Source organism: Rhineura floridana, chromosome 11 (assembly GCF_030035675.1).
Source record: "Rhineura floridana isolate rRhiFlo1 chromosome 11, rRhiFlo1.hap2, whole genome shotgun sequence".
Taxonomy (NCBI): Eukaryota; Metazoa; Chordata; class Lepidosauria; order Squamata; family Rhineuridae; genus Rhineura; species Rhineura floridana.
Window position 1 is genome coordinate 8,966,581 of NC_084490.1, and position 142,783 is coordinate 9,109,363.

General features: G+C 45.7%; 3 protein-coding genes, 1 long non-coding RNA gene, 1 other non-coding gene and 1 pseudogene across 6 annotated transcripts; 3 read left to right on the forward strand and 3 right to left on the reverse strand.

The window, feature by feature from the left end:
- The first annotated feature begins 737 nt into the window (after positions 1-737).
- Positions 738-37,756, forward strand: LOC133366519 (uncharacterized). Its single transcript, XR_009758423.1, has 3 exons — positions 738-1,196; positions 19,486-19,822; positions 37,663-37,756. It is a non-coding gene; the product is annotated as an uncharacterized LOC133366519 (long non-coding RNA).
- Positions 25,350-25,469, reverse strand: LOC133368095 (5S ribosomal RNA; annotated as a pseudogene).
- Positions 37,757-45,035: 7,279 nt separating the features above from the next.
- Positions 45,036-66,953, forward strand: ARHGEF15 (Rho guanine nucleotide exchange factor 15). Its single transcript, XM_061589710.1, has 15 exons — positions 45,036-45,497; positions 47,279-48,154; positions 50,159-50,219; positions 51,266-51,321; positions 51,868-52,100; positions 53,655-53,815; positions 54,900-55,052; positions 55,782-55,911; positions 57,369-57,443; positions 58,277-58,369; positions 60,337-60,491; positions 61,203-61,367; positions 62,145-62,230; positions 64,127-64,231; positions 65,139-66,953. Exons 1-15 carry the CDS (start codon positions 45,080-45,082, stop codon positions 65,324-65,326), a joined length of 2,955 nt encoding a protein of 984 aa, XP_061445694.1. The 5' UTR covers positions 45,036-45,079; the 3' UTR covers positions 65,327-66,953.
- On the reverse strand, positions 56,257-56,375 carry LOC133368109 (5S ribosomal RNA). Its single transcript, XR_009758586.1, has one exon. It is a non-coding gene; the product is annotated as a 5S ribosomal RNA (ribosomal RNA).
- A 2,140-nt stretch (positions 66,954-69,093) lies between the features above and the next one.
- On the reverse strand, positions 69,094-103,876 carry PLOD3 (procollagen-lysine,2-oxoglutarate 5-dioxygenase 3). The gene is made up of 19 exons (XM_061592220.1): positions 103,454-103,876; positions 87,995-88,086; positions 87,225-87,361; positions 86,155-86,318; positions 84,482-84,594; positions 83,860-83,923; positions 83,305-83,402; positions 82,710-82,811; positions 82,156-82,287; positions 81,397-81,518; positions 78,945-79,049; positions 78,710-78,835; positions 76,895-77,036; positions 76,268-76,381; positions 75,950-76,015; positions 75,751-75,855; positions 75,201-75,347; positions 73,862-73,987; positions 69,094-70,928 (listed from the first exon to the last, which is right to left on the reverse strand). Exons 1-19 carry the CDS (start codon positions 103,566-103,568, stop codon positions 70,773-70,775), a joined length of 2,226 nt encoding a protein of 741 aa, XP_061448204.1. The 5' UTR covers positions 103,569-103,876; the 3' UTR covers positions 69,094-70,772.
- A 4,749-nt stretch (positions 103,877-108,625) lies between these two features.
- Positions 108,626-121,594, forward strand: ZNHIT1 (zinc finger HIT-type containing 1). 2 transcript variants are annotated; one of them, XM_061592221.1, is made up of 5 exons: positions 108,626-108,712; positions 113,781-113,951; positions 116,771-116,850; positions 118,397-118,566; positions 121,359-121,594. In XM_061592221.1, exons 1-5 carry the CDS (start codon positions 108,658-108,660, stop codon positions 121,378-121,380), a joined length of 498 nt encoding a protein of 165 aa, XP_061448205.1. In that variant the 5' UTR covers positions 108,626-108,657; the 3' UTR covers positions 121,381-121,594. The 2 variants fall into 2 exon arrangements, with proteins under 2 accessions (XP_061448205.1, XP_061448206.1); XM_061592222.1 differs by lacking the exon at positions 108,626-108,712 and adding an exon at positions 109,112-109,403.
- The last annotated feature ends 21,189 nt before the right edge of the window (positions 121,595-142,783 follow it).

Sequence of the window (142,783 nt, forward strand, 5' to 3'; positions counted from 1 at the left end):
ATATAATTGTTGGTCCATCCACTTTTGACTCTGGCCTCCCCCAGCACTGTTATGTGGCCCTCGGAGTGTTGCCCAGACAGGAATGTGGCCTCAGGTCTGAGAAAGATTCCCCACCTTTTCTAGAGAAAAAGCTCCAGGTAACATGGCAGGGTTTACTTCTCAGTAAAAATTGGAACAGCCGGTATAGCACAGTGGGGAGGAGAGCATGGCTGGGAGGCCAGAGTCTGTGAGTTCAAATAGTCCCAAGGAGCCCAGTTGCCCCCTAGCTGGCAATTGCGGACAAGGAAGGGGCTGGCTTTGCAAGCTGAGCAGGCCCTAGCCATCTGGGGACTAGCCTCAGAGGGAGGCAACAGTAAGCCTCCTCTGAATACCGCTTACCATGAAAACCCTATTCCTAGGGTAGCCATAAGTCGGGAATCGACTTGAAGGCAGTCCATTTCCATTTTCAAAAATATATAGTATTGTGTTGTGGGTTGCACAATGCCAGTGTCATCCTGTGCATGATAAATTGAAATACTACTATTATCGCTACCACTACTGTCACTAAAAATAAATGTTTACAAGGAAATAAGATCCACTCTGTTTAATAGGCATGCTGGAAATCTCTCTCAACGGGGAAGAAGGCGACCTCCTTGTTTGGGGGACTTTCCCCGATCCCTCTAGCGCCACCTATGCGAAGGGAGCTTGCTCCCTAGTATGTTGATGTTAGGGGTACTGCTCAGGGGTAACAACTCTGGCTTAAGCGGAATCGAGGCACCGTGGTCCAGGGGCCTCCAGAGTGTTCCAGGGTGGGGTTGGAAGCGACTCGCTTCCTCCTAGGATCCTGCTCTTAATCCTCCTCTTTCCATGTACCAGGCCAGACCAGGGCGGGGGCGCATATGGAGGCGGATCCCTGAGCCAATTGCTCCCTGGAGGAGGAGAGGAGGAGGAGGCGGTGGCGGCAGAAGGCGAGCCCAGTAGCCGGCTGGCGGCATGCGCTGGGCGGAACAAAGGACAGCTGAGCCCAGTTCCAGCAGGAGATCGGGGGAAGGCAAGCAAAGCTCCGAGGGCCCCTTCCCTGGTTCTTCACGCGCCTTCTTTCTGCCCCCTAATGTGAAGATCGGCGTTCCCGTTTGGCGGAGCGTTTCTTTCTCTCGCCTCGTGCGCCCTGCTGGATCGTGCCAGCCAGGCTCCTGCGCCCTTGCAGGCTGAGGAAGGTGAGGTGGGGAGAGACTCCGGATTAAAGGCTGCTAGGGGCTGGGGAGATATCCCATAAACCCGGCTGGGGCTGGGCGCATGGGTGGGTAGATAGGTAATCTTGCTTTCTGCTGGGGGAGAAATGCGCGCGCCGCCCACCCATCCACTGCGTCCTTCCCTCTCGCTCGGTCTGCCGACCCAGTTTTCAGTCTCAGAACTTGCGTTCCCCCTCCTCTCCTCCAGTGGCAGGACTCAACTGTACAACATGCTAACAATTTTTTTTTAAAAAAAAGCCAGCGTGTGTGCGTGTCGCAGAACATGTGCAGAGTGCTTTTGTCGCGCCAGTGAGAATCGGTGACTCTCTACGGGATTTTTCGGGGGGGGGGCTCCCAGGGCCGGGGACTTCTAAGCAGGCCTGAGCCTGCGCACCTTTCATTTGAAGAGCTGGATTTATGAAGGCATTCTTATGCTGACCCGGATCTTTGGTCACCTACCGGTCCCCTCTGCCTGGCTGTAAGTCTCCAATGCATATTGGTGTGTGTGTCTGTCTACCTGTCTCACCTTTGCTGTCTGATATTTTTTTTAACTAGAGATACCAGAGATTTGAGCCTGGGGCCACATATAAATCATGTGCTCTACCCATCAGCTGTGTGCATGTACTTGGGAGGAGTAAGGCTACATTCATTCTTAAGCATGTTTACCTGGGAGAAAATTCCTTGGAACATCATGGCATTTATTTCTGAATAAACAGAGCTGTAGGATTGTGTGCAGTGGTACTAAACATGTGTAGTACCATGCTGATAGAATAGTATCTACCTTTGTCTCACAATCAGTTGGACCCTCTGGGTTTTTTGGGGGGGATCAGCTTCTTATTTCCCACTTGTTCTGGGGTTAGAAAAACCCTGGACCACACGTCAGTGCTCAAGTAGTTTTGGATGTCAGAATGCAGCCCAGGGACATGGAGAGTGATCCTTACCAGGAAGTCAGTCCCATTGGACTCTGTGGAATTTACTTTTGAGTAGACACACATAGGCTTGTACTGTTAATGAAAAAGCCCATAAAGGTAAAGGTGTCCCCGCACTTGTAGTGCGAGTCGTTTCTGACTCTTAGGGTGACGTCTTGCAACGTTTACTAGGCAGACCGTATATATGGGGTGGGATTGCCAGTTCCGTCCCCGGCCTTTCTTTACCCCCCCAGCATATGCCGGGTACTCATTTTACCGACCACGGATGGTTGGAAGGCTGAGTGGACCTCGACCCCTTTTACCGGAGATTCGACTTCCTCCTTTCGTTGGAATCGAACAGTTAATCAAGTATTATGTTCTTTAATCACTTGTCTTTCCTAACATATTATTACATGGGGAACCTGCAACAAAATGTTGCAGTGTATACTTGCCTTTTAACAAGTGCCTTGCTATGCCCTCTACCATGATACTACATTCCACAGTCACAATTTTCCTTTTCCAGGTGTCATTCAGTATTTTCTGGCTATTGAGCCTGCTGACACCTCATTGGGCTGTTTTTATTTTGTTTCTGTTCTGCTTTTTTGGAGGAGGGGATGGCCCCTTTGGTTTTGATTTTTTTTAAAGATGTTCTCCCCAACCCTAAGCGTGCTGATAGTTCCCTCATGTTCTTCAGTGGCTCTGTTTTAGCTACAATCCTGTCGGCACTCACCACTTGAGTTCAGTACCTACCCGTACACTTCGTTGGACATCTAAGGCCCTCCTCCGAGTACCGTCTCACCGAGAGGCTCGGAGGGTAATGACAAGATCTAGGGCCTTTTCGGTGGTGGCCCCCGAATTGTGGAACAGTCTCCCCGAGGAGGTACGCCTGGCGCCTACGCTGCTATCCTTTCGGCGCCAGGCTAAAACCTTCCTATTCTCCCAGGCATTTTAATATATTTCTATGTATTTTACTGTTTTAATGTTTTAGCTATGCTAATATCATTTAGTGTTATTATGAATTTGTATTTTTATCTGTGATTTTGTTCATTTATTGTATTATTGTATGTTGTACACCGGCCAGGGAGCCATTGGCTATGGGCGGTTTATAAATGAAATAAAATAAATAAATAAATAAATAGTATTAGAGGGAGCTATATATTATTGCCATTTTTAAAATGTTTTCTTGCCCATCTCCTGCCATTCAATACAGTGAAGTCACTACCAAGAACGCCTCTTAATATCATCTTGCTTTTTGGATTTGCTGCCTGAAGGCTGTCCTTCCGAGATGCTGTTCATAGGCTGACCACTTTACCAAAGTCAGTCTGCTTCTTTTCTTGCACATCCCCAGCAGGATGTCCCAACTGACAATGTCCAGTTGACCTGGTTGTGATACATGTGCAAGCTGTTGCAACCCTCTCTTTGCGCAAAATACTTGTGCCTTGGGCTGTGTTTCTGCTGTGGCGTCACTGTAGACCCCTAGATGGAGTGGCCGATTCTGAGTTTATGGCAAGAGGGTGAGGTTTCTACAGTTTGGGACAGAGATCAGCTTGGTTTCTAATCTGATGAAGGTGCAGGAAACCCTGAGGCAAAAAATGAGTCAGTTTCTCCGGTCAGAGACAAGAGAAAAAGCCCCAGCTCTGCTCAGAAGGAAAGGGTGGCGGCTGCATTTGTGGATTCCCAAGCAAAATCAGGATCCTTATTGAACACAGGCTGAGTACACACCATACATTGAAAGCACATTGGAAGTACATGACTTCCCCCAGAGAATCCTGAGAACCTTAGTTCACCCCTTGCAGGTCTACAATTCCCGGCACCCTTAACAAACTCCAGTTCCCAGGATTCTTTTGGGGTTGGGAACATACTTTCAGCATCCTTTAAATGTATGATGTGTAATGTGTATGCAGCCACAGGATGTTTCCAGACTCCTTTGTTGAGCATTTATCCTGATTTGTTTGCAGGGAGGTTAGACAGTGTTGTGTCAACATTATCCCACACTTTCAGGTGCATTTTCCTTATCACAAAAAGTCTGAACTTTTGGGAAAGTGGGTGTGTTGCGCAGGACCCCCCCCCTCCATACCTGTAATTGTGCAACCTGAGTTTGCCGGTATGTGACTGAACTGCACTCGAAAATAGCGATAGTCTGGCCAATGGAGACCTTAGGGAGCTGCCTTACACAGATTCAGACCAGTGTTGTATCTAGCTTAGTATGCTCTATCCTGACTCACAAGCAGCTCTTCAGGGTTTTCATGCAGGGTTCTCCCCCAGCTTCACTTGGAGATGCTGGGGATTGAACCTGGGACCTTCTGTGTGCAAGCAGGTGCCCTACCACTAAGCTGTGGCCCTTCCCATGGCTGGCAGGCTGCTGTGTTCAGTTTGCTGGGTAAGAAATTGAAAAGGCCTGTCCTGTGTACAAGACCAAGTAACTTTATCCTGGCAGTGGAGGCTGGTTCATTAAGGTGAATGGGGCACTGCCCCACTAACTTTAGTCTGCCTTCAGCCAGCCCCCGCCTGCCTGTCGCTGATCCAAGAGATGGAACTGCCTGCCAGTTTCCACCTCCTCAAGTCTCAGTGTTGCCTTTGGGGATCTCAACAGGGACAAAACTAGAACTAGTTGACTGGCTGCACCTACTGTTGGGCTTCTTGCCTTCCGCCCCACAAGTCCCAATGGACACCAGCCGCCACTCTGTACTGGGGAGATGAAATCTGGAAGAGGTACCAGGAGTTGACCTTCCACACAGGGACAGCTGAGAGAGGAAAGCTGTGGCACATGTGACAGGTGGTTTTGGTGCTGGGAGCAATTGCACAAATGCTCTTGCACAGGCCTGGCATGTGGTGGGATGCTTGCAGCTCCCTGAGCCTTGTGTTTCAAAGGGATCGCAACCGGTGACAAGCTGCAGTCTCGTCCTGGCAGACTCCTGACGTTGTGCTCTCAGAGGGAAGTCATTCTTAGCGGTCAGAGCAGCGTTGTGCCAAACCTCTGATACCTTGTTGTTGTTATGTGCTTCCAAGTCAACTACGACTTATGGCGACCCTATGAATCTGCGACCTCCAATAGCATCTGTCATGAACCACCCTGTTCAGATCTTGTAAGTTCAGGTCCGTGGCTTCCTTTATGGAATCAATCCATCTCTTGTTTGTCCTTCCTCCTTTTCTGCTCCCTTCTGTTTTTCCCAGCATTATTGTCTTTTCTAGTGAATCATGTCTTCTCATTATGTGTCCAAGGTATGATAACCTCAGTTTCATCGTTTTAGCTTCTAGTGATAGTTCTGGTTAAATTTGTTCTAACACCCAATTATTTGTCTTTTTCGTGGTCCGTGGTATCTGCAAAGCTCTCCTCTAACACCACATTTCAAATGGATTGATTTTTCTCTTAGAGCACTTTTTCTTCTGAAGTGAAATGGGAGGTATGTTCAGGGTGATTTGGTTTAAATTGCCAAAGGGCAAAAAGCCAGTTTGAATGAAGGAACTGGCTGCCACAAGATATGGTAATAGCATAATAACAGTTGACTTTAAAAGGGGATTTGAAAAATTCGTGAAGGTTAGGCTTACCAATTATTTTTAGCCGTGATGCCTGTATGGAACCACTGGGTTCAGTGATACTATGCCAGTAGTGGTGGAGAAACTCAGAGCCAAATGTGGCCCTCCAGGCCTCCCTACCTGGCCCTTGGAACTCTCTCTAGGGCTCGCCTTTCACTGGCTTTGCACCCTGAGTTGTTTCTGCCTGACTGGAATATGCTCCTTGCTTGCCTGGATAGAGGACACAGAGGAGTGTGTGAGCATTGTGTGGAATGTGCAAAGGTAAACTTTACATGCTTTGCCCCGCCCACTTTTGCCCCTGGCCCCGCCCACCACTGAGAGGTGGCCCTCAGAAGGTTGTCCAGAAGGGAATATATCCCTTGAACTGGAAAAGTTTCCCCCTACAGTATGTCATTGAATGCTAGTTGCTGAGGAGTAGCCGCAGAAGAGGGTTACTGCACTCATGCCCTGCTTGTGGGCATTCAGAGGACATCTGGTTGGCTGCTGTGCGACGCTAGATGCTAGGCTAGGTGGACCTTTGGTCTGATCCAGCAGGGCTCTTCTTAATGTAATGATTTAAATCAAATTTCTATTTTTGTTCTTTTACTTCACATATTCTCCTGAGCTTGCATGCGTCCCAGCTGATGTCTAACAACATCAGCACGTCAGTTTGCAGCGAAATGGAGCATTTATCGAACTTGGGACCATAATTCGAAACCTTTGGTCATGCATCGCACATACTGTCATGGCCCCGTCAGAGGACTCATCAGATGAGGATGACTCGGGAGTAACAGCAGCAGACCCAGAAGGAGAAACGGAGGAAACTCCTGAGAACCCAGCTCCTTCTCCCCCTCAGCTGCAGAGCACCCCAGACGCAGCTGAAGCCCTTCAGCCAGACGCAGACAGTGAACAGGATACTCTCCCCTCACCTGCAGAACGTAGACAACAGAAGGTCAGGCAGAAGAGGGGCAGGCCTGTCCACTTAAGGCCAAAACGCTGAGGGCTCACACCTGCTGACAAACCTGCTCCTTAAAAGTCAAACCTTGGCTTCAGCTTGTTGCTGACTACAACGTCAGGCGTGACCACTGTGTGTCTTCCTATCCCCTGAACCTTGACTTGGACTGATCTCTTGGCAAACTAGACCCGGACCTTCACTGACATCTCTTCTGGATTTCTGGCTTGGCACGTAAGCTTTGAACGGCCTCTGCCCTTATCTTGCTTCCTCCTTGCTAGCCTGGCAGATTTATAGCCAAGCTGCCGGCTGAGGACTTACGGCCTGGCAATTACCAAGGAATCTCCAGCCCTGCCTGCACCCCCACCGACACTGCTGTCTCAGTGAAGAGCTGACACATACAGCGAAGAATTATATCTGCTTAGAGATAAGATACAGATTTCTGATTGGCGTTCGCTGTACCTGTGCAGAGATAGGCAAAGTAAGATAGGCGCGTCCCTTGGAAGTCAAGGCTGCAGTCGTAGAGAAACGTAATAGAGATGAAGTTCAGTTGGACTCAGAGGGCTGGCGTCACCCAGAACTTTCCAGAAGCACAGTTTCGCTATGACACGGATGGCTTGCTTGGGGCCTCCAGGTGTTGGCTCCATGCTGGCTATTGGCCATGGTATTGGCCATGCTAGCTAGGGCTGATGGGAGTTGGAATCCAGCAATGTCTGGAGGGCCGCAGGTTCACCACCCCTGCTCTGTGGGAAGGGCCATAGCTCAGTGGTAGAGCATTTGCTCTGCATGCAGAAGCTCCCAGGTTCAATCACCACTGTCTGCAGCAGGGCTGGGATTCTGGAAGAGAATCGAAACTGTAGAGAATCGCTGCCTGTCAGTGTAGACAGTACTGAGCTAGATGGGCCAATGGTCTGATACAGCATAAGGCAGCTTCTACCCTGGAATCTATATACCTAAATATATGAGTTGGAAAGTAAAAGGCCACACTGTTCTGGTTGGCAGTGTGAATTAGGGTGGGTACCCTCAGGCCTGGGGACTAAATGTGGCCCTTGGGACTCTTCCAAGGCCATGTTCCTATCCCCAGGCCACGCCCTTCACCAGCTCTGCTCCATGCCCTCCTTGAGTACTCTTGTCTGTTTGAAATGATGCAGCTTTAAATGTACAGTGGAGACGGGGCCTCCAGAGTGAATGAAAAGGTTGTCACACAGAGGAGGGCCAGGATCTCTTCTCGATCGTCCCAGAGTGCAGGACACGGAATAATGGGCTCAAGTTGCAGGAAGCCAGATTTCGACTGGACATCAGGAAAAGTTTCTTAACTGTTACAGCCATATGACAATGGAACCAATGACCTAGAGAGGCAGTGGGCTCTCCGACACTGGAGGCATTCAAGAGGCAGCTGGACAGCCATCTGTCGGGAATGCTTTGATTTGGATTCCTGCATTGATGGCCTTCTAGGCCCCTTCCAACTCTACTGTTCTATGAAAAAGTCCTTCAAGAAGTTTCATATGGCAATGGACTGAGAAGAGGGCTGTGCTTCTATAGATGTAAATTAACTTAGCGATGCTGGGATGATTGTGCTATCTCCAATTTCGGGTGCTGTGAGCAGGCGCTGTGCTTATTTTGCATGCAGTTTAAGCGTTATTTGAAGTGTCAAGACTGTGCTACTTGTGTTTCCTGGCTGGTTTACACCCCATTGTTGATATCCCACCCCCTCAGTAAATGCGTTTGTGTGTGTGTTTATTTGACAACTGAAGGTAACACCTTGCATGCATCTGACCAAGTGGGCTCCAGTCCATGTAGACAAACCTGTTAGGCTTGTCACAACTCTCTTTATATGCTTGCCAGTTCAGGATTACATGTCATGCATCTGATGAAGTGGTCCATGAAAGCTTATGCCATGATAAATTTAGGCCTCATCTGCACTATACATTTAAAGCAGTATCATACCACTTTAAATGGTCCTGGCCTCCCATAAAGAATTAATGGGACCTGTAGTTTGTTCAAGGTGTAGCAAGGTGTTAGGAGAGACCCCTATTTGCCTCTCAGAGAGCTACAGTTCCTAGAGGGGTTTAACAATCAATCCCTCTTCTCAGGGAACTCTAAGAATTGTGAGGGGAAGAGGCATCTCCTAACAACTCTCAGCACCCTTAACAAACTACAGTTCCTAGGATTCTTTGGGGGAAGCCATGACTGCTTAAAGTGGTATTATAGCGCTTTATAAGTGCAGATGGGGCCTAAGTCTATAAGGTGCCACAAGACTTTTTGTGTTGTTCTTACTGCAACAGACTTAGCAGGCTTACTCTTCTGGAAACTTCTGGCCCTTGGTTTAACTTCATGTGGCCCTAATTTAGGCTGCATAGATGAAGAGACACAGAGAGAGAGAGAGAGAGAGAGAGAGAGAGAGAGAGAGAGAGAGGCACGCTAACCCTGCAATGTTGCAAACTGTATCCACTTTTGACTCTGTGGTCACATCTACGCTACACATTTAAAGCACATGGCTTCCCCAAAGAATCTTGGAAACTATAGTTTATTCCTTGCAGAGCTACCATTCCTAACACCCTTAAGAAACTACAATTCACAGCATTCTTTGAGGGGAAGCCCTGTGCTTTAAATGTATGGTGTAGTTGTGACCTGTCTCGCTACCACGGGCTCCGGGCACCATCAGCTGCAGGCCCCAATGGGCTTTTCCCAAGAGTCAATGGGCCTTCATTGGAACAGTTTCACCACCGTTGTTTTAATGTGTGTAATAGTACAGATTGCACTTTCCTCCTCCTATTTGGAAGTCTTCTGCATGAGTTTCTGTTCTGATCATGCTTCGTGATGGGAAGCAAGTGAACTCAGAACTGTGAGTCTTGCAGGGTGACAATGGCCAACCTCTGGTGAAGGTAGGTTAATTCTGATGAATGCCTGCTTCAGGAGTAATTGAATAGTCCAATTATACCCAGTGCAGAGGTGGGGAAGAATTACCTGCTTAAAACAGAGGCTGATTGAAAGGAGGCCAGAAAGGCAGATTCCTTTGTGAGGTGGGTCCTTAATTATTTCACTATTTTATTTCTCATGAAGCACTAGCAGCTTTGGAGAATGGTTTGAGTTAGAATTGGCCTGACGTAGTAGATACTTTCTTGGAGTTTGGCCATGGGAGAATTCCCCTTGAACTATGTGGACTTAGCTAACTGCTCTCTCTGAGCCTTTGTTTCCCCTCTGTAAGGTGTGAATAACTCTAAAGGAGAGACAAACCATAAAGTGCCTTTTCACAATAAAAATTCCTACAGAAAAGATTCATAATAATATTGCAAGCCAGTAATGTAGGAGACTTTCCAGTGATGGAGGAGACTTTTTAGCTCTGTGCTTTGGTTATACTCCTCTGTGAAATGGTTGTTTGTCTGCTTTTTGTAGGATAAATATCTGATAAATTGTGTCAGAGGAAGCGCAGATAAGATCTTAGTGGAGGGTAATTGTGTTTATTATGCAGGGCAATTAATTAATGGGCATGGGTAGATATCGTGAAAAGTTATATCCTGCACCAGCAAATATCTTCATTTTGTTTACTTAGTAGTGGGAGGCACTTTGTGCATGCTCAAAGCAGCCCTCTCTCCTCCTTTCTGTATCTCTGGTCCTGGGAACAAGTTTCAGGGCTGCAGGCCTGGTTTGGTCTTGCTCTGCTTACGCTCAAAGTGTGTTTATGGGTAAAACTTAAAAGTTGGTTTAAATAAGCAGAGAAGGGAAGAGGTCAGGGGCCACAGGTTTTGGTGCCCCTGGTACATTTAAAGCTTGTGTCTTCTTGTAAAGCATCCTGGGAACTGTAGTTTACCTCTTGCAGAGCTACCATTCACAGCACCCTTAACAAACTACAGTTCCCAGGACTCTTTGGGGGCGGTCATCTGCTTTAAATGTATGGAGTGTACACAGCTGGGTGTTAATTACAGGGAGGAAAAACAGGTGTTGTCTCTGAGTGCATAGATGTTCCTTCCTTGAGACTACATGCTTAACTGGGCCCTTATTCTGCCTGGAAGGAAGCGCATTGCGATGGAAGGCAACAGTGGGCATGAGGCAGCAGGTGGGCCGCTCCTCTTTCCTGGATGGTGACTCAGCAGCCTTTTCTCTGGGAAATGTTTGTGCCAGTTTTTAGGAAGTTTCTAGACAGCTGGATCTCAAAGTAACAACCACCACCAAGGGGGTACTTGGAACACATAAATGGGGAGAGATACTGTTGTGCTCAGGTTCTGGTTGCAGGCTTGCTTATCTATTTATCAATCAATCAATCAGTCAATCAGTTAATTAGATTTATATCCTACCCTTCCTCCCAGTAGTTGCTCAAGGCGGCAAACAAAAACACTAAAAACATTCTAAAACATCGTAAAAATAGACTTTAAAATGTATTACAACAAAACATCCTTAAAACATATTAACACATCCTTAAAGACATCTTTTTTTAAAAAAAAGCTGTAAAAACATCTTTAAAAAAAAGCTTTAAGAACATATTAAAAAGCAATTCCAACACAGATGCAGACTAGGATAAGGTCTCTGCTTAAAAGGCTTATTGAAAGAGGCATCCTGGAGGCATCTGGTTGGTCACTGTGAGAACAGGATGCTGAACTAGATGGGCCATATCAGGGCCGGCTCCAGGCATGCTGGGGCCTTTGGGCATCAGCTTGCCCTGGGCCCCGGTGTGTGTGCGCGTTCGCGTGTGCATGCCCCCCCCCCGTCTTTTACTGTTGTCATTAACCAAATGGCGGCTGCAGTTTCCCTAAGGGGATGAAGCCTCCACCGACATCTTTGTTGATGGCAAGCATGCACGCGTGCGCATCTCTGCCATCAACTAAGATGGCGGCAGGGGCTTCAGTACTTTAGGGAAACTGCAGCTACCATCTTCATTAAGGGCAATACTAAAAGGCAGGAGACTGGTAAGTGGGGGGGGCGTGAATCGCTGCGAATCACGGAAGGGGAGCAGAGGGGCTGCTGAGGGGCCCCCTGTAGCTCCAGGGGCCCTTGGGCCAGTGCCCACCTGGCTGCCCTTTAGAACCGGCCCTGGCGCCATTGGCCTGATCCCGCAGGGCTCTTCTTATGTTCTTACAAGTCTGAGATGGGGGAAGAGGTGCTCTTTACAATGTGTGTGTGTGCTTACTGCGGTGCTTCCATTTGTGGATCCTCTGCTATTGAAAGCATCCAGAATTCTGTGTCGAGGATCAAATGGAGAACAATCACACTTGATTTGTAGCAGTTTCCAGAGGGCTAGCCCACCTAATCTGTTGCTGAAAAAGCAAAGAAAGAGCCTTGTGGCACCTGAATGACTTAACCGATTTTATTGTGGCATGAGGCAGGGATTGGAAGCCGGTAGCCCCACTGGATGTTGTTGGACTCCAGCTCCCATCAGCCCCAGCAAGCATGACCAGGGATGATGGGAGTTATAGTTCAGCAACATCTGGAAGGTTAAAGGTTCCTCATCCCTGGTATAAGCAGTTTTTGGATTACAACCCACTTTGTTAAACCTGTGAAGTGTTAATCCTGAGTTGCTGGTATTTATGCACATGGAGGTGGTGGTGGTTGTAAACAGAGAGGTCATAGGGAAATAAAATGCAGAAAGTACAGGCAGTTACCGTTATTAATGTGTAGGTGTTGACACAACGTTCTGGCATTGGTAAGCTAATTAGCACATGCAACGTGATAAAAACACAATTATCCCAATTCAAGCCACAATTGGGAACTGATCTGTTGATTTTGCAGCCTTGTACTTTTGTTTTTTTATATGCCCATCCTGGCCCAGACCCTGTACATAGGGCACAGATATGCAGGACAATAATATTTTTATCTTGATCTGGAAGACTGTATGCTGCTGTAAATTGCTCTATTCTTTCTGTGCAGGAATGCACAAGCTCTTCACAACCTGAGGTGTATACAGAGAGGGCTGTGTGTATCTCTCTCTCTCTCTGTGTGTGTGTGTGTGTGTGTGTGCAGGATATGACTTTGGCTGCATAATTCAACTCCTTGAGATTCTTCCCTTTTATTTTTATTTTTTTTCAAGTAAGTTTCATGCCCTTACTGTGGCAGGCTTGATGAAGGCAACACTTGGTCAATCTTAGAAGCCAAAGGCGTCGTTGAATAATTTTTCAAGAGTCAAAGAAGGAGGGCATCATTGTTCCCTACAGCCACTTGGTATTTATAGATGCAATTATGCAAAATAAGGTGGAATCATGCAAATATGCTTAAGTTGCATAATTTATGCAAGTGGCAAAACACAGCTTTTCTTTGGGTATAGTTTCTGATTTTATTTTATTTTTTACTTAATATATACACAGCCTTTGGTACTGGAGGGTTGTGGGGAAATAGTTGCGTAAGAGAGCTTGTACATTTAGAATTGTCTGGATACATATGATTTCTACCCCTCCCCGTTACGTAAGTTCTTGCGCAAGCCACTTGTGCAAGATTAACATCTACGCATGCAGGAGCCTGTTTCTATGCACAGAACTGTTTTAAAAAAATATTTTAATCCTAGCTCTTGAAACTGATTTTTTTTATTTAAAGAATGAAAGCAAAAAGCAGTCCATTGTGCAGAGCTGCAGATCCTGGAATGAGAAATGAGGTGTGTGGTGTCCATTGAAGAATGGAAAAATGAAGTGGCTGAGTGGTTAAGGCGATGGATTGTCAATCCACTGTGCTCTGCACGCTTGGGTCCAAATCCCACCTTTGTTGACGCTGAACTTTTTTGAGGGGGGGGAAGGGCTATAGCTGAGCAGTAGAGCCGCTGTCTCGTTTGCAGGTGAAAAGTTCAATCCCCAAAATCTCTAGGCAGGGCTGGGTGAGACTCCTGTATGAAATCCTGGAGAGGTGCTATCAATGGGTGTATATACAATTCTGAGCTAGATGGAGCAGTAGTCTGACTTGGCATAAGATAGCTTCCTATGTTTCTAAACAGTTTGTGGAAGTTGAAACACAAACCTATGCCTGTCTGCTTGAAATAAGCCCTACTGAGTCTAGCGGGGCTCACTCCCAGATGAATGGGATTGCAGCCAAAGTGTCTGTCTGTGATAGGGATGGGCGTCTTCCAGATGCTGTCCTACACCAGCTCTCATCAGCCCCAGGCAATATGGATAATGGGCAGAGGATAACGGGAACTGTAGCCCAGCACGTCTGGAGGGCCACAGGGCCCCATCCATGGTCTCAGTGGACTATTTAAGGGATGACTGTTCTAACAAACCAGAATATTGTGAGATAAGGTCAAGTTGGGTTACAGCGTTTTTTTGGAGGGGAGCAAAGTGGTGTCCCCCCCTTCAGTGAGCCCCTTCAGGCATCAGGTGGCGGCAGGCACTGGGTGGCAGACTCTAGCTGCCATTTTAATTTCCCTCTGCCCTGGATTGCTGCCATGTCAGGGGTATTATGGGAAATTAAAAAAGACCCTCCACCCATTGCTATTCAGAGCACTGGGCTATATCTATGGTCTGTTTTGGAAATTTGTTTGTTTGTTTACTGCGCATTTGAACACCTTTTAAGATAGCATCACCCAGTTTTGCATGATGGTTCCTGGGATCAAGGTGCAGGTTTTCCTCTGTGTTTGGATGCAGTTGGGCGCCATTTTGGATCATGATGGCGGAGTGAACCTTTCAAAACAGCACTGATTTTAACCACTGATTTCAAAACTGCAGTGGGTTTTTTGTTGTTGGTTTCATAGAATTCCCGAGCAACACCAGGTGCAGGTCTTTGTGTGTGTATGCCACTGTGGCCCAGAGCAGGCATTAGCAGTGGGTCATGTCAAGGAGTTGGGGTGGAGCTCCAGCACTTTCCCAAGGGTGCCAAATGCCAGTGGTGGCCCAAGATAAAGGTATGTTTTGTGAGGACCGTGCATTCCCTAAAAATGAGAAGAAAGGGGGGGGCTTGAGGTTCTGTGAAGGCTCTTCAGGTTTTTTTTTTTTGAGGGGGGAATAATAATGATGAAATCTCTCCAGCAGCCATTGGGCAAAATTCTTGTCAAATCTAGAAGGCACAAGAGCCAGTGATGAGGGTTTCCTGGAACGTTTTGAATTGGGGAAATTCCTCATGCAAATTAGAGTAACTTGCAGATAGTTGGCATTGGGGAGGGGATCAGTTTGTATCAGAACATTTCCTGGTGGCCTAGAGCAAGGACGGAGAACCTCAGACTCAGGGGCCAAATGCAGCCCTCCTGTCCTCCCTGTCTGGCCCCCAGGACTCTCCCGAGGCTGCATTGATCAGAGTGTTTTTAACCTGGTATGCTTCCTTGAACTGTGATAATGCCCCTTGCTTTTCTGGATGGATGATCGGAGAGGTGCATGTGTGTAAACTGCCTAACTTTTGTGTGGCTGAAATGTAGCCTGTTGCACAAAACGTGAGAGGCATGTCTGTTGCCGTGTCCGCTTCTGTCTCTAGCTCCACCCACCACTAACATGCAAAAGGCTCCCTGTGAGGAAATGAAGCCCTTGGGCTGAAAAAGGGTTCCCCACCCCTGCCCTAGACAGTGATCTAATTTAGCATGTTTGTTTTACTTGTACTTAGTAAACAAAGCTAAAAACGTTGAAACAGCCAAGCTTGCCTAATATTGTATTTGCAATGGGCATCCATTCGTTTTACTAATAAACTTACCAAATGGGGATTTTTTTGTTGTTGTGCAGAAAAATAAAGCACTAGAAAAATGTCTGTTTTCACCGTGACAGGGGCTGATGCGAGTTCTAGTCCAACAACATCTGGAGGGCGCCAGGATGGTGAAGGCTGTCCTAGTTAGTATGTCTGGTGCTGTGATCCTCCCTTCCTGCTTTGGTGCTATGGGCAGAATATTTGGTTTAGACTGAAGAATGTCCAGATTTGTAGCCTTGCACAGCTGTAAAGCTCACTGGGTGATCTTAAGGCGGGCCCCTCATTGTTTATTTATATTGAACAAAATTTGTATGCCGCTTGATTGTAACAAAACCTTTAAGCATTTGCAAGAAATATTTTAATTATCAATGCAAGCAGATCAAAACAGGTAGTTAAAAACACTTAAAAGACTATTAAGGTCGGCAGTAAACTAAGAAGAGATTAAAACAGATCAACATCTCCGTGTCTGCTTATAGGCTTGTCTTAACAGAAATGTTTTAAGCAGGAAGAATACAGTGAAAGTGCTTGCCTGATGTCAATAGGCAGGGAGTTCCAAAGTGTAGGTGCCACCACATCATTATTTCTCTAGGGTTCTTGTGAAGGTATAAGAAGCTTAAGAGTTGCACAAGTTGCTTTCTGCTTGACGTGCGTGCATTGCGTTCCAGCCGTTGTCTAAGTGCTATTCAGTTCCTAGTGAGAGCTCTTAAGTATGTACTTCAGGCTGCAGTCCTGTATCTGGGAATAAGCCCCACTGAACCACGGGGGTACTGGCTTCCAAAAATAAAAATTAAAAAATCCACAGAGTTGCACTGTAAGGCCTCTCACTGAAATTGATTGGATCAAATGCTTAAGATTGGTTGGAATGTGCCTGTAGGTATGGTTTCATAAACTGATGATGTAGTAGGGATACAAGTTAAGGCTCTCATTAATGCAGGGAATATGTGTGTTTTACATTAAGGGTTGCCACCATTGTGCCCTCCAGGTTTGTGGACTGCAATTCCCATAATCCCTTACCATTGGCCATGGTGGCTGGGGATGATGGGAGTTGTAGTCCAGATACAAAAAAAACCAGGAAGGCACTACATTAGCTACCCCAGTTTTATATATGTTGGGGAAGACCTGTAGAGCATCTGCTTTGTATACAAAAGATCCAGACCCTGGCATCTCCAGGTAGGACTGCGCGACACCCCTGCCTGAAACAATAGAGAGATGCTGCCAGTCAGTGTTGACAGGACTAGGTTAGATGGACCGAAGGGTCTGGCTCAGTATAAGGCAGCTTCCTGTGTGTTTGTGTGGACTTGTCCACATGGGAGTTTAATGTGGATTTGAAGCTGCTTGTGTCTCAATCTTTTTTGTGTGTGTTTACACGATGCCTTCTTCTTCCAAGGGTCATCGTGCACTTCCCCCAAATTAAATCGGATTGTACCTATTTGAGGATAATTCGAAAATGGGAAATGGCCGTGCATCAAAGCGCTTTGAATCTGTGGTTGTTGCACAGTGTGACTCAGAGAAGGAAGCCCATGCACAACCCAGACGGAAATGCACCTAATTATGGTAGCCACTATGCTGGCTATTGAAGGATAATAATGGGTAATAATAATAATGAATGATAATAAAACAAAAATATGGATCAAGTGCCAGCTTGAAATATGCTGAGCGCAAACATATTTGCACAGAGTTTCATGACTAGGCTTTACCTGATCTGGAAGTTGGGAACTTGACCGCTCAAGCAGTAAGTTGAATGTTATTGGTTCAGTTCCAGTTTAGATTGAGCTGCAACTGAAAGTTCTTCTGGTTTGGTTCCAGTTCAGGCCGATAAAGGTTCAGCAAGTGGTTTGGCAAACATAGCCAACGAGTTCCAGTTCATATGATTTTTTCACTGATTTGAACTGTGAAGAAAGTGATGAATATTATTTTGGATTCTAAGATAACCCCTAAATATGCATTATATATATATTCTCTTTTTTGTGTTACACATTTTTAAAAAAACAATTTTTAAAATTTTATTTATATTATTATCTTGTGCCAAGAAAACCAATGTTCTGAATAAAATGTCATTAGGATTTTTTTTTTTTTAAAAGCAAGTTGGAAACTAGGGCTCCGAGACAGCCAGTGAGGTATAGTGGTCAGAGTGTCAGACCAGATGAAGAGAGACCTGCGTTCCGTTCCTCCCTCAGCCATGAAGCTCAGTAACTGAAAGTGGGCCAGTCACTGTTTCTCAACCTAACCTACAAATGCAAAAGTCAAGGTAGCCTATAGAGTCTAAAACAAATCTATTTCCGTGCACTGAACATTCAGTTTTAAAACAATAACGTTATAAAAGCAATTGTCATAGCCAGCAGTGACCAGTAATTATGTCTCCATTCACAATACACATTAACCAACTGCTGTGCATGCAAATATATTATTCAGTGTGTATACAAAACATACTAGGTTATTCTTAGACCAAGGTGGAATAACATATACATTTTATGCCAGACAGTTATCTTGTATGATCAGTCTTCCATAGAAAGATGCATTTTGACTCAGCGGTTTTCTTCAGTGGCAAATCTAACCTACCTTACAGGATCGTTGTGTGGATTAAGTTGGGGTGGGGAAATCTTGTGACCCATTCTGAGGTCTGCGGAGGAAGGGTGGGGTCAAAAATGTAATACATAATTTTGACTTGGTAGAAAGGAACAGAATTCCAGGAACTGTTGGCCTGTGTGTGTGTTTGCAGGTTTTATTTTTATTTTTATTTTATTTATTTAATTACATTTCTAGACTGCCCTATAGCAGAAAGCTCTCAGGGCGGTGTACAACAAGGTTTCTGCTTGTAATAGCAATGGGTTCTTTTTACAGTCCTTATTCAGCATGCGGTATTTTGATACTGGAAGAAGAGAGCAAGCCTTAACCTGACACAGACAGCGCTCTCTTAAATAAACTATTGGAGTATGCTGCAATGAGGTTGCTTACCTAGTCAAATCTCCACCCATGTCAATATCTTTTTAATCCTTTTGGCCACCTTTGGGAGCCAGTTGGTGGTTATAACTACATTTTAACTGTAACGGTGTTTTAGTGTGTATTTAACTGTATTTAGAACCTTAGTCTTGTTAAATTGCTTTGTTGATGTTTTGCCGCTCTGGGCTTCTTCAGGAGGAAGGGCTGGATATAAATGTAATAAATAAATGTAATAAATAAATAAGAAGAGCCCTGCAGGATCATGCCAAGGGCCCATCTAGTCCAGCATCCTGTCCTCACAGTGGCCAAGCAGATGCCCATTATGAGGATAAAGCCCACAAGCAGGACCTGAGTGCGATAGCGCCCTCCCCACTTGCGATTCCCAGTAACTGGCATTCAGAGGCCTACTGCCACCTACCGTGGTGGTAAAACACAGGCATAGTAGCCATTGACGGGCTTATCCTCCGTGGATTTGTCTAATCTTCTTTTGAAGCCATCCAAGTTGGTGGCCGTTGGCTACTTCTTGTGGTAGCTAATTCCAAAGATCCTTTTATTTATTTATTTTTTATTTATTAAATTTTTATACCACCCCATAGCCGAAGCTCTCTGGGCGGTTCACAACATCAAAATATCAACATACAATTTAAAACCACACATTAATCAATTTAAAACATAACTCATTAAATTTCCAAATAAACCTATACTAAACTAAAATACTAAAATACTAAAAATACTAAAATACTAAATGCTACAATACTAAAATGCTAGAATGCCTGGGAGAAGAGGTAGGTCTTAACCTGGCGCCGAAAAGACAACAATGTTGGCGCCAGGCGTACCTCATCAGGGAGATTGTTTTGCCCATTGCTTCTGTCCAGCCAGCCAGCTCCCTGAATAAGCCCTGTGTCTCGGCCAGAGTAGTGTAGTGGATAAGGTGCTGGACTACGACCTGGGAGAGTAGAGTTCGAAACCCCACACAGCCATGATGAAGCTCACTGGGTGACCTTGGACCTGTCACTGCCTCTCAGCCTCAGAGGGACGCAATGGGAAACCCCCTCTGAATACCGCTTACCATGAAACCCCTATTCATAGGGTCACCATAGGTCGGGATCGACTTGAAGGCAGTCCGTTTCCATTTTCCTAGGTCTCCCACCTTTTGAATTGCCACTCCCTTCCTGTTGAATGAATGATAAAGCGCTCTCTCTCTCTCTCTCTCTCTCTCTTGTGCAAAGGCATCTGCCAATCCCAGCCCTTCCCTTCCTGCTTTTGTGCCAGTCTCCTCCCTCTCATCACCAGCCGTTCCCTTCCCTTTCCAAGAAGCGGGGCGCCAAGGAGAGGAAAATCATCTCTTTTTTTTCCCCCTCCTTTTTTCCTGCAGCCAACTCTTCCTCCTTCGGAAACAAGGAGCAGTTTGATTCTTTACGGGCAAGCTCTCCAGAGGACCACAGGCATAGCCTGGCGAGGGAGCTGCTTTGGCGGGCTTGCGGAATGCTGCTGTTGTAACCATCCTGGAGAGCGAAAGAGGAGGCTTTTTTCCTCTTGAAACTGGCTTGCTTTTGTGTGACCGCCTCTGGATTTTTGGCTCCTCTCTGAAATCTCAAGCAAGGCAGGGATGTGAAGTCTGCCCCCTAACCCCACCCCGGCTTAGGAGTGGTATTGTGGAAGGTCAACCCATCTTACATGGAAATGCTCCGAAGCCAGCCTGGGACTGAGAGGTAATGGGTTTTTTTTTATATTGGTAGTTGCTGGGGAGGGTGGGCTTAACAAAGGGGATTTCTAACCGGGGCCTAACAAAGGTGATCTTATTTTGAAGACAGAATATCCCAGCAGGGAGAGGCAACCCAACCAGCCAAGAATTTTCTCTCTCTCTCTCATACACACACTCTCACACACTCACTCACAGAGAGAGGGAGGGGGGGCTGATCCTATTCAGGATTTTCTGCATCTTTCATCTCCTCCCCTCCCCCCCCCCATAGCAGTCTTGTTGAAGGATGGATATAGCTGGGTTTCCTCAGATTTCATCAGTGATCTAAATGGGAATGGACCCACCTTGGGATTCTTCTCCTCAGGAAGGATTAGGGTGGGATCTAGTCCTCTGAGCATAGCGACTTAGAACAGCACTTAGAATGTTATTTTTAAAGGTTTACGCCAGGAATAGGGAGCCTCAGGTGTGACCCTTCACACCTCTTGGTCTGGCACTGTCCCTACGCCACACCACCTCCCAGCACTGGAGAGCCGCTGCCAGTCAGTGTAGACAATACTGAGCTAGATGGACCAGTGGTCTTATCTCAGTATAAGGCAGTTTCCTATGAAAGAAATTGTGGGGAAGGGCAGTAGGTGAGTGATAGAGGATCTGCCTTGCGTGCAGAAGGTCTCACGTTCAGTCCCCGGCATCTCCAGGTGGGACTGGAGGAGACTCCTCACCTGCAACTGTGGAGAGCAGCTGCCAGTCAGAGTAGACAGAACTGAGCTAGATGGACCATTGACCTGACTTAATATAAAGTAGTTTCCTATGTTCCTTGGTCTGCACCTCCGCTCGAGTGCTTTTGGTCTGGCTGGCATTTCTCTCTGCACTGTGATCATGCCTCTTGCTTTCCTAGATGGAGGGCTGTGGGTGGGTGGGTGGGTATGCTTGCGTGTGTGCACACGTGTGTGTGTGTGTGTGTGTGTGTGTGTATGCCTCCCACTTTTGCATGATTGCAATATAGCCTACATACCGGGACTGCCTTCAAGTCTTATGGCAACCCTATGAATAGGGATTTCATGGTAAGCGGTATTCAGAGGCGGTTTATCATTGCCTGAGGCTAGTCCTCCTCAGCTGGCTAGGGTCTGCTCAGCTTGCCACAGCTGCACAAGCCAGCCCCTTCCTTGTCCGCAACTGCCAGTTGGGGGACAACTGGGCTCCTTGGGACTATGCAGCTGGCCCACGGCTGCACAGGTGGCAGGGCACGTAACCCCTGAGCCACTCACCCTGGGGGTGATCTTTAGCTGGCCCTTTACACCCAGGAGACACGAGTGGGGATTTGAACTCACAGACTCTGGACTCCCAGCCAGGCTCTCCTCCCCACTGTGCTATACCAGCTGTGTAATGTAGCCTGTGGTGGGTGGAGCCAGTGGCAAAGGTGGGCGGAGCAATGGGTATGACTATTTTTGAATGCTAGGTAATGCAGCCTAGCATTCAAAAACAGTCATACCCATTGCTCCGCCCACCCTTTCCTCTGGCTCCACCCACCACAGGCATGTGCCTCTGGAAGTTTACCTATGGGGAAATATGGCCCTCGATGTGAAAAAGATTCCCCACTCCTGGCTTGCACCATAAACACTGATCTCACTTTGACTTTCTGAGGATCCTTTTGTCTTCTTAAGCCACGGGAGAGTCGGGGAAGAGGAGACTGACAGCTCCACGCTACTGTTGGGCGGATTTCATGTGTTTATTCTTAGCCTCTCCCATGGGAGACAAGTTCACAGATTTGAATCTGGGAGTATGAAAAGTGCTATAGTAGCAGCAATGCCCCTACCATGCGCTGTTCCATCTCCAGAAATGTGGAGCAGAGAAAAAGCTGCGAGGCTGAAATAAATTTGTCCCCTGTAAAAAGGCTTATTTCTCCCCCAGATAAAATAGGGACAGAGAATGGGGAATAAAATAAGTCCAGGATAAAAGGATGAGGATGTTTCTCCTTGTTGCCGGATTTCAGTTGTTGCTTTCCAGAGTTGCCTGCTTCATGTGGTTCCAGATATGAATGATTCATTGAAGCCGTTTGATTTTTCAAATTAGAGAAGAAACGAATGAAAGAGCACAAGGAAAGGTCAGGCTTCAATTGTAGCCCCTGAAAATGGAAGAAAATGGTTCAGGGGTTAAAAAGGCAGGGATATGCTTTGCCTTTTTTTTAAAAAAAATTGCAAAACAAGTACAAAGGCTTTATGAAATTACAAAAGTTATACACTGATTATAGAAAATATGTAGAAGACACACACATATGTAGAAAAATGAAAAGGAACAAACCCCCTCCCTAAATCAAAGTCTAAACAAACAAAACCAATACAGTCATTCAACAAAGTAAATATTTTGCTTTGTAATTAAAATGCTTAATCGGAGAATAAAATATCGTACCATAGACACTTCCACTGCCTTGTCATTAGCAGAAAATGCTGATCTGGTTTAGCAGCCTGATTTCCACCCAGCATAAGGTGAGGGATATCTCTATTACCTTTTTTGTCTTGGAATGAATCATGCGGGCTTCTTTGCAGTATATCAATTCTTTTTTTGGGGGGGTGTAAGCCTGGAGGAGAGAGAGCCAGTGTGGTGTAGTGGTTAAGGTGTTGGACTACGACCTGGGAGACCATGGTTCGAATCCCCACATAGCCATGAAGCTCACTGGGTGAGTCACTGCCTCTCAGCCTCATGAAAACCCTATTCATAGGGTTGCCATAAGTCAGAATCGACTTGAAGGCAGTACATTTACACTTTAAGCCTGGAGAAACTGTGATTCTCCTGTCCCTTTATGCCTTTTCCTCAGGTTCTCACTCCTGGTTAATACTGTCTGGGCAGCTACTCTCTAGGGTTCTAGGCAAGGATCTTATCCCAGCACAACCTGGAGATATGGATGGAACCTTTTGCTTGCAAGATATATGCATTTACCTCTGCACCTACCATGTCAAGCTGGGGTGTGTGTGTGTGTCCAGATATAAGTATGTGGAGCTGGTGGGAAAAATTCGTTTGGAGTAAGGTCAACCCTGCCTCTGTTTAAGCCTGAGAGATCCACAGTGTATTGTACTAGTTCACTATTGCACCAAATGACTACTTTACTGATACAGTTTTTGTGGTATGTGCGTCAACATGTTTTAATCCAAGCAATCAGTGATTTAAAAGTTTCATTCTTAAACTTGATGTTGAGGAACATCGGATTTTTCTTAAAAATTGTGCTTTCAGATGTGCTGATTTTTTTAAAAAAAAAATCTACATGAAGTTTAACACCTTCATGGATCTACTGGTAGAGGATGTCTGGGGATTTGGGGTGTGGTGTTGCAGACATGCTGGCGATATCCACTTCCATCTCTATCTGATTCCAGAGATGCTGTAGAGGTTCTGAGCCAGTGTATGGGATCAGTGACGATCCTGTGGGCAAACAAACTGAGGCATAATCCAGGCAAGACGGAGGTGATGACAGTTGGATGAATGAGTGGGCCACCTGGGAATAGAGGTTCAGCCTGTTTTGAACGGGTTTGCATTCTCTCTTAAGGAGCAAGTGCACAGTCTGGATGTACACCTGCATCTGGCATTGTCCTGGATAGACAGGTGATTATAGTTGTGGTCAGGAGCCTGTGTGAGCAGGTTTTGCTGGTGTACTGGCACCAGAACATATCTCTCCACAACTATACGTGTCTTGGATCTATCCAGATTAGACTACTAATTTGATTATACTTAATTAATTAATTGATTGATTTATATCCCGCCCTTCCTCCCAGCAGGAGCCCAGGGCGGCAAACAAAAGCACTTTAAAGTGTACCATCCTCACCTCCTTGAAGGAGTGCTCCTGTTCAGGGTTCCTGCCAGCCAGCCATGTCCGCTTCCAGGATACTATTGGCTGATAGCTCAAGCAAGGCATTCCGCTTCCTCCCTCCTGGCTTTCAGTTTTTCTTTCCTAACTGACCGTCAATGTTTTGTAGCGACTGAGCATGTACCATCCTTGGTAGGTTGTTTGGGGGGTGGGTGTTTTCCCCTTAGTTTCTTCTTCTTCTTTTTTAATTCTGCAAATCTCAGCTTCCCTCAAGCATAATGATGCTTCCCTCTTAATTCTTGGGTTCTTTGTTATGGCTATATTCTTATCGACACTCACCACCAGAGTTTGGTATTGGAAGGAGTGTTACTATGCTCTACATGGGCTGCCTTTGAAAAACGTCCAGAAACGTGGTGCAAAATGCAGCAGCTGAGCTATTGACAGGTTTCTGAATTTTTGAAACTGCTACATCATCTCCATTGGCTTCCAAATTGTTTCTGGATCCAAGTCAAAGTGCTGGTTCTGACCTTTTCAAAGCTTGGAACCTGGATATTTGAGGAGCCATCTCTGCCTATATGATTTTGCCTGCATACTTCAGCCTGTTCCATATCTTACTGCCACAGGAGGTTCAGTTGGTGGATATGTGGGATAGATATGGCACCAGGCTATGTATAACACTACCTTGGTAGATCTAGCAGGATCCCTGTCTCTGTATCTTTTGTTGTTGTTATATGCCTTCAAGTCGATTATGACTTATGGCGACCCTATGAATCAGTGACCTCCAAGAGCATCTGTCATGAACAACCCTGTTCAGATCTTGTAAGTTCAGGTTTGTGGCTTCCTTGATGGAATCAGTCCATTGCTTGTTTGGCCTTCCTCTTTTTCTACTCCCTTCCGTTTTTCCCGGCACTATTGCCTTTTGTAGTGAATCGTGTCTTCCCATGATGTGTCCAAAATATAATAACCTCAGTTTCATCATTTTAGCTCCTAGTGATAGTTTTGGTTTAATTTGTTCTAACACCCAATTATTTGTCTTTTTTGCAATCCATGGCACGCGCAAATCTCTCCTCCAACGCCAGATTTCGAATGAGATGATTTCTGTATCTTTACATGCCACTTAAAAACACTGTTCTCCCAATGTGCCTTTCGGTAGGGCATTCTTGGAGATTTGTTAAAGGCAATAGCAGGGGGCTTGTGTGTAGAAATGCCCGAATCCAGTATACTGTTTGCAGATAACAAGCTGCTAGTTCTCATTGATTAAGGAAATAAAACATGTTTTGTAGACTTTTTTTATGGGTGACAGTTTCATGCTGGTTGTTAGCTGCTGTGAGAGGCACAATGATCAGCTTCATGTCATATGAAATAGGAAGACAAAGAAAATTCGTAAAACACATTTCACTTATTGCTATTATATCACATTGTGTTCTACACATTAAATAACATATCCAGATTTTCAACGGGGAGGGAATTGTACTTGCAAATCCTCAGGGTCATTCTCTCTCTCCATTTTTGCTTTGCCTTATTGCTTTGGCTGAGTAATAGCAGTGGCTGAGAGGCACCAATAAAGGTGGATTTTGGATGCTGGGCTCCTGGCATGAATGAACCCTGGGCTCCATCTTCGTTGTTGTTATATGCCTTCAAGTCGATTACCACTTATGGCGACCCTATGAATCTTTTTTGGATATATTCGTAGGGTTTTCATGGTAAGAGGTATTCAGAGGTGCTTTACCATTGCCTTCCTCTAAGCCTACGGCACCCGGTATTCCCAGGCGGTCTCCCATCCAAGTACTAACCAGGCCTGATCCTGCTTAGCTTCTGAGATTAGATGAGATCAGGTGTGTTCCCGGTAGCATGGTTAGCAGATGCTAAATGCTTGCACGTGACAGATTTTCCTATCATGACTTGCTTCTTAATTTCTTTGTGGTTTCTCATTGACAGTTGTTGGAAGAAAGGATTAAGTGCATGGCATTTCTTCCATAATGGCCTTAGGTCATGCCAGGAAAGTTTAGAAATCCAAGATGTCCATTTAAGTGTAATATTTGGACTTTGGACTGGGGAGGGCAGCTATGAGAGAACTAGAAAAGGTCTTCAGATGCAAAGATGTATCACTGAACACTAAAGTCAGGATCATTCAGACCATGGTATTCCCGATCTCTGTGTATGGATGTGAAAGTTGGACAGTGAGAAAAGTGGGTAAGAGAAAAATCAACTCATTTGAAATGTGGTGTTGAAGGAGAGATTTGCAGATACCATGGACCGTGCAAAAGACAAATAATTGGATGTTAGAACAAATTAAACCAGAACTATCACTAGAAGCTAAAATGATGAAACTGAGGTTAGTATACTTTGGACACATAATGAGAAGACGTGATTCACTAGAAAAGACAATAATTCTGGGAAAAAGAGAAGGGAGTAGAAAAAGAGGAAGATCAAACAAGAGATGGATTGATTCCATAAAGGAAGCCACAGATCTGAACTTACAAGATCTGAACAGGGTCATTTATAACAGATGCTATTGGAGGTTGCTGATTCATAGGGTAGCCATAAGTCAAAATCGACTTGAAGGTACGTAACAACGACAAAGCCTTTTGCTGTGCAATCTGCATTTGGGATGTGGCCAGGGCCATGTTCTCCAAATAGGTTTGATGCTGACAAATAATTCTAAGGCAACTGAGTTTTTAGTGGAGCAAATGCATGTGTACAACACACACACACACACACACACACACAATGGGTTTTTATCAGAGCTTGGAAAAGGTACTTTTTTGAACTACAACTTCCATCAGCCCCAGCCAGCATGACCACTGGATTGGGCGGATGGGAGTTGTAGTTCAAAAAAGTAACTTTTCCAAGCTCTGGTTTTTATTACACTAACTAAGGCCTGGACTACACATGCAACATAATAAAGTAGTAGAATGGATTGTACCACTTTGGACTGCAAGTGAAGAGGACTCCTTTTTTAAAAAATACACATCTATATTAAAAAAAAGAAAGAAAGCCCACACACTCTGCACATCTGTATGCAAGCGGAAAAACAGCATAGCTGGGAAAGCTCTAGTTTGGAACATTTGTCTCTGCTGTGCTAGGCTTTTTGTTTTCTAAACTAGCAGGTTTTTTTAAAAAAAATGTGTGGAATATAAAGAAAAGGAAAAGGCAGCCCTCCCTTCTCCCCTCACCTGCAGTTTGAAGCAGCACATTTTGTTCTACCACCTCAGTTCACTGCATGTTCAGAAATGCTCCGTCGCTACTGCTGTCGGCTGTCGGAGGGAGAGCTGTCGCTGTTGTTTGTGACTGTGTCGCTGCTCTCTCTGACTGTTGCTGTGCCCTGCAGGACTGGGTCCCTAGGCGCTCGACCAGCTGTGACTTATTTCTTCCATCTGCTTGCCAGGAGACGGATATCATTGCTGCTTGAAGAGGGAGAATTGCGGCTGTTGTTTAGCCGCTGTTGCTACCGCTCCTCTGCTATTATCATCGCTGCCCAATTTTTATTGGGAGAGTTGCTATTGTTGCTGCTTAGCACTTATTTGCACTTAACACTTATTTGCTTAGCACCTATTTGCAACTCTTCCTCTTGTGTGTGAATGTGGGAGTGTGTGGGATGTGTTGTGAGTAAGTGCTTGTGAATGAGGGAGTGTATGCTGTGCGGTGTGAGTAGTGTGTGTAGGTGCTGTGTATGTAAATCTGGGTTTGTATTATGTGCCTGGGAGAGAGGATTCAGAGCCAAGTGGGAAGACTTGAGAGGGCCCCAACTGGTGTACTGACGGGTAGAGGGAGATATGGCGTTGTGCGGAAGACTTGCCAGGTGAGGGGAACTCGGCCCAGACAACTAACGGCTGTGCCTCATTCCAGTCTTCCCCACAACCACAGGTTCGCTGGTTGCCCTATCAGCCAGCCCTCAGATCTCTGGATGCTGCTTTTAAATGCCAGATGGGTACATAATAAAATCTCCCTCATCCATGATTTAATTGTGGATGAGGGTGCTGATCTGGCATGTATAACTGAGACCTGGGTGGGCGAGCAGGGAGGAGTTGGCCTCTCCCAGCTGTGCCCACCGGGATACTCGGTTCAGCATCAGGGTAGATCTGAAGGTCGGGGAGGGGGGGTTGCTGTGGTCTATAGGAATTCCAAGCACCCTGTCCATGTGGTTACTGGTCTGGAGTGTTTGCATCTTGTGTTGGGTCAGCGGGACAGATTGGGGATTCTGTTGGTGTACCGCCCACCCCACTGCCCAACGGACTCCCTAACTGAGCTGACAGAGGTAGTCTCGGATGTACTGCTGAGATCCCCCAGACTGATGATGCTGGGGGATGTCAACATCCATGCCAAGGCCGCCTTATCTGGGGCGGCTCAGGACTTCATGGTTTCCATGACAACCATGGGGCTGTCCCAATATGTTACTGGCCCAACACATGTAGCAGGCCATACTCTAGATCTGGTTTTCGCAACTGGACATGGAGATGATGATCTGATGGTAGGGAGTTTTACATCAGTCCCTCTGTCATGGACAGATCATCGCTTGTTGAGGTTTAGACTTACAGCGGCTCTTCCCCTCTGTAAGGGTGGGGGATCTATTAAGATGGTCCGCCCCCAGAGACTTATGACTTCTGATGATTTTCAAAGGGCTCTGGGGAGTTTTCCGGCTGATAGGGCTGGCGCTCCTGTCGAAACCCTGGTTGAACTGTGGAATGCAGAAATGGCCCGGGCAGTTGACACGATCGCTCCTGCGCGCCCTCTCCTTTGCAGAGCTCATGGAGCTCCATGGTATACTCCGGAGCTGAGAGCGATGAAACAGTATAGGAGACGGCTGGAGTGCAGATGGAGGCGAACTCCTGATGGATGCAATCATGCACTGGTAAGTGCCTATACTAAGTTATACTCAGAGGCAATAAGGGCAGCAAAAAAGCAATATTTTGCTGCCACTATTAAAGCATCTATTTGCCGTCCAGCGGAGCTCTTTAAAGTTGTCCGTGGGCTATTGTCTTCTGGCCCTAGGGACTCGGTGGAATCATCTGAGTCTCGCTGTAATGAATTTGCTAGGCACTTCTAGGATAAAATCTTTTGCATCCGTCGGGACTTAGACTCCAATGTTATAGCAGTTGAATCGAATGAGGTATCCAGAGCACGGCCTTGTCCTGATTCTTTGGATGAGCTTCAGTTGGTACAGCTTGAGGACGTTGACAAGATGCTTGGATTGGTGCGTGCAACCACTTCTAAGTTGGACCCTTGCCCCTCTTGGCTAATAAAAGCTAGCAGACATGGAACAGCCGGTTGGGCCAGGGAAGTGATAAATGCCTCATTGCGAGAGTGAGTGGTCCCTAGCTGCCTGAAAGAGGCGGTGGTAAGACCATTTCTGAAGAAACCGTCCTTGGACCCAGAAAATCTTAACAATTACAGGCCGGTAGCAAATGGCCCATTCCTGGGCAAGGTCCTCGAACGAGTGGTTGCCAGCCAGCTCCAGACACTCTTGGATGAAACCGATTATCTAGATCCATTTCAATCAGGTTTCATGCCTGGTTTTGGTACAGAGACAGCCTTGGTCGCCCTGTATGATGACCTTTGTCGGGAGAAAGACAGGGGGAGTGTGACTCTGTTGATTCTCCTTGATCTCTCAGCGGTTTTTGATACCATCGACCATGGTATCCTTCTGGGGAGACTCGCTGATTTGGGAGTTGGTGGCACTGCTTGGCAGTGGTTACGCTCCTACTTGGCGGGTCGTCTCCAGAAGGTAGTGGTTGGGGAGCACTGCTCGACACCCTGGGTACTCCAGTATGGGGTTCCACAGGGGTCAGTTTTGTCCCCCATGCTTTTTAACATCTATATGAAGCCCCTGGGTGCGGTCATCAGGAGTTTTGGAGTGCGTTGCCATCAGTATGCTGATGACACGCAGCTCTACTTCTCCTTTTCATCTTTTTCAGGTGAGGCTGTCAATGTACTGAACCGTTGCCTGGCTGCGACAATGGACTGGATGAGAGCTAATAAACTGAGGCTTAATCCAGACAAGACTGAGACGCTGTTAGTGGGAGGTTCTCCCGACCGGATGGTGGATGTTCAACCTGTTCTGGATGGGGTTACACTCCCCCTGAAGGAGCAGGTTTGTAGTTTGGGAGTTCTTTTAGAACCTTCACTGTCACTTGAGGATCAAGTAGCCTCGGTGGCACGGAGTGCCTTTTACCAACTTCGTTTGGTGGCCCAACTTCGCCCCTATCTGGATAGGGATGACCTCGCTTCAGTTGTCCATGCTCTGGTAACCTCTAAACTAGATTACTGCAATGCGCTCTACGTGGGGCTGCCTTTGAAGACGGTTTGGAAACTGCAGCTCATGCAAAATGCAGCGGCCAGATTGATAACGGGGACCAGGCGGTCCGAACATATAACACCGATTCTGGCCCGCTTGCATTGGCTGCCTATATGTTTCCGGGCCCGGTTCAAGGTGCTGGTTTTAACCTATAAAGCCTTATACGGTGTGGGACCACGATACCTGATGGAACGCCTCTCCCAATATGAACGTACCCGTACGCTACGCTCAGCATCGAAGGCCCTCCTCCGAGTGCCTACTCAGAGGGAGGCTCGGAGGGTGGCGACAAGAAAGAGGGCCTTCTCAGTGGTGGCCCCCAAATTATGGAATAGTCTTCCTGACGAGGTATGCCTGGCGCCGACATTACTATCTTTTTGGCGCCAGGTTAAAACTTGCCTCTTTTCCCAGGCATTTTAGTATGTGTAAAAATGTTTATGTTTTTAAATTTAAATTTTAAGCTTTAAAAAAAACTGTTTTAAATATGTGTTTCATTGTATTTTATGCTGATTGTTGTGAACCGCCCAGGGAGCTTCGGCTATGGGCGGTATATAAATTTAATAAAATGAAAAAAATGAAATGAAATGCTGGAAGTTGTTTGTTTCACAGAATATTTATTCCAAATTAGTGGAAGGCAAGTTAGTTGTTCTAGACTGAAAGTAAAGTGATCTCCAAGTGTGAGTTTGTATTATAATCACTAAGAGCGGTATATCTTTGAGATTGACACCCCCCCCTCCCAGTTTTTGGAGGGATTTGAGTTCAAGCCAGTTAGGAATATAGGAAGCTGTCGTATACTGAGTCAGACCATGTAGCTTAATACTGTCTACACTGACTGGCAGTGGCTCTCCAGGGTTTCAGGCAGGAAGCCTTTCCTAGCCCTGCCTAGAGATCCTGGGGATTGAACGAGACCATATGCATGTAAGGCAGATGCTCTCCCACTGAGCAGTGCTCCTTCCCCATTAATTGGACTAAACATCAGGTAATTGACAAGGTTCCTTGAACTTACTGGCTCAATTCTAAGATTGGGCCAAGCTATGGCTTAGAGCAGCACTGGGGAACGTCTGGCCTGGACCTAATGAGACCTGGCACAGGTGCCTGTTTGGCCTGCCAGGCCATTTCCCCCCAAACCATGCCCATCTGTTCTACACCTGATGCCATGCAAACCTGCAGCGATCAGCTGTGCTCTATCAGGGGCTTTGTAGCACAGCCAATCCCAGCATGTGCTCTGAACAGCTGAGCGACGCTTACAGGAAGTCCGCTGGGATCGGCTGTGTTATGGAGTTCCTCAAGGGGAACTCTGTAGCACTGCCTATGCCTGCACAAAGATAATCGGACCGTCTGATTCCTTAAGCTCCACCTCGATCACTGAGATCTTCCGATGGGGCACTTTTGGTGATCCCCCATGCCCATGAAGTTCGGTTTGTCTTCACCAGGGACCGAGCCCTTAATGTGGCAGGCCCTGCCCTGTGGAAATCCCTACCAGTAGAAGTTCAGCAGGAACCATCCCTGTTCTTTCAGTCATCTTGCAAAAACTATATTGTTTAGATAGGCATTTGTAATTGATTTCCCCCCCTTTTAACCAATCTGTATTTGTTGATGTTTGTTTGAAGTTTTCAATGCTTTTATTTTTATATATTGTACTCCACTTTGATATATTCTTATGAAAGTGCAGATTATAAGTGTGTAACTGAATAAATAACCGGCGCTTACAGAAGGGGACTATGGTCTGAAGGCACATGAGGCCAGCTCAGGGTCAGGTCTCGTCAGTGCCTGGATGGGAGACTGCCTGGGAACCATATGTAAGCCGCCTTGGGTTTCTATCATGAAAAGAAAGGTGGGGTATAAATGTAATAAATAAATACAGCAGGGTCCCAATAAGACCAAGTATCCTTTTGCATCATTGGCTGAAATTGAAACCAGCAATGCAAAGCATCTTCCTCTGTAGGCATGGATTTTTGTTTTGTTTTGGGGTTTTCTTTGGGGGGGGGTCAGAATGACATCAGGTGATTGACAGGTCAGAGGCCCCGCCCAACTGTCAAAATAGCCCATGATCAGGATCCTCCCCACTAGTCAGATTATGTTTCCCACCCTTGGCTTACAGAAACACAGGAGGCTGCTTTATACCAAGTCAGACCATTGGTCTACCTAGATAGGGATAGCCGTACCATTGGGCAGAGTGAGGCAGCCATCTCCACAGGCCTACCCTTCAGCCCCTAAGCTAGCCTGCTGCCCCATTACCAGCATTGAAGGAAGATTCAGCTGCCAGTCTGGTAGGGTTTTGTACATGGAATGAGGGAGGCGCCACCTTGTCCTTCACTGCAGGCAGCAAAATGTCTTGGGCCAGCACTCACCTGGCTCAGTATTCTCTACACTGACTGGCAGCAGCTCCCTGTGGTTTCAGGCAAGAATCTTTTCCAGCCCTGCTTGGGGACCTTTGTATGCAGAACCTGCGTTTCACTAGTAAGCTGAAGGCCCTTCCATTATGCTAATCCATGGTTTAGAATCCAAGCCATTGTTTGTACAGCAGGCAAAACCATGGTCTACCGAAGTCGGTGAGGGAGGGAGATTTTTGACTGTTATTTTCCATCTCTTTCAATTTTGTCAAATGCCAGCATCACGGTAAGGGCATCTGGTTTGGGAATGTAGCACTGGATATTAACCCCTCTATAATGTTTTTCCAGCAAAAATCCCCATCCTACAAAGCTGTTTTTTGCCCTCATTAGGAAAAATGTACATAGGGAAAACTTCAATGTGCAGCCTCACGGGGCAAGGAGCAGCTTTGGGGGAAGCAGGAATTTTTGTTAGGAAAATGGTGGGGGGGAGGGTTACCCCCACTCTCACCACTATGTTCATGATCCAGGCTGTCCCCCCCTCCCCCCCGCCTGCAATTCACACTACTTGGCTGCTGTCTGAGAAAACTGAAAGAGCCAGGAGCATTTCCTTGTTCATCCTTGCTTCGGTTTCCCTTCCCTGTATTGAATGTAAGCCTTTTGGGGCAGAGACCTGTCATAGTTCTGCAAACAGCACGGTTTACACATAGATGACACTGGAGAAATAATAATAAAACAATTCCCTGGCAACGCTGGAAGAACAGTTATTGCCATTTCCCCTCCTGGTCCTTTTTGCTAGCATTTCCTCTCCTCTGTTGTGAGAGAATTCTAAGTTAAACCTCCTCGTTTCCTGCCTCCGGAAAGACGCATTTCCCTCATCCATGGAAAAGGGCTTGAGGTATAGGATCCATGAAGGGGCTGTGGCTTAGGAGAGCCCAGTCCCCTCTCTGGGCAGCCCACAGCCTGAGAAACCAGCTTCTTCTCTAGGTTCTTGACTGAGAGAGAGAGAGAGGCCAGCAGAATTGTTCCAGGTATGGATTCACTTCTCGGTCAAAGATGACTCCTATCTCTAGCCATTAAAAGCTGGGTGCTAGACTGGGGTCTAGTTGCTGTGATCCATGATCAGTGAGGACTATCAGTTTATGTGCAAAACAGTGTCTTGGATTGTGGCATTTCTGCAGACAGGCCCTCTGCTTAGGTGTGCACTCAGAACCTGGAATCCTGCCATGGTGTGCACCTGTACTTTGTCTATGGGAGGTAGATCCTGCCTTTGCAGTTTAAAGTGGCCAGTGATCTTGCAGTTTTACAGATTATTACAATTTTGTGATATTTTTGTTGTATAAAGTTGGCACAAGTGGGAAAGGAAAGGGGAGGTGTGTGTGTTTCATTTACATCTCACTCTTCTTCCAGCATGCTGAGGGAAGAGTGTATGGCTTTCTGCATACTCCATTACTTTATTCTTACCAAAAAAAAAATCACCACAGTGAGGTAGTCTAGGCTGAGAGATAGTGACTAGTCCAAGGTAATAACTGAGGCTCATGGCTGACTGGGCATCTGAACTTGGATCCAGGGCCAGCTCCAAAGGGAGGCCAGGTGGGACCCTGGTTGAGGGCCCCTGGGGCTACAGGGGCCCCTGAGAGGCCCCTTTGCTCACCTTCCACAATTCGCAGCAGGATTGTTGCTGCAGATCGCAGAGTGGGAGCTTCAGAGCCCCCGCCATTCTCTCGTTCAACCTACCTTTCTCAGATGTGTTTTGTGGCTGCGCATGCAGTGTGCACAGGGCTGCCCTTAACCAAGATGGTGGCCAAAGTTTCCATAAGGGGCTGAAGCCTCTGCCGCCATCTTGGTTGATGACACACATGCGTGCTACACACATGTATCCCTGCCATCAGCCAAGATGGCGGCAGAGGCTTCAGCCCCTTAGGGAAACCTTGGCCGCCATCTTAGTTAAGGGCAGCCTTGGCATGCTGTGCGTGCAGCTAAAACACAGCCAAGGAAGGTAAGTTGAACGAGGGAATGGCGGGGGCTGCGAAGCTCCTGCTGTGCGATCCGCTGCAGCGATCCTGCCATGAATCGCAGAAGGGGAGCGTAGGGGCCCGGCGTAGGGTGGTGCCCAGGGCCCCAGCATGCTTGGGGCCAGCCCTGCTTGGGTCTTCCCAGTTCTAAGCTCCATAAGGGACAGAAATTCAACAGGCAGAGCTTCTTACCAAGAGAGTGTACTTAGTTGAATATTATTAATATAGTTATACATTGACTCTTGTTAAGGGAGGAATATTAATCCTGTAAAACAGGGGTGGAAAACCTGAGGCCTGGGCGCCGAATGCGGCCCTCCAAGCCTCTTTAACTGGCCTTTGCATCTTTCTCCAGGCCACGTCCCCTCCACATCCACACCTCCTACTGGTCCTGCTTTCTACTCTCTTTGAGTGTTTTTGCCTGGCCAAAATGTGCCCTTGAAGTCTGATAAGGCCTCTTGGTTGCCTGGATGGAGGATTGAGAGCTGTGCATGAATGTGTGGAGAAACCAGTGTACCACACAAAGATAAAATTTACATTCATTGCTCTGCCCACTTTTGCCTCTGACCCCTCCCACAACTGGCATGTGGCCCCCGAAAGGTTGTCCAGAAGGAAATTTAGCCCTCAGGCTGAAAAAAGGCTCCGCAGCCCTGCCTTAAAGCACGAGAGTCCTCTCGTTTTAAATTCGCAGCATTTTGTTTGAAAGATGATAGCACAGCTCTGGGGTGCTCCTCCATTTTGATGATCCATCCATTCTAAGCTTGCCCTGTATTTTAGGAGCTGCAGCCTTCTGGAGCAGAGCATGACCTTAAGAGAGCTGGGACCTAAACACATAAGCATTTGTTCTAGTCACGGTGAATCAGGCTTGATCATTCCAGGTTTCTAGAACGTACTCCAGCTTTCAGAAGGGTGGAGGACCTGTTTACATTGATTGAAGAATGGGGTTGGGATGCCTTCTTGTGAGAATTGTCTCTGTTGAGTGAGGATGCTGGACCTAAGAGTGCCATAAACCCACCCACCCACATTTATAGAGTGTCCTTAATTCTGCTCGTAGGAAGGATATCCTGGCTGACTCAGCCTGTTCAGAGAATCTCTGTGCATGCCTAGACTTTATTAGGAAGCTGCTTTATACCTCATACCATTGCTTCATCTAGCTTAGTATTGTCACCCTACACTGATTGGCAGCAGAGAGTTTTTCAGACAGGGGTCTTTCCGGTCTGGAGCTGCCAGGTATTGAACCTGGGACCTTTAGCATTCAAAGCATGTGCTCTGCCACTGAGCTAAGGCTAGCCCATGAGAAAAGTACCACTACCCAAACAGAGACTTACACCTTCAGATTAAAAGTCTGATTCTGTATCCAAACTCTGACAGCCTTGCTTGATTTCCTTCTCCTTAAGGAAATAGGCTGTGTGGCATTTCATTCTTAAAATGAGAGGTGTTGGGGTTTACAACCCATGGCTGAAGATGGCTGTGTTCTCCTATGCCTACTGTGAGGGGTGGTGTGCTTCTGAATCCCAGTGGCTGGAAACCATAAGAGAAGAGAGTGCTGTTGTACTCAGGTCCTACTTGCTGGCTTCCTACAATGGGCACTTGGTTGGCTACTGTGAGAGTAGGATGCTGGACTAGATGGGCCTTTGGACTTGAACCAGCAAGGCTTTTATTCTGTTCTGGAACAGTCTCCGAAGGAAATGTCATCTAGCTGCATCAATGTTCTCTTTTAGATGGCCAGCAAAGACTGATTTGTTCCATCACAGCTTTTGCAAGATACTTACCTTTAAGATATTTTTATATTGCTCCTGTTTTCTTATACTTCACCCCATCTGTTTCTGATAATGTTATTGTTATTTATGTTATTTTATATTGTGTTTACTCTTATTGTAAGCTCCCTTGAGTATTTTATAGAAAGTTGGGAATATAAATTTCAATAATAAATACAATAGGTTGGGATCCATTTCGTTCCTATTGAAATCAATGGGACAAGTTAATCACGACTTAAATCCTATTGATTTTAACTGGAAATATGTGTAGCTAACTTAGCTTGGATCCAACCTAATATGTCTGTTGGAAAGGTCATACTCTCTGAGACCAAGAAACCTTTCATATTAGCCCGAATTATAGAAAGGCTATGTTGTTGTTTTACTCAGATGAGAAGAAAGCCCTCTGTGCGTGCTTGGAAGCATTATTCTTTATTATTAGTTGGAACTGCAACAAAGTGTTGCAGTGTGGAATGCTTCTGTTCAGGTTATCTGCCAGCCAGCCATGCCTTCTTTCAGGATACTCCACTCCACCACACCCCTCCTGCAACTGTCAGTTAGCATTCTGTGACTAGTGAGCATGCACAGTGGGCTCTTTTGTGACAACCGCAACCACAATGAACAACCACAACGAGCAACAACCACAAGAAACAACAACAAACAACCACAACAAACAACAATGAACAACCACAACAAACAAACCACAACAAACAACCACCACAACAAGCAACAACCACAACCAACAACAGCCTCAACAAACAACAACCACAAGAAACAACCACAAGAAACAAACAACTACCACAACAACCACAAGAAACAACCACCACAACAAACAACTAAAACAAACAACCACAATATGCAACAAACAACCACAAGAAACAAACAACCACAGCTAACAACAATGAACAACAACAAACAACCACAACAAACCACAACCACAACAAATCACAAACAACAATCACAACAACCACAGCAAACAAACAAGCAACAAACACAACAAACACAAACAACCACAACAAGCAACAAATAACCACAAGCAACGAATAACCACAACAAACAACCACAACAACAAACACAACAAACAACAAACAAACACAACAAATAAACAATAAACAACAACAAACAACAACCACAGCAAGCAACAAACAACCACAAGCAACAAACAATAACCACAACAAACAACCACAATCAGCATCCACAACAAACAACTGTAACAAACAAGCAACAAACAACAACCACAACAAGCAACAAAGAATGATACTAAGTAGACACCCATGGCAGAGAGAGAGATGTGAAGGCCCAGAAAAATGGGAGGTTAAAAAGTTTCCCTATTTTCCCCTGAATTTTTCAATTTTTTCCCTGGAAAAGTTGGGGGGGAGTGGGGGGGGGAAGTGGTTTTTTTAAAAAAGAATTTTTTCCATTATCTGCCCCAGGCCTTCACATCTCTAGGCAGAGATCTATTCATCCAACCGGATGAATTGCTGGAGCAAAAAATATATGCTATTACTATTTCAAATAGGCAGGGGTGAGTTCCACCATTAGAAATAAGGTACCAAGGACTGAACAGGGTTTGATGCTTTGAGATAACCTGAGAATTACTCACAAGCATATTAAATGTATGAAAAATTAAAAACGTTCCATCCCCAGAACTGTTTTCTCCTTTTTTCAGGGAATCTGTGAAAGATAAGCCGTTTCCTTCATGTTTTCCTTCTCTCCACACCTCTCTGCAAACACGCTGCCGTGTCTCTCCTGGGAGCCTGGAAGGCGCCTGCATTGGGAATATTAAAAATCAGCTGCAGGGCAGGCCACTTTGCAGCCCATCAAGGGGGAGGGAACAGTGCCTGGGAGGTGACCAGCTAAGGCCTTCCATCCATAATGGCGTGTGGCCAGTTGGCGCTGGAGGTGTGCTGTTCCTCAGCGGGTTGTGCATGCTCTGCTCTGTTCTCCCTCCCCTTCATTGATTCAACAAGCATGTGGGGAGTGTAAGGAGTTGCTAAGAGTGAGTAAGGGAGCTTGGACGGTGCTTGTGTTGAAGATGAAACCTTTTCTGGTCAAGAGGGAGAGAGCAGAGAGAGTTAGGAAGGAAGGAGACAGTATAGCATAGCACTGCTATGGAGGAGAAAATGGGGCAGCATAGCCCACCACCATTTTCCTCCTGTCGAGGCAAGGGCCCTGTGGAATTAACAACTGCAGGCAGGAATTCAACAGGGGCATGCATGGCCTTTCCCTGACACGACCCCTCTTGTCCTGAAATTCTGCTCCCCTTGTGCAGCTGTTCTAAGCCGTGAAGCCTGAGTTGGAGAGCCGTGAGGTGCTGAGGACAGGGTTGCCATAGCAACTGCTACACTCTACCTATTCTTGGAGAGACCTGTTCTGTCCGTTAATGCTCTTCTGAATTGGTATAGAGGGAGGCAAATAAAGCAGATGATCTCTGACAGGAACAGAGAAGCATAACACAGAGCCTTTCCCTCCCTCACTCCCCAAGAATTTGCACAAGTTCAGTCCTGGACTCAACCCAAAGGGTGTCCGAAAAATGCATGAAGGTGATGGAAGAGGTGAACCTCTGATTTGGGGGCAGGTAGAGTCTCTGCCACCTTCCAGTCCATCTGCGATGCTTTATACTGTAAGACAGAGTTGAGGGGAGGGCCGGATTCCCTTCTGGGCAACCTCCCAAGGGCCACCTGCCAGTGGTAGGCAGAGCCAGAGGCTAAAGTGGGTGGAGCCACCAATGTACAATTTGCCTTTGTACCGTAGGCTAGTTTTGACAGGCGGTACTCTCTATCCTGCATCCAGACAGGCATTGAGTACAAGGACACATTAAATCCAGGCAAAAACACTAAAGGGATGTGAAGCCGGGCCAGTGAAGGGTGTCACCTCTGAGGGCCAGATAGAGAGGCCTGGAGGGCCATATTAGGCCCACGGGCCTCAAGTTCTCCACCTCAGCTGTAAGGCTTATAGTGCTGTTGAGAGGGTGTTTATGTCTGATCGCAGAGATAACAAGTGAGTCCTTTAACCAAATGTTGCACTGTAGAATGCTGCTAGTTCAGAGCTCCAGCCAGCCATGCCCTCTTCCAGGACACTCCATTCCATTCCTGGTGCAATGTATTTTTCCCTACCTGTAGTCCACACTCACAGCACTGATTTTTATTTTAGAATATATGTTGGTGACAGGGACGTAGGGGAGGCAAAGTTCTTGGGCCATCTAGGGAGAGGAACAGCACTTGGTTGAGGGCCAACTCATGTGTGTGTTTCAATTTTTCCTCATCTGCAGGAGCCAAAAGCCTTTTTACTGGCTTCTAGGCCATATGTGGGTGGTGGCCTAAGTGAGGGCTATAGACAGGCCAGATTTGGTTTGAGGGCCGCTGGTTGCTGACTAATATCGCCTACATCCTTTCTCTGTAGGCCCACCTCCTTTGCTTTTCCCTTCCCCGCCCTCACTGTTCTATTTCCTGGCTCTCTGTCTCCATGCACACAGCCTGACACTCTCTGCCCACACGGTGGGCCCAAAATACCCAACCAGCAGCTGACATTCTCCCAACTGTCTCCTGTGAGGCAGCTGTCCCGAATTTATTCCTTGCCTTCTCGCTCTCTGTGGCCAATCCCCTGTCATGCGTGTATTTGAGTGCATGTTTGCATGTGTTCAGGTGCTTCAGTTTCTGCTGGGCTGTGGTTTAGGAGCAGTCAGGTGGTCGTGTAGAAACAGGTAAGGGAGAGCCTAGGATAAAAGGCTTGGAAGCCTGAGACGTTCAGAGGAAGAGCTGGATGTCTGTGTTCCTGGGGATGTTCAAGGGTGTGTCTGTGTGGCAGGGTTTGGAACGTGTTTTCTGGGGTTGAAATTAGGCCAAATTTTTAAAAAGAACAGTCGGAGAATTAATCTGCTGGGATGGAGGGAGGGGTGAACGTTCCGGACGACGGGCACATTCTTTCCAGACCGGCCCGGTTGTCAATCCAGGAGACTTTATATAGAGCTGATAAGGGCACTCGCCTGGTCTCATAAGTAACTGGAAGCTGTGGTATTGGATCTGAGATGAAGGGAATCTATACGGAGATATGTGTTCTCTGTAAAAATACTCCCATCTCTCTCTCTCCCCCTCCCCCTGCACATTCTTCATTGGGGAATGCCAAAGTATTTAGTGGAGTCAGTGATGCAAGCTTACTGCAGCTATACGAATAGTCTGTTTGGCATAGTTTTTGTGACTGCTTCTACCAATGGAGGGGTATGCCCTGTTATATCCTGCCTCCCCCTTCACCATTGAAACTCTCATTCATTGAATTGAGATTTTGCCAGACTGTTTTTGCTTTTCATGTATATTTTTGAAAACATAAGGACTAGAAACTTGTCTTTTTGTTGTTGGTGGTGTGGGGGGGGCCTAAGGCTCTCTCAGAACATTTTAATTCTGCACTGAGTGTTACGCAAAACTGTGGAACAGTCACACATCTCGATTGTGGTAGGGTGTGGGCGTGCATGGGGGGGGAAATGAAGAGGGTAACACATTATTTGGGGGCAAGTACAAGTAGCAACTGCTGTTTCATGAATTCTTTCTGAGAAATGGAAGAAGCCCTGGAAGGGAAAGAGCTACAGCTTTTTCCTGGCGGGGTAAAAAACAGCTTTAAGTGGGAGATGAGTTTTGCCAGGAAGATGGCACAAAGTGGAAATTTAAATTCTCCTTCCCTCATTACAGTCCTGAAGATGATATTATTATTATTGCTGCTGCTACTACTACTACTATTACTATTACTACAACTAGAATTTATTACCCACCTTTCATCCGAAGGTCCAGGGTGGGTCACAACAATTTTAAATGTATAATTAAAAACAACATCACAGAAAATAGGGTGGGTCCTAAAAATATGCATCTCGGGTGTTGAAGGCCAGGGTTAAGAGGTGCACCTTCAGCATTCGCCGAAAGTTGTACAGTGAAATTTCCAGATGCACCTTGGTGGGCAGGGAGTTCTGCAGCTTAGGGGCTGCCACAGAAAGTGCTCTCTCCCGGGCCACCACCCCCTGATATGGATCAGAGCTGTTACCACCATCCCTGGAGCAGCTTTTTGTTGTGGCCAGTCATGAGCATGCCATTATGTCATGCAGGGGTGACGTGCAACCCTGATAATCCCTGATCGTTGTGCATGCAGGCTGAGGAAATATCTAATAATATTGGGAAGGGGGGACCACACTGGCTACCCCTGATGCAACCCCTGTAATGTATAGTTTGGCTTCCAGGCCACAACATGGTGACATAGGGCCCCTCCAGTGATGTTAATGGACATGACTAACCTAGGTTCATTCATTTCGGTGGGGCTACTCTGAGTAGATCTTGGCTACAACTGTGGGCTTTTGTGTTTGCGGATATATTCTGCAGTATGTCACTGACACATGGCCTGATCCAGCAGGCTCATGTCTACACGTCATTCTGCTCTATTAGTTGTTCTGTGATGCTTCTCCTGCATTACTGCCATCTGGAGAGGCACTCTTGCACTGTAGCACAACAAAACTGGGACAACAAATTAAACCCGAACATCTGTGTTATGAAAAGTTATAGGATTTCAGCAGGAAGTTACGTGACATGCACTGCAGTAGTATGTCTGCCCGAGGCATTTGCAGGTACAGATAGTATTGAAAGTGGGATTGCATATAACCTCCCCGATATCAAAATGAGCACAGATCATCATGAATGCACAATAAGAACAAAGTCACAATACAAAGACTGTCGCCCATTGGCTTTGATCCATCCATCCTCCTCTTTTGCCTAAAGCAGGTGGGGCTGCCATCCCCCTGTGCTGCTTGCATTGGGGGTCAGACTAACCCTTCCCCTTCATTTCCTATGACTTGCCTCTTATTTCTTTCCGTGTTTCTTGGGCAGGCCTCCAGCAAGGCTGAGCAGTCCTGTTGCTGTCTCTTTCCCAGCTGGAAGTATGAGAGCCGCGCCCTAGAGGACACTTGTCAGGCTGGAGAGCCTGATTTGGCAGCCGGCCCCCCGGAGGGAGGTCATTTAGAGCCAGCTGGGCTGCCTCATGTGTCAGCTCCCTGGCGAGCAGGATGCACTATCTGCGTGCAGAGCAGAAATGCATGAGGTTGCAGAGTGCCAGTCCGAGTGATGGATGATGGTGATGATAAGGCCTTGGGCGAGCACTGCCAAGACCCTGCGCACGACTTTGGAATGCTCCCGGAAGGAAGGCTGACTCAGCTGGCCGGCCAGAACTTTTAGCCCCAACCGGGGTTGTGGGAGGTGTTGATGCATTCCTTGCTATAAGCTGTTCTTTGATTACAGATGAGGGTCTCTTTACTTGGCCTTCCATGAATAAAATGAAAAGCTGTCACTCAGCAAATGAGCATGTGCTTGACATGTCAAAGGCCCCAGTTTCAGTCCCCGGCATCTCCCATCTAGGGCAGGGAAAGACTCCTGGCTGAAACCAGTAGGCCAGGGTAGCCAACCCTATAGGATTATTGCAGTGTTCTTTACTTGGGGCTGCCCTTGAAGATGACTCAGAAGCTTCAACTGGTCCAAAGTGCAGCAGCCAGATTACTGGCTAGGTTTTCCTTTAAAAATGTAAATGTACTTCCTTCAAGTCGATTCTGGCGACCCTATGAATAGGGTTTTCATGGTAAACGGTATCCAGAGGGGGTTTACCATTGCCTCCCTCTGAGGCTGAGAGGCAATGACTGGCCCAAGGTCACCCAGTGAGCTTCACGGCTGTGTGGGGATTCGAACCCTGGTCTCCCAGGTCGTAGTCCAGCACCTTAACCACTGTGCCATACTGGCTCAGGTTCTCCTTTAGATCTCATATAACCACTGTTTAAAACATTTACATTGGTTGCCAGTTTGTTTCCAGGCCCAATTTAAGATAGCGTTTAAAGCCCTGAACGACTTAGGATCCAAATATATGAAATACTGCCTCCTTGCCTACAGAACCCTCTTGGGTGTTGAGGTCAGCAAACAAGGGCCCTTTTGGTAGTTCCACCACCCTCAGCATCTCGAGGGGGTGGCCCAGGAGAGGGCATTCTCTGTGGGGGACCCTGAGTTGGTGAATTCCCTCCCCACCGAGGTGCATCTGAAAACTTCACTGTACAGTTTTAGGCGAATGCTGAAGACACACCTCTTTACCCTGGCAGTTGACACTTAAGACGTATATTTTTAGAACCCACCCTATTTTGTGATTATAGATTGTTTCTAATGCTGTATTTTAAAGTTGTTGTACCCTGTCCTTGAACCTTTGGGTGAAGGACGGATAATAAATGTTAATCATAATAACAACTTATTATTATGGGCTCCTGTTGGGAGGAAGGGTGGGATATAAATCAAATAATAAATAAATAAATAATATTGTCCTCTAGATGTTGCTGACTACAGCATCCATCAGCCCCTGCAAGTGTGACCAGTGGTCGGGAATGATGAAAGTTGTATTCCAGCAACAATTGGAGGACATAGAATCATAGAATAGTAGAGTTGGAAGGGGCCTATAAGGCCATCGAGTCCAACCCCCTGCTCAATGCAGGAATCCAAATCAAAGCATTCCCGACAGATGGCTGTCCAGCTGCCTCTTGAATGCCTCCAGTGTTGGAGAGCCCACGGCCTCTCTAGGTAATTGGTTCCATTGTTGTATGGCTCTAACACTTAGGAAGTTTTTCCTGATGTCCCGTCGAAATCTGGCTTCGTGCAACTTGAGCCCATTATTCCATGTCCTGCACTCTGGGATGATCGAGAAGAGATCCCGGCCCTCCTCTATGTGACAACCTTTCATGTACTTGAAGAGTGCTATCATATCTCCCCTCAGTCTTCTCTTCTGCAGGCTAAACATGCCCAGTTCTTTCAGTCTCTCCTTATAGGGCTTTGTTTCCAGTCCACTGATCATCTTTGTTGCCCTTCTCTGAACCCGTTACATGATCTTTGCTACCTCTAGTGTACACAGTACTGAGTTAAAACCCTAGAGAACTGCTGCCAGTGAGTATCAACAATATTGAGCTAGATGTAGCAATGATCTGAATTGGTATAAGGCAGCTTCCTATGTTCTTATGCCTATGACCAGTTTTTGCCAGCGGGACATTTGGAGATGGGGACAGTAGACCAGTATCTCCCCACCCCACCCCAATATTCCCTAAGAGGTCCAAAGCACAACTGCTTCCTCCAGCTTGATAAGCTTCAACTTGATTTGTGCTCACGCGGAATAATGCGAGATCCTGAGGTGGTATAATGGACTGCTAGTTAAAAAGACAAATAATTGGGTGTTAGAATGAATTAAACCAGAACTTATCACTAGAAGCTAAAATGATGAAACTGAGGTTGTACATAATGAGAAGACATGATTCACTAGAAAAGACAGTAATGCTGGGGAAAACAGGAGTAAAAAAAGAGGAAGACCAAACAAGAGATGGATTGATTCCATAAAGGAAACCACAGAGCTGAACTTACAAGGTCTGAACAGGGTAGTTCATGACAGATCCTATTGGAGGTTGCAAATTCATAGGGTCGCCATAAGTTGTGATCCACTTGAAGGCATATAACAACAAAAAGTTAAAATTGCAAGTGAAGTGGGATACCATTTTTTAAAAATTCTTCCCCATTTTAAAACAAAACCAACACTGTCTGCAAAGAAAATACTTTGTGCATCCTCTGGAACCCTCCCCAGGCCTCACCCCTTGCTGGCTTTGCATTCTCCTTGAGTGTTTTTGTCTGGCAGAAATGTGTCCTTGAATTCTCATAATGCCTCTTGATGGCCTGGTTGGGAGAGGGGTATGTGACTGTGTATAGAAACTTGCCTACTGCTCGAAGGTAAAATTCACATCTCGGCCTAACCTACCTCACAGGGTTGTTGTAAGGATAATCTTAGAAGTGGGAGAGCAATATTTGAGCTCCTTAGAGGAAAGGTGGTATATAAATGTAATAATATTAATAATTAAATTGGTTGCTCAGCTTGTTTGCCTCTGGCCCTGCCCACCACTGGCATGTGCCCCCCGAAAGAATGTCCAGAAGGGAATGTGGCCCTTAGGCCTTAAGGGTTCTGCTAACAGTGTCTGCATCTCTCTTTCTTCCCTTAGGAAATGAAGTCATGATGGCGGTGGCGCTGCGAATGACCCTCTCTCTGTGAAGATGTCCGCCATGGACCCCCTGCCTCCGGCAACTCCTCCGACCCAGAAGCCCACCCGCATCATCAAACCTCGCCCGCCCACCAGGCCGCGGCCGTATCTGCCCCCCAGGCCAGACTCTGCCAGGCTGAGCCGTGGCCTGACTCCACCTTTGCCCCTGGAGGGCTCCATGGCCGAGACGGTCAGCGACGGGTGCTCCAGGGTGACTGAGCCCCCTTGCAGCCACCAGTGGCAGCTCCACAAGCTGCAGAACTCTGGTGCCGTTCGTAAGATCGTGGTGCGCTTCGACCACGCGGGCCTGGAGAAAGAAGAGGGTGGGAAGCCCGTTCAGCCTGCTCTGAACTGCATCCCAGCCCCTGTCACAGTCACTGAGAATGGAGAAGAGAAGATGGCAGAAGAAAAAGAGGCTCAGGCGCTGTTGGGTGAGTGACGTGGGCTGCAAGGATAGGTGGCTTCCTTCCCTGTTCCCATCTTTGGCGAATTGCTGGCTCTTCTGGCCTTCGGTTGCTTTGAGGACCCCTGTGTATCCTGAACTGGAATCTCTGCACTAAGTGATGCTGAATCGTCTTGCTGCTTGTATAAATTATGCAAACAAAGCATGTCAAAAGGTTACGGTAAAGAGATGCATCTCCGGCAAATGATGAAATCTACAGAAGGAAGGTGCCAGGGGAGGGAATTTCACAGCTTAGGGGCTGCGGAGAATGCCCTTTCCCAGGGCACCCCACAAACCTCTGAGGGTGGTGGAACTACCAAGAGGCCCCCCTCTGATCAAAAGGTTCTGTAGTGAAGGAGGTGGTCTTTCATATATTTGAAGCTGAAGTTGTATAGTGCTTTAAATACTAATGTGAGCACATAACATGAATTGGGTCTGGAAACGAACTGACAAGGCGTGCAGCTATTCTAGAACATGGGTTAAGTTCCTCCCCCTTGCATAGCTCCACCTACCTCCAGCTTCAGGCATTCTGCTAGATGTTGGCTGCATACATCTGAGCAGGGCCGGTTCTAAAGGGCAGCCAGGTTGGGCACTGGCCCGAGGGCCCCGGAACTACAGGAGCCCCTGAGGGGCCCTCCACTCCCGTTCTGCAATCCGTGCCCCCCCCAGGCCCCCCACTTACCTGTCAGCCGGCTTTTTAGCATTGCCCTTAATGAAGATGGTGGCTGCAGCTTCCCTAAGGTACTGAAGCCGCTGCCGCCATCTTAGTTGATGGCAGAGATGTGCCATCAACAAAGATGGTGGCGGAGGCTTCATTCCCCTTAGGGAAACCACGGCCGCCATCTTCATTAAGGGTAATGGTAAAGACTAGACAAGTAGTGGGGCCATGGGGGGCACGTGGGGGGCGTACGCGCACGCACACCCACCCACGCACACCCACCCACCCACCGGGGGGCCAGGGCAAGCTGATGCCCAAGGGTCCCCGCATGCCTGGAGTCGGCCCTGCTTCTGAGCATGGCATTGTAGCAAAAGCTGCCATTTTTACTACTTAAACAAAAGCTATAACTCTGTCAAGGATTCAGCATCCCTTTAAATACAAGATCCCTTATATACCCAGTCAAATACTTTGCTCTGCAAGTTAGAGCCTCCTGCGGATATCATTTTATCAGGAGATCTGTTCTGAACAACATAGGAAGTGCACCTTTAGTGCTTTGGCACCTCCCCTTTGGAATTCCCTCCCCTTAAATATTAGACAGGGGCCATCTCTGTTATCTTTTTGGCAGCTACTGAAAACCTTCCTCTTTCAACAAGCTACGTCTGTGTTGGAATTGCTTTTTAAGATGTTTTTAAAGCTTTTTTTTTTTAAAGATTTTTTAAAGGTATTTTGTTTTAATATGGTTTTAAAGATGTTTTAATATATTTTAATCTGTTTTTATGATGTTTTATAGCGTTTTTAGAGTTTTTGTTTGCCGCCCTGGACTCCTAACTGGGAGGAAGGGTGGGATATAAATTGTTGTTGTTGTTGTTGTTAATAATAATAATAATAATAATAATAATAATAATAATAATAATAATAATAATTTGTGAAATACACAGGTCCCCTGTTCCTAACCCTGTTCCCCTATCTTGCCTTTACTGTATCTCGAAGGCGCAGTGCAGATGATAGCAATATCTTAAACAGTATCCCCTTGCACAGCAGATCTCTGTCTATCTTATACAAGTTCTCCAGTGTTCCTTTTCTCTCCCCCCCCCCCGCTTTCATTTCCACAGAAACTGGTGAGGACACCCAGTCATCTGTATCATGTGCGGTGGAGCAGAACGGTGTAGAATTGCCAGCTTCCTGCCCCTCAGGCTGTCCCTGCATTTGCCATCAGCAGCGGCCAGGCATGGTCTTGGCGTGGGTTCCAGCACATTCTCAGCAGGCTGAACAGAATGACTGTGAGGAAGGGCCCACCTCGGACCTCTCATCCTCTGCGGACGAGGGAGGACCACTCTTCCAACACCTCCTGGTGCTCAACGCCCCACCTGCAGGCAACTCCTCAGTTGCCTCCGGCAGACCCCCTAAATCCCGCCGTTCCTCCCGGAGCAAGAAGCCCCCTGACCCGCCACCCTCGGCCAACGGACATCCCGAAGGAGGCGTGGTGCTGACAGGGTACCGTTCCACTGCTGAGCCTCTTCCGCTGCGCTGCCCTCCTTTGATGCCAAAGCCGCCCCGCCGCAGCAAAGGGGGGTCCTCTTTCTCTTTGGATAGTGAGGTTATGCCCCCTGCCATCCCACCCAAGGCCCCAATGAAACCTCCTCGCAGCTCCATGATCCCTTTGTCTTTTTCCCGCCGGAGTTCCCTGCAGTACCCGCTTGAGATGAACCAAGTTCAAGGAGACACGTCCCCCGTCTCTGCAGGGGAAGGGCTCCTCTTGCCGCCACCGTCCATGCCACCGCCGCCACCACCCACCTTCCAGATGCAGCCACCCCTCTCCCTTCCTCAGAGCCAGTCTCCCCTGCTTTCTTCCTGCCAGTTGCCTGCAACCATGACTCCTCCTCCCCCATCCCAGCCACCGCCTCCGCTGCCTCAGGGCCTGCCCCCTCCGCCAACTCAGCCACCACCACCCTTGGAGAGCCTGCCCTTGGGTGAAGGCCCATGCCAAGGTAATTACTGTACAGCTTGAGGGAACGACATACTTGGAGGGAAGGTGTGGGAAGGGCAAGAAGGGTGTGAGAGGTTTATGAGGCTGAGGTTTATGAGGCTGAGGTTTTTTAAACTGGTGGAGCGCTTTCCACTAAAAAGGTCCTGAAGCAATTAACCATCAGTTAAAAGATACAATGATAAATTACAAAATGTTACAAATAAAAATAGATTGAAGAGTATAATAGAATGTCATTGGTGCTGCCCGAATGCCCAGGAAAATAAAAACATATTTGCCTGGTGCTAAATGTTGACAAGGTTGGTGCCAGGTGGGTCTCCCTGGGGAGAGCATTCTGTAAATGAGGGTAAGAAGCATTGTGGTGTAGTGGTTAGAGTGTTCGTCTGGGACCTGAGGTGGGGAGGGGCTGGATTCACATCCCCACTCATCCGTGAAGCTCACTGGGTGAACATGGGCCATTCAATTGTCTCTTGGCCTATCCTACCTCACAGGGTTGTTGTGAGGACAAAATGACAAGGTGGAGAACCATGTACGCCATCTTGACATCTTTGGAAGAAAGGCAGGATATAATGTGACATTAAATAAAAATAAATTGCAGTGTCACCCAGTGGATTATTCTTCTGGTTCTTCTGGTTCTGACATAGTGTAGCAGCGGTTTTTGAAACTTAGGAAGCGAAGATTTTTAGTGTGTTCCCTTCTATTGCCCAACACAAAACAAAGTGGCTTGGCTCGCTTGTTGAACTGACTGGTTCTTTTTATGTCACAGTTGCTAGGAAAAGCCAGGCACTCACTTCTTAGGCCCCTCCAGGCTTCTTCTATTGTGCATTCATAATGATTTGTGCTCATAATGAGATTGGGGCAGATATTCTTGATCCAACTTTCAATACTGTTTGCAACTTCGAATGTTTCCAGGTAGACATACTGCTGCAGTGCATGCCCCATAACTTCCTGCTGAAATCCTGTAACTTTTTATAGTACAAATGTTCTAGGTTGTATTTTTCTTCCGCTTTTGTGATGCTGTAGCGCAAGAGTGCCTCTTGTTGTTATGTGCCTTCAAGTCGATTATGACTTATGGCGACCCTATGAATCAGTGACTTCCAAGAGCATCTGTCATGAACCACCCTGTTCAGATCTTGTAAGTTCAGGTCTGTGGCTTCCTTTAGGGAATCAATCCATCTCTTGTTTGGCCTTCCTCTTTTTCTACTCCCTTCTGTTTTTCCCAGCATTATTGCCTTTTCTAGTGAATCCTGTCTTCTCATTACGTGTCCAAAGTATGATAACCTCAGTTTCATCATTTTAGCTTCTAGTGATAGTTCTGGTTTAATTTGTTCTAACACCCAATTATTTGTTTTTTCGCAGTCCATGGTATACGCAAAGCTCTCCTCCAACACCACATTTCAAATGAGTTGAGTGTTCTCTTAACTGCTTTTTTCACTGTCCAACTTTCACATCCGTACATAGAGATCAGGAATACCAAATCCTGACTTTAGTGTTCAGTGATACATCTTTGCATTTGAGGGCCTTTTCTACTTCTCTCATCATAGCTGCCCTCCCCAGTCCTAGCCTTCTTCTGATTCCTTGACTGTTGTCTCTACTGATGGCAATAATGCAGTAACATTGGGGAAGCATGGCAGAGCAAGTAATAAAGCAGAACGATGTGTGGACATTGGCCTGATACAACAGGCTCTTCTTATGCTCTTATGTGGACAGTCTAGAATAAATCCACCACTAACAGACTGTTATTGTGTAAGTGACACGTTGCAGAATACAACCGCAAAACACATACATGCACACACCAGTCTGGAGGGACCCTTAACATGTAGTGCTGTGGTGATCCTTGGGTCTTTCCCAGACATATTTACCTTTAAAACAAAAGCAAAAAACCCCGCAGACATACTTGCCTTTTTTTAAAAAAAAAAAAAGGACCGTCCTAGTCCGCACTCACATACCGGTATCTCCACCCATTTACCAAGCTTCACTAACTCTGCAAAACTTGCTCTTTCCCCAGGTGGCTGTGAAAATGAGTGCTCAGCTCCAGGCGACTCTGATGCAGTGACTCCAAATGACAGGTGTGTTGGCCTTCCTCCTCATGTCCACAAAATCCTGAATGAAAAGTGTCAGGGTGTGTGCAAAAGAGGATGCTGGGCTGGATCAAGGAATAGTGAGGTATGGTTACCCAGAAGGCAAAGTTCTAGGTGATTCACAGTAGATAGGAACATAGGAAGCCGCCTTATCCTGAGCCAGACATTTATCCTGAGTCAGCTTGCCCCACATTTTAGGAGGTGCCGCCTTCAGGAGCAGAGCGTGAACCTCGAGAGAGCTGCCACCTAAACAAAGTGAAGCTTTTGTTTTAGTCACTGCAGAGCTGGCTGAATCACTCCAGGTTTCTAGGACATAGCCCAGATTTCAGGAGGGTGGAGGGCCTGTTGGCATTGATTGAAGAATGGGGTCGGGATGTCGTCTTGGGAGAATTGTCCCTGTCGAATGAGGAGGCTGGACTTAAGGGTGCTATTAAAACACACACGGAGAGAAATTCTTATGAATTCTGTTTGCAGGAAAGGCGCCTCAGCTGACTCTGTCTGCACAGAGGATCTCTGAGCATGCCTAAACTTCATGACAAAGCTGTCTTATACTGAGACAGACCATCTAGCTTAGTATTGTCTATGCTGACAGGTGGTGGCTCTCTATGGTTTCATACGGGGGACACTCTCAGCCCTTTCTAGAGATGCTGGGAATTGAACCGGATACATTCTGCCTGCAAAACAAGCTCTGCTACTGGGCTACAGCCCCTCCCTAAGATTGGCAGGCCTTTGACTCCCAATTCTTTAACAACAGCAAGAACAAAAATAAGTCTTCTTCAGCTTTGTTGAAATTAAGAGCTTGAAGGAAGACGTGGAGCGTTTCTTTTTTGTGTGTGTGAAAACTCACATTTCTGGAACTGAAAATAAATTCTCGGGCTGAGAATGTGCTTGGAGGGGACCTGTTTCTTAATTCCAAGTGTACGTCTTTTGCATCTGACTACAAATAGTGAATCTTGGGATTCTAGGGGGGGAAAGCCCCCAACGTCACTTAGGATCTGTTACTGTTTAATTTTTCTGCCTCTCCTTTATTGCAGAAGCTGCTCAGTGCTATCCCCTAAGGGTCCTGACTGGGGGCTTTGCCTACAGGATGGTAAGTGGGTGCAGGAAAAGATCTAAGGACTGAGAACAGTGACTGTTCCATTTCATGAACTGGTGTTTATTTGGGTCTGTAGTTCTCTAAACCAGAGCCTAGTCTCCGTCTCTCTCTCTCTCTCTCTCTGGGCCTTTTTATTGTGCATGATGATTTGTTCTCATTAGGAGGGCAGTTAAACACAGTCTTGCTTCTAATACTGTTTGCCGCTCCAAAGGTTTTGGGGCAGACATACTGCTTGGTTTCCAATTGGTATGTCCCGTAACGTTCTGCAGAAATCCTGTAACTTTACATATCACAAATGTTCTGGTTTATTTTTTGTTCCGCTTCTGTTGTGCTATTGTGGAAGAGCGCCCTCCAGATAGCAGTAGTATGGTAACATTGGGAAAGCGCTGCAGAACAACTAATAAAGTGGAATAACATGTGGACGGCCCAGCGTAAATCCACTAACTATTATTGCTTCAATTAATACACTTGCAAAGAAATACCAGTCTGAAGGGGCTCCATCTCTCCTTTTGAAAGACATTCCATCTCTTCCTTCTGCAGAGCCCCTGTACCAGACATATCGCCAGGCCGTCATCTCCAAGGAGATCAAACGGCAAACGGTTCCTCGCAACAGCAGTTTCAGCAGCTCTGACTACGGGGCCCCTTCCCCTGGTGAAGGGCCAGCTGGACCTCGCGGTCCCATCCCACACAGCACGCTTTGGCAGGAGCTGCCTGCTGTGCGAGAGAGCGGCCTTCTGGGAAACATAAGCCCCGAAGAGAGGAAGATGCAGGAGGTGGGTTAAGCAATGTCTCGGGCAGAGTGGTGCAGTGGCCTGTTGTAGTTCTGCCACCCCAAGATCCTGTAATTGGTGATAGCCAGAGATTGAATCTGAGAGCTTACAGGCATGCAAAGCACCTGCTGTGCCACTGAGCTACAGCTTCTGATTAAATCTGTAGTTTTTAAAAATCATTTTTATGTATTCAATTGTTTTAACTGTTTTTATATATGTAACTATTTTATATTTATTATTATTATATTGTAAATTGCTTTGGGATATCCCATGGTTAGTGATTCATAAATAAAATTGATAATGATGATAATAAAAAAAAATTTAAGTGGCCAAATGTAGAATTTTTTGGGCCCAGAACGCTTTGAGAATCATTAGGTTTGTAAAGTGGGATGCAAATCAGTGGACAAGCTCACCTTAAAGCTCCTTTTTTAATGAGATCATTTTAAACTAGACGATTTGGGGGTTATTTGGCTGTGGCTTGTACTCAGCTTTTGAATGAGTGTTTTGTGAATTGTGTTGTTTTTGTGTTGGTTTCTTAAATAGCAATAACTCATTCCGAACGAGGTAACAGAATAATTTCATATGAGATTGTTGGGTCTCTTTTTAAATGAATAACATACTGATCAGAACGAGCATCTAAAAAGCATGAACTGATTTTCTGCTGGGACAAACAGATTTCATACTTTAGATGGGGAAGCTGATTGGGGTCTGAACTGGCCCGTTGTGGGAGATAAATTGGCTTTTCCTAAAGTGGCAGTTTTTATGGCTCTTGATAATTAAAAAAAATGGAAATGGACTGCCTTCAAGTTGATCCCGACTTCTGGCGAATATGAATAGGGTTTTCATGGTAAACGGTATTCAGACGTGGTTTCCCATTGCCTTCCTCTGAGGCTGAGAGGCAGTGACTAGCCAAAGGTCACCCAGTGAGCTTGATAGCTGTGTGGAGATATGAACCCTGGTCTCTCAGGTCGTATCCAACACCTTAACCACTACACCACGCTGCCTCTTCTTGATAATTAAGGAAAAATAAATGGAATGGTTGGTATTAGCAGCCTTTTGTCATACAACACATAGTGGCCTGGTTTGCACATCATGTTATGCCAAACTTAGTATGAATGCACAGTCTCCTGGAGAGGAGATCATTTCCAATTCTCTCCTCTCAGGACATTTTACTTCTGTGCCATGGTGAGCTAATCCGTAGTTTGGGTTAGTGTATCATCTGAACGCATGCTGTGGTTTATCTCTTTCCAGACTAACCATGAGCTGCAACCAAGTTTTGTCGTCTGGTTTATGGCTCATGATTTGTCCAGGAGAGCTAAGCCTAAAGTCCAGCGTTTGGACAACATGCTAAGCGAAACTGTTGCTTAGCTCAGCACGGCATAGCAGCAAAACAACTGGGAAGGAGTGAAGCGGCCACAATCTCCAGCATGCTTGCATGTTCATGCGAAGCCACGATTTGGCTTAGTGCTACACGTGAACCAGACTGTGATGTTGGGTTCCGCCCATCTCATCCCACCGATGCCCCTTTTCCGTTGTTCTTGCTTCCTCTGTGTCCAGAGCCTTTTCGAGGTGGTGACCTCCGAGGCCTCCTACCTGCGTTCCCTGTCTCTGCTGATCGAGCACTTTATGGAGTCCCGGGATCTGGCAGCCACCATCCTTCTGCGTGAGCACCGGATCCTCTTCTCCAACATCCGCAAAGTCAAGGAGGTCAGCGAAAGGTCAGCTCTGCCTCTTCCCCTTCCTCTGACCCCCTTTTTCCCTGTCACCCAGAGGCTGTCCTGAAAAATAAAAGCTGATCTATGGTTAAGTAGGAAAACAGGAATCTGCCTTATACCAAGTCAGGCCATCAATCCGTTACTCTGGCTGGCAGCAGCTCTCCAGGGTTTCAGACAGGGAGCACATTCTTAGCCCTACCTGGAGGTGCTGCGGGTTGAACCTGGGCCCTTCTGCATGCCAAGCAGGTGCTCTAGCACTGAGCTGTAGCCCCTTCCTCAAGTAAATTCCAGCCTCCTAATTGGCATTAAGGGCTGATCTACCCTGTCAGAAGAATCGGATGCTACAGCCCTCCTAAGAATGTGGCTGTTTCATGTAAATCCTCTGAACATGGATATCTGCCCTTAACATGCATATTGGACAATAGGCTAGACACCTAGGGTGCTCATGTTCATCAAGGGGTCATCTGCAGATTCAGAAGAATCAACAAGGCTATAAAATAGATCCCTTATCTCAGTCTGCATGTACTGGAATTGTGTTTTTTTTTAAGATTTTTTTTTTTAATTGTGCTTTATAATTTATTTGCTGCCCTGGGCTCCCTTTGGGAGGAAGGGCAGGATATAAATGTTGTTATTGTTATCATTATCGCTATCACTATCCACATCACGTGCTACCTGCAGGACCATACCATATGATTCTTCTGAATATGTAGATCAGCTCTAATTAACTAACTAGCAGGGGCCTCTGAAATAATGCCATCTTGTGGATGGAAGTGGATGGCGTAGGACCACAAACCTGAATTCCCCCCTGTGAAGGAACATTCTCTCTCCATATAGAAAACTAGCTCTCCTCATTAGAAATATAGGAAGCTGTCATATACTGAGTAAGACAGTTGGTCCATCTGACTCCGTATTGTCTACGCTGATTAGCAGTGGTTGTCCAAACTGGAGACATTCCCAGCCCTACCTGGAGATGCTGGGGATTGACCCTGAGGACCTTCTGCATGCAAACCTGAAGCTCTGCCCTTCCTCACTTCTTGTAAGTGCCTCAAATGTAGCCATTTATGATGCCGGTCATTTCTCTTGGCAGGTTTTTGCAGGACCTTGAAGGGCGCCTGGCTGAAAGCCTGCAGATCTCGGATGTCTGTGACATTGTAGAGGAACATGCCCAGCAGAACTTCTCGGTCTACATTGACTACGTGCGCAACCAACTATACCAAGAGAAGACCTACAGCAGCCTCATGTTAGTGAGAGAAAGAAAGAAAGCAAACCAACCTGTTGGACAGACTCCTGATGGTTCAGAGGGCCTTTGGTGGGGAGAGGGAGAACAGTAGTAAGATGGTTCGTGCTCTGTTAGGTCTACAATCTAAAAGGCACGGCATACAAGGGGAAAGGGAAGTGGAGGGAGGAGGAAAAAAGCAAACTCAAGCACCAGTTCTTAAAAGTTACATTTTGAATAATGAACAGCTGGGATGGAAACAATTTAGGTAGCCTGACAGATTGGCTGCTGCCAGGTGTCAGTTGTGGGAGAGTCAAAAGCAGCTGGGATCTCAGTAAAGGCAATGGATCAGTCCTGTTTCTGTTCTCTGCCTCTGCTCTGCAGCCTGACGGAACGGCTGCCACGTGTGTGTTCATAGGAAGTTGCCTCAAACCGAGTCATATTATTGGTCCATCTAGCTCAATATTGTCTACTCTGACTGGATCTGGAAATGAACCAGTGACGTTGGTACAGAATAAGTTTTATATGTTCTAATCACTTCCCTCTCAAGTTACTGGGCAGCTGCATTTTCTACCAGCAGAAGCCTCTGAGTCATCTTCAAAGGCAGACCTACATGGAGTTGGCTGCTGCCGTCCAGATGTAACCTGGGCGTGTATAACTGCGGCAAGGTCCATTTTTTCCCTAGGTAGTGTTGCAGCCAGAATTTGGAATCCTACTTCCTGATCCAACCCTGCTTCCTCTCTTCCTACTCAGGGAGAAGAACCCCCAGTTCGCCATAGTTGTGACGCGGCTCCAGGAGCTCCCGCAGTGCCACCGACTCCCCTTTATGTCCTTCTTGCTGCTTCCTTTCCAGAGGATCACCCGGATCAAGATGCTCATAGAGGTGAAGCTCTGGCTTTGTTGCTGCAAGACTCCTGTGTTCTGTCTAGGACATCTGAGGAAAGGAGTGAGGTTTAAACCAATTGAGAGGGGGGCAGGTGTTCTTTATGCCTTGGCTCTTGGGCCACATCCACTCTCCCTCTCTCCCCACCCCATCCATCCGTCCATCCATCCATATCTATTTAATGTCCTGCCCTTCCTTCCAGAAGGCACCCAGGGCAGCAAACAAAAACACTAAAAACACTTCGTTGTTTTCGTTATATGCCTTCAAGTTGATCACAACTTATGGTGACCCTATGAATCTTTTTCGGATATATTTGTAGAGGTGGATTACCATGGCCTTCCTCTAAGCCTACGGCACCCGGTATTCCCAGGCGGTCTCCCATCCAAGTACTAACCAGGCCTGACTCTGCTTAGCTTCCGAGATCAGACGAGATCGGGCATGTTCAGTGTGGTATGGCTGTAGGTAAAAAAACCAACAACAAACACCACTTTAAAATATCTTAAAAACATATCTTTAAAACGTGAAAACAAAACATCTTTTAAAAAAACCATCTTAGCACAAAATATCTTAAAAATACAGTATCTTTAAAAAAAATATAGCTTTACCAACATTTTAAAATGAGTTACTGCATAGACGTAGACTGGGATAAGGCTTGTTGAAAGAGCTTTACATTTAAAGCACTGTTATACCACCTAAAAACAGTCACAGCTTCCCCCAAATAATTCTGGTACCTGTAGCTTTCGTTAAGGGTGCTGAGAGTTGTTAGGAGACCCCTATTCCCCTCACAGAGCTACAGTTCTCAGAGTGGTTTAACAATCACTCCTCCTTTCCAGGGAACTCTGGGAATTGTAGCTGTATGAGGAGAATAGAGCAACTCTCGGCACCTTTAACAAACAGCACTTTCCCAGAATTCTTTGGTGGAAGCCAGGACTGTTTGATAGTGCACACTGTGGATGTGGCCTTGGTATGGAGCAGGATCCAGTGGGCTGGGAGCACAAATTGAGTTTTACCATCTGTATCTCAGAGGTCTAATGCAGTGTGCTTAAACTGTTCTGGGGAACCTAGGTGTGTGTTTGTGTCCATGTCCTATGCTGGGGAGTTTTCCCTCAGTGAGAAAATTGGCAGATAAGCTTCTTTGAAAGGCAGCTGTTTGCTGTTCACCATCTTCCCCTGCAATATGCAGCTGCAGGGAGGGTGCTGAGAGTTTTCTAAAACACACTCAGCACAAGGCTCCAATGAAGCCCAACAGAGCTGGCTTGGCACCTTGTGCAAATGAAATATGGCTTCCCAGAATCCTCTGCAACACGCTGAGGTTCCATGGCTGACAGGTCAGTTGTGGGCAAAGGTTTTACTTCCGTGGAACTAGCAAACTGTAAAAAATGAATTGTCCTAGCGCATAAGAGGGTGCAACTAAAGCTCCTTCCTCCTTCTCCTCTAACTTCACTTGTATCTCCTAGAATATCCTGCGCCGAACAGACGAAGGATCATTGCGAGAACAGAATGCCATGAAAGCCTTGTCCTCTGTTTCCAAGGTGAGGCCAAAAGTGATAAAGTGAACATAGGACGAGATCTTAGACTGGGTCAGACCGTCAGTCCGACTAGCCTGCTATTGTCTACACCAACTGGCAGCAGCAGTGGTGGCTAGTGGCTCCTTGCCCGTGAGGCTGTGGAAGCTGCTCCGGGTTTTAGTCCAAGCTTTTAAGTAGCTGCCCAAGTTGCTGGACAGATCCTTGAAAATGTGGACTATAACTCAGAGTGGATTCCACTACCCCGTTGACGTGGAGCCACTAGCTGCCACTCACAGCAGCTCTACAAGGTCTTCTCCAGTCTTGCTGTGTGACATTGTTTTGAGTGGAAATGCTGGGGACTGAATCTGGGAAATTCTGCATCCAAAGCATGTGCTGTGCCATTGAGCTGTGGCCTTTTCAGTAGTACAACAATGCTTAATATCACTCCATCTAATAGTCACCTCGGTGAGTGCCAATGGCCATGTAGCCAAAATGGCGTCATGTCGAAAGAAGAGAAATGTATTGGCATGCTTGGGGGAATCCCAAGGTTTGCAGAAGTACAAAAATAAATTTAGAGGCGCTGGGGGGGGGGAAGGAACCTGGGAGAAACCCAGATCACCCCAGTGAGGATTGGACATGCTCACTGGCCCTGGGGGAATAGAAAGGAGTATCCTGGAAAGGACATGACTGGCTAGGACCCTGAACTGGGGCATTCCACACTGTTGCATTTTGCTGCAGATCCCCCCTGCGTATTTTTAATACAGCATGTTTCCTAAGTGTTCTCTTTGGGGCAGATCATCAATCTGATCTAACCCCAAGTAACTGACTCTCCTCTTTGTCTCCAATCCCTGACAAAGATAATAGAAGAATGTAACTCTGAGGTGGGCCGCATGCGTCACATGGAGGAGCTGATCCACATCGCCAGCAAGATCGAGTTTGACAAGCTTAAGGTCAGCACCACAGGAAGCTGTCTTAGACAGGATCATAGAATAGTAGAGTTGGAAGGGGCCTAGAAGGCCATCCAGTCCAGCCCCTCAGACCAGTGGTCCATCTAGCTCAGTGTTGTCCGCACTGACTGGCAGTGGCTCTCCGTGGTTTAAGACAGGACTCTCTCCCAGCCCTATCTGGAGATGCTGCGGGTTGAACCTGGGACATTCTGCATGCAGAGCAAGTGCTCTGCTACTGAGCTACGGCCCTTCCCTTGGAGGACACATTCAGCATCGCACCTTCTCTGGACTTGCTCCCATTTGCCCCAATGCCCTCTGCAGATTCAGCTGCCTAACGAGCTGAATTAAAACATTCCTCTGCCTCTCCTGCCTTGTGACTTGTGCTAGGCAGTATAATGGATAGTGCATTACATGTTCAAGAGTTAACCAGGATATTATTTTCCTCTTTTTCCTCTGCCTCTCCTTTACAATTGTGTCTACACGTTAGTCAACCGTTAGAAATAAGAAGTCCCAAGGGTTGCTGAGTTGCCCACATAGTTAGGGTACTGGACTAGGATCTGGGAGACCCAGGTTCAAATCGCCACTCAGCTGTGAAGCTCACAGGGTGACCTCAGGTCCAGGCTACCTCACACAGTTGTGGTGGTGGTGAGGAGAACCATGTGCTTGAGCTTGCTGGAGGAAAGGTCTGATATAAATTTATTTATTTATTAATTCTATAAATAATAATAATAATGCTGCAAAATACATGCAGTCAGTAGAGTTGGCACACTGATCAGTAGACCAGTGAAATATTACCAGATGACCGCCTATTGTTTGAGCTTGGCCAAATATTGTGAAATATACCCTGAAGCCATGATGTCAATTTTGCTTCACAAAATAATCTGCTGCCTATTTATTTAGCAGAACTGCCTCTAAAAAAACCGAGGCTTTTTAATTCTCCATTAATTTCTTTCTGATTCTAATTTCATTGTTTTTTGGCTTTGTAATTCAAGGTTTACCTGTTTGTTCCAGGATTACAGCCAAAAAACAAAAAACCACCCCCCTCTGTTCACTCACAGTTATGGAAACCTTACTTCCCGTTGTTTAGAGAAAATTAAAAAATAATTTCATTGTTTCAGAAAAACAGTTAACTAATTTGTTTCTGTAGTTAGCATAAGCATCAAACCTGTTAACGATTGAAGTACCCTTGCTGTTGACCGGACAAAGTTAATGGATTATAAAAAATGTGTGGATTAGAACAAAGTGAATCCTTTGGATTTTACGTTCCTTCGGATTTGTTCGATAAAATTATTGGTTCAAAAAAAGTACCAAAATGGGGAAACAGGACGGAACAGGCTCATGAATGCAGAACTGACACGAACAGGAAATAGACTGATCCATCACACTAGTTAAATGTCCCTGGAATATGGCCAACTAGGTAGTTGCTGTTAGTTGGCCTTCTATGGCTTGCCCAGCCTGTCTCCTTCCTGGTTTTTTTTGTACATGACTAGAGCATTGCATACTCTATATTTGTCTGCATGAATGATACAGAGCAGGCTGCTTTGCAGGTAGATTTTTGTGGTGCACCTTGTGCATTGTTAGAATCTTCCTATGATGATAAGAAGACCTCAGTTGGATCAGGCCAAACACCTATATCTAGTCCAGCATCCTGTTTTCCTGTATCGGTCGGGCAGATGCCTATGGGAAGTCTACAAGCAGGACATAAACTCAGTTGCCCTCTTCTGCTGTCCTTCCCCTGCAACTGGTATTTCACGCTGCCTCTAATCCTGGAGGTAGAATACAGCTGTTGTGATTAGTGATGCATCCTCCACAAATGTGTCTAATCCCCTTTTAAAAGCCATCTAGGTTAGCTGCCTGGATTGCAAAAGCTACTGTTTTGTGGACCTCTAGGAAGACCATCTTTCCTCACAGTAAGAGACCTGCCTCTGGGTCTCCTTTCCAAATTCTTCCTCGATTTCTCTTTGATTCAGGCAGTTCCTATCATCTCCCAGAGCCGGCAATTGCTGAAGCAGGGTGAGCTGTTGGAGGTGGTGCACCGGGGCACCATCTTTGGCACCAAGCCCAAGCTGGTTCCCATCTACTTGTTCCTCTTCAATGATCTGCTGCTCATCACCCAGCGCAAGAGGTGAGCCGGGATATAGGAAGCTGCCTTAACGCTAATCGTCGGTCCATCTAGTTCAGTATTGTCTACACTGGCTGGCAGTGGCTCTCCAGGGTTTCAGACAAGAAACTTCCTCAGCCCTCCCTGGAGATGCCATCAGAGATCGAACCTGGAACCTTCTGCATGCAAAGCAGGTGTTCTGCCACTGAGCTACAGCCCTTCCCTAAAGTAGAGAATGGTGCTAACTGGCTGGAATTTCTTCTGCTGTACACAGGGTGGTTAAGTGTTAACCAGACAAATGGATTTGGCCCAGAGACAAAATAGTGGTGTGTCTGTGTTGGATAGGGGTCAATATGGGGAACAGGGGGTAGTAAAAAGTGGGTGCCATTCGTGGGGCAGAGAGTCTTGCAGCCTGTGATTATGCAAGCTTTAAAAGACTGGATCAGCTACACCATTTCTGAGCCTGTTGCTTTATTCTTAAGGACTAGAAACTTTTAAAATAATAATGAGAGTGGAGATTGTCTAAGTGCTGACAGCTGCAAATTTCTGTCCTTGCGTGGTGTGAATGTAAACGTACACATGCCATCCTGTTTATATCAGAGGAATGGGAGCCTTTGGGGGTTTTTTAGATTTATGTCTTCGAGGAAAAGGGGCATATTATCTACACATCCAAGCCTAGCAGCCCCTTTGCTGTAGAATTTATTCTCTGATTCACCTGTACCCTTTTCTCTCCAGTTCAGAACGCTTTGTGGTGCTGGATTACGCTCATCGCTCACTAGTCCAGGCCCAGGGTTGTGGGGAATCCTCCACAAGCCACAGTGCAGAGAACAGCTTCTACCTGACACTGCTGGAGAACCACCAAGGACGGAGTAGTGACCGACTCTGCCGCGCTCCAACACAGTGAGTGACTGAGGTTGGGATGGGAGTGGAATTAGGGTAGAAAATGACAGATATCCAATGGCCTGGTTTGTACATAACGTTAAGCTACGGTTTATTCAGTGATGATTTATTAAACCATGGCTTAGCATTATGCATGAACCTTGCCCAGGGGCTTAACTATGGTTTGTTTACTGCCAACAAACCACAAACTGAAAGCCATGGTTTGTTGTTGGCTTACAACCTTGGTTTATTTTAATTATGTGTGTGTGTGTGACAGAGAAGGGAGGTGTTTTTCCCCTCTCTGCTTTTTAGTGGGGGGAGGGCATCTGGATCTTCGACAGGCAGAATCTGTTGGTGAGTACAATGCCTAGCCAAGCTCTGACCAGGACAAATGAAAGAAAACAGTTGATGCAATACAGAATTAACTTGTAGAACTTGTTGCTGCAAGGTATGGTAGCCTAGATAGCTTTTGGTAAAGGATGAGAAAATTCATGGAGGTTGGGTCTGCCAATGGCTGTTTGTCATGATGTCTTAAAGAAAAAGAGGATGCTGTCATGTCCAGAGGCAGAATCCCTCTCAAGTAACAGTTGCCGGGTGTCAAACAGAGAATGGGCCTTTGGATTATATTCTGCTTGTACACCTTTCAGGGCCATCTGGATAGCTGCTCTTTTGAAATGGACTGGTCCAGCAAGGCAATTCTTCAAAATGTTCTTAACTGGACTGCCGTTCCCTTGTCTTGCCCAGAACCAGCCAACCATTGCAAAGGACACCTTTCATGGATTTGCTTCTTGGTTTCAGGTCAGATATGCACCGCTGGATGGGTGCGTTTCCTCGACATGAATCCCAACTTAATGGCAAACAGGAAACCATCTACGAGGACTGGGGTGAGACACTTTGCTTTCTTTCCCCCACCTCATCCCCTCCAATCAACTCTGTTGATACTAGTACTGCCAGCAGAATTTATGTATTTGGTTTATTATTGCATCTGTGTCTCCCACCTTTCCTCCCGGAAGCTCAAGGTAGCATACATAGTTCTCTCCCCCCCCCCATTTTATCCTTGCAAGAACCCTGTGAGGTAGGTTAGGCTGAAACTGCTTAAGGTCACCCAGGGAGCAAGGATGGCTGAGCAAGGATTTGAACTCTGGTCTCCCAGGTCTTAGTCTGACACTCTGATCTCATTCACACCATACATTTAAAGCACTATCGTACCACTTTAAACAGTTGTGGCTTCTCCCAAAGAATTCTGGGAAGTGTGGTTAGTTAAGGGTGCTGAGGTTTGTTAAGAGAGGCTTCCGTTCCCTTCACAGAGCTACCTTTCACAGAGTGGTTTAACAATTGCTCCTTCTTCCCAAGGAACTCTGGGAATTGTAGCTCTCTGAGGAGAATATAACAACTCTCAGCACCCTTAACAAATGTCACTTTCCAGGATTCTTTCAACTGAGCCATGACTTTAAAGTGGAATATCTGTGCTTTAAATGTATGGTGTGAATGTGATCTCTAACTGCTACATCACACTGGCTCTTGGCACCATGCACTTGGCATCCTCTTTCTTTGTCCATCTAAATTGCAAGTTTACCCTCTGATCCCAGATGTTTTAGGGGGGTGTTTGTGCTTCCTTGACTGGTGAAGGAAACAGTCCCTTTTCTGAAGAATGAACTTGCCAAAGCATCTCCCATCCCTTAAAGGAAAAATAAGATGAAATTAAAAGCAGCCATGCCTTGGATGGGGATAGGGGGTGGGATTTGAATCAAGATGGTGGTGCTGGGAGTTGGGGGTTAAGATTAACTTGCTCTCATGCATGCTGATTTGTTTGCTTGCTTGTTTATACATTTATACCATAAGTTCGTTAAAATATCAAAGCGGGTTACCACTATTACATAAAACCACATACAAATTTACAGTTGCAGATCAGCAGCTATTACAGAAAATGTTTTTCTTAACTGTCTGCATAAGCCTGGCAATGTAAGCTTTATGATAATGCCCTGTAATGTAAATGGCCCCCAGCTCAGAGCTGCTGTTCCTTTACATTCCTGGTAACAGGTAAGTTTTCCTGAACAAGATAAGCAGCAACTTTGGGGGCGTGCAAAGGTGGGGGCAGTTGCTCCCCAAACGATCCGTAATCCCCAGATTCCCAACTTTAATTTAAAAAATAAAATTAAGTTTCTAGCATTTGCAGAATCTGTGATATAAGACAAAATACAATAGGCACTATATTCATTTTGTGTGGGTGAGAAACTTAGACCACGCTCACACCATACATTTATTCCACTATTATTCCACTTTAAACGGTCATGGCTTCTCCCAAAGACTCCTGGGAAGGGTAGTTAGTGAAGGGTGCTGAAAGTTGTTAGGAGGTCCCTATTCCCCTCATGGAGCTACAATTCTCAGAGTTTTCTGGGAAGAGGGGCCTGACTGTTAAACCACTCATAGCTCTATGAGGGGAATAGGGGTCTCCTAGCAACTGTCATCGCCGTTCACATACTACTCTTCCCAAGATTTTTTGGGAGAAACCATGATGGTTTAAAGTGGAATGATAGTGGAATTAATATATGGTGTGAATGTGGCCTAGCCTGCTCTCCCCTTTCAGTGTTTACTTTGCCTCTCTCTGGAAACATTCCTGCATATGTCTTTGTGTGTGAGAATTACACTGGGAAGACACTACTTCCTCCGCTGCTACAGGTCCAATTATAGGAAGACAATTTTCACTATTTATAGAGGCCTCTTCACTCCCTGGCCGAATGACTCTCATTTTTCTCTCTCTCTCCCTGTTCCCTTAACAGACTGCCCTCAGGTGCAGTGCGTCGAGGCCTACGCTGCTGCCCAGGCTGATGAACTGAGCCTAGAGCCCACAGACATTGTCAACGTGCTATGCAAAACCAACGAGGGTAAGTAAGTGTGTGTTTGTGCGTTTTTAATCGTGAAGTGTGCAGAGTTACTGAACAATGCTGCAAAAGTGATGGTTAAAACCGTCACCTCCCTGTTTCTCTCTGACATCTGAGGTATTCAGCACCAGAGGTATGCGATGTTTTAACATGGAGGTAGTTAAACTATGGAATTCGCTCCCACAAGATGGCTTTAAAATAGGATTAGACAAATTCATGGAGGAGGATGCTATCAGTGGCTACTATTTGTAACACCATGCTCCCACCCAGAGATACCTTTTATTTTTCTTGCTCCCACGGTACTATTTCCTTTCTTTTTAACATCCAATCTGAGGAAGAGTTCTGTGTAACCTTAGAAACTTGCATGCCACATTGTGAAAACTGGTTAGCCCTAATAACAGTTTTCTTACTGGCTTGCTTTCCACATCACAGTAAGTCAGAGTATGGATTACATTACTGTGTGAACATGCTGGTTCTCAGAGAGGAGCTCGCACCCACTTCATACCTCCCTTGAATTTTTAAGGTCAGCACGGCATGGCAGCTAAGCCAAGGTTTGGTTTAATGTGTCATCTGAAATCCAGGGTCATGGTTAATTTATACCAGGCTGTTTTACTGTTTAATATATATGCTTTAAATTGATGTTCAGAGGCAGTTTATGTCAATACTAGGCGCTGAGGGCAAACAATCAGGGAAGACTATCACTTTCATGTTCCTTTGTGAGTTTCCCTGGGGCATCTCTTGGAAACTGAACAGTGGACTTAAACGGTCTGAACCAGGAGAGCTGCGTTTGTGTTGTGGAATAATTTTTTTTTTTAAACCCACTGCCTGAGAACCCCCAATGACTTTGAAATTGGGGAAGGGGCACAACGTGAGATGCTGATGAGTCTTCCCTTTTTTCCCCCTATTGTAGGCTGGTATGAGGGCGTCCGGCTAGCTGATGGCAAGAAGGGCTGGTTCCCCTCGCGCTACGTGCAGGAGATCACGAATGAACACGTGAGGCGGCGCAACCTCCGCGAGCGCTATCGGGTCCTGCAGGCTGCCCGACAACTCCAGCTGACGCGCACGAGCCACATGAAGAGCAAGTACAGTTCGGCCTGAGTCAGCGGGTGCAGAGCTGTGGAGTGACCGATGGAAGCACTGGAGACACCAGCCTGCATACGTTTTACCTCGCTGCTGGACTCAAGCAGTGATCTGCTTCTGCTCTGCTGGGTGCAGGAGAAACACTGCTATGGGGGGGCACCAAAGATGGCAGCGGTAGATGGCAGTTGCAATTTGATGGAAGGCCACTAGAGGGGAGCACACCTGCACAAAGGTCCTCGTTGGACATAGACTGTAATGCCATAAATTGGCAACTGGAGGCATCAGAAGCACACCACCAAACATGTCTTCTTTGCTTGTTGTTTGCCACAAGCAGACGATTATTTCTAACTCCATTGCACTGTGCACAGAGCTGTTTATGGTTGTGGAACTCGTCCTAACTCCTCAACTACTGGAGCTCACTACGCAGGAGTAATGACAATCCAATTCTTCAGTGAGAGGGAGGTATGAGTTGGGTGGACCATCTCCACCAATGCTGCTTGGGGGAGGCCAGGTCACCCCCACTTGTGACATTACCAGGCTAGGGGTACAGAGGCAGATGATTCAGGGGCACCAGCTTTTTTTAGTGCAGAAGGTTTTCCCCCCCTTACCTCCTCCTCCTGCATTCGGAGGGTTGAATATACATACTCAGTAAGCCTGGATCCTTTTTTACACGCAGAGGAGGAGCAGACAGGTGGAGACACCCCCCCCCCTTTGCAGATGCCCCTGAGTAATGTGGGGGGTGAGTGCTCCAATTAAAGGCAGGGTTTTAGTCTAATTCTTCCCGTCCCTGATCAGGTGTCTGAATACAGCACCTTCTTTGCAAGTAAACCTGAACAGTAGCGGAGTATGCATGCATGCCCGGCCCTCCTTCACATGCAGAAGATTGTCAGCTTGTTCTAAGTGTGTGTAAACCAACCTAGAACCTGGCATGGCACCAATCAAACTGCTTGGGCCAAAACCTTTGCGGGCCTGATGCTGTTTGTGGCCTAGCTGTTTCCTGTCCCTGGCTCTGAAGGGTGTCCTGACTACTGCACGTATGTGTGTGCACCGTGCCCTTTACTACCAAGCCTTGTTAGGAAACCGGGATTTGTGGTTTTGCAAGTGAAGGGAACCCACTTCTGCAGTGGTGCCATCAGTCTCTGCTAGTATTGCACAGAGACTGCTCCAAGGGTTCCTCAGGGTCCTCTCTACCTCAGTGAGTATGATCCTTTCCAACAAGTGCCCCCTCCTCTTCTTTAGCCCTTGCAGGGGATTGGGGCCTACTGCCTCAGTCCAGTATTCAGGCCTCGGTCGTTCATTTCTTTCCCTCCGGCGCTGGCGTCTGATCTGCTGCCTTCCAATGCATTTCCCCGCCGCCACCACCACCGTTAGCCTGCCTGGATTTCCCAATTGTTTTTGCATCCAAGGAAATCTTTCCTGTTTCCATCCTGGAATTGTGGCCAAAGACCAGCTTGTATTTATTAAATATGACTGCCTCCTGACTCCTTTCTTGGAGGAGATTTCTGCACCCACCTGCTCTGGTAGCATCAGGAGGTGTGGAGGAAAAGATGTTTAACTTATTCTGTACCATATTTGCCTGCACTGTTGTCTTTTTTTGTTTTGTTTGTGTTTTTCTATCAGAACTGCCTTTTTTTTTTAATGAAGATGATGGAAAAGATATGGTGTGGAGGTGCTTGTTTTCTACCTGCAAAGGCCTCTCTGGCTTTAGCAGGTGCCTGTAAATTGATGGTTATGTAATCACTTTCTGCTGTGTCCAAGCTATGAGAGAGCTAGCTGTCTTAGGCAGCCCCAAAATATCTACCACCAGTGGATCTTCTAGGCCTCTAGGCTTGCTGTTTTCAAAACTCTAGGCTGGGACACACTAGCATGATATGAGAAATATGCTAACTGTTATATTTAAAGATTCTGGCGAATCCAAGCCCCCTTCCACGGAGATTGAGAGAGTGGGCAGCCTCCTTTATGTAGGATTGACTAATTTGGAAAGGGACAAGGCTATATCAGCCTGTACTGAGAGGTAGGTCCAGGCCCGGTGCTAGTAGGCAGCCAGGTTGGGCATTGGCTGAGGGCCTCTGTGGACCTGAAGGGCCCCTCCTTAAGCTGGGAGGGTGGAGCTCCTGCTCCATCATCTGCCCCCGTTGGGGTGCAGGATCCAGTGGACCTGGTGGCACCGTGGATCTCAGAGCAGGAGCTCCCAGGCAACACACACATACCCAATACAGGCAGTGCAGGCTTAAATAAGCCCGCTTGCCCCACTTACCTGCCGTGTCAGCCCCATGTGCTGTGTGTGCATGCCTGCCATCATCCAAGATGGTGGCAAGAGTGTCCTTAACACCCTGCTGCCATCTTGGGTGATGGCAGGCATGTGCGTGTAGCATATAGGAAGTGAGGTGGGTGAGCGGGACTATTTAAGCCTCATGCCACCTACATCGGTAGGGAGTGTTGAGTATCATGCTGTGGGCCTGGGACAGACTGGTGCCAGCCCTGGGTAGGCAATTGTGTCGTTTCTCTCAAGGATGGGCACAACTGGATCATTCAATCATTCCAGGTGCAGAAATGCAGAAAGCACGATTGCTTTCAAAGGGAAGATGGCAATCGTTTCTCTGTATGAGTTGCTGGGCTGGTTTCCTTCCAGCTGGAAAGCATATCCAGAACTGGAAAGTATATTCAGGTAGAGCCAATCTGTTTCCCTTCAGAGGTTTTGGACTGGAATCATAAAATAGTAGAGTTGGAAGGGGCCTATAAGACCATCAAGTGCAACCCCCTGCGCAATGCAGGAATCCAAATCAAAACATTCCGGACAGATGGTTGTCCAGCTGCCTCTTGAATGCCTCCAGCGTCGGACTATAACTTTTTTCCATCAGCCCCAGCCGGCACATCCTTAAAAAAAGGGTGGGGCTGATGGATGTTGTAGCCTGAGGGTGGGGAACATTTTCAGCACAAGGGCCACATTCTCTTCTGGGCAAGCTTTTGAGGGCTATGTGCCAGTGGGTGGGTGGAGCAATTAATGTCATTTTACCTTTGTACAGAAGGCTAGTTACGACATATACAGACCCCTCTATCCTCCATCCACACAAAATATAAATGTACTGCCTTCAAGTCAATTCCAACTTATGGCGACCCTATGAATAGGGTTTTCATGAGGCTGAGAGGCAGTAACTGGCCCAAGGTCACCCAGTGAGCTTCATGGCTATGTGGGGATTCGAACTCTGGTCTCCCACGTCGTAGTCCAACAACTTAACCACTACACCGCACTGGCTCTCACCACACAAGCTAGAGGCAAATCAGAACACAAGGACACATTTCAGCCAGGCAAAAATACAATGTGCAAAGCAGGGGCAGTGAGGTGTGCGGCCTGTGAAGAATTTGGGAGGCCACATTTGGCCCCTGGGACTGAGGTTTCCCACCCGTTGTGCCAGGGTTCCAGGCTGTCAAAGGCTGCCCTGGAGTGGGTGTGTAATTCATATACACTCTTGAAATTAAGACACTGGGGGTGGGGAAGAGTGCCTCCGGTTTTAATTCCTGGCTGGTAAAGATGTTGGGAGCTGGTGCCAACTGAAGAGGACATTGTCAGGCTATGTGGACCAGCAATCTAATTCAACAGAAGGCAGAGCCTCAAATCTTCCAAAGGAAATAAGTGCCTTAGGTCCTAAGATTTCAGATGTCTTTCTCAAGCAAGAGATCTTCTACCAGACAGAGATGTGCACTCTCTCTCTCTGACCACAGTTCTACTGCTTGAGTGATTAGTCTGTCCCCTTCCTCCTTCCTGAATGGCTGTTGACAGAAAGTCTCATATAAAATGTAGATTTATTTGGTGTGCTGTGGAACGATGCCAATAAGTTAATGCACATTTTGTACAGGAAGCAGCTGACATATGTCCACCCCACCAGCCAGGCCACAAGCCCACAGGATTATGGGAGATTACGCAAGTCCCCCTTCTCATAAGCACTTGTCAGGCCTTTCCTGCTCACCTCAGGTGTGTGGGTGGGAATTCCAGGGTAGGCATGCAGAGCTGTTTTGTTTTTTTTAAAAAATCTCCACATACTACTGAAACGCCATTAGTCACACCTTAAGCAGGATAATCATTACAACCAGTGGACTGCCCCAAGGACTGAGAGAGAGGGGTGTGTGTAGTTGCTTCCTTGATCACAGTGTTTAAAATGCTTTAAAAATAGAGTGTACAATGGAGGACACCTTCGCTGAGGCGTAGACAGCTGTTAGGGGAGACAGGCCCCGAGCAAGGTTTCTTCTCTTGCGATTGGTCAAATGCTGTTCTGCCTCCATCTTGAGCCCCCATTGTTCATCAGTGTGAAATGTATACAGACAAGTCCCCTTTTCTTGTGAGGGTTGAAAACGGTGGGCGTTAGCATTAACTTACTTCCTACTGATTTCACCCTGTGCCTGTTGCATGAGAGTTTTTTCCTTCACCCCCCCCCGCTGGCCCCCACTTACTTTTTGTCTCTTGCTGCACCATACATTTAAAACAATATTATACCACTTTAAACAGTCATGGCTTTCTCCCAAAGCATCCTAGGAACTGTGGTTTGTTAAGGGTCCTGAGAGCTGTCAGGAGGCCCCTTTTTCCCTCACAGACCTACAATTTTCAGAGTGGTTTAACAATCAATCCCCTCTTGCAAGGAAACTCCGGGAATTGTACCTCTGTGAGTGAAATCGGGGTCTCCTAACAACTTTCAGCACCCTTAACAAATTACAGTTCCTAGGATGCTTTAGGGGAAGCCGTAACTACAGTGGAATAACACTGCTTTAAGTGCACAGTGCAGATGGGGCCCTGAATCACCACCTTCTTAAATCCCCAACTGTGTGAGGCTGGGAATGATAGGGGGAAAATATTCTGCAGTTGCTCAGAAGCACCCTTGTTCTTGTGCAAAAGGTAGTGATATAAACATGGGTATAACAAAAACACTCCTAGCTCAAACACTGGTTCAAAAAAAAAAAAAAGGCAAGGTGGGGGCAGAGTGAAGGCCTGGGGCACAAGTCATCCAATATATACGTAGGAAAAGTTCAGTGGTGTTTTGATTTGAGCAAAAGTCTTTAAAAATGTTTAAAGAATGATTGTGCTAATGCTAAAACAATCGTGTCCTATGCTGGCTGGGCCACGGATAACACATCCTGATTGAGTGACTTTTTGCCAGAGACAGGTGCAAACAACCGACAGTCCGGTTGTGACCCACATATTATGTGGAGGGAAGGTTGGTGGTACACTGCAAGGCAGTAGCGGTTCCTCCTGGCGCTAGTGGTGGCCAAATGTTCAGTGCTAGGCAAGGGCTGTGGCCATCTGCAGCTGATGTACAGTCATCCATCTTCCTCCATTGTTGAAGGCACCAAGTGGCAGTGGAGCAAGAGAGGAAGACTCCCATCTGCCCTCCACCAAGTCTCTGTCTTTCAGTGTGTTGACCACTGTGGCCCACTCACTGCCCCAGGACCAGGGGTGGAGGTGGAGCTGGTGTTAGGGGTCCACAAAGGAGACCATGATATAGCGGGTCCCACGGGTGGTGGGCAATCCTTCGTGGTAATGGGTGAGGCGGCCGGGGTGCAGCAAGGTCCAGCCCTTGCGGGGGGATTCCACTTTGCAGTTGTAGCGGATGAAGCGGCAGCCACCTCCCTACAGGGGGACAGAGAGAGAGGGAAAAAAAGTAATAAACTTGGCTTATGGCTTGTTCCCACATTGCACTGACACAAGCTGTCTGTGCAAAGGTGCAAGTGTTTTTGTGAAAGAATGGACACTTGTTGATTTGCACAACTCATCTACTGTGTATACACACTATATTTGAACGTTACATGTGAAAGCTACAAGTATACAGCTAACTAGTCAGGAGTTGTCACACATTACTTTCAACAAATGTACAATCTTTGTCCCTCTGTACGCAAATAGTTGAACTGTACAAATCAAGAAGTGTACATACACTTTCACACAAACATTTGTACATAGGTAGGGGCAGCTTGTACTTATTTATTATTATTTGATTTATATCTTGCCCTTCCTCCCAGCAGGAGACCAGGGCGGCAAACAAAAGCACTAAAAACACTTTAGCACATCATAAAAACAGACTTTAAAATACATTAAAACAAAACATCTTTAAAAACATTTTTAAAAAGCTTTCAAGACATCTTAAAAAAAATGTTAAAAACAGTGTTTTTTAAAAAAAATGTTTAAAAACATGTTAAAACCATTCCAACACAGATTTAGACTGGGATAAGGTCTCAACTTAAAAGGCTTGTTGAAAGAGGAAGGTCTTCAATAGGCGCTGAAAAGATAACAGAGATGGCGTCTGTCTAATATTTAAGGGGAGGGAATTCCACAGCGTAGGTGCCACCACACTAAAGGTATGTTTCCTATGTTGCGTGGAATGGACCTCCTGATAAGATGGTATCTGCAGGAGGCCCTCACCTGCAGAGCATAGTGATCGACTGGGTATATAAGGGATAAGATGGTCTTTCAGGTATCCTGGTCCCAAGCTGTATAGGGCTTTGTACACCAAGACTAGTACCTTGAACTTGGCCCGGTAGCAAATGGGCAGCCAGTGCCATTCTTTCAGCAGTGGGCTGACATGCTGGCGATACCCTGCCCCAGTGAGCAGCCTCGCTGCCACATTTTGCACCAGCTGCAACTTCTGGATCAGCCTCAAGGGTAGCCCCACATAGAGTAATCGAGCCTAGAGTTACCAGTGCGTGGACAGCAGCGGTCAGGCTATCCCGATCCAGAAATGGCCACAGCTATCTTACCAACCGAAGCTGGTAAAAGGCACTCCTAGCCACGGAGGTCACCTGGGCCTCTAGTGACAAAGATGGATCAAAGGAACACCCCCAGACTATGGACCTGCTCTTTCAGAGGGAGTACGACCTCATCCAAAGCAGGCAACTGACCAATTATCCAAGCCCGGGAACAACCAACCCACAGTGCCTCCATCTTGCTAGGATTCAGACTCTGTTTATTGGCCCTCATCCAGCCCACCACAGAGTCCAGGCAGCAGTCCAGGGCTTGCATGGCCTCTCTTGATTCAGATTTTACAGAGAAATAGAGCTGGGTATCATCAGCATACTGCTAACACCTCGCCCCAAATCTCCTGATGACCACTCCCAAGGGCTTCATATAGACGTTAAACAGCATGGGGGACAAGATGGTACCTAGCGGCACCCCACAGCACAACTGCCAGGGGGCTGAAAGACAGTCACCTAATGCTATTCTGTGAGAGCAACCTTGGAGATAGGATCGGAACCACTCTAAAACAGTGCCTCCAATACCCATCTCACCAAGTCGGCCCAGAAGGATACCATGGTCAATGGTATCAAAAGCCACTGAGAGATCAAGTAAGAGTAACAGGGTCGCACTCCCCCATCCTTCTCCCAATAAAGGTCATCCATCAGGGCAACCAAGGCCAATTCAGTCCCATAACCAGGCCTGAACCCAGACTGGAATGGGTCAAGATAATCTGTTTCATCCAACAGTACTTGCAATTGCTGCGCCACAACCCTCTCAATCACCTTCCCTAAGAAGGGGGTATTTGCAACCGGTCGGTAATTGTCGCAGACCAATGGATCCAGGGTGGGCTTTTTCAGGAGCGGTTAGATCATTGCCTCTTTCAGGGCGGCTGGAACCACTCCCTCCTGCAATGATGCACTGACCACACCCTGGATCCATTGAATACTTGTGTTCAAAGTAATGTGTGAACAACCCTTTATTATTTATTTATTTAATTAATTAATTTATTATTACATTTATATCCCACCCTTCCTCCCAGCAGGAGCCCAGGCCGGCTTTAGTGAACATAGGTACGGCGACTTTGCACTCACTGAATATAACGTGAACACCCCTTTACAAACATCCTTTGGTAGGGAGAGGAGAGCATACTGGGTGAGCAAAATCATATTATTTTTACTTTGAGATGAATTTTAAAAGGAGAAATACTGAATGCAAATCCTAAAATGAGAGCCAATTACTTCCAATTCAAAAACCTAGAGAGCAAAGAGAAACTGCAGCGGCTTATGCCAGATTAAACAGGCAGGGGATACAGTAGATACCTGAAGTATTTTGGTTGTAGTTTGTTTTTTTCAACCTTCCACCCTCTAGGACAGATGTTGGGAACCTTTGTCGCTCCAGATATTGCTGAACTCCTAAAGGTTCCCCACACTTGCTCTAGGAAGTCCTTTTCCACTTCAGCTTTTTGGCTGGGGAACCCCGTCCTCTTCACTTCTGTCATAGAACCCTTTCTGCATGGCAAAGAATTCTGGGATATGTTTGATGTTCCACTGCCAGCTTCTCCAGAGCATTGTCTGGACCTAGCAGGCCTCAATGGTTACATGAATGGTTTTTACAAGGACTGACAGTATCTTTTTAAAAAAGTGTGTGATCCAATTAATCAGGGCATCATTTTAATTGATCGAAAGGTTTTTTTTCATTTAATTAACAAATTAAACATTGCAGCCCTAGAACACAGTGATATCTCTGCTCACATCCTGCCCGAATTGCCTCAGTCACAAATGCTGTATGCAACCCCACACACACACTCCCACTCTTGCCCTCTAGGGGGTGCTCACCTCATAGTCAATCCCTTTGTGGTTGAGTGCAACGTTGATGGTGAAAGTGGAGGAATCATGATGCGGCCGGAGTGAAGGTTGCTCATCCGGACGATACCGGACCATGAAGTTCATGATCGCTCGTGCCTGAGGAGCAGAAGTGAGTCAGCATCATCTTGGGGGAGAATGGCAAATTGCACACACACGCCCCCCCCGTGCCCTCAAATGGTGGAAATAATTAGGCAAACTCTGAAGTTAGCTGCAATGAACAAACGTATAAACAGCCATCACCAGCTCTGAGAAGAGATGTGACTCCACGCAGAAAGCTTCTGTAAAGCTGGTCTTGTTTTTTCCCCCTGCTACCTCATATCCCCCAGTTTCTTTCCTTTCCTTCTTCCTCCCAATGATCAAAGCTCAGCTGTTTATACTGTTCCCCCTCCATCCATTTTACCCTCACAACAACTCTGCGAGGTAGGCTGAGCCGAGACATGCCGACTGGCTCAAAGTCACCAGTGAGAATTGTGCCCGAGGAGAGATTTCAGCTTGGGTCGCCTGCTTCTAGTATAACTCTCTATCCAGCTGTGTGGTTCAACGGGTGTAGCCATTCAGACGGGCTGCGGGCCACCACAAGTCTAGCTTCCAATATTCCTCCCTCCTTCAAACACAGCTGCACGGCTATCTAAACACTAAAATCTTGCCTTGAGGGGAGAAGAGGCAGAGCTACCAAAAAAGCATTTTCCCCCTTTACAGCTGGTCTGTACTGTTTTATTCTATATTTATATTTTATTTTTGATTGATTTACTTAGAAAATGTATAAACCTATTGCTCAAAAAAATCATCCAGATAGCATACAACAATATATATATGTAAAACGTGACTAAAATATACGAACCAATTAAAAAACAAATATGTTTAAAAATCAATTTAATAGCATTAAAATAAAACATTATTAAAATATCATTTAAAATATCATAAACAAGGTAAAAATCAGTAATACTTTAAAAACAACTATTCTAAATCATAGTTTTTAACACCAATCTAGCTCAGTATTGTCTACACAGACTGGCAATGGCTCTCTAGGATTTCAGACAGGGGGCCCTCCCAGCCCTACCTGGAGATGCTTGTGAATGAACCTAGGACCTCCTGCATGCAAAGCAGATGTTCTGTCACTGAGCCATGACCCACACCGGGCGCAGAATGCATTCATCATTTCCCCCTTTCCCTACGGGTATATAATTAATTCTGATCTGCTATTTACCTTCCCCTTTTATCTCCCCTATTGATCTCCCCTTTCCAATCCCTCGTCTGTGATGCTTCATCAGGCAGGCTGGCTGCTTCCCCACCCCTCAGAAGCTGGTACCTTGGTATGGTAGCCAGGATAGAGCTTCTCCGTGACAGGTGCAATGTACTCCTGCAGGAAATGGAGCCATTCCTTCTCGAAACCAATTTGGTTCATGTGGATATCAACAGTAGGGACGTTCTCATAGCCCCCAGCCAGCCGCCTATCCTGCAGGAGATAGAATATTTGAGACAACGGGCACCCGAAGACAAAGACCATTCGGTCCAGCCTCATCAATCAAAAGGGGATTGACCATCAACCTCCCCACATCAATCCACCAATACAGTCCCAGCCACAGGATGTCCCAAGCAACGTTTGCCCTCCCTCGCCCCAAATTTCAAGCGGGGCAGTATGGTTCTGAATACTAGTTGCTGGAAAGCGCAGGAGGGGAGAGTGCTCTTGCACTCAGGTCCTGCTTGCAGGCTTCCCATGGCCATCTGGTTGGCCACTGTGAGAACTGGATACTGGACTAGATGGGCCACTGGCCTGATCCAGCAGGCTCTTCTTATGTTCATGTGAATAGCACTAATTTTAACCATGTTTAACTCCAAAGGAGAGGGAGGGCGACTACCTCATGCCTTCCTCCAGACCATTGGCCAAAGCGTTCCACTTCTTCTATCAGCTCGTCGCACATCTGGTCAGTGAACACTGGGAACCAGTAAACATCAGGGCACGGCTGCAAAAGGGGAGACGGGTTGGTGTGTGTGAGAGGAACAAAGTTCAAAATGGAGATGTGCTATGAGATGGCATAGCAATGGGGAGATGGTTACCTGCTCGTAATGTTCCCCTTCCAGCACCTGAGAGTAATTCTCATGGATATATTTGTCCTGCCAGTCCTGAACAAAGGGGAAAAAAAGGGGTACGGACATTAAGAGTTACCAGGGAGACCAAGTGAGTGCATCTGGGAGTAAGTTTCTAGACCTCATGGATGCAGAGAAAGGCTTTAAAAAATGGTGTGGAGGTGGACCCAGTAAATGAGCTCGTAGCATTGCTAACACCAAACAGCTATGGATGTGATCAACCCCACTGATGGAAGAGCCCCAGGAAAGAGGTGGATATGGGTATAATATATCTGGGCTGTTACTCACTAGGGGATTCTCAGAGATCTGCCAGAGGTCAGGATGTAGGTGGGATATGTTGTATCTGCCAGTAGAAAGGAGGCGCCCAAACTCGTCCCGGTTACTGATGTGAAGAAAGATGCCCTGAAAGGAAAAAGAAAATCTCAAATTTTGGATTGGGACAGGAAGAAAAAACCTCCCCCAAATCTCACACCCATAAACACATGCATGATGGGAGGCCTCAGAAGTGCTCCTCTGGGCCTCTCCCAAATCTCCAACGGTTGAAGGCATGGTTGCGTGTATTCTGCAAGAGCACAGAATGTTGTTATTGGGAACATCATTAGGCTGCAGAGATTCTTTGCTTTCTTTGTTTTCTTTTCTTTTTTTAAAAAAGGAAGTTTCTAGCCCTTATGACTGGGAAGACAGAACTGAAAATATGCAGGGATGGTGAACTGTCAATGAAATCCCCCATGTGTGATACAGGGCTTCTATAAAATCTTTCTTCCCTGACTACTAGGAGTAGAATAAATTATGCAAAGACAGGCAAATGTGCTGAGTTTACATCATCTATGGAAGAGGCAGAAAGCAGCATTTTTAAACCACAGTTCAAGCAAATCTGGATTCACAGAGCACTTGGGTGACAAAAGGAATCCTCACCTTTTCCCGCACACTCTTGCAAAAGGCCATATCTGGGTCTGTGTCGTCCAAGGTGAAGATGTTGCGCTGGGGCAGCTTGTGGCGTAATGTCTCCCCTCGCAGCAGATAGGCCTGAGAGATGTAAGGGACGTTCCACACCCCGCTGTGGGAGAGAAAAGGGAGAGGAGACTCCTCAGTGCCAGAGACAGAAGAGTCCATAGGGAGACGTGGACATAAGAGCCTTTTTGGAACGTGCTGAACAAGAGTCGCTCTAATCTAGGATCCTGTTTCCAAATGTGACTGGCCAACCTCTAAGCAAAGCCTTTCCACCTTCAGGGGTAGACTGTCTCTGAAGGTGGAAGTTCCATTTGGCTATTGTTTGAAACGGGACAAACGGAAGTGGGAGAGGCCCTCCTCTATAAGGTGGGTTGGATCCAGGCCTTGCCTCGCCCAGAGTGAGATGGAAATCCATTCGCATACTGCTTTTCGCACAGGGATTGGGGCAGGCAGGTCTGCTTCCACACCAAAGGAATTCTGAAAACAGCCTGGAGTTAAGTTCACAAGGGTACAGCTTCTGTGGTTATTACAGGGCTGGGAAAACTCAGGCCTGGAGACCAATGCGGCCCTCTGGGTCTCTATGCCTGGCCCTTAGAACTCTCTCTACTAGAACTACTCTCCCTGGCCCTGCTCAGAGCCCTCCTTGAGTGCTTCTGTGTGTCTGGAACGTGTTCTTGAACTGTGATAAAGCCTCTTGCTTGCCTGGATGGTAGAAAGCTTTGGTTTTGGTATGGCTGCAACATAACCTGCTGTACAAAAAATGAGTTGCTCCACCAACTTTTGCTTCTGTTGCTCCGCCCACCACTGGCATGTGCCCCCTCCCCCGAAATGTTGCCCATGAGAGAATACAGTCCTCAAGCTGAAAGCTTCCCCGCTGCCAGCTTATTGCAATGCACTGATGGAATGCCAGGCTAGTCACGCAAACGAAGGTCCCTCTGAAATTGCTGAATGCATCAGAGCTGTCATAGAATCAGAGTTGGAGGGGGACCGTTTTAGGTCATCTAGTCTACCCCACTGCTTGATGCAGGAAATCCAGAAGTAGAGCACTCCCGACAGATGGCTGTCCAGCTTCTGCTTGGACCTCTAGCGAGAGACAGCCCACCACCCTTCTATGTAATTTTTGGTTCCATTGTCAAACTGTTCTATTAAGACTCTTTCTCTAATGCTCACCATAAATCTACTTCTGTGTAACTTAAGCCCATGAGATCGACCCCTACCCTGTAGAGCAGCAGAGGATACGTCTTTGCCCTCTTCTGTGTAACAACCCTTCAGGTATTTGAAGAGTGAAGCCTTTTTAGAAAAATATTTTTTCCTCTTCCCTCCTTGTCCCTTGTTCCTTTCATGTTGTGCCACTTAAACTCGCAAGCCTGTCAGCAGGGACTGTCTTGTTTAAATTGGTTGTATGTAAACCACTCTGGGAGCCTGGCTACAAACACTCCAGTCCAGTAGTCTTTAATCTTTTAAAAGCAAGGGCCCACTTTTAGCACACGCATGCTGTTAAGGACATATATGTGTATGAAGGTTGTGCTGCTGTTGTGACCCACTTTAGGTCAGGCTGTGAAGACCAGCTCTAAATCAGATGTTGCTGGACTACAACTCCCATCAGCCTCAGCCAGCTTGGCCAGTGCTAAGGGATGATGGGAGTTGTAGTCCAACAGTATCTGGAGGGCCACAGGCTCCCCATCTTTGCAAGTCTAAATAAATAAAACAAACCCTGGAGCTGCTGGGGGAAGAAACCTTCTTCCCACCAACCAAGCCCTGCCCATAATGACGACTCACATTCTCTTGCCCTGCACCAGCTCCACGTAGTCCTCTGAGCGTGCGTAATATTCGTCAGGGCTCAGGGCACCCCAAAAGTTGGACCAAAGCTTGCCATGCCGGGACACCATCGGAGCAATGACTTTCCTGGATTGTGGAGGGACAAAGAAATAAACCAGAAATCCCTTAGGGGAAAAGAGTCAGTCAGAAGGAAGGAATTAATAGAGGCTCCAGGGAGAGAGGAATTGTTCCTTACTTGTTCTCCTGAATAAGTATCTGCAAGATCTCAGGGTTTGCCACAACCACATCAGCATCCAGGCTAAAGTAGTAATCGCAAGTGGGGTCCTGCCGGCAGAGATCCCTGTTGCACAAGTGACAACATTGTTAGAATTGTGTAAAAACATAAGAAGAGCTTAGGTGCTGGATCAGGCCAATGGCCCAACTAGTCTAGCACCCAGAGTGACCCACCAGAGGTTTATGGGAAGCCCGCAAGTAGGACCTGAGCACAACAGCACTCTCCCCTCCTGCATTCCCCAGCAAATGGTATTCAGAAGTGTCCCGCCTCTAACAGTGGAGACCGTACGTAACCACTGTGGCTGGTAGCTATCGACAGCCTTGTCCGCCATCAGTTCGTCTGATCTTCTTTTGAAGCCAACCAAGTCGGTGGCCATCACTACATCATGCGGAAACAAATTCCACAGTTTAACTATGCGCTGTGTGAAGAAGAACTTCCTTTTGTCTTCTTTGGATTTTCCAACACTCAGCTTCATTAAGTACATAAGAAGAGCCTTGCTCCTTGGTCAGGCCACGGGCCCATCTAGTCTAGCATTCTGCTCTCACAGTGGCCAACCAGATGCTCATTATGGGAAGCCCACAAGCAGGACCTGAACACAACAGCACTATCTATCTCCCTATCTGTCTCCCTATCTATCTATCTATCTATCTATCTATCTATCTATCTATCTATCTATCTATCTATCTATCTATCTATCTATCTATCTATCTATCTATCTATCTATCTATCTATCTGTCTATCTGTCTATCTGTCTATCTATCTATCTATCTCCCTATCTCCCTATCTGTCTCCCTATCCATCCATCCATCCATCCATCCATCCATCCATCCCTCTCTCTCTCCAACTATCCATCTATCTCCCTATCTCCCTATCTGTCTCCCTATCCATCCATCCATCCATCCATCCCTCTCTCTCTCCAACTATCCATCTACCTATCTACCTCTGTCCATCCATCCATCCGTCCATCCGTCCATCCGTCCATCCATCCATCCGTCCATCCATCCATCCATCCATCCATCCATCCATCCATCCATCCATCCATCCATCCATCCATTCATCCATCCACCCACCCTGCACTGCTTCTAACACTTTTTATGCATTCTTGCAAGCAGCCCCTGTGCTGATGAATGGTTTCCCATTCCATTTCTGCAGGGGAGGGAAAGTGCACCCCCAAGGCACAGGGACAGGCTCCAGCAGAGCTGGAAAAAAGATTGGGGAAGATGCTAGGAACTCATTCTTCATGGTGTTGGGGATGTTGGTACAAAAGCTTTATCTCCCCAAAGCTCAGCTTCCCAGGCTCTCCCCACCCAGCCCCTGGGTAAAGCAGAGGACCTGTTTCTTTCAAACACTGCATGAGCATAATGATAATAAATAAAAATAGTTTTTTATTTATTCATGAATATCGTCTTCTTGTAATCCTCACAACAACCCTTCAAGGTAGGTCAGTATTAGCCACATACGACAAATGAGGGACTGAAGCCAACAGAAAGCAGTTTGCCTAAGGAAAGGGGTCTGGGGAATATCTGTGCCCCTCCAGATACTGGACATCAGTCCCAACCAGCATGGCCCAATGGTGAGGGATGATGGGAGGGCCAAAGATCTCCCACTCCTGGCCCTGCTCTGCCTCTTTCTCAACCTTTTTTTTTTTGCTGGATTGCATCCTTCAACTGTGATCATGCCATGACTAATTTAGGTTCATTAATTTCAGTGGGTCTACTCTAAGTAGGACAGCTGGTATAGCACAGCGGGAAGGAGAGCCTTGCTAGGAGTCCAAAGTCTGTGAGTTTAAATCCCCACTCGTGTCTCCTGGGTGTCAAGGGCTAGCTAAAGATCACCCCCACAGGGAGTGGCTCAGGGGTTACATGCCCTGCCACCTGTGCAGCTGAGGGCAAGCTGGATAGTCCCAAGGAGCCCAGTTGCCCCCCAGCTAGCAGTTGCAGACAGGAAGGGGCTGGCTTGTGCAGCTGTGGCAAGCTGAGCAGGCCCTAGCCAGCTGGGGAGGACTAGCCTCAGAGGGAGGCCATGAGAAACCCCCTCTGAATACCACTTACCATGAACACCCTATTCGTAGGGTAGCCATAAGTCGGGATCGACTTGACAGCAGTACATTTTCTATTTTAAGTAGGACTAGCATGGTATTCAACCCTATGTGTTTGGGGACGGGGTGTCTGCGTGTGTAGAAGCTTCTGACTTTTGTATGAATGCAACGCTGCTTACAGTAATCTGGTAAGAATCATATCCATTGCTCCACCCACTTTTGCTTCAGGCCCCGCCCACCCACTGGCCTAAGGCCCTCGGAAAGTTGCCCACGAGGGAACGCAGCCCTTGGGTTGACAAAAGGTGCACCACCCCAACTCAAGCATTTCTTTCCCTTTACCACCCTCCCCTACACATCCTTCCGCTGTTTACTTACATGGCCATATCTCTCGCCTCCCCCTCGCTCAGCTCCTCCTCTGGCCCCACCAGACTGATGCTCTCGAAGGCCCCCCGAAGTTGCTCCCACTCAGCCTGGACGTGCTTCTCGTGATACACCTCCTGGTGAAATGTTGGGACACATTAACTCCCTCCTGGCAGGAAAGTAGACTTTCTCTGGGCTTGCTCCTTTATAATCTAGGGTTGCATGGGAGATTGAAATGCCACTGATGGGGCAAGACCCCAGCACACCCGGGTTCAAATTCTTTATTCCCAAACGTACAGGCCACATCTGCACCATACATTTATAGCACTGTTGTACCATTTTAAGAGTCAAGGTTTCCCCCAAAGCATCCTATTGGAATAGTGTTTTTATTATTTTATGGGCTCCTTTGGGAGAAAGGGTGGGATATAAATTTAATAATTAAAATAAATCATCATCTTCATGGGAACTGTAGTTTGTTAAGGGTGCTGAGACTGGTTAGAAGACCTTCTATTCCTGTCACAGAACTACAACTCCCAGAGTGGTTTAACAATCAACCCTTCTTCCCAGGGAACTCTGGGAATTGTAGCTCTGTTAGGGGAATAAGGGGTCTCCTAACCACTCTCAACACCCTTAAACTACACTTCCCATGATTCTTTGGGGGAAGCCATAACTGTTTTAAAGTGGCATCATAGTACTTTTAACTGTAAGGTGTAGATCCCGCTACAATTAGGGACCAATACAAAAGACCTATCCTGGGGTGGGTTAACAACTCACATGGTTGTGGATGAAGAGGCGGAGATGAGAGTAAGGATAATCAAAGGTCAGGAGACGTTGCAGAAACTGAGGTAGAAATGGAGTGGGCTGCTCGATGAACACGCCAAGGATTACGTGCGGATATGACTCTTCCTGCAAAAGGAAAGGATGTAGGAAAAGGTGAACATACCCTCCATATGAACTCCCAGAAACCCACTCTGCAAACACTCCTGTCCTCAGGGCCAGCCCTACTATTAGGCAGAGTGAGGCAGCTGCCTCAGGCAGAAGAGGCCAAGAGGCAGGCAGTCATGGAGAGAGAGACCTTGTCTTGTGCCCTCTATGCTAGCTTGCTGTGCCCAGATGCATTATTCCATCCCATCAACAGTACTGAAGTAAGGTTCAGTCGCCAGTCCAGTTCACTTCTGTACATGGAGCAGGAGGGACACCATCTTGTCCGCCTCAGGATGTCAAAATGTCTTGGGTTGGCCCTGCCTCTCCCTCAAAACCTTCCCTTATCTCCCGCTTCTCCTCCATATCTTTGACACTTCCATACCCTTATTCATCCACCAACTCACCTGCAGGCCTGACAGATCTAGGAGGTCTTCATCACACATCTCGCAGCCCCCTTCGTAAGTCCAAACATTGGGGATGTAATTCCCCAGATAGTTCAGCTGTAGCTGCAAAGATGGAAAGAGAGGGCAAGAAAGCAGGTCACCGAGATGGAAAAGAGGATGGTTGCTCCAAACACATTCAAATCTGGATTCTTCTTTGTGGGTCTTACCACCATGAGGACTATAAACTTTATTTTTCAAACAGCAAGGGGTTGAGCTTGAACTCCTGGGGGCATGCTTGCCTTTCCAGATATCAGACAATATGTCAGTCTGGTTTGGCTATTAAGCCCCAAGACATATTGAAAGTCAACATCAGTATTATTTAGTTGTGTTTATATCATGCCTTTCTTCCATCATGGGACTCAAGTTGGCCTAAGTGGGATTTCCAGGTGTTCTCTCATCCAGGCATATTGACCAGACCCAGAATGGCTTAGCCTCAGCAAGCTGGCTGCATCACGCCACTTCCGGCCATGATTAATGAGGTCTTCGACAAGGGGCATGGCAGGGGAGCAGCCATTCAAAATATAAATGCCCACAGTTGCACAAGGGAAGGAGGTACCTTGGTGGGCCCATTGCCATGGATGACAACAGGAAGGGTGTCGTAAGCGACGTTTCGGGCGCGCACTCGGGTCCGTTCAAATTTCAAAACTACCTCATCTGTGAAACAAGGAGGATGCAAAAATTTAAAAATGGTGGTAGTGGGGGTCCAATGCATTCATTTCTTCAGACCAAGAAGGCATGGGGGAGTGGGAATTTGCTTCCCCAACCCATAACCACATGTCACAAATTAATATTCTTCCAAGGAGATGGTGGGAACGGTCATGATCTGAGTTATGGAGCATGAGCATGGAATGTTCAAACATGGGGATCAGGGATACTGACTGGCTCTTGCTGCTATCGCAACTGCCCTTAACTCAGCACCAAGAGATCCTCTGCTTTACTGCCGTTTCTCAAGATGTTGCATTTGGCTGGCTGTGTTCCAGTGAAGAGGTGTCCCCAAACGTCATCTATTACCTTCCCGCTCCTCTCAGCTTCCAGACCTTCCTCTGAACACCACTGGTGCATCCACTCGCAGACAACCGACACAATATTATAGAAAATTCCAACCACTCACCGATGGCGCCATTCAGGTTCTGGAAGATTTTTGACTTGTGGTCCAGAGTAATCCTATGTTTCTCCTATGGAAACAGGAAGTAGGACTGTGAACAAAAGCCTTCCCTTAAACAAACCATATTGTTCCCCTCCATCCCTCAAGGTACTTCATATTAGGACGCATTCATATTGTGCCATTATAAACACAAGCCCAGCTACAAATCAGCTTTTACACATCACATATATTAATAAAGGGCCCAAGTTCAATGGGAGAGCACATGCTTTGCATGCAGAAGGCCCCAGGTTCAATCCCTGGCATCTCCAGGTAGGCCCGGGAATGTCCCCTGCCTGAAATCCTGGAGAGCTGCTGCCAGTCAGTGTAGACAAGACTTACCTAGATGGATCAATGGTCAGACTCAGCATAAGGCAGCTTCCTATGTGCCTAAATCCAGCTTGCATTTTGCAAGCATACATAGATATGTTCCTGGCTGCCACTGGAGATCTCTCCTCTCCCCTCCAACTGGAGGCTGTTTCAATAGCTACAGACCAACAGTATCTGGAGGGCACCAGGTTCCCCATCCCTGCCTTAAGGCAAAGGGTAAACTCAGTGGAGACTCACCCCAATGCTTTCTCACTAGACTCACCCGCAAGGCCGGATCCAAGTAAATGCGAGTATAGAAGAGTTGGTCGTCGTCATCATCTTTATACTTCCATAGCTGGACGATGCGATTGATGGTGGGGGCATAGCCAATGAATCCTGAGATACAGAGATGCCATTTTGGTACTTTGGCAGCATGTGTTTTTCACACCTACCCTTGTAGTCTGAACAACTAGAAATTTAACAAATAAATTACAGCAGGAATTCTCAGGATGCCAAACTCTGCATGTGGATACCGAACCTGCTGCTGGAAGGGGACCACACAGGTTAGCACTTGGCCTGTTAAATGTACATTTGTGTTGTTGGTTCATTGGTTATTACTCACAGGGCATTTTTAAAGGTCACCTGAACTACAATCCTGGCACAGCCCCAGAATGACATTAATAGCATTCTAGAGGAAGTGAAGAGGCTAGCTGCCAAAGCTACTATAAGGAGAGGTCAAGAAGTCATTCATCTATCAGACCCTTTTAAGTTCACCACATTTGTTGGCTAGGTGTGCAAACTCATAAAACAGCACCTAGCATGAACTATTTCTAGTATGAATATATCTCGACTTCAGCAAAACTTTTGACAAAGTGCCCCATGATATTGATTAGCAAGCTAGCTCAATGTGGGCTGGATGCAACAACTATCAGGTGGATCCACAGTTAGCTACAGAATCATATTCAGAGAGTGCTTATCAATGATTCCTTCTCAAACTGGGGGGAGGTAATGGGCTCGGTCCTGGGCCCAGTGCTCTTCAACATTTTTATTAATGACTTGGATGAGGAAGTGCAGGGAATGCTTATCAAATTTGCAGATAGAAAACTGGGAGAGACAATGAGGAGAGACTGAAAGAACTGGGCATGCTTAGCCTTGAGAAGAGAAGACTGAAGGGATACCGCTGTTCAAGTACTTGAAAGGTTGCCACACAGAGGAGGGCCAGGATCTCTTCTTGATTGTCCCAGAGTGCAGGACACAGAAGAATGGGCTCAAGTTACAGGAAGCCAGATTTCGGCTGAACATCAGGATAAACTTCCAAACTGTTAGAGCAGTACGACAACGGAACCAATGACCTAGGGAGGTGGTGGACCCTCCAACACTGGAGGCATTCAAGAGGCAGCTGGACAGCCACTTGTCGGGTATGCTTTAATTTGGATTCCTGCACAGGGCACAGGGTTGGACTCGATGGCCTTATAGGCCCCTTCCAATTCTAAAGTTCTATGATTTTATTTGGCATCCAAAGAATCTTAGTTTTCATGTTTTAAAACCAACACAAGCTTCTAGTCCATATGGCTGCAGATATAAACTGCAAAGTACATGGACAGCGAATGGCTGAAATCTCAGCCTGAACGGTAGCATCAGCAGTACTTCCAAGGGTCAAAGAGGGTCTGTGAGGGTCTTCAGCACCTCAAAGAGAGTCTCATTCCTCCTCCCAACAGTGTTTCTTGCACCCTACCCTGTCATCCTTAGGCTCCACCTACCCATTCATACACACACCCCTTGCTTAAGAATCTCTGTATCATTTGGAAATCTGTCACTTGGTACCAGAATAAAAATCACTCAAAACCGACGTGCATATTTGTGTAAATGAATTCGTTGCAGAATCTGGGTCTTCCGAGCACATAATTCCAATTATCTCATTAAAGATTAGGGGGAGGGGGAAGCTGGCTTTTTTACCTCCAGAGTTCAGGAACCGCTTCCCCACAGACACCTGTGGGTACTTCTCAGCCAGCGACCACTCCGGCCAGCAGAAGCTTTCTGCTGAGAAGACCAGGTTGCTCTTGAACTGCATGAACTTCCAGAGAAGTTCGATGGGGCTCCCTGCTAGGATCACATCATAGCTGAGAAGCAGACAAGAGGGCAGATTGGGAGCCCAGGTTAGTGCAAGTTTTATTGTGGAGGCAAGAACACAGGCCCACTTTGTGGCTATCTCCAGTAAGAGGATCCCCATTAAAAATTATTAGTAACATTTATTCATCATTTATATAGCACCATCAATTTCAACATCTATGTGCTTTCTCCAAGGAACTCCACTAGGAGTGGGTGTAGGATTATCCCATTTTATCAGCACAACCACCCTGTGAGGTAGGTTAGGCTGAAAGTGAGTGACCTGCCCCCAAACTACCAAGTAAGCTTCTGTTACCGAGAGGAAGGATTTGACCCCAGATCTTTCCATGTTACACATTAAAGTGTGGTGAATTGCAAATACCTAGGTAGAAATTAAATGGCTGCCTGCCACGCTTCCCCTGAGAAGGACATATATCCCCATACCAAACTTCAGATACATCGCCTCTTTCCATGCGTCATCTCCAAAAAGGAAAGATCCTGACCTCCCCATCACTCAGTGACCAGGTAAAGCACAGTGCCAATCGCATATTATTTACTTGTGGCCTGCACATGTAATACAGTATTTCCTTATCTCACCTGTCCTGAGTTTTGTGGGCCAGGCAGGCAAAAAAAAAAGAAGAAAAGAAGTGAAATTAAATGGAAGAAACAAACATCTAAATCTAATTCTCACAACAACCCTGTTAGGTGGCCCACCGTCACTTCCCGTCTACAGTCAAGTTGTTGCAACAGGAAAAGAGAGGCTTGCCTAAGAGAAATCAGCTCAGATCACTGGTACTGCATCCTCGGAAATATGTGGGACAAGCTGGATACTACCACAGGGAATCCCAAACAAGTCGCTAGCACTCTACCAGCATTCCAGATCTCCAACTACAGATCCAGTATGATGCTTGTGAACTCACCTGTCTACAAACATGACAATCAGGTCCTCCTCATTTGCATGTGTCTTCATTTCGGCTTTCAGCCAACGGACCTTCTGGCCTCCACCAACCGTCCGGGCAACATCCCCTCCCTTCCAGTTCTCACCAAGGCCAAGAGTCTGGGAGACACAAGAGCAACAAATAAAGACAGATGCAGTGATTTATTCTTTTCTTTTAAAATGAAACCAAAGGATTTCTCACCCCAAAATTCTGACAAGTTGGAAACAACCGTTTAGGCACTAATCCTTTAATCACCATTAAAACTCAAAACTACCATTCTCCACTTGTGCCCGATTCAGAGGCAAGAACGGTGGCATGGGGAGGCTTGCTCAAGGGAAATCAGCTGGTCATTGGTATTGTATTTCGCCCTCCAGGTGTTGCTGGACCACAACTCCCACCAGCTCCAGCAAGCGTAGCCACTGGCCAGGGATGATGGGAGTTGTAGTTCAGCAACATGTGGAGGGCCAAAGGTTCCCCAAGTAAGGGAATAAGGTCCTCGAGCTGAAAAGGTTCCCCACCTTTTAAGATAAGAGAATTGCCCTTGGGGTGGAAGAGAAGAAGTCTTCTGAAAGGTCATCTGGGGCACAATAAAATTAGAGCAGAAATTTGGCTCAACGTTCCTACCCCATTATTATTATTATTGTTGTTGTTGTTGTTATTATTATTAATGGAGAGGAGATATTTGATATTTTCTGAGTTTCCCAGACAAAGTTGGGGAAGACATCTTATGTTGTTAGGGCAGACTGGCGCACCTTGATAGTGTAGTTAAAGTACTTGGCGGTCCGAAGAAAGCGTTGGTATCCTTCAGTCTCCTCTGTGGCAGCTGTTAAAACTAGGAGTTTGCCTGAAAATAGGAAGATATCCCCACCATCAGAAACAGCATCAAGAATGGAAACCAGAAGACTTATGTACAGAAATCATCCAAAGATGTATCCTTACTTCACATCAAAGAACCCACATAGGGGAGAAATGATATGAATTAATTAATTATGTTTAGTATACGCTGACATTGCTTTAATTTTTAATAATTTTTAACTTTTTATATGTTTTATATTGATACATGTCTTGTACTTTGCTATTTCTTGTCTTGTGAACCGCCCAGAGAGCTTCGGCTATGGGGCGGTCTATAAGTTTAATTAATTAATTAAATGCATGGAATACAGATAGGGCTTCAGCTATAAGAGAACACTTAGTAAACATCAAAGAATCTGCACAGGGGAGAAACAATGTCAACGCATGGGATGTGGAATGAACTTCAGCAATAAGAGAACACTGCATCACATCTCTTCTCCTGCTGCTGTGTTGGCTGACAGGAGCCTCCAGGGGATGAAGAGGCCCACCTGTTACCTAGATGGACATCTGAGGACTGGGAAGGAGGCTTCTAACTTCTTTGCTCCCCTATCACCTTGCGCATTTGCTGTGGGAGGCAGTGGTAGCAGCCTAGTTGGGCCTAAAAGCTAGCTGCTAGAATAGTCAATTGGAGATTCAGCTGCAAAGTGGCCAGTGCTGGAACAAGGGGCAGTCGGGAGGGGGGGACTTGTATACACCTTTTCCTCATTCTAGTAACTATTGTACCATCGTCTATTTTAGTGTGTGTTGAATATGTTGTCAGCTGCCTTCAATACTTCAGTTGGTAGGCAGGGTACAGATACTTTAAAATAAATAAATAAATTCCATCTCTGTTATCAGGGCCAGGATATATCTCAGGCTCCTGATGATCCTGGTTTCTAATACATTGGTTAGGAACTCAGAACATTTTTCCAAGCTTGCAGGGAGTCAGTTCCTAGAAAGCAAGGGATGGCAGCATAGTACATGCTTTTCCAGCATGGAAGATTTAAGAGTTTGGAAACATTCGACTCATCTTGAGCAAGTCCAGCAATTTAACAGGCGCTCTTTTATGGAGATGTGAAATGCTTTAAAAACACATGAAGTTGGAAATTATTTTTAGCCTATCCTTCTTCCAAGGATTTCAGGACTGTGCACCCACCCTTTATCCTCACAACAACGCTGTGCGGTAGGCTAAGCTAAGAGATGGTGGCTACCAACGTCACCCAGTGAGCTTTGTGACTCAGCAAGGATGAAAACCTGGTGTGTCTAAGTCCAACACTCTGCACAGGCTCCCTTTCCAACTTATCATAGCAATATCTAGCTTTATAATTTAGAGTCCATGAACTCTGGACTAAGAGTTAAATGACACGTTACGATAAACATACTTTAAAAAAAAAATGCTTAAAACTGGCCACTTTTTACTTTGAAGAAAAAAGCAACACTGGGGCCCTGATCTTCAAGGTGCCCCCAACCAGTGGCAAGAAGTGGGGGGGGGGAAGGAGATAAAAAGAGAGATTTTTGGCAGAAAACTAGTGTGAGCCCCTTTCACCTTTTAAAGCACGTTTATCATAACATGTCATTTGGCCCTAAATTGCAATCACAGATATTTCTTATAGTCTGTCCATCTACGCCAGTATTGTCCCCACTGATTGGCAGCAGCTCTGCAGGGTTTCAGACAGGAGTCTTTCCCAGCCCTGCCTAGAGACACAAGGGACTGAACCTGGGGCTTTCTGCATGCAAAAGCGAGTGCTCTACCACACTCAGCTACGGTCCGTTGCCAAAGGGTGCTGGTTCCACTGTGGCTCGAACCCAGGACCTTCTGTGTGCAAATTCTCTAAATTCTTCTCCAATGACAACTTGGTTCTTCACAGTTCCCCTCTCCCTCCCAGTAGCCTAAAGCCTTAGTGCAATCCCATACAATCTTCTACCCCTTAAGCGATCACATTCCTAGTGATTAGGTGGTTGAAAGATGCTCTTCCATCCCCAGGGCAACCAGCTGCTGCCGCAATGTCAACAGAGGGACCTTGATTCCAGTGGGGGGTGGGAGAGAAGAGGAGAAAGGCCCAGGCAGGCCCTAGAGGAGAGCAGGGGGAGAGCGGAGGAACAGGCACCACCAGGATCCCTGCTTAAAGGAGTGAAGATTTTGCACACTCAGGCAGACAGCGTGTTTGGCTTGGATTTGGCTTCAGTCTACACCAGAGCTATGAACTGCACACATTCTAGGCATCGACTGCAAGGACGTTGAGCAAGCAGAGAATCCACCCAAACCCAACATCACCAGTAGAAGCAGAGGTCAGATGCGATGTGGTGTACTCTCTCTTGTTCGCTCACTCTCATGCAACAAAAAATTAAAGATTTGTTTTATAGACAGGCATTTGACCAGTCCAGAGAGTTGGTTGAACAATGCTTGTGTATTTGAAAAACATAAACTGTAGCAGATCAACACAGACACTTTCTAACCATCAACCATATGGTTCAATATTGGTGACAGATAAGCTAATGGTTTCAGAGCAATAATTAAATGTGATAATTCATTTGTATTTGAAGAGCAGGAAGCAAGGTTTCTATAAAACACAGTCACTGAAGCAGGGACACCTGGGTCACCCTACAGCAGCCTTCCCCAATGTGGTGCACTCCAGATGTTTTAGACTACAACTTCCATCTGCCATAAACAGCACCACTGTGCTAGCTGGGCCTTATGGGAGATGTAGGCCACATTCACACTGTACATTTATCCCGCTATTATTCCACTTTAAACAGCCATGGCTTCCTCCAAAGAATCCTGGGAAGTGTAGTCTGTGAAGGGTGCTGAGAGTTATTAGGAGACCCCTATTCCTCTCACAGAGTTACAATTTCCAGAGTGATTTAACAGTCAGTCCTCTTCCCAGGCAGCACTGGGAAATGTAACTCTGTGAGGCGAATAGGGGTCTCCTAATAACTTCTCAGCACCCTTCACAAACTACACTTCTCAGGATTCTTAGGGGGAACCCATGACTGTTTAAAGTAGAATAAATGTTTGATGTGAATGTGGTTGTGGTCTAAAACATCTGGATGGCGCCAGAGTTACAGGACTGGATCCAGAATAAGCCTGCAATCTTATACCCGCTTGCCTGGGAATCAGCCCCACTGAACTCAATGGGACTTACTTCTGAGTAGACATATATAGAACTGTGGTGTAAGTTAGCTGAACTTGGGTTCCACTGAAATCAACTTGATTTCAATGGGATCTAAGTTCAATCAGCTTACTGTTTTGAGGGAACAAGGGTAGGATTGTGCTATAAGTCCCCTTGAATTCAAGAGTATCGGCTTCCATGTATGATTTCATTAGTTTTATTAATACAAAAGAAAATAATACAAGCCCCCTCCCACCACATTTCACAAGGATTTGGAATGCATAATAATTTTGTGGTCCTGTTTCCTTTTTCATTCTTTAAATTACATATGGTTTTATCTCCACTTTCCTTTTACAAAGCTATTGGATTTACGTTATCACCATTTATGCCACTACTGTTTAGTCTCTCTGAGCCAGCCTTTCCCAACCAGTGTGCCTCCAGGCTGCATCACTGAAGTCCAAAGGACTAGGCTGGAACCCAATGGATTTTGCTAATTCTCAAGTTCTAGTCTGGTCAATGGAAGAAGCAGAATGAGATAGCAGAATCCTGCCTGGATGGTACATCTACTTTGCATGCAGAAGGTCCCATTTTCAATTCTCAGCATCTCCAGGTGGGTCTGGGAAAGACTGTGTGTCTGGAACCCTGGAAAGGCCGCTGCCAGTCTGTGCAAACAGTACAGAGCTAGATGGATCAACGGTCTGATGCTTCATAAGGCTGCTGCCTATGTTCCTATGCCACTTCAGACTCCAGGGTATTGTGAAGTGGTGGGAGTGGAAATAAGCCATCTTTAAATGCACATATAAAAAACACCTTGCAGACGAAGAGCTCGCAGGGAGAAAAGTGATCCCTGCTGTGCTAGTTTTCCACTTCTGGGATTTTTCTTTTTTCTTTTTAACTCATAGTTCTACCATTCCTTCAAAACAACACATAGATTTGGCTGGCACCAAACATTTGCTGCTCAATTCCATACCTGGAGAGAAGAGACATTTTGTAGCACCCTGAAGATAAAACGGGGAGGGGACTACCATGTATGCCTCCTTGAGCTCCATGGAAGAAAGGTGAAATATAAATGTAATGAATGAATAATCTGTATATGTATTTTGTTACATTTGTTTATGTATTTAGTTACATTTATACCCCACATTCCCTCCAAGGAGCCGTAGGTGACATGCACGATTCACCCCCTCCTCATTTTATCCTTACAACAACCCTGCGAGGTAGGCTAAGCCGAGAAATAGAGATTGGCCCAAAGTCACTCACTGAGCTTCACCACTGAGCAGGGGTTTGAACCCTGGTCTCCCAGGTCCTAGTATAACCACTACTTTATAAGCAGAGTGGCTTATAAAATAATAATAATTCAGAGTGGAGAGACTGCAATCAGTCTTCTAGCATATTGAATTAAAATGGGAAGGGCATCCAGCATAAAGGGTATGTCATCAGACAGACTTGCAGTTTCCAGAGACAAGAACGAATTGCAGACTCCTTGACGTGCCACATCTCTCCTTGCTATTCCCTGCCACCGAAACACACAAGCTTTACCTCCTGGACCCAGCAGAGTTAATGGTAACTATGTCCTGGGCTGTTTCTCACTGCGAGCTTCTCTCTCTCCCCTTTTGAAAGCTTTGCCCATCCCCTTTTGGCTCCAGTGACTCCAGACAGCGCCAGGCAGTGGCAGGGCCTCCGGCTCGTCAATGAGCCTTTCAGCTGATCAGGAATGTAGCTCTGGGGGAAGGCCAAGGCTGCCGCTCTGGCACAGGCATCTAACTCAAGGGAAGGTTCCCTCTTAGCCAGATAGCAAAAGCAGGGAGACTGGTGCTATGGGGGAAAAGGACAGGGGTGCTCTGGGGAGCCCAGGCAGAGAGAGAAGGAGTAGAGGAAAAGAAGATGCCTAAACTTCATTAGGAAGCTGCCTCGTAGCAAGCCAGACCACTGGCCCATCTAGCTCCATAGTGTCCCCACTGACTGGCAGCAGCTCTCCAGGGTTTCAGGCAGGGGTCTCTCCCAGCCCTGCCTAGAGATGCGGGGAATTGAACTTGGGGCCTTCTGCAGGCGAAACAGATGCTCTGTCCCTGAGCTACCAGCCTTCCCCTAAGGGCTCCTTCAAGCTTCTCGCCTACCCCAGCAACTTGGTAAACAGTATAAAGGTCACTTGTACAAAAGCAAGGATGTTTGAAACCAAGGACAGGCCATGACCATCAAAGCCTTCTTCCTGTTATACTTCTGTGTCTTCGAACCATGAGGACTAGAAGTTTGCTTTCTTCTTTTTCTTTAAGGATAAACTAAGATCCCCAACAATCTTTTGTGACACATCAACTCAGAGTATGTGAATGTGAACAGCCTTCTTCCTATTCTATTTCTGCAAACCATGACTAAAATCCCCAGGTGATTAGACAATGGTTTGTGACACATCCATTCAGAATACCTGAATGCGTCCCTGTGAGGAGGCTGCCTGTTTTTGATTGGGCAACAACAGAGGCACAGCCTGCAGTGCTTTTGTTTACAAACGTGAGTCGCTTGGAAATCACTTCCCAAGTTTGTTTTGTCAGATATTGTTCAGCTGGAACAAGAAAATAAAAGACAACCTCAATGACCAAGACTCAACTCCAGAAGGAGCTTTTAATGATCAATCCTGGAAGATGTACCATGGAATAAAGCCACTGCCAGATTCTTCACATCCAGAGCTTCCAGGTTAGATGGCATGGGCCAAGAAGCCTGAGCTCTAGTACCACTGGTTCCAGTGCCTATCCCTGCATAATCCTGCTCCAGCCCTTGCAAATAAAAATGTTACTGTGTTGAGAACCATACTGTCATTGGTCCAAAGCAGAATCCTTCTAGACCACGGACGAGGTACCTTAGGCCAGGGACCAAATGCAGCCCTCCAGACTTCTCTATCTGGACCTTGGCACTTTCCCTAGCCCAGTGGTTCTTAAACATTTTCTCATTTTCCTCCAAGACCACTTGAAAATTTCCAGTGGCCTTGGTGGACCACTTGATTATTTTTCTGCCTGTTTTAGCAATCGTAGTGTGCGATGCTATATGATTTTTAATTGTATTTGTATTGCCTGTTTTTTTAGAGATCCAGTGCGGTGTAGTGGTTAAGGTGCTGGACTACGACCTGGGAGACCAAGGTTCGAATCCCCACACAGCCATGAAGCTCACTGGGTGACCTTGGGCCAGCCACTGACTTTCAGCCTCAGAGGAAGGCAATAGTAAACCTCCTCTGAATACCGCTTACCATGAAAACCCAGTTCATAGGGTCACCATAAGTCGGAATCGACTTGAAGGCAGTCCATTTCCATTTTTCCATATTGCCTGTTTTATTTCTGATATTGTATTTTATTGTATTACATACAACAGAATGTAATACAAACTGCATTCCGTAGAATACAAACTGCATTTTATTGTATTACAATATAAGAAATAAAGAAGCAATAAAAACACAATTAAAAATCAATAAGAATATTTAATGCAGACATGCTGCAGACCACTGGTGGTCTATGGGCCACAGTTTGGGAACCCCAGCCTTGGCCACACCCTCTTCCGTCAGGCCACATCCCCTTCCCTCAGGCCACACCCCTTTCCCTCAGGCCACACCCCTCACCTTGCCCAGCTTTGCAACTTCTTTGAGAGTCTATGTGGACTACAACTGGTTGTATACAATGCTAGTCCTAGTCAGAGTAGACCCATTGAAATTAATGAACACAAGTTAGCCATGTCCATTAACTTCAATGGATCACTCTGAGTAGGACTAACACTGAAGACCATGTCATGTCATGGCAACTCTGATAATGCTTAAAGATGTGAAAGCCTGGGGAAAAAATCCAAAAAATTAGGGGGGTGTTTCTGAATGTTTCCATTTTCCCCCAAAATTTGAAGGGAAAAAAACCCACCCAGTTTTTAAAAAATATTTCCATTTTTGGGGGGAGGGGGGCTTCACATCTCTGATACGGGTTCTACTGTCGCTTCCCTAGATGGAGAAGAGAGAGGGATGTTTGAGTGGGTGTAGAAATAAGTCTACTGTACGAAGGTAAAATTCACATCAGTTGAGCTTTAACTCTTTGTCCCCTGCACCGCTGGTACATGGCCCCTGCAAAGTTGCTCAGAAGGGGAACGTGGCCCTTGGGCTGAAAAAAAAAGTTCCCACCCCGCTCTAGACAGCCAAGGGTTCAGCCTTGACCCAAACCAAAAACAGACCATCTTTACCACATCAAAACAAACTTCGCCTGAATAGGGATTTCTCCTCTTAACCATCGGCATCACCACCTAGCGTGCCAACCTATGATTGCATTCCTTTGGCAATCTTTTCCAAGCTACTATTTTTTCCTCTGCAAACTTTGGAAAGTCTGGCTCAAGTCTCCCTGGTCGTCCCAGCCAGAGAATTCAAGAACCTGCCAGCAACATCTCAAATTGTCCAGGCCGCGCAGAGAGGAGGGGGAAAAAGAAACCAGTCAGTCAGCTCAAGAAGGAGGAGATGACCAAGACAGTGGGAAGTGAGGTCATTTAACAGCTGCCTAACAAGGTCTTTTGTGGGAATAAAGAATATGAGCAAAAAATAAAGAGTGACGGACGGGAGAGGAATGCTAATATACAGTGCAAAGAAGCTACCAGACTCTGTGGTCACACATCCCCCATTCTACTGCTGTATTAAGTTAGCAAGCCAGCGCTTAGGGAGACATGGCAGGCGTATTAGCAGGCATGCTAGCATGATGCTGGACTACAACATCCATTATCCCTGACCATCAACCTTGCTGGCTGCGGCATGATGGGAGCTGGAGTACAATAACCTCTGGGGGACCACAGGTTCCCATTCTCTGTAGAGGGCTCTTTAGCCTTTTCACTGTGAACAGCAGCTAAGATCTTGACACTGGGGCTACATTAACTGTCACATGACAGAGAAAACAAAGAGATTGCAAGAAGCAGCTAGCGAGGTGGTTTGGGGAATGGGCCGTAGCTCAGTGGTACAGCATCTGCTTTGCATGCAGAAGGTCCCTGGTTCAATCCTAAGGATGGCTGAGAGAGACTCCCTGTATAACAGAGAGCTGCTGCCAATCAGCACAAACAATACTGAACTAGATGGGCCAATGGTATGACTCAGTATAAGGCAGCCTCCTGTGTTCCTAAGCTAAACTAAAGCTTAGCACGAATGTGAAGGTTTCCAGAGAGGAGATCATAGTCGCTACTAGGGTTGCCAGGCTCAGGGCCTGAGACTGATCCTGTATCTTTAGGAGAAGAGAAAGTCAGCCAAGGGCCGGTGTTCTTGCAACATTGTAATGGGAAAAACCACAAGGTGGAATTCAAACCATGCAAGCCACTCCAACAAGTTCAGAAAAAAAAGCTTGTGTGTGACCAGACAATCACTGAGGTGCTGAGTCATTCAGAAAAGAAAGCAAATTAAATTCTGCTTGTGAGTAACTGGCAGATGGCTTTAGGGATAAATGACTGTCATCCTGAGAGTCGACTGGCCCCATGGAGGAGGGGAGCTTCCCATGTAGTCCCCAGCATAGCCAAGTGACTCAAAGTTCTCTCCCTCTCCCCCTTATGCCATTATCTGTCCTGGGCAAGGAAGGTCACATCTGCACCAATACATTTAGCACTTTAACAGACCTGGAGAATCCTGGGAAATGTAGTTGGTTAAGTGTGCTGTGAGTTGTACCTCTGTGAGGTGAGCTACCTTAAGAAACTACAGTTCCCAGGATTCTTTGGGGGAAGCCTTGACTGTTAAAAGTGATATAAGACTGCTTTAACTCTAAGGATTGCGTTACAGAATGTCAGGTGGTAGTGCCTAGTAGTGGGATCGTGAGAGACCTGCGCTGGGGCCAGTGTGAGAGATCCATTATGAGACCAGACCCAGAGTAGGGGTCTGACACAACTGCCCACTTCTGAGTCCCAGCAACTGAAAGTAGCCAAGGACTACCCTAATCCCTTCCCAGCCCTCCAAAAAGAGGAAAAACAGACAGTGCCCTTGTCTGCCAATGATCTATTCATGGAGATAACAGCACATTTCCAGAACTGGACAGCTGTCTCCATGGTCAGTAAACTTCCTTTGGCAGTAGGTAATATTTCACAAAGCCGGAAGTCGACAGCCCTCTGAAATCCTATCCAGCAACTTCTGTAAAAATAATTAGAGGCAGAGGCATGGGGAGGGGGATAGAGACAGAGAGGCCATCTCTCCCTGGAATGCTTATTGGAGAGCTGTCCTTAACACTAAACCATTGAGAAGGCTCTATGAAGGCCAGTATCTAAGCCAGCTGTAAGCTGGTCTAAAATAGGACATGCAATGTTTAAAAAAACCCAGAAGACCATCACCCATTTCAAAGAGAATGCGTATCCCTTCCCGCCCCCGCAAAAATCTGCAGTCCAATCACCCAAATCTGGGTGCCCAATATAAAAATATTAAGGCGCTCACCTATAGAAAAGTGTGATCTGTATAGAACTAGCGATTCACAGGTCTGTGTCAGCTTGCAAAGCAATTTAATCTGGGGGACCTTTTCAACCATGCATGGTAAAAATACTGCCTCCAGTCTCATGTATAAGGTAAAGAAAATTGTTCCAAAAGCTGAAAGAGAGAATTAGGCTGCTCTTCTGAGCATACTTAATAGGGAGTAAGCCCCAATGAACACAGTGGGAGCTACGTCCAAGCATGCAAGCTTATGTTTTAACATTACATCTTCTTCTGGGCTTGTTTATAAAGTTCTGTGGGTCAACAAATTAATGGAGATAAGACCATCAGCAGTGGCTAGTCGTGATGGCAATATATTAACTCCAGTGTCAGAGGCAGTACTGCAGCTGAATACCAGTTGCTGGGGAACATGAGTGGGGAGAGGGCTATTGTGCTCATGTTCTGCTTGTGGGCTTCCCATGGGCATCTGCCTGGCCACTGAAAGAGCAGGATGCTAGATGGGCTTCTGGTCTGATCCAGCAGGGCTCTTCTTAGGTTTTTGTGACCGTGCTGAATGTGTGCGCTCTGTAACCCTGAAGCTCAGACAGGCTTAAGTGAAGAGGATCTTAAGGGCTGCAGCCAACATTAGCCCTACTCAGAGTAGACCTATTGAAATGAGTAGACAACACTAATTTAGGCCATTTATTTCCAATTGGTGTACTCCAAGTAGGACCAACTTTAAATAAGCCCAAAGCTTCCCCGACAACCTTTTCGTATGTTATACGGGAAATGCACTCAGCCGGGAGCCCCCAGCCAATTCGGGTCCCTTGATATTTTTATTTATTTATTGAATTTATGCGTGGCATGTGCAAACAAGCCTGGAGGCAACTTGCAATTTAAAAAGGTATACATAAACACAAAACACAAAAGTGTTTGAAATACATAGAAAATAAAACGTATCAAACCAAACCAGCATCAGCAAGAGACCCCCTTTCAAGCACAAAATCTAAACAAACACTGAAACCCTATTCAAGATGTAACAGCCACAGCAGACAACATTAACCATCAGCTGAAAAGATGTTAAGCACTAAAACCACTACTGCCAAAATGCTGACACATTATATTCACACCCCCAAATTTGTTCCTTGTGCTTTTCAAGTGTATGCTTAAAACATATACTCCTACAAACAGACTTAAACATGAATTTTGTTCAAAGGATGCCCCAATGCATTACTTCCAAGAGCTTGCCTTTGCTTTAGCGCAGAGGCTGAGGAACCTGGTTGCTCTCCAGATTTTGTAGGACTCTAGCTCCCATCTGCCCCAGTGAGCATGGCCAATGGTAAGCAATGATGGAAGATAAAGTTCAGCAACATCTGGCAGGTCACACATTGCCCACCCCTGCTTCAGCAGTTGCCAGCTCTGGGAGACCTGAGTCACAAGCTGGAAGGAACTATAAAGGCATGCATCTTAACAGGCAAGAATCTCAGTCACCATCCTCCCACAGATGAACCTACGAAATCCAGACCACAATGAGTCACAAGGAGGCAGCAAGAGAATCCTATCACCTTCTTACATTCATTAGTATAGTTGGGCAATTTTAAATGCTGGACTTAATGGTCTTATGGATGGCAGGGGACACTCTTTAGATGGTAAAGTGTGTCTACACTTCAAAATGTAGTAAGCCAGCCCTGCCGAATTCTGGGGTTCTCCAGCTTACTCTGCCAAGGCATTTTTAAGTAATAGCTGTGAGTCTAAATGGGCACCCGGTCCTAGCTTTTGGACACCCAGTGGACACATAAAATTTAATCAATGAACCAAGAACATGCATTTAGATTGGAAGCCGCCGAAATACGGACTGTGTGTGTTACGTGCCTTCAAGTTGATTACAACTTGTGGCGACCCTATGAATCAGCGACCTCCAATAGCATCTGTTGTAAACCACCCTGTTCAGACCTTGTAAGTTCAGGTCTGAGGCTTCCTTTATGGAATCAATCCATCTCTTGTTTGGTCTTCCTCTTTTTCTACTCCCTTCTGTTTTTCCCAGCACTATTGTCTTTTCTAGTGAATCATGTCTTCTCATGATGTGTCCAAACTATGATAACCTCAGTTTCATCATTTTAGCTTCTAGTGACAGTTCTGGTTTAATTTGTTCTAACACCAAATTATTTGTCTTTTTCGCAGTCCATGGTATGCGCAAAGCTCTCCTCCAACACCACATTTCAAATGAGTTGATTCTTCTCTTATCCACTTTTTTCACTGTCCACCTTTCACATCCATACATACAGATCAGGAATACCATGGTCTGAATGATCCTACTTTAGTGTTCAGTGATACATCTTTGCATTTGAGGACCTTTTCTAGTTCTCTCACAGCTGCCCTACCCAGTCCTAGCCTTCTTCTGATTTCTTGACTATTGTCTCCATTTTGGTTAATGACTGTGCCAATGTATCGATAATCCTTGACAAGTTCAATGTCCTCATTGTCAACTTTAAATTTATGTAAATCTTCTGTTGTCATTACTTTAGTCTTCTTGACGTTCAGCTATAGTCCTGCTTTTGTGCTTTCCTCTTTAACTTTCAACAGCATTTGTTTCAGATCATTACTAATTTCTGCTAGTAGGATGGTATCGTCTGCATATCTTAAACTGATATTTCTCCCTCCAATTTTCACACCTCCTTCATCTTGATCCAAACCCGCTTTCCATATGATATGTTCTGCATATAGATTAAACAAATAGGGTGATAAAATACATTCCTGTCTCACACCCTTTCCGATGGGGAACCAATCGGTTTCTCCATATTCTGTCCTTACAGTAGCCTCTTGTCCAGAGTGTAGGTTGCGCATCAGGACAATCAGATGCTGTGGCACCCCCATTTCTTTTAAAGCATTCCATAGTTTTTCATGATCTACACAAATCAAAGGCTTTGCTGCAATCTATACAGCACAGGGTGATTTCCTTCTGAAATTCCTTAGTCCGTTCCATTATTCAACATATGTTTGCAATATGATCTCTGGTACCTCTTCCCTCTCTAAATCCAGCTTGGACATCTGCCATTTCTCACTCCAATTTCACTAAAATTTCATACCTCTAGAAACACTGACTAGAGGTATGAAATGTTAGTAAAATTGAATGGAAACAGTAGAACATAGGGGCACATTACACAATCATTCTTAGGACTCTTACAAACCACTAGGTCTTTCTGAAAAACTTCTTAACAAAATCTCTCTCCCTGTACACTATGATGTCTGGTTCTCTGTTATCTTCTCCCCCCCCCCATATTCTGCTACAGCAGGGTGTGGATAATAAGCAGCAGTTTTTAATTTTAATTTGCTTTTTAATCAATGTATTTACTGGTGGATGGGTGAATAGGCTAGTAAGAATTTTGCTAGGTTAGCAATTTGGGTAAATGCATTTGCAAGGCTGTATTCATTCCTTTTTTTTTCTTTTTCAGTCTGAACCACTTTTGCTGCAATCCAAATGTCAGAGCTTGTACACGGCAGAGAGGTTTCCACGTGCAAACTGTTTGCATGAAAAAATGTACACCCAGTAACAATTCCTTAAAAAAATTCCTTCTGCTGAATAGGGCTTTAGGCTTCAGCTCCAAAGCCCTACCCTGATGGCAACACTGCATACCTTTTCTCAACACCTAGAGGTATCTAGTTAGCTGCTCTAAGAATACTGAAGTAAGCAGACCTTGATGTGACCCAGGACAGTTAAGTTATTACCACTTTCGCAATATTACCACAATCAAGAGCAGCGGCAAAATAGCCATTGCATTTTTCTGGCAGCAATTAAGCTGAGCTTTGTTAAATTCTGCATGTTGCCTACTCTGCAACTCTCACATGACAAACATAAGGAAGGGCAGGAAAAGTTGCTTCCTCAAACAATCTAAAGAAGAGGTACTATCTGAGTCTGAAGAATATCCAACACGATGCAGGGGAAGATCCACACCATTGTTTCAGATTTGTGTACACTGAAACTGTTATAGGGAGGTTACAAACAACAACTACCAAGCCCAGATTCTATAGATCAGCATCTGCTGAAAAGCACAACTTCCAAAGGGAGACTGAATCAAGACAGGCCAAGTCAACACCTGCATGAGCGCTAAAGCCTCTGCAAGACCTTCTTTGATTGGCTCCCAAGTGCTTGTCAAATCTTAGCAACAATAAAAAATTGCCTGTTTTCCCAAACTCTTTTTGTAGTGGGTAATCTACACTAGGAGTGGCAGACTCCAGGTTTGCAGAATCTACTTTATTTTGTACTAGAACTCGGAGATCCACCACCTTGAACAGGTATGGGGAAACTTTGAGTGTCTGGATGTTGCTGAACTGCAATTCCCATTATGCCGGGCCATTGGCCATACATGCTGGGGCTGATGGGATTTGTAATTAGGCAACATCTGGTAGGCCAAAGGTTCCACATACCTGACCTAGAATCTGGTGCAAAAGACACACTTGCAATGAAAGAATTTGGAGCATGTGGATTTGTTTTAAGTACAAGAACTGAATGGAGCTCAGAGTCCTTCCACAAAAAACTCCACTCCTAGTTACCCCAGTTTTTCTACATTTCAGCTGTATATTTTAAGGCAGGAGTAGCCAATGTAGTGACCTCCGTTGGACTACCATTCCCATCAGCCCCAGCTAGCATGGCTAACAATCAAGAGTGATGGGAGTTGTAGTCCAGCAACATCTGGAGGGCACCATGTTGGCTACCCCTGCTTTAGGGCAAAAGAATTATTTTGTCATTGCTGCCTTCCCAGAAATCCTTGCCAGTCTAATGTAAATCACCCAGACATCTATCAGTAGACCCAGATCTATCTTCTACCCACTCCAGATCATGAACATCTGGGAGCGCTTGATATACAGGAACAAATGATGAGGAGCACCCCCAAGAAAAAATAAATATTGTATAATACCTTTAGAGGAATAGTAAGGAAGGGACAGATGTTACTCTCTGTTTTTCCTCCTTCCTCTGTGGTCAGCCTTTGGGTCCCCAGATGCTGTTAGACTCCAGCTCCCATCAGCCCCAGCCAGCATAGCCAATGGTCAGGAATGATGGGAAATGTAGTCCAGCAACACATGGGGGACCCAACTGTAGGGAAAGGCTGCACTACACAATGCTGAGTGCTCTATAGAACATTTATCTTTCCACTGCCACCAATTTCCCCTCCGCCCAGCTTACTTGGTCAACTGCATGCAAGGGGCTGTACAAATGGTTATTCCTAATCAAGGGCTTGGACATCCTGTATAGGTTTCCCAACACCATAGGGTTAGGGAACTTGTGGCCCTCCAGCTGTTGCTTAACTGCAACTCCCACAATCCCCAACCCTTGTTCACATTGCCTGAGGGCTGATGGGAGTTGGAGGTCCAACCCCATCTCGAAGGCTAGAGGTTCCCCATTCCTGTTAACATCACCATCTGCCTTCCAGATGCCACTAACCTTTGCTATAGCTCAGGGATAGCCAACGCGGTGACCTCCGGATGTTGCAAACTACCACTCCCACCATCCCTAACCATTGGCCATGCTGGCTGGGATTTAAGAGTCCATTAACATCTGGAGGGCACTACGTTGGCTAGCCCCGCTAATAGCTCTTTTTGCTTCTCCCTGAAAGGGAACACGAAGGTCAGCAATTGGGCAAGGCGCTGTACAGGCATTTATTTAGCGCTGCTGGGCGCTCCACGGTACAGGCAGATCCTCTCCCCCCCCCTGTTCGCCTCCTTCAGTGCACTCCTGTCCCTGCGTCCCTGTGTCTGTCTGTCTGTCTGTCTGTCTCTCTCCCCCAACCCCCCATTCCGGCGCAGAAACACTAGCTCCCAGTAAGGGTCACTCTGCTATCGATCGTGACACCCCTCTCCCCTCAGTGCAGCTCGCCTCCGCTGCGCGATCGTACCAGGATCTACAGCCTCTTGCTCTCCGTCACTGGCCGCAGCTGCGCCCATTACCAGGGTGCTCAGCATCGCGGCGACAATCGCAGCGCTTGGAAAGATGAATCTCGGTCGCTTCATGGTGCAGACAAAACGGGCACTGCGAAAAGCGACTGTGGGGCCCGCCCGGGTTCTTTTAGCTCTCGCGATCGACGGGGCTGGACCAACCTCAGGCTCCTCCCTATAGCAACCCAACAGCCAGAGGAAAAAGAGGCGCTCTGAAACCTTCCCATTATTTCTCTCCTTTGGGAGGGGGAGGAGCGGAGGCTACCCTCTTCGCAAGGTTCCCGCCGCCTCCATCACCAACTACCCCCTCTCCATTTCCCACCAAAACAAAAAGAATGTGCCATTAACACGGGGCATTCACGTCTCTTTATGTGTTTGGATGCGTTTTTCTTCAATGGAGCCCGTGGGAAAGCAGCTTTCCCCTTCATCCAATCAAACGGCAGCTCGGGCAAGCGGCTGGCCAACCAGGACGCGGGGCTCCTCCCTTTCCTGGCCAATTAGGAGTCTAGAAACTTCGGGACAGCGAAAGAAAGTAGTAGAAAATCTGGATGTCGAAACATTTAAAGGGGAGGAAAGAGGGGGAAATATAAGCTCTTCCTCTAGTGCCACGTTGCCAAGAAAAAAATTCTGTACGAGGTGGATGGGAGATTGCGAGGAGGGTTTTAACCTTATGGCAGCAAGGCTCAGTCACAGAATATCTTGTGTGTTGAATGCTAGAACTTAGAACATGGCACTATCTGCACTATACATTTAAAACACTACTATACCACTTTAAACCGGCCGGGTCAGTAATGTAGTGGCAAATTCACAAGTGCAGGGTCCCTTCACGACAGTTATAGCCACACTCCCTCCCCTCTTTCTTTTGCTGCCGTGTGAAGAATGAGATCCTTGTAAATGCCTTCTCCCACATCAACAGACACCCCTAGGAGTCAATCAGCATGAAAGGGGAGAGTGTTAGCTACTGAAAATAGTCTTCTCAGTGGCTGGCTCACCTCCTTTCACTCTGATTGGCTTAAAGCAGCAGGAACGGACAAGGAAGTACATTAGAAGACTCTTTTCAGTGGCTAACACACTGCCCTTTCATGCTCATTGGCTCGTAGGATGCTGAAGACATAGGGACCCTGCTGAGACCCTGCTCGCAAAAAAGTAAGGGGTCTGACCCCCTGAGACCCTGGACAACTACACTCATGGTCACAGCTTCCCCCTAAGAATCACGGGGAGAGGAAAGTCTTAACCTAGTGCACAAATTATTTCAGTGCCAGGCTTCTGGTTTCTGAGACTGTAAGGCGCCATCTGCACTACTGATTTAAAGTAGTGTCATACCTCTTTAAGCTGTCATGGCTTCCCCCAAGAGAATCCTGGGAACTGTAGTTTGTGAAGGACGCCAAGAGTTGTTAGGAGACCAATATGCCCCTCACAGAGCTAAAATTCCCAGAATTTCCTGGGAAGAGGGATTGGCTGTTAACCACTCTGGGAATGGTAGCTCTGAGAGGGCTATAGGGTATCTTGACAACTCTTAGCACCCTTAACAAACTATGGTTTCCAGGATGATGGGAACTGTGACTGCTTTAAAGTGGCATGATAGTGCTTTAAATTTATGGTGTAGACATGGCACATATTATTTTCACAAGTATTAGCTTGTTTTTGGCACCTGATCAAAACATTTTTTGTTTAGGCAGGCCTACCCTGGCATGTTGTTTTATTATGTACAGTGCCTTGCAAAAGTAATCAGATCCCAGACCAAAGCTCCTATATTACTGAATTACAAATGGTACATTATCATTTTGTTCTGTATGATAAGAACATAAGAAGAGCCTGCTGGATCAGGCCAGTGGCCCATCTAGTCCAGCATCCTGTTCTCACAGTGGCCAACCAGGTGCCTGGGAGAAGCCCGCAAGCAGGACCCGAGTGCAAGAACACTCTTCCCTCCTGAGGCTTCCAGCAACTGGTTTTCAGAAGCATACTGTCTCTGACTAGGGTGGCAAAGCACAGCCATCACGGCTAGTAGCCATTGATAGCCCTGTCCTCCATGAATTTGTCTAATCTTCTTTTAAAGCCATCCAAGCTGGTGGCCATTACTGTGTCTTGTGGGAACAAATTCCATAGTTTAACTATGCTCTGAGTAAAGAAGTACTTCCTTTTGTCTGTCCTGAATCTTCCAACATTCAGCTTCTTTGAAGGTCCACGAGTTCTAGTATTATGAGAGAGGGAGAAGAACTTTTCTCTATCCACCTTCTCAATGCCATGCATAATTTTATACACTTCTATCATGTCTCCTCTGACCCGCCTTTTCTCTAAACTAAAAAGCCCCAAATGCTGCAACCTTTCCTCATAAGGGAGTTGCTCCATCCCCTTGATCATTCTGGTTGCCCTCTTCTGAACCTTTTCCAACTCTATGATATCCTTTTTGAGATGAGGCGACCAGAACTGTAAGATGATATTTTATTTTGAAACACTGAAACTCAAAATCAATTATTGTAAGGTGACATTGGTGTTATGTTGGGAAATGTTTGTGGAAAACAATGAAATGGACTGCCTTCAAGTCGATTCTGACTTATGGCGACCCTATGAATAGGGTTTCCATAGTAAGCAGTATTCAGAGGGGGTTTACCATTGCCTCCCTCTGAGGCTGAGAGGCAGTGACTGGCCCAAGGTCACCCAGTGAGCTTCATCATGGCTGTGTGGGGTTTCGAACCCTGGTCTCCCATGTCGTAGTCCAACACCTTCACCACTATGTTATGCTACTTTTGTAAGAAACATAAAAAACTGAAACATGTTGCTTGCATAAGTATTCAACCCCTGTGCTGTGGAAGCTCCCAGTTTACACAGATGAAAGAAATTGCCCTATTGAGGACACAGTTACCTTACTATTGGCCTCCACCTGTGAACCATGAACATTGCTGTCACATTGTCAGGATAAAAACCCCACTGTTGAAGGCTCATTGGTCAGGCTGTGGATCTGAAGGTCAATGAAGACGAAAGAGCATTCTATAGAAGTGAGAGATAATACAAATGCATAGATTAAGAAAAAGGTACAAACTAATATCCAAGTGTTTGATTATCCCAGTGAGCACAGCTGGATCAATAATCAGGAAGTGGAAGCTGCATCACACCACCCAGGCACTGCCAAAGAAAAGGCTGTCTCTCAAAACTCAAACAAGAAGGAGACTTGTGAGAGAAGCCACAGAGAGGCCAACAATCACTTTGAAGGAGCTACAGAGTTCAGTGGCTGGGAGTGGAGTAATGGTGCACCAGTCAACCATATCAAGACCTCTGCATAACACTGGCCTGTAGGGAAGGGTGGCAAGAAAGAAGCCGTTACTCAAAAAGTACCATTTGAAAGCACGTCTGGAGTTTGCCAGAAAGCATGAGAGTGCCCCAGCTGCGATGTGAGAAAAGGTTTTTGTGGTCAGATGAGACTAAGCTAGAGCTTTTTGGCCAAAACTCAAAGCACTATGTGTGGCAAAACTGCCCATGCCAAACCTAACACACCATTCCTACAGTGAATTATAGTGGTGGTTACATCATGCTGTGGGGATGCTTCTCATCAGCAGGGATTGGGCATCTTGTTAAAACTGAAGAACAGATGAAGCAAAATATAGGTAAAATACTGCAAGAGAACATTTTTCAGTCCACTAAAAAACTGAAGCTTTGGAGGAAATTCACTTTTCCGCAGGATAATGATCCCAAGCACAAGGCTGGAGCAACACTGGAATGGCTCAAGAACAAAAGGGTGAATGTCCTACAGTAGGCCAGTCAAAGTCCTGATCTCAATCCCATTGAGAATCTGTGGCGCTCTTTGAAAATTGCAGTCCACAAGCAACGTCCAAGCAACCTGAATGACCTGGAGTGAATCTGCCAAGAAGAATGGTCAAAATCCCTCTGACACTGTGTGCAAAGCTAGTACAGACCTACCCCCAAAAAAGCTGTTATTGCAGCGAAAGATGATTCTACCAAATATGAATGTGTGGAGGTTGAATACTTATGCAAGCAACATGTTTCAGTTTATGTTTCTTACAAACATTCCGCAACATAAAACCAATGTCACCTTACAATAACTGAATTTGAGTTTCAGTATTTCAAAATAATATGTCATACAGAACAAAATTACAATGTACCATTTGTAATTCAGTAATATGAAACCATTGGTCAGGGGTCTGATTACTTTTGCAAGGCATTGTATATTTTAAAACTGCTGATTTTTATCTACTTTTTGATAAATCTTGTGTCTACTTTTTAAAATAAGTTTGATTTTGTCAGTATTTTCTTTTGATATCTTTTATATTGTTTTGTGTAAACTGCTTTGAGATTTTTGTTGATTAAGCACTGTATAAATCTTGTTAAATAAATAAAACTAAGAAATGGTGAAAGAATATAATGGGAATTTTAGGTAAGATTTCAGGGACACAAAGGTAAGATTTTGAAACAGGCTGGAAATCACATGCAGTTCAGCCCCATAGATTGATAGAGATTTACAGTAAACTATAGATACCTACACACACACAGAGGAAAGATTGTGAGTATAAGGCTGAGATCCTCTGGATCTGTACCTGGGAATTAGCCCCAATAAATAAATAAATTCTTGAGTACATTTTGCTAGGATTTAACTGTTAGGCTTCTGTCCTATACATGCTCACTTGGGACTCAGCCCAATTGATTCATTCGAGGTCATATCCACACCATACATTGAAAGCATTTAATGTGCTAAGGGTGCGGAGAATAGTAGCTCTGTTAGGGTAAATTATAGTTCCCAGGGTTCTTTGGGGCAGGGATGTGCTTTAAACATATGGTGCAGATGTAATCTGAACAAGCATTCCTGTGGTCCTATGAAGTGGATTTCCTGCATCAGCAAGTCTTTGGACTAGATGAGCTTGTCACTTCTGACTCAGTGATTCTATGCATACGCAGTTGGAAAGTTAAATAATTGATTGTTTACAGATCACTGATTTCTGGTTTGTGGAATGTACAGTTTTTTTTTACTGTAATCATTATATGCATTGGCAAATTCCGATATCACTGACCTAACCTGAATTTGGAACAAAGACAGGTTTGACTAAATGAGGAACCTGTGGCCCTCCAGATGTTGTTGGACTATAACTCCCAGCATACCTAACTACTGGCCATGTTGGCTGGGGCTGATGGGAGTCCCCTAGTTCTGGACTAAATGAATAGAAAAATCAGAGTCCGTCCCACAGTGATTCTGGCTGTTCCGTTTACAGGTGAGAATTGCCTTTCGTCCTGATACTCCTTTTTCTACTTTTTTCTATCTCCTCCTCCACTCCTTTCAGTGCGCTTGGTGGCCGGCCCTGGTTATTCTGTAGGCACTCTGCACATGTTCAGAAGAATGCTCTGAATGTGATTTCATTGTGTCGTCAGAACATGAACATTGGAAATAAAAAGTTTTCGAGGCTGAGCCCTTTGTGAGCCTTGTCTCAATTTCATACTAACCTCTCTCCCTTCACACCAAGAAAACCATTAGCAAGGATTTGTTCTAAAGCCGGCGGAGTTTAGGACCCGGCGAAGCAAAACTGGGAACGGCTGAAACATATCCCCAATAAAGATTCGCTTGCTGGTAACATCGTGGCGACGTTCTCTTAAGAAATGTGACTTACGAGCGCAAGCGGAAGTGCGTTTGCCTCTAGCAATATGGCGGCTGGGGGGGGTTCCTCCACAGAGATACAATCTATACTTCCGGTATTAAATTGAAGAGCGCTATTGTGCGGAATTATCTGCACGGGATGCAGAATGACGTCACTTCTGTCCGTATGGTGAACGTGCTATGAACGATGCATTAGAAAACAGAGTTGTTGGAAAGCCGCTTCGATTTTATACCTGAAGTGCTAGTAGGAATTCTGTGGGAGCTCTGTGCCTCTTTGCTTGTTTGCAGTATGGTGGAGAAGAAAATCTCAGGTACTTTGGAGCGAAATGCGGGGAGGGGATTGAAGGAGCGTTGGACGATTTGTCCTGCTTGGTTTAAGGAAACTGCTCTAATTGCAACGATAATGGAGTATAATAAATGCTCATTTGAAAACAAGTGTGTTCTGGAAAGCCGAAAGTATAGTTTTATAGATTCAGCCATCCATTTGCTGTATCGTCTGCAGTTTTAGTTAGTTAGTTTCTCATTGTTCCGGTGTTAAATTCAGTTCTTTGCATTACTGCAGCAATTGGGGTTGTTGTTGTTTTAAACAAAATTCCTCATGAAACTTCTCCAACATTTTAGTGTGAATTTCTTCCAATAAACGCATTTTTGTAGGCAGTTTTCAGTAATGCACACATTTTTGCAAGTAGCTTCTTGCCATATAATGCATTTTTGTATGTTATTGTAACTCATAGAGCTTGGAAAAGTTACTTTTTTTGAACTACAACTCCCTAACTCATATGGTCATTTTTATACACACTTTCTCCTTACACATGCATTTTTGTAAATATTGTTTAGTTGGCAAACAGTGTGAATTTTCAAGGATGACTGTGTTTCGGTTCTCGTGTCGTTTTGGAAAGTGCAAATTTGATAGATTTGGCTTGAAATGCAGACTGAACTGAAAGTATCACCCAACCCTAGTTTTAGTTATGATATAACCCAGGCTTAATTTTCAGTTAGCATTCAATGAGGCCCAAACTGTGGAAACATGTAACTAACTTTATGCTAATTTAGCACCTAGAAATAGTAGAAAGGCCCTTTTTTTTGTTTTATTATTACATTGATATCCCACCTTTCTTCCAAGGAGTTCAAGGTGGCGTACAAACACACTTCACCCCCTCTCGATTTTATCCTCACAACAACCCTGTGAGGTAGGTTAGGCTGAGAGAGAGTGACTGGCCCAGGTCACCTAGGGAACTTCATGGCGGAACGGGGATTTGAACCCTGCTCTCCCAGTGGACCACACTGGGTCACAATTGAGCTGTTAATTGGAAGCGGTGAACCTGTGGTACTCCAGTTGTCGCTGGACTTCAGGACTGATAGGAGCTGAAGTCCACCAGCAGCTGGAGAGGTGCTGGTTCTCTATCCCTGTCAAAGCGTTGTATTCATTAGATGGAAACCTGTGTAGTGTCTCTTTGAACCTACAGTGTCTTTTGACTCACTAATGAAGAATGTCACCCTATCTCAACAACCTGGAAATGGACAGTATTCTAAGTCAGACGATGCTGGTGCCAGCCTGTCCCTTCAACATCAAATAAAACCAGAGGATTAATTTATTGAAATCATTTCTATACTGCTTTTCATCTCATGGGGAAAAAAAGCCTGTAAGTGAATTACAATCTATCTTAAAATATAAGATAGAAGATTATAAAATACAGTGTATCAGAATAGAACATTACAAATTCAAATCAAATATAATAAAGATCCATATTTAAAGTAGTATAATTAAACAGAAGAGCAAAATAATATCAGAAAAACAATACAAGCCCAAACAAATTGCATACATTTTGGATTCAATCACGACCAGGGTTTTCTCTCCCACTGCAGATATTAAACTAGTGTAGCACTGAAAATTACTACTATTGTGAGTGGTCACTTTGCTTGCCTGTTATATATTGGAGCAACCTGGCTGGGTCTAATGGGAATTGTAATCCAAAACATCTAGAGCAGCCTTTCCCAACCAGTGTGCCTCCAGATGTTGTTGGATCATAACTCCCATCAGCCTCAGCCAGCATTGCCAATGGCTGAGGCTGATGGGAGTTGTGGTCCAACAACATCTGGAGGCACACCGGTTGGGAAAGGCTGATCTAGAGGGCACCAGATTGAGGAGGCAGCCTTTGAGTTTTGCATGGTAAAATTACAGACTGTACTACTTTCACTTCATGTGCTTTTGGTCTCGCTGCTCACAAATTTAGAAACAATTACTGAAATGTAAATAGAAACATATCTTACTCTAGTGGAGAAGACTGTGACCAGGTGACCTGTCCGCTACCTGATGATGGGCAACTACAAGGCCTCTTCTGGTCTCCCTTAGAATTTTTAATCTTTAAATGGGACTTGGGCCAGACAGGCCTTCATATAGGGGGCTCCTTCAAGTAGAGGAGTGTCACTTTGCAATCATAGAATCATAGAATAGTACAGTTGGAACAGGCCTATATGACCATTGAGTCCAACCTCCTGCTCAATGCAGGAAGCTAAATTAAAGCATACCCAACAGATGGCTGTCCAGCTACCTCTTTAATGTCTCCAGTGTTGGAGATCCCACCACTTCCCAAGGTAATCTTTTCAGTAGAGCACTACAAAGGACACCTGTCCACCCTATTGAAATGCTCTTGGTGGATAATTTGCTGTGTGCATTGTGTGTGGGCGTTTTTTCTTTACTACACCACAACAACTTGAGGTTTGCTTTGATTAAAATCTTCCAGTCCTGATATGTGACCCTACATAGCAACCAACAGAGGGAGCAGTTTAAATTGATTTCCATGGGGTGGTGTAATGTGTAAGCCGGCTCTTAAGGTTGATGTTTACCATGCTAGGGCGAACTATTGGACGTAAAATATGCTCTGGCAGAGTAGCTACCAGCTCCTGCCACAGGATGGTGCATTAGGAAAACGAATTCACAGGCTAAAATGTATGTGGTGGTGAGGTCACCATGTTAAAAAAAAAGTGTCAGTTGGATTTCAAGGGTGCTTTGAGATGGTGGGGGGAGGCTCCCTGAGGTTGAGGGGTCTACGGGGATATAGAATGTGGCAACCTGAAGATTACTGGTGGAAGAATGTTTTTACCTACGTTCTCTGATTTTTTAAAATGTGTTTTAGAATTTTTTTAAATTTTAATTGTGTTTCGGAATGTTTTTAACTGTTTCAGTATGTTTTTCCTTTGATTGTTTTGTTTATGTTTGCCACCCTGAGCTCCTTTGGGACAAAGGGTGGGATATAAATTCAATAAATAAATAATAATAAAAACATAAGGCCAAATGTGCAAGCACTATTCTGCTGACTAGTCTTCTTCCGCCTTTCAGTGTTTTTCATTTCATTCATTAACTGGTGATCACTTGTGGCCGAGTAAGATTGTCTTCCAAGATAAGGTCCGTAAGTGACTGTGGAAGCCAATTGTGGATCCACACAGCCTCCCACAGTGAGGACATAGGTTTCCAGATGGAAGATGGTCACGGTGAGGATTTGTTTGACATGCCTTCTGCTTAGATCGTTTGTCCCGTTGCCCTGTATTCGTGCTTCTTCAAAGTCCACAGCACCTTTGATAATAGCTGACCTCCATTTGGGACGTTCATGGGCCAAGACTTCCCAGTTCTCGATGTTCATGTTATATTTTTTTAGATTCGCTTTAAGAACATCTTTAAACCTGTTTTGCTGTCCACCGATGTTCCGTTTTCCATCCTTAAGTTGGGAGTAAAGTAGCTGCTTTGGAAGATGGTGATTAGGCATTCGAACAACATGGCCAGTCCAGCGAAGTTGATGTTGAAGGATCATTGTTTCAACACTGGTAGTCTTTGCTTTTTCCAGTATGCTAACATTAGTCCATCTGTCTTCCCAAGTAATTTGCAGAATTTTCTGGAGGCAGCGGTGGAATCTTTCAAAAAGTTGGGAGTGGCATTTATAAATGGTCCATGTTTCACAGGCATACAGTTAATGAAAGCATAGCAATGACTGATGTTTAGGAAAGCAAATCTAACCAATTAGACAAAAAAGATGGCTAGAGGGAAACACCCATCTCTAAACCACGGGTGGGGAACCTGTGTTCCTCCAGATCCTGATGGACTCCAACTCCCATCAGCCCTGTCCAGCATGGCCAGTTGTCAGGGATTCTGGGAGCTGTAGTCCAGTAAAAACTGGAGGGCCACAGGTTCCCCACCCCAGTCTGGACCCTTGGTTTGTTTTTAAACTTTTTCTGCTGTTCTTCCCTGGTGGAGAGGTGAAAAATGGAGAGTCAGTGTGGTGCAGTGGTTAGAGTGTTGGACTAGGACCTGGGAGACCAGGGTTCAAATCCCCGCTCAGCCATGAAGCTCGCTGGGTGACCTTGCACCAGTCACTGTCTCTCAGCCTAACATATCTCACAGGAGTGTTGTGAGGATAAAATCGGGAGAGGGAGAACCATGTGTGCATGCTTCCTTGAGCTCCTTGGAGGAAAGGTGGATACAAATGTACTGTTGTTGATGATGATGACGATAACAATAATATTTCCTGCACTCAGGCACCCATAGAGCTCTATACGGCCTTAGCAAATGATGCGACTCAAATGGTCAGGAGCGTTGCTGAAGGCCCAAGCGGCGTCTCCCTTGGCAACATGGCAGACTACAGCTTGGAGGGCATCACTTCTTTGTGTGTCTCTCTCTCTCCTTCCTCCCTCAGCACGGTCTCAGGACCCCAGCCAGAGGCGCATCTTAGACCGGGCCACCCGTCAACGTCGCCTCAACCGCCAGTTGGAGGCGCTGGAGAATGACAATTTCCAGGATGACCCTCACGCCAACATGCCCCAGCTTGTGAAGCGCCTGCCTCAGTTTGACGATGATGCTGAAACCGGTGAGGGTTGGTGGGGTTTTTTAGAGGGGGGATGGTAGCATCTGCCATCTTCTGCTTTCTTCCTTTTCTCTTGTACTTATTTATTTGTTATTTGATTGATTGATTAATTTATATCCCGTCCTTCCTCCCAGAAGGAGCCCACATCCCTCTGCTGCTAGAGGTTGATCACAAACTCATCTTTGAGGGTTGGCAAAGTAGGATAAAGGGGGCAGGGCTTCAGCAGAACAGGGGGAAACAGTTGGCTGTTTTCTAAACACACACCTCTCTATCCTCCATCCTGACACACGAGAGGCGTGATCAGAGTTCAAGGACATGTTCCAGCCAGGCAAAAACACTCTGTGCGCAAAGTAGGAACAGTGAGGGGTGCGTGGCTACAAGGGCCAGAGAGAGAGACTGAAGGGCCACATTTGACCTCAGAACTAAGGTTCCTCATCCGTGCTGTAGGACCACCTGTGAACTCCTTCCTGTTTGCTGCAGGAACAAGGCAGCCAACGCCGATGCTGCTTAAAGTAGCAGCCGTGGATGGCCTTACCCTCCATGAATGTGTCTAATCCTCTTCTAAAGCCATCCAAGTTGGTGGCCATCACTGCCTCCTGTGGGAGTGAATCCCACAGGGTTTCACTGTGCACTGTGTGAAGAAGTGTCTCCTTGTGTCTGCCCTGACTCCTGCAAGATGCAGCTTCAGTAAGAGCATAAGAAAAGCCCTGCTGGATCAGGCTGTAGGGCCCACCTAGTCCAGCATCCTGTTCTTACAGCGGCCAACCAGATGCCCATTATAGGAAGCCAGCGATCAGGACCTGAGTGCAACAGCAGCTCTTCCCGCTTGCGTGCTCCCCAGCAACTGGTTAGAATTTGTCCCAAGCCAGAGAAAAAATAAGGTGTTTTTTTAAAAAGAAAACAAAACCCTGCTTCTCCTCTGAGGCTGGCTTTTTCCAACAAAAGTTCATATCTGCTCCTGACACAGACCACCTTCGCAGGTACCTCTAGCTTTGTGTTCCGTAAGCACCTTGGACAGCTCCTTGAAAGTTCGGACTAAAACCCGGAGCGGATGCCACTGGCCTTGCGATGATGTTGTAAGAACATAAGAAGAGCCTGCTGGATCAGGCCAGTGTCCCATCTAGTCCAGCATCCTGTTCTCACAGTGGCCAACCAGGTGCCTGGGGGAAGCCCGCAAGCAGGACCCGAGTGCAAGAACACTCTCCCCTCCTGAGGCTTCCGGCAACTGGTTTTCAGAAGCATGCTGCCTCTGACTAGGGTGGCAGAGCACAGCCATCACGGCTAGTAGCCATTGATAGCCCTGTCCTCCATGAATTAACAATAAATTAACATAAATTAACAATAAAAATAATGCTGATAACTATTAAAACCCCATGATAAAAGTTAGTTTTTAAAGAAGGATTTTGCTACGTGGGCAACAGGCCAATTCTTCAAACAGCCTAAGGACTCCCTGGTTCCTGCAGCAAACAAAATGGAATCACGGGTGGTCCTAGAGCAGAGGTGGTGAGCCTCAGCCCGGGCCCCAAATGTGGCCCTCCAGACCTCTGTCTGGCCCTCAGAGCTCTCCCACATCCCTCACTGCCCCTACTTTTCACACTGAGTGTTTTTGCCTGGCAGCAAGGTGTCCTTGCTCTGATATGTCTTATGTGACATTGAGATGCAAAACACTGCAGGAAAAAGGATGGATGTCTTTTTAAGACAAGGTCTTCAACTCTGAGTTTCTTTCCTGGACATTTTTTCTTCTTAATAATGTTATTTGTTATTTAGTTTAATTTTTGTAAATTGTATTGCTTTCTTTGATGTATTTTATACTTGTGTTTATTTTTCTTTGTAAGCCGCCTTGAGGGCCTTTGGCCAAAAGGCGGAGTATAAATAAATTTAATAATAATAATAATATAATAATAATGTGGATGGAAGATAAAGAGAGGTGCATGAGTGTGTGTAGAAACTACCTACTGGACATTTTAATTTTTTTTATATTTGTTGCTCCACCCAATTTGGCTTCTGACCCTGCTCACCGTTGGCATGTGGCCCTCTGAAGGTTATCCAAAAGGGAATGCGGCCCTCAAGCTAAAAAAAAACTCCCCACCCCTGTTCTCCACCATTCCTAAAGATCACTCTAGAATTCCGACAAAAACAGGAGCGGAAATTGCTTTGTTTGTTCAGCCCATGTCTGGAGTGGAAATCAATCCAGCTGATACAATTGGTATTCACTTCTGTTGTTGCTTTCAGTCTGCAAGCAATACAGAATTGATTATGCTTTCCCTCCTGTTTGTCTTGAGTTTCCTCTGCATTGAAATGAATGGGGTGGAATAACATGATAGCAATGTGACTTACATATTTTACGTAATTAATTACGTGAATTACACATGTTATGTAATTTTACAACAGTGGACAGTGAGAGGAATAATGTCATTTTTGGCAGAAGAGGAACTGCAGTGGAACAGAAACAGTGCTGCGCGCGACAAACACAGAGCAGAATGGGAAATGGTCCCTTCTTACATCCCTAGTGAACTTTTTGCCACTGTTGGAAGATTCCTGTTGTTTTAGGAGGCAGCCAATAGCAGCATGTTAAAGCTTTTCCTAAGTTTGCCCCGGATTCCTGCAAGGCTGATGGGACAAGCAGCCCTCATTCCTGCCCTTGCTAACAAATGACGCCGTAGTGATTAAAAAATAAATAAAAAATTATCTGCCACCTATGCAATGACATCCTTGGTTCCATGGAATATTTGACTCCTCGGCTGACCACCAAGTCACCCCTCAGCTCAGGAGAAAGGAGATTTTGCTTAAGTTGAGACCATTCTCTGTGTTGAGTTCTCCAGGGAAAAAGAAGAAGAAAACCCGTGGGGATCATTTCAAGCTGCGTTTCCGCAAGAACTTCCAAGCTCTGCTTGAAGAACAGGTACCTGTCTGTCCTCCCTCTCCCCTTTGTAGGAAGCGGGTGAGGCATGAACAATCTTTAACAGTTACTCATCTTATTTTTTCGTTTTTGTTTTATTTCCCTCCCCACCCTGGATTTAACCACACTGTGCAAAGTTTAAAATAGGAACATTTTAACCAGGCGTTGAAACTATACCTTGCATCAATAGTGCTTTGTTAGCTTTTCATGCAGCATATGAACAAAACTGCCCTTTGCGGTCTGGAGGCTGTGCTATGCAAGAACAAGACTTGGATAGCCAACTAGCTGTAAAACGGCAAATGATTCTTTGCTTAAAACAACAATATCCTTGTAATAAACTTTACAGAACGAGTTGGGGGGGGGGTTGAGGCAAGCTGTCGTCTCTCAACCTCAGGTCACTTAGCAGGCTCATGGCAGAGTTGAGATTCAAACTGGAGACTTGCTGAGGGTTTCAGGCAAAACCAAAGCCTATCCTGTTTCTGATCACGAGGCCACAGTAGGGCTAGTGAATGTGGTGCCCTCCAGATCGTTTTAGACTACAAGTTCCATAAGCCTCAGCCATAATGGCTGATGGTCAGGGCTGAGATGGGAGTTGTAGTCCCAACAACCTCTGGAGGTCACCATGTTGGCTACCACTGACCTAGAGTGATGCAGCTAAAAGGGGACCACTCTTGGGGATAGAAATGAGAGCTGTCCATAGACATCAATGGAGAAATCTAAGGTTATCAATATCGCTGGGATTGTGCTCCCATGTGTTTACCTCTGCGTGACCCCCCAAAATTAAGGCCACCCCTCCATCCCAATCAGGCCAGTGAGGACTGAGCATGCTGCATGGCATAGAATGTTGACTGACTATGGGAGGAGAGATGGAGCAGCTGAAACCCTAAACAGGAGCACTCTACGCTGCAACATTTTGTTGTTGAACAGGGAAGTGCTTCCAGGGGAGATATGTAATAAAATAATGGCCTCACAGAGCTACAGTTTCCAGAGTGGTTGAACAATCAATCCCTCTTCCCAAGGAACTCTGGGAAATGGACCTCTGTGGGGGAAAGAGGGGTCTTCTAACAATTCTCAGTGCCCTTCACAAACCACAGTTCCCAGGTTTCTTTGGGGGAAGCCATGACTGTTTAAAGTGGAATGGCACTGCTTTAAATGCACAGTGCAGATGGGCCCTTCAGTCTCAGAAACCAGAAAGGGAGGCCAGGTGCTGAGACAGACATCTTGTTGGCCCCAGGTTAAGACTTCCCTCTTTACCTGGGCATTTGATGGAGTTTGAAAAGTTTTAAAACTTAATTGTAAGCCGCCTAGAGACTGCCCTGTGTTAAACGACTGACAAGTATTATTTATTTCTTTATTATTTGATTTATATCCCGCCCTTTCTCCCAGCAGGAGCCCAAGATATTAATATCCGTTTCAGTCCTGTAGAGACAGTGGCCCAGAACCCAGGTTGACTTGGTTCAGGATTACTATTATATGTCATTCCTTTGACTTATGCCATCAAATCAGTTCATCGATGAGTCTGTTCCCCCACCCCCCCGACTCCCAACAGAACCTGAATGTAAGTGAAGGACCCAACTACCTCACAGCTTGTGCTCCCCCTTCGAACCTGCCCCAGCGACACTTCTGCACTGTCTGCGGCTTCCCGTCAAACTACACGTGTGTATCCTGTGGGGCCCGCTACTGCTGCGTCAGGTGTCTGGGGACACACCAAGAAACTCGGTAAGACTGATTTGCAAATAGCAGCTTCCCCTAGTCGCCAGTGCCGATCAGGAATTGCCTCCAGGCAAACAGACAGGAAACCTTTTACAGAAATTGAGTATTCCTTTCTATTGGCAACAGATGAGTGGTGACAGGCACACATAGGCAGAGGGGCTTAAAAGTGTCTGTAATACATATATGTTTTTGGACTTTTTTTGGTGAGGCATAAACATCCTCATAAGGACATGTAGGTTGTCTGCAGTTAAAACAAAAGGATGATATAAGCAGGGCACAGCTGATACATAGAGGTAAACTGCCTCTAGACATGGATGTTCCACACAGAGGTCAATGCTAATAGCCATTGATAGTCCCTTTGAGACCCATGGAAGCTAGTAGCCATCACTATGCCGTGTGGCAGCAAATTCCATATGTCAGTTATGTGCTGTGTAATAAAATAATCACCAGCTGACATTGACAATAAAAATGTTCCAGCAATCCTAATTTAAGCATAAGGTTGAATATCGACAGTTCATATGTCCAAATAGGTTTTTTAAACAAGATTAATGATTATGAGCTGAGCATTCAAGCATCGAAAGGACAGTGAAATCTTCAGACCACTGAGTGCTTGACATTTGTCCTTCCAGTCTTGGGTTTGCATTCAGCTAAGTCCTACTCAGAGTAGACCCATTGGGTGGTATTCCGTGCTACTCTTATTCAATAGTTGACCTACTGAAGTTAATAGACACAATTAGCTTAGGTTCATTAACTACTTTCAATGAGTGCTCCAAGTAGCACTTAGTTGAATACAACCCATTGAAATTAATGAGCCTAAATTAGTCATGCCCATTAACTTCAGTGGGTCTCCTCTGAGCTGGGCTAGCATTGAATACCATCCTTGCAGTTACAAGTCTCTCAGTCACCATAAGGGCTTGCAAATCCACTTTTGTTGTCCACTGTGCTCTGTATATTTATTTATCTGTTCCATCTATAATCCACCTTTCCTCCAAGGAGCTCAAGGTGGCATACAAGATTCTCTCAACTTCCTCCGCCCCCGCCATATTTTATCCTTGCAACAGCCATGTGACATGGATTAGTAATGGTGACTGGCCCAAGGTCACCCAGTGAGCTTCATGGCGGAGCAGGGATTTGATTCCTGGCTTCCAAAGTCTTGGTCAGACACTCTAAACACTTCCCCACACTGGGTCTCGGTACTTCCTTTTGTCTGTCCTCAATCTCCTGTCCTGAATCATTGGAGGATGCCAATTATCACAGTATGATAAGAGAGGAAATAAAACTTTTATTTATTTATTAAATATATATTCCGCCCTTCCTCACAGAAGAAGTTCAGAGTGGCAAACAAAAACACTAAAAACTTTTCTCAAATATCCACTTTCTCAACAGCATACATTCTGTTAAAGTAACCATCTCTCCCCCGCCCCCTGGTCATCTCCCATCCCGAATCAGGGATGGGGAACCTCAGGCCGTGGGGCCAAATGTGCCCCTTCAGGGTTTTCTATCTGCCCCTTGGGACTTTCCCCAGACACACTCCTTTCCCCCAAAACACAGCCCTCACCGGTCCTCGTTCGCCCCCTCCTTGAGCGTGTTTGCTTGACGAGAATGTGTCTTTGAATTTCTGACCATGCTTCTTGCTAACCTGAGTGGGGCATAGAAAAGGATGTGTGAGTAAATTCACATTTGTTGCTCCGCCCACTTTTGCTAACGGCCCTGCCCACCTCTGGCATGTGGCCCCTGGAACATTGTCTAGAAGCGAATGCAGCCCTTGGACTAAAAAAAAAAAAAAGTTCCCTAAACTAAAAATCTGGCAGCACTACAACTTCCCTCATCAAGAATGTGCTGCTGCAACACACAGACACCGTTCATTTTTGCTGACCTCTTTTGCACCTTTCCCAGGTATATAAGAACATAAGGAAAGTGTTCATTGCCAGGACTGGGATTCAAACCTCACGGAGTCTGTGATGTAAAGGCAGCGCCTGAGGCTGTTGGGCCATGCTGCTCGTAAAGGTTTCTCCCTGTAATTTCTTTAGCCGATACTATATAAACATTTAGATGGCTGCTGGCCAATGTACACAAGTTAGTTATCTATGGGGTAGCTTTTATTTGCAGTAGTGGCTGGAGCTCACTGGAACTTTTACGGCAGAAGGGAGTGCCACCAACAGTAGATGGAGTCAGAGCCAATGACAAGCAGAGCCAACTAACTCTTGTTGTGTCCGCATCTTCCCTGTGAGTTCCCTATAAGGGCATCACCGAGACAAAAGAGAGGGAGCTGACAGGGAGTGCCACCCCCAGTCTGGCTGTAAGTACGAAGTCAAACTGGTAGGGGGTGGTTGAGAGCAGACTGAGATTGGCGGGGCAGCGCCCCATTCGTCCTAACAGGTGAGCCTCCACTGTTTATATGTACCAACACCAACAGCAAGAAAGTTGTGGGCTTTTTTCCCCCCCTGAACCAAAGCAGTGACTACCAAAGGAATTTTTCAAAAAAATGGTTAGGACAGGAAGTAACCAACTTGGTGCCTTCCGTTGTTGTTGTTGTTCTTCAACTCTCTTAGCCCCAGTTAGCATGGCCAATGGCCAGGGGTGATGGCATCTGTAGGCCGGCAACATCTGGAGGGCACCACATTGGCAAAAGCTGTTTAGCAGTACTCATAGTGAGACTTTTTCTGAATTTAAGGTATTTATATACCACTTTGCGGGCGGGCCTCACAAAGCCATATGCAAATGATCTTTATAGCTATAGGCGTCAGTTACCCCAAAAACCCCAAATACCTGAAACTCCTGCTGTCTTTTATATGCAGGTGTCTGAAGTGGACGGTTTGAGATGTGCCCCAAAGAACTGCGGTGTGCCGTGTTGTCTGTGGGAGGAACCTTCGTGTGGTCTCCCTGTTGCCTTTGGACATCCTGGGCCTTCCCCTGCCCCACATTGAGGCTAAAGGACAGGAGACCAGGTTTCTTGGAGCTGAGAGGAGTTAGCTTTGCCTTGGGCCCCCTCTGCCACTTGTGTTTTGAGGAATAAAAAGGTGTCTGTGCTGTAGTGTGCAGCCTGGATTGCTTCTTTTGAGTCAGCTGGAGCTGTTTCTCCTGCAGATGTGGTGCAGCTTTGTCTTGCTCTGCTTGTAACCTAAGCGGTAGTCACATGTTACATGCAATGTGTGTGCAGTCTGTACACAGTAGTGAAGTTGAATGTGAGAAGATTCAGGAAAGACAGAAGAAAATACTTTTTCACATGGCGCATAGTTAAACTTTAGAATTCATTCCCGTAACAGAACCAGTTCCCTTGTTGCCACTTCCATTAGCCTTATCCAGCAAGTGGTTCTTATGCTCTTACAACCTGGAAGGAGGGGGAAAACAGTGGGTGATATCTAACACCAGCAATACTCAGAGTAGACCCATTTAAATCAATGGACCAGCTCTGAGTATGACTAATGTTAAATATCACCTAGTCTATACACAAAAAGAGTTTTCAATATCTTAGTAGTAGTAGTAGTAGTAGTAGTAGTAGTAGTAGTATTTAATTTCTTACCCATCCTTCATCCTGAGGTCCCAGAGCAGATTACAGCAGTTTAAAATACATCCTTAACAACAATGTAAAACAACAAAATCAGAAACATCAAAAAAATAGGGTGGCTCCTAAAAATATACATCTTGGATGTCAACGGCTAGGGTGAAGAGGTGTGTCTTCTGCATTTACTGAAAACTGTATAGTGAAGTTGTGAGACACATCTCTGTGGGAAGGGAGTTCCACAACTTAGGGGCTGCCACAGAGAATGTCCTCTTGCAGACCACCACAGCCTGGGATTCTGAGGTGGCAAAATTACGAAGAGGGGCTCCCTCTGCCAGTCTTAACAGTTGAGATGGTCTGTAGGGAAGGTCATGGTCTTTCAGTTACTTGGGTCCTTCATTGGACCAAGGAACAACTGGCAACCATTGCAGCTGTTTTAAAACGGGTTATATGAGATCTACATGGAACTTCAGCCAGTAATCTGGCTGCTGCATTTTGGGTGAGTTGAAACTTCCAAGTTGTCTTCGAGGGCAGCCCCACATAGGTAGGATTGCAGTAATCCAGTCTGGAAGTTAACAGAGCATGGAGTACAGTGGCTAAGCTATTTCTGTCCAAAAGGGGTGATCGTGCGGCCATCACGCTCTAACGCTCCAATACACAGTGAATGACAGGAATGCAGGGAGCCTCCTTATACCAAGTCAGATCACAGCTCCCTGTTTCTCAGTATTCCAGAGCTTGGAAAAGTTACTTTCTTGAATTACAACTCCCATCAGCCCCAGCCAGCATGGCCACTGGATTGGGCTGATGGGAGTTGTAGTTCAAAAAAGTAACTTTTCCAAGCTCTGATACGGACTAGCAGTGGCTCTCCAAGGATTCAGACAGGGGTCTCCTAGCTCCACCTGGAGGTGCCAAGGTTTGAACCTGGGACCTTCTGCATGCAAGGCACATGCTCTGCTACAGAGCCACATCCCTTCCCCTGTTGATGATGTTCAACAGAATGGAGTGTCTGTCCTCCTGCTCCTAATCTGCTGTTGTGTTCTGAAGTTCTGATTCTTAACAACTCTGACATTTTACCCACGTATGTTTGTACACACACAGACACACACACACAGCCCCTAGGACCCCTCCGGATGTCCTTTTTATTGCATATTCATGATGATTTGTGCTTGTGATGGTATCAGGGCGGTTATATTGCATCCCACTTTCAATACTCTTTATGCTGGAGGTGTGGCCAGCGCTTGAGCAAAATGGCTGCATGAAGAGTTAGCTCTGTCTTGCTAAAACTCAGCAAAAATCCCCCTACTGATGGCTGGAAACCCCCTTCCTCCAAGTTTGTGGCAAGGGGCATGTCTGCAGGCACTGTGAGAGCTAAAATGGGTGTTCTAACTCCCTTTCTCTGGCTGCTAGAGAAGGAGGAAGAGGGACGGCTTCAGCATTTAGAAGGAAACAAGAGCACGCCTGTGATGTCCCTGTATGTAGATATTACTGTAAATATGGTAAGTGCAGGTTTTGTAGGGTAAATGTGGTAAGTAGAGTGAGTGAGAGGGGGAGTACATGGGCTAGAATGCTGGAGAATGCTGTATTGTGATTGAGCGTTTGAGTGGCTGAAGGTATACATGAGAGGATGACAGTTGAGAAAGAGTTCTGTTGGTTGGGTTGGTTGGTTGTGGAGTTTGGGTTGATTGGAGTTCTGTTGGAGTTGGTTGTGGGTTGGATTGTATTAGGCTGGTATTGAGGCAGATTATATATGACTAGAAACTTAAAGAGTAACACAATATATGAAACCATACGCTTGTTAAATATCCCATAAGTAATTGTTATTTCCTGGTGTTTAAAAATAAATATTTTCTTGGCTTACCAAAAGCCTGATCCTTGGCTGGGGCTTGCACAGACCAGAAGGGTGGGCAGGGTAATTACCAAGGCGGAGAAACAGTATCAAATGGTGGCAGCGGTGAAGAGATAGTGTATCATCAAATATCCAGGGCAACCCAGGGCTGTATGCTTTATATATATATAACACCGATTCTGGTCCACTTGCACTGGCTGCCTATACGCTTCCGGGCTCAATTCAAAGTGCTGGTTTTGACTTATAAAGCCTTACATGGCTTGGGACCACAATACCTGATGGAGCGCCTCTCCCGATATGAACCTACCCGTACACTACGTTCAACATCAAAGGCCCTCCTTCGGGAGCCTACCCAGAGAGAAGCCTGGAAGGTGACAACACAGAAACGGGCTTTCTCTGTGGTGGCCCCCGAATTATGGAACTCTCTCCCTGATGAGGTACGCCTGGCGCCAACATTGTTATCTTTTCGGCGCCAGGTAAAACCCTTTTTATGCTCCCAGGCATTTTAAGCACTTTAACATCTACTTTTACCACCTACATTTAACACTACAATCTTAATATTTTAGTAATTTTTAACTTTTTAACATCTTTACATCTTAATACTTTAAACTGATTTAATATGTTTTTATATTTAATTTTTAGGATTGTGTTGTAGTTGTTTATCTGTTTAATTATGTTTAGCTACTTTTGATACATTGTTTTAAGTCGTTTGATACATGTTTTTAATTGTATACTGGATGTTTTTATGTTGTAAAACTGCCCAGAGAGCTTCGGCTATTGGGCAGTATAGAAATATAATTAAATAAATAAATAAATAAATAAAGATACCAGGGTGGGTTGTGGCCTCAGTGGCGTCACTAGAGTTGGTGTCACCCAGTGCGATAACTCATGGTGTCACCCCCATGGATCTCCTCCCGTACCAGACCATACAGAATCCTTAGTAATGTTTTTTGTGCTAATGTTACTCGTAAATCGTAATTCCCGTATATCACTGAATGTAATGGCAATAGTAGTGACATAAACAACTAGCAAAATTAAAATTACACCTTTAAATTACAATATCATACGCACAGCCTAAATGTATTTACATTTATACATAGTTTTATGTGGTTAAAGTGAAAATTCCATGTGGCATGATAGAATATCCCTGCACAATAAAAAGGTTTGTTGGAAAGACTCCATACACACACACACACACACAAAGCCAGCTGTGGGACCGTCACACAAACAACCTAGAACATTTTTTCCCTTTCACAAGGACATGCAAAAGATTGAACCCAGGACCTTCTGCGTGTAAAGCACATGCTCAGCCTACCACTGAGATATAGGGTAGAAAAGCACTCACTGTTCTGCTGGCCTGGGGATAATTCTGAGGGCCAGTTAGAGAGGCTTGGAGGGCCACATTTGGTCTCTGGGCCTGAGCTATCCTCCCCCCCCCCATTCTAATGAGCAGCCACAAGTAAAGCAGGGCAGGGGGTGCAGAAATCCTGATTCAATAGGTCCCCTTCCCAAGTCTGCACAGTTTTGTTTTGTCTTCAGAGGATCTCCAAAATCAAGGATTACAGGGACAGAAGAGGCAATGTCATTTCCACACAGAATTGAACTGAAACCTATCTTTTTTTGAGAAATTAAGCACTGGGTATCAGATTGCACCAAGTCTAATAGCAATGGTAAATTTCTTTTAAAAAAAAAAAGTGCCAAAGCTCACGGGTGCTTGCTAGCGTTAACCTCCTCTGACCTCATCCTCAGCCTGTTCTACAACCCATCTTCCATACCTAAGGCCTGTGAGAGGTTTTGATCCCAGCCAGATTTACCATTTTCCTGTTTTAAAAGATATCACATAAACAGCAATGCAATAAATTCCTGTAAGTAGAAGCAGCTGGGAGCAAAATGGCTTTTTAAAAAGCATTTCAGAAAGAAGAGTGCATGTGGGGGAAGGGCTATCTCCTCCCAGGCTCCTGAACCCATGGCACTTTTCAGTGTCTCTTGGCACACTTCTAATTTCGTAGGGATGCAGCACAGAACTGGCCCATTTTGCTGCCTAAGGTGAAAAACAAGATGGCTCCCCTCTCTATTCCACAAACAAAAACCAACTAGCCTGGCAGCTGAATCTTAACACTGGTCTGTTCTCTGACAGAGGGGGGAAAGAAGGAACAGCAAAGGGGCCACAACCACTGTTACCCCACATCTACTGCCTGAAGTGGTTGCTTCACTTTGCTTAATAGTAGGGCCAGCCCTGATGCAGCATGAGCTGAGTTGGGTCATGGTACATTATGTTTAGCCTTCAAAGAGGCTGTCCTGCAATCTTTGACAAGGCAGCAGGGAACTGCTCATCACAGTAAAGTTCCAGGATATCCCCCCAATTCAACAAATTAGTGTCAAGTAGATAGTTGCCCTAGTATTTGTAAATGCAGTTCCAGTTGGTGATGCACAGAGGTATCTGAACAATTTTCTGGTATTCCGTGATAAAAGTGCTTCTCCAAATGATTAACAATTCTATACAGCTGTGAACAGTTTTGCTGTATGGCTTTTTACCTCAAACTATTATAAGTGTAATATATGAGCACCACACCATTAAGTTTTGTCTGGAGGATATTGTGGGTTCCTCTGACATAGCATGCGAGCAAGCCCCAAGAAATTCATTTGGAGGGTATGTGTAAATATACTTAATCCTTTCCAGGGAGAAAGCCATGTTAGTCTGTTGCAGCTAAAACAACAAAGTATCTTGTAGCACCATGATTAGTCTTCATGGTATCGCAAGACTCTTAGCTGCTTATACATGGTCATGGTTGTCTTGGGGGAAAAACACTGCTCCACAGCCCAGGCAATTCTTCATAATGTATAGGAAGTGTGGCGTGAATAAGAACCGGCTGCATCTGATGGGGGAGATTTGTAATCAGATCTTTCAGTATCTTTTATTTGCTTTAAAGAAACACCAAGGGACTGCTAACTTGATCTGGGAAGCAAGTATTGGCTCAGGGTTAACTTTGCAAGAAGTTATTCATCCCCTCCTTACTGTTTTGATACCAAGAAAAAGACATGAAGAGATCCAATCATGAGTCTTCCATCTCACTTGTAATTTATCCCTAGATTGCTAGAACACAATCTGATAACATGTAAAAGTCGACAATGTCATATTGTTGTGCTATTTTATTTTGAATGTGAGCTGCCTTGAGGAATGTGGTGCACTGAATGTCAAGACATACACACAATAAATATAAATTAAAAGATTTTAACACTCATCTGGGATGGCTGCACATTCCACTGTGTTGCACTTTCTTTGTTTGCACTTGTGGGTAATGTGGGTATGCTTCTCATGCGAAGGTAGCTCATGCAGTTCACCGTAAAGGACATGCACGAGTTCCTTCTTTGCACATTATTCTCACAGAAGCACACAGACAAAAAAGGAAGAGAAACTCATTTGTGCTTTCTGTCTTAGGCTACAATCTTTAACTGACTTGGATGCACTGAAGGCCACTGATGTCACTTAACTTAGTTGTGCACGCAGAATGCATATTCTATCCTGTTAATGTGTGGAGCTACCCTTGGAGTGATGCTGAGTCCCATGCAAACTATTGCTCTGCTTACATCTGGCTAAAGTACAGCAAACCTGGCTAGTGCTTTTGTCAAGAGCAGTCCTTAATTAATCCAAAACTTAGCAGTGAGACCCAAGTAAACACAAGTCATGCTAATAGAGTGACTTGCAAGTGTTGCCAAGCTTGGTTACTTTCTACAAACAATTCTAACCGCTGACATTGCCCAATCTGCAAAATCCAAACACTTAAAGGACACTGTACTGGTGATTCATAACTCAAGATTATTCTGCATGAGAGTTTTAGAGGCCAGTGTGGGGGCGGAGTAATTGCAACAGCCCAATCTTTAGTACCCTTACTATATATGGCAGTCCAGGAGAAATATCAGGTGGTAAAGCAGAGAGGCATTATTGAATGTGTTATTATGCATAGAACAGGGCAGAACAGCTGCAGACTTATTTATGTGCAGTTAACTGGGAGTAAGCCCCGTTGAATATAGTGGGCTTGCTTCTGAGCAAACATGCGTACAATTGCGTTGCAAGACTACAGTCCTAAACGCAGTAGGGCTTCAAGTCAATGTGAATGAATGGTATTTATATCCGAGTTAACAAACATTGGATTAGCATATAAAAACCAATATATTTTTGGGTTGGAAAAGTTTGCAAGCCGTAGCAACCTATAAAACTGTTTGCAGGACAAAGTGGAGGAGGGAAAATTAGTTGTTCCCCCACCAGAACAAAATCATAAGGCGAGAGAAGTGAGATTCTAGTTATTCCAACTTTTACAAAATTACTGAAACGAGTGGAACCACCCATTGCCTGGGAACTCTGGCCGATGGCGGTAGCCAGGAAGGAATTTGGAGAGGCGCCTCCGGCTTCAGCTTCGCAGGACCACAGCGTGCTCACTTACCTAGAGCCGCCAGCGCCGCCATGCCGGACTTTACCTTGGTGAAGTCGAGCTCTTGAGGGCCAGCCGGTAAAAACCAACGGAGCGGTCCCGCCTTTCACGTGGACCCCTGGCACCATTGGTGCTGCGGGAGAGAAAGAGAAGCAGAAGGACTCTCCCCGGGCCCCCGGAGCTGGAGCGCCGACGAGCTAAATGGCTGGGTTGGGGAGGAATCGGCCGCTCGGCTGACCCGCTTCCCGGTGCCTAGGGATGGGGCGGCTCTGGGTGTCACCCCTCTCATGGTGTCACCCGGGTGCGGCCCGCACCTCCCACACCCCCTTAATGACACCCCTGTGTGGCCTGCAAGTGCACCCAGACACAAAGTAACAATAAGCCAGAAGGGGACTAAGGCAAAGTCCTAAAGCAATATTGTGAAACAGGGAGTGGCTGGTGGTGCTGCCTAGCAGTGGGATCTTGTGAGATCTGTGCTAGAGCCGGTGAGAGAACAAATAAAACCCAGGATTCTGACTGGAGGGACCTGACAGGTGGTGGTCTGAGATGGGATCCTCACAACGCCCACTTTTCCCAGGGCTGTGGAGACTCCACTTAAGAACCCCACAAGCCTAAAACAAGAGTTTATTGCCCAGCTCATGTCTCTCAAAACAGTGCTGATGGATACCTGGAAGGAACTGATGACCGTATTGGAAGGTAAGATCATAGATTTGGGCAAATTAGTGGATGAGCTGGCTGAGACGGCAACCTCTATGTTTCTGGTTGGGTTTCAGAATGCTAAAGCAATTAGAAAACTGCAAAAGGACAATATGAAGAATTGCCTGCAGGAGATAGAAAACTGTTCTTGACAATAGAATTTATGCTTGAGGGACTTCGGGGAGGGGAGGAAAACAAAAATCTGGAAGAATTTCTAGTGGGCTGCTTTAAAACTTTTCCTGGACCTTGAGCTGCCTGTGCAAGATTTTGAGCATGCTCCCAAGCCAAGAGACAATGCACCCTCCAAGATGTACTTCCTTGTTTTGCATGGTTTTCTAAAAAAATAAGAGACCTGGAGGCAATTAAGACATTTGAAAGTCATTTCTCGTGATGGTAACCTGGTCATTGTCTTTCAGGACATTTCTACAAAAACCCTCAGGGAACACCAGGAACTCTGCCCATATGCTTACTGCCTGCAGGAGACAGGCATAAAATATCAATGGGGGTTTCCCTTTAAGCTAATAATAATGCAGGGAACCACAATGTTGTCTGCCTCCAATGGTTAAGAAACTAGAGAACTCCTGGTGCTATTGGAAATTGATTCTCCAGCAAATGTGAAGAAGCAGGTGGCAAGACTTCAGACAGTGCGTGGGAACCAGCATGTCAGAACTGCTGCTCCAGGAAGCCCAGAAAACATTGTTGGATTGCTCTCTCCCAATTATTCTCTGCATTCTTTGCGTTCTACTTCACGTTGCAAAAAGTGACCGGCTGATCCTACCTATCTATATAGTTGCAGCACCTATATGGTTGGTTATTACTTCCTGGTACCAGCTTACCCTAATGTAGGTTTATTTAAGGAGAAAATGTCTTATTTTGTTCTTATAGTTACCCATAAGCCCTAGGCCTATATGGCTCTGTTGGTCTTTCTCAAGAGGTTATTAAATTGGTTTTAAGAACATAAGAAGAGCCTGCTGGATCAGGCTAATGGCCCATCTAGTCCTGCATCCTGTTCTCACAGTGGCCAACCAGTTGCCCATGGGAAACCCATAAGCAGGACCTGAGTGCGACAGCACTCTCCCCTCTTGCAACTTCCAGCAACTGGTACATAGAATCATAGAACAGTAGAGTTAGAAGGGGCCTATAAGGCCATCGAGTCCAACCCCCTGCTCAATGCAAGAACATGGAAGCATACTGCCTCTCTATCGAAGCTGAGCATAGTCATCATGGCTAGTAGCCACTGATAACACTATCCTCCATGTACCTGTCCTCTGCTAAAGCCATCCAAGTTGGTGGCCATCACTGCCTCTCATGGGAACGAATTCCATTGTTTAACTATGTGATGTGTAAAAAAGTATTTTCTTTTGTCTGTCCTGAATCTTCCAACATGCAGCTTCATTGAATGTCCATAAGTTCTAGTGTTATGAGAGAGGGAGAAAAACTTTCCTTTGTCCACTTTCCCCTTGTCATGCATAATTTTATACAGTAGGGCCCCACTCATACGGCGGGTTACGTTCCGGACCCCCGATGAAAAGTGAAAACCGCTGAAAAGCAGAACTCATTGAATAAAATGGTGCATGACGTCCAAAAACCACCGTAAAAGTGGAACAAGCGCCATATGTGGGGCTTTAGTTTAATTGCGTCTAATTGAGACCGCCGCATTAGCGAAGCGCCATAAAACGGGGCCCTACTGTACACTTCCATCATGTAAATTATTACTCCCCTTTGCTCTAAACTAAAAAACCCTAAATGTTGCAACCTTTTCTCATAGGGGAGTTGCTCCATCCCCTTGATCATTTTAGTTGCCCTTTTCTGAACCTTTTCCAACTCTACAATATCCTTTTTGAGGCAACCAGAACTCTACATAGTATTCCAAATGTGGCTGCACTATAGACAAGTTACATATTTTTGTTAGAAGATTAGCAATTTCACATTTCAGTTATTTGAGAACACTTGGGTGGACGCCATCCAGACCATCCAATTTGACAGTTTTTATTTTGCCTATTAAGCCTAGAACTTCATCTCTCATCACCACTCTTAGTTAGTTCAGGCACAAGCATCTATGCCCTCCACTGTGAAGACAGTGGCACACCTTTGACTCCCTTGTCATTCAAGGTCCAACCACCTCCTGCTTTGAATGTATTTAAAGACTTTCTATTGGGGTTTTTTATGTTTTTTGCAATGTGCTCCTCAGATTCTTTTTTAGCATTCCTTACGGTCTCTTTGCATTTCTTTTGCCAGAGTTTGTGTTCCTTTTTATTCTCCTCATGCAGACAAGACTTCCATTTTTTTTAAGGAAGCATTCTTGCCTCTGGTAGCTTCATTTACTCTGCTCATTAACGCCAGCATCCTCTTAGTCCTGGTACCTTTGCTTTTTTCTTTTTTTTTTAATAATGTTTTACTGGTTTTGGGTAGAACAGAATACAAAACAAGTATAACTTATACAATGAGAGAAAATAGTGCAGTGGACAATAGGAGTTATTGTACCTATAATGCTCTAGGGAGATAAGCATATATTAAGTGGTTATTGTCCTGAATTGTTTTCCAGATAATTATCCCAATGTGGACTGCCAAATCTGACCATGCGAGGCTGGAGGCTTACAAGCCCCATCATTTTGACTAACAAAAACAATAAAGCTATACCATTGTTCATAGAACTTGTCTGCATCTGTTCATTGTCTCATTGCTTTTGAACTATGTGTTAGTTTTTCCATAAGTGCTAATTTCCATATTTCCTGATACCATTTATGAACCATATGTGGGTCAAGTGTTTTCCAGGAAGCAGCTATCACCAGTCGTGCTGCTATAAGAAGAAAGTTTGTCAAGGTTTTGTGTATGATTTTATTGTTGGCTTCATTGGTGATAAATAACGGAGCCAGAGATGGGTCTAAATGAAGGGATTGATTGGTAATCTTGTTGAATTCATTAAATACTTTCTCCCAAAAGGGAACAATCAGCTCGCAAGACCACCAAGACATATGATAAAATGTACCTTGCTCCCCACACCCTCTCCAACACAAGGGGGAGAGCTTGTTATTGATTCTATGTAGGGTGTGGGGAGTGAGGTACCATCTGAAAATCAGCTTCAGTGCATTTTCACGGATCCTAGAAAAAACAGATTTGAAAGGGGTTCTAGTCCAAATACCATTCCAGTCAGATTCATTGATGTTTTGACTAAGGTCTTTCTCCCAAGGGGCTTTATGGTTTATAGAGGAACCTAATGTCTCTAGTAATATGCCATATATTTTTGAAAACGTCCCCTTGCCATTTCCCCAAGGCTGAGCAAGGAAAGATTCAATGTGAGTCAATTGTGGCTGATTTGAGGGCAGAGAGAAGGTCATCTGTAAGTAGGATGTAATCTATCCTTGTGTATGCATGATGGCAGTATGAACAGAAGCTGAAATCCTTATCTAGGGGGTGCAAAAATCTCCAAGAATCTACCAGCTTGTGTGAGTTCAACAGGGTGGATAGTCCTGAGTCTGTCTTGTGTGTGGTATTAGAACACAGGTCTTCTCCTAATGTTAGTTTACCTTTTTGGAATAGTTCTAGTTGGGCAAAGAAATCTGACTAGAAGGTTAACTGTGATGTGTTTGGGGCATAGACAGAGCCCAGTGTATATTTTATGCCATCAGTTGTACCCTTGACTAACACATATTGGCTTTGGGAGTCTGTGAGCATTTTGTCTACTACACAACCAATCCTATTAGCTAACCATAATGCCACTCCTCTGGGTTTGGAGGAACTTGGGGAAGAGAACCAAGTTCCTTCTCTAGGGGGAAGTACTGGAGTTTTGGATCCTTTTTTTTCATGAGTCTCCTGGAGACATATATCTGCACTGTTCTTGTATAGAAACTTAGCAACTCTTTTCCTTTTGACCACCGTCCCCAGCCCATTAACATTCCAGGACATAATTGATAAATCAGGCATTAGTTAAGGAGAAAGACAGTGAAAGTATACTCCCTTTAATCATTACCATTTTCATATTTAATTTTCTCTCAATAAGAACATAAGTACCCTCCCCCATAACAAACTTTTCCCACCCCCCAACACGCCAGTAAACATGAAAACATAATTCCCTTGTTTCATATGGCTGGAGTCCTCAGAGAGGAGCCCAGAATTAAAGAGACAAAATCCCTCCACTTCTGTATGAAACTGTGGAGATGAACTAGTTAAGTGCCCTCCTCCCCCCCAGGACAGTGCAGTTTAATCTTAAAAATTAGTTGTGAAAACAATAATTTTTAATTCCCCCCTGGTAACCGACCCAAGCTGGTACACAGCCAACAAGCCTAATGTAATAAGTATTATCTCTGATGCTATATTTATACATTGTTTTTATAATTAGGAGCTATTGATTTTCCTTATGAACCATTTTAAGCAGAGTGTAAAGACTTAAAACCATTCACGAAACAAGTTACGATTTTAAGTTAAAGCGCCGCCCTCTTTTGCAGCCTTTTCTCATTTCCCGCCATTTTAAGCTGTCTTCTTCCTTGCTTGAGCTGTCAGAAATGGCTTCCATATTTTCATTGCTGCTTGGTTTTAGACCCATAAGAGTCACTATCTTCTTTGCTTCTTTGGTTGAGCTGATAATGTGCGTGGTCCTGTCTACTTTTAGAAGTAGTTTAAAGGGAAATCTCTACTTGTACTGCAGGCCTGTTTTCTGTGTATGGTTTGAAATCTCCTTCTTTGAAGTGTGTCTTGGTTCAGATCTTGAAAGTCATTCTAAAGATTCCAGGGCTCTCATTTTCTGAGAAATTGTTTCCTTCAGGGTGTAGTTGTTGAATCGTACAGTATTAGGATATCTCTAGGGTATTCCCCCACCCCTTTTGGTTTCAAGTATAAAGCTCTGTGAGCTCTGTGATGTTCCTATATTAATGTATATATGGTAAGTGTTGGTTGTTGAGAAGATACATGGTAAGTGGAGTGAAAGAGGAGGGGGAGTGAATGGGCAGTAGAATGCTAGATGATTGGCTGAGTGTTTAAAATGGCTGAACGTATAAAAGGAAGAGAGACAGTGGAATCTAGGAGGTGGTGGTGGTGGATGAGGTGAACTGAGTGGGTTGCTTGGTGGGGTTTAGAGAGTTGTTTGCCAGGAGAGAGTGGAGAAGGAGGGGGGTGGAGTTCGGATTAGTATTGAGTAAAACCATATGCTTATGTGCCTTAAGAAGAAATCTTGTTAATCTTGTTAGCTTTGTTATCTTTAATAAATACTTAATTTGGTTTAGCAAAGGCCTGATCCTTGGCTGGGGTTTCACAGACCAGAAGGGAGGGTAAGGTAATGACCAAGGCTGAAGGGAAACTGTAACAAATGGTGGCAGCGGTGAAGAGAATAACAATACCAGTATTCAGAGTCTCTGGGAATATTAGTATTAGGACGTGACTGGTGGTTGCCTAGCAGGGGGATCTGTTGAGATCTGTGCTAGAGCGGGGAGAGAAACAATAGAAAAGGACAGTCCGGACTGGTGGAGTCCGTGGTGGTGCCTAGTGACAGGCAGTAGCCACGCGCAGGTAGGAACCTGACAGGGAGAGCCAGGGAAGGGCGTCACATGTGGTGGCAGTGGTGGGATACGAACAAAGGAGACTACGTCACAGGTGGTGGCAGTAGCGGTGGGATACGAACAACAGAGAATCCAGATACAAATACTAGAGAATCCAGAACAGTGGTGTGGCAAACAGAAATAACAAAACAAGATTTCTTGTGAGAGTGACTGGCAAAGAGTGTGTGGCAAAGAGTGAGTGAACTCAAACACCATGGCTGAATACATAAAAATGAAAAGAGAGGAGCTGGTGGAGAAGTGCATAACATTCAATTTACCTCACGAGGGTAAAGGGGTAGATGAATTGAGGGTAGCACTTATAGGATTTGCTACTGCCCAGCAAAAACAACCTGTCAGAGAAGAGACCCCAGAAGGATACTTAAGCAATCCCGCTTATATAGAGTACTTGAGAGAGAAGTTAAGATGGGAGGCTGAGGAAAAAGACAAGCAGAGGGAGTTGGAAACTGAGAAGTTGAAGATGGAAACTGAGAGAATGAGAATGGGGTTTGAGGAGAGGGAGAAGCAACGAGCATTGGATGCTGAATTACAAGTAGAAAAGTTAAAATTTGAAAGAGAGAAGTTTCATTCTGATGAGACAAGAAAAGACAGAGATGGAGCAAAAATAATAATTACTCCAAAGGACTTTGCTGTCTATGAGCCTGGTCAAGATCCTCAAATTTATCTCACAACCTTTGAAAAGGCAGCTCAGTTGTGGGGGCTACCTGAAGATAAATACATGCAGTATTTATCAAATCTGATCAAAGGGGAATTGGCAGAGGTATACCAATATTTCCCCTCAGACAGGCCCGTCACCTATGCTGAATTCAAAGAAGCAGTGTTTAAAAGATTCAGACTGGGGCCTGATTATTTTAGAAAGCTTTTCAGAAACTGCCAGATACAGACAGGGAGGTCTTTCGTGGAGTTGGGGGCAAAACTGATGGACATATTTGGGAAATGGCTGACAAGTGCAAAAGCTCAGTCTATGGAGGAGGTGAAAAACCTCATGATATTGGATCAGTTGTACCATCAATTGCCGCCCGAAATTAGGTTGCTGGTGAAAGATCGTTCCCCTAAAACTGTAACAGAAGCAGCGGAGTTGGCCGATCATTTCGCCTCAAACAGATGTGGGTGGATGGCAAAACCACAAAGAGATTTTAAAGCTAGACCAAATAACAATGGCAGAAAAGATGCGGTACCACAGAGAGTAAACCCTCAAATAAAATCAGAAGGGCACAAGACACCTCAGTTTGGGTCTGTGTTCCCTAAAACAGAGGAGAAAATCTGTTACCGAAGTGGGAAGCCAGGCCACCTACGTTTTCAATGTGAGGTTGCCAACCCCATTAGTAATCCTGCTCAGACAAGGGCAGTGAAAACAGAGCCCAAGGCTTTAGAAACAGTGAAAAAGGTTCAGTTCTGCCAGATAAACTGGACAGAAGTAACAGACCTTGATTCAAGTCTGAGAGAGGAAGTGAGTGTACAAGGGGCAAATTATTGGGCATTGCTTGATACTGGTGCCGCTCAGACATTACTGAGGCCAGATTTAATAAAATCTGAGGAAATATTACCTCAGGAAACGGTGAATATCCAAGGAGTGAGGGGTCAACCAGAAAGCTTGCCTGTGGCCCTGGTGAAAATGGCGTGGAGAGGCCAAGAGGGCCAATATAAAGTAGGCATTAATGCCCAGCAACAAGAACCAGTAATACTGGGAAGAGATGTAATGGGAGCCCAAGGAAAGATATGTAGTGACCAGACAGCAAATTGGCAGAGAAAAAGAAGCCATATTAAGGGGGGCTGAAACAAACAGGGTGGAATCTGTTAACCAGCCTCAGGTCACCATAGCAACCACTAGCAGGCCTGCTGAAGGAGACAAACTGTATCAAGTGGTCTCTGATAAGAAAGAAGCAGAGCAATTCAGGGAAGAGCTGCATAAAGATATAAGTTTGAAGCAGATAAAGGAGCAAGCCCTGACCCAACAGATTCCTTTCACTGACAAACTGAGGAATCAAGTTGTGTGTGAGAATGGGATTTTATATAGACTGTGGATGCCTGCTGAGAGAAAGGATGAATGTGAACCAGTGAAGCAATTGATAGTACCTAGCAAATACAGAACCAGATTGCTAGAGGTAGCCCACGATGTCCCATGTGCAGGACATCTGGGAATAAAAAAGACCAAGAGGAGATTGGCGGCACACTATTTTTGGCCAAACATCTCCAAGGATGTAAAACAACATTGTCTATCTTGTGGAATATGCCAAAAGGTGGGAAAAAGTGGAGTAAAGACTAAGGCACCATTAAAGCCCCTTCCTATAATTGGATAACCCTTTTATAGAGTGGGAATAGATTTGGTGGGCCCTTTTTCCAAACCCACAAGGCATGGCAAGAAATATCTAGTGGTGGTGGTGGATTTTGCCACCAGGTACCCAGACGCAGAAGCACTAAGATCTGTAGAAGCCCCTGTAGTGGCAGAGGCTTTATTAAAAATCTTTATGAGGCTGGGTTTCCCTCATGAAGTGCTGACGGATCAAGGCAGTGTATTCATGGGAGAAGTGATGCAATGTATGTGGAAATGTTGTGGTCTAAAACATCTAAAGACCACTACTTACCATCCCGCCACTAATGGGTTAACAGAGATATTCAATGGCGTTTTGAAGGGCATGATCAGAAGCTATGTTCAAGATCACCCACAAGACTGGGATGAACGGTTGGGATGCTTCTTATTTGCATACAGAGAAGTCCCTCAGGAGTCAACAGGCTTCTCACCCTTTGAACTCATGTTTACTAGAAAAGTGAGGGGACCTTCAGAACTATTAAAAAATTCATGGGAAGGAACTCTGGGAGAGTACAAAACATCTGTAGTAGATTTTGTATTGGAATTCCGCAATAAATTAACATCAATGATGGAGGTGGTGAAAAAGAATTTGAGTCAAGCACAGCAGAAGCAAAGTTACTGGTATGACAGAACAGCCAGGGAACGTGTGTATGATGTGGGAGATATGGTTATGGCGTTCATACCCAGGAAACATGACAAATTACAGGCTAACTGGGAAGGACCATATACCATCAGAGAAAGGCTTGACACAGTGACGTATGTAATCACCACAGACCAATTAAACAAAAGCAATGTGGTTCATGTAAATATGTTGAAGCCTTACCATACCAGGGATGTACAGGTGTTGCAAGTTACCTTATTCCCTGAGGGAAGTGGGCCTGAACTTCCAGATTTGGTACAGGAAAGCAAAGACAAAGGAGGGGTAGATCAAGTGGAATGGTCAGAGGAGGTGAAGGAGGAAGTAAAAGAAGAGATTCTGAGAGTTTTGAAAACCTATAGGAATCTGTTTAGCAACAAACCTGGCCGAACCAGTATAGCCAGACATTCCATTGATACTGGAGATCATGCCCCAATCAGATCTGTTCCGTACCGTGTGAATGGGAAAGTTTTGAATGAGATCAAAAAGGAGGTGGAAGATATGCTGGAATTAGGAGTGATCAGGGAATCCATCAGTCCCTGGGCCTCAAGTATTGTCCTGGTTCCGAAAAAAGATGGAACGACAAGGTTTTGCATTGATTATCAGCTAATCAATAAAATTACTGTCCCAGATGGGTATCCTATGCCTAGGGTAGACGCAATGTTAGAGTTATTGGGGGCAGCAACCGTTATCTCTACACTAGATCTCTGTAAAGGATTTTGGCAAATGGAACTAGACGAGCAATCCAGAGCCAAAACTGCCTTCAGTACACCAGATGGGTTATATGAGTTTGTGACCTTACCCATGGGACTAAGGAACTCACCAAGTTCATTTCAGAGGCTAATCAATACTGTGTTGCGAGGCATGTCAGATTTTGCAGTGGCCTATATCGATGACGTGGCCATTTTTAGCAAGTCGGTGCCTGAGCATGTCCAACACCTGACAACAATATTGGAGGCCTTAAGAAAAGCAGGCCTCACAATAAAAGCTAAGAAATGCCAGTTTGGACTAAAGGAAGTAATCTATTTAGGACATAAGGTGGGGAGTGGGAAAATCACCCCCTTATGGAGCAAGGTAGAGGCAGTGCAATCGTGGCCTATCCCCTTGCATGAATTAACAAAGAAGAAGTGTTCTGAGCGTGTGGTATGGACGGATGAATGTCAGAAGGCTTTTGATCTACTGAAGCAAGCCTTGTGTCAAGGACCCATATTAATAGCACCAGACTATGAGAAACCATTCATCGTTGCTACAGATGCGTCGGACCTGGCACTGGGAGTCGTCTTGCTACAGGAGAGAGAAGGCACCAGACATCCAGTGGCGTACCTGAGTCGCAAGCTGATGCCGAGGGAGAAAAACTATTCGTCGGTCCAGAAGGAGTGCCTAGCGGTCGTGTGGGGACTGAACAAGTTGCGCCCATACGTGTGGGGACGAAGATTCACAGTGACTACGGATCATCGGGCCTTGTTATGGTTGCCGACTATGAAAAACCATAACACTATGCTGCAGAGGTGGTCCTGGGCCCTACAGGACTATCAAGTGGACTTCCAGTTCATAAAAGGCAAGGACAATGTACTGGCCGATGGACTTTCCAGGCAAGTGGCTGGGACTGCAGTGACGTGACCAGACGGAGGAACAAAGAAAGACATTTTCCCCATAGAGACTTTTACTTGTTAACGCGACGTATAAATCCTGGAACAGGAATAATACTCTGCCGTTGTTTTAAGGGGGGGGGAAATGTGATGTTCCTATATTAATGTATATATGGTAAGTGTTGGTTGTTGAGAAGATACATGGTAAGTGGAGTGAAAGAGGAGGGAGAGTGAATGGGCAGTAGAATGCTAGATGATTGGCTGAGTGTTTAAAATGGCTGAACGTATAAAAGGAAGAGAGACAGTGGAATCTAGGAGGTGGTGGTGGTGGATGAGGTGAACTGAGTGGGTTGCTTGGTGGGGTTTAGAGAGTTGTTTGCCAGGAGAGAGTGGAGAAGGAGGGGGGTGGAGTTTGGATTAGTATTGAGTAAAACCATATGCTTATGTGCCTTAAGAAGAAATCTTGTTAATCTTGTTAGCTTTGTTATCTTTAATAAATACTTAATTTGGTTTACCAAAGGCCTGATCCTTGGCTGGGGTTTCACAGACCAGAAGGGAGGGTAAGGTAATGACCAAGGCTGAAGGGAAACTGTAACAAATGGTGGCAGCGGTGAAGAGAATAACAATACCAGTATTCAGAGTCTCTGGGAATACTAGTATTAGGACGTGACTGGTGGTTGCCTAGCAGGGGGATCTGTTGAGATCTGTGCTAGAGCGGGGAGAGAAACAATAAAAAAGGACAGTCCGGACTGGTGGAGTCCCTGGTGGTGCCTAGTGACAGGCAGTAGCCACGCGCAGGTAGGAACCTGACAGGGAGAGCCAGGGAAGGGCGTCACAAGCTCTTTCAATATCTTCTGTCAGTTTCACCTCAGGAAATAGATTGTTCAGCCACATTACCAAGTCCTTTGGTAAAGATTCTTTTGTTTCTCCAGCTTGTTCAATGGCCCCTCTGACTCTCAGATTCTGGCGGCAGGAGCAATCCTTCAGGTGGGCAATCTGCTTCTTTATTATACAGCCACGAGATTGTTAGAATGGAAAATTTTGATTGATTTGTTCCATGTGAAATAGATCTTTAGTAAAAGCCAATGTTAAGTTGTCTGACATGCAAGGGTTAAGGGATGAAGGCCGACACTGGAACAACAAGTGAGATTCACATATTTTGTATCATCTTGTGGCACTGTGCGTAGCTATGCCAGGCCAAGACTCCCACGACTCCCACCTGCGTGCTTTGTGCAATCTGCCTAGTGATAGAAGAATATATCTATGCTTGTGAGAACTGTAACTTTAGACCTCACTGGACTGGCAAGAGCTGCCCGTGGGTCTCCGTTTGCAAATGTAATAAAGCTTTGGTTTGGAACCTTGAGTCTCACGTTGTTTGAGTATTGGGATCTCATCCAGCGGTACGAACCTCGAAATTGAGTGTAACAAGGGTGGCTGTATACTATGCTATTCAACATCTATGTGAAACCGCTGGGAGCGATCATCAGGAGTTTTGGGTTGCAGTGCCATCAATATGCAGATGACGCTCAGCTCTATCTCTCATTTAAGTCATCACCGGAGTTGGCTGTGAACACCATGTCCAAGTGCCTAGAATCCGTAAGTGGATGGATGGGAGAGAACAGGCTGAAACTGAACCCCGACAAGACTGAGGTATTACTTGTGGGAGATAAAGGGAAGTTGGGAATTACTGACCTTATGCTTAATGGGGTAAATTTACCCCTGAAGGACCAGGTCCGCAGTCTTGGGGTCATACTTGACTCCCAGCTGTCCATGGAGGCTCAGATTACAGCAGTGAGCCAGGCAGCTTGGTATCAATTACATCTGATACGGAGACTGCGTCCCTATCTTCCTGTTCATCTGCTCCCTCAGGTGATACATGCCCTGGTCTCCTCTCGCTTAGACTACTGCAATGCGCTCTACGTGGGGTTACCCTTGAAAACGGTCCGGAAATTACAGCTGGTACAGAACGCGGCGGCACGCTTGATTACGCATAGCCGTCGCTGGGATCATATCACCCCAGTGTTATTAGATCTTCACTGGCTACCAGTTGTTTACCGGTCCCAATTCAAGGTGTTGGTGCTGACCTTTAAAACCCTATACGGTTTCGGCCCAGTATATCTAAAGGAACGCCGACAGAATCACCGATTGTGCCGCCTGATGAGATCAGCCTCGCAAGACCTTCTCTCGGTCCCACCGGTGAGAACAGTTAGGCTGGTACGGACCAGAGAGAGGGCATTTTCTGTTGTGGCCCCCACCCTCTGGAACTCTCTCCCTTTCGATCTCAAACACGCTCCCTCCTTATCTAGCTATCGCCGAGCCTTGAAGACCTGGCTGTTCAGGCAGGCCTATAAGATTGGGACAGATTAACTTATGTTATAATTGAATTAATGAATGGTATTTTTAGCTTAAAATTTGATTATATTGATGTATATCTATTGTTTTTATTCTTGTTGTTCGTCGCCTAGAGTGTCCCTAACCCGGACAGATAGGCGGCTGAAAAATAAAATTTATTATTATTATTATTATTATAACCAGCATGGATTTTTCACATTCCGCAATGTTAAATGGAAAATACCCCTCATGCCATTCTGATGCTTCCCATAAGCTCATTTCAAAACAAAACCTTACATAACTTATAGTCCTGAACTCAGAAATGCTTGCTTAACAACCCTGTCAATTTTCATGGCGATACACAAAACAGTCAGAGAGAATAGAAAAACTTCAGAGCCCTTTTGGACTTTTTTCTCTGAGAGTTATAATCTGTTGTCATTCATTAAAAATCAGCCAATTTAACAGAGTACCTGTAATCCTAATACTGACGTTGCCCCATACTTTGACCTTCATCTGCTGCAGTTTAAAAGTTTAAAAAATGCCTGGCTGATTTTTAATTAATTTAATAAATTTTGGCTGGGACCCAATCATAGCGCGGAGCATGCTCAGTAAGGACCAACTGTCAGTGTTCTAAAAGCCTCACAGCTGCTGGGCTTGGCTAATAAGAGGGCCACACCCACACCAGACTTCATTTCACTTGAGACAGTCATGGCTTCCCTCAAAGAACGCTGGGAAGTGTAGTTTGTGAAAGGTGCTGAGAGGAGACTCCTATTCCCCTGAGAGAATGGTTAACAGTCAGCCACTCTGATTGAAGGTCTGTGAGAGAAACAGGGCGTCTCCTAGCAACTCTCAGCACCCTTCACTAACTACACTTCCCAGGATTCTTTGAGAGAAGCCATGATTGGCTTTGAGCCATGGCTTTGAGAGAAGCCATGATAAATTGTTTTAAATTGTTTTTAAAAGATGTGTTTTAAAATTTGTATATTTGTTTTTAATGTTTTTATTTATTGTAAACCGCCCAGAGAGCTTCGGCTATGGGGAGGTATATAAATACACTAAATACATAGATAAATAAATAATGATTGTCCAAAGTGTAATAGAGGCCTGGTATGGATGTGGCCAGGGACAGCTTTGTTTTAAATTTGGGTGGGAGGTAGGGTTGCCAGGTTCAGGGCCTGAGACTGATCCTGTATCTTTAGGAGAAGAGAAAGTCAGCCAAGTGCCGGTGTTCTTGCAACATTGTAATGGGAAAAACCACAAGGTAGAATTGTCCCTTCCCCCTGCCCAACTGTGAAAGATACAGAAGACGTCTTGGTTGGCAGGCCCAGCCTG

Coding starts and splice junctions, on each gene's coding strand:
- ARHGEF15 (XM_061589710.1), top strand. CDS start 45,080: ATGTCCGCCATGGACCCCCTGCCTCCGGCAACTCCTCCGACCCAGAAG. Junction 48,155..50,158: donor GGGTGAAGGCCCATGCCAAG/GTAATTACTGTA, acceptor CTCTTTCCCCAG/GTGGCTGTGAAAATGAGTGC. Junction 58,370..60,336: donor TCGAGTTTGACAAGCTTAAG/GTCAGCACCACA, acceptor TCTTTGATTCAG/GCAGTTCCTATCATCTCCCA.
- PLOD3 (XM_061592220.1), bottom strand. CDS start 103,568: ATGAAGCGACCGAGATTCATCTTTCCAAGCGCTGCGATTGTCGCCGCG. Junction 78,836..78,944: donor ATACTTATTCAGGAGAACAA/GTAAGGAACAAT, acceptor TCCACAATCCAG/GAAAGTCATTGCTCCGATGG. Junction 73,988..75,200: donor ATCCTGGCTACCATACCAAG/GTACCAGCTTCT, acceptor TCTGCTCCTCAG/GCACGAGCGATCATGAACTT.
- ZNHIT1 (XM_061592221.1), top strand. CDS start 108,658: ATGAATAGAAAAATCAGAGTCCGTCCCACAGTGATTCTGGCTGTTCCG. Junction 113,952..116,770: donor TGACGATGATGCTGAAACCG/GTGAGGGTTGGT, acceptor TGAGTTCTCCAG/GGAAAAAGAAGAAGAAAACC. Junction 116,851..118,396: donor AAGCTCTGCTTGAAGAACAG/GTACCTGTCTGT, acceptor GACTCCCAACAG/AACCTGAATGTAAGTGAAGG.